The sequence below is a fragment of the Podarcis liolepis genome (assembly GCF_965112155.1).
Source record: "Podarcis liolepis genome assembly, chromosome: 3".
NCBI classification, from domain to species: Eukaryota; Metazoa; Chordata; class Lepidosauria; order Squamata; family Lacertidae; genus Podarcis; species Podarcis liolepis.
In genome coordinates this window covers 8,231,270-8,341,704 of record NC_139557.1, presented here as the reverse complement: position 1 = coordinate 8,341,704, position 110,435 = coordinate 8,231,270, and the positions used below count along the sequence as shown (strand labels likewise).

At 45.1% G+C, this 110,435-nt stretch overlaps 1 protein-coding gene across 3 annotated transcripts; it reads right to left on the bottom strand.

Moving 5' to 3' along the window:
• Window positions 1-23,059: 23,059 nt before the first annotated feature.
• SPRED2 (sprouty related EVH1 domain containing 2) lies at window positions 23,060-108,068 on the bottom strand. Of its 3 annotated transcripts, XM_083495262.1 has the most exons (7): window positions 63,079-63,185; window positions 58,630-58,787; window positions 45,121-45,298; window positions 42,283-42,451; window positions 41,355-41,419; window positions 30,434-30,583; window positions 23,060-28,338 (listed from the first exon to the last, which is right to left on the bottom strand). In XM_083495262.1, exons 3-7 carry the CDS (start codon window positions 45,262-45,264, stop codon window positions 27,685-27,687), a joined length of 1,182 nt encoding a protein of 393 aa, XP_083351388.1. In that variant the 5' UTR covers window positions 45,265-45,298; window positions 58,630-58,787; window positions 63,079-63,185; the 3' UTR covers window positions 23,060-27,684. The 3 variants fall into 3 exon arrangements, with proteins under 3 accessions (XP_083351388.1, XP_083351389.1, XP_083351387.1); XM_083495263.1 differs by lacking the exons at window positions 58,630-58,787; window positions 63,079-63,185 and adding an exon at window positions 107,574-108,068; XM_083495261.1 differs by lacking the exon at window positions 58,630-58,787 and having other exon boundaries at window positions 63,079-63,196.
• Between the last annotated feature and the right edge of the window lie 2,367 nt (window positions 108,069-110,435).

Sequence of the window (110,435 nt, the reverse complement as noted above, 5' to 3'; positions counted from 1 at the left end):
CTGTCTTGTCCTGCCCTGCCCTGTCCTTTCCCCTTTCCCTTTCCCCCTTTCCCCTTTCCCTTTTCCCCTTCCCCTCCTTTGGAACAAAGATCAGAACCCTGTAAGTCAGCGGGTTTTGCAAGGTGCTGTTACCTGTCGTTTCCCATGTGGCAGTCACTTCTTCCCCACATGGTGGCATCTAAGTTTCATGGCCTCTTAGAGATTGAAATTCAGACTCCCTGGAGATGAGCTAAATCCAAAAGAAGTGTTGCTTGTGTGGAAATGACAAGTGGAGGTCCTTTTGTTTTTCAGAACAGGGAGGAGTGGGCTGCAGTCTCTTAAGAATCTGCATTTTCTGTTACTAGCGCTGGGGAAGAGTGTTTTGAAGGAAATTGCTTTCCCGCTCATTCTAGCACTGTTGCTTTTGAGAATATGGATGGCCTGTTTTCTTCAGACTGTAGACTCTTGTCTGGTAAAGTAATTATCTGTGAGGCAGACAGGGAAGGAAAAAATCCCATCTGCACAAGACAGGACAATCCGGCTGGGACAGCAGAGAGGGGGGAGAAGCTGGGGGGATCCCCACTAGAATCCCAGCTGCCCACCAGGCAGAGGAGCAGAGCTTGCCAAAAACAGTCAAACTGATTTATGGGGGAAAGCAGAAGAAGACATTTCACCTCCAATAGCTTGGACGGGTGTCACACTGCAAAAAGAAAAAAAGAAAGAAGGAACTGAACATGTTCAAACCATGTCTTTGTGTCCCGCTAACTAACTAGCTTATTTTCACAGAGGTGCCTGCTGGAACTTCTTCTTCTTCTTCTTCTTCTTCTTCTTCTTATTATTATTATTATTATTATTATTATTATTATTATTTTATTACTACTCCGCCCATCTGGCTGGGTTTCCCCAGCCACTCTGGGTAGCTTCCAACAAAGTATTAAAATACAATAGTCTTCCCTAAACAAGGCTGCCTTCAGATGTCTTCTAAAAGTCTGGTAGTAGTTCTCTGTAACATCTGGTGGAAGGGCGTTCCACAGGGCGGGTGCCACTACCGAGAAGGCCCTCTGCCTGGTTCCCTGTAACTGGCTTCTTGCAGTGAGGGAACCACCAGAAGGCCCTCGGAGCTGGACTTATATAGGATAAGTGCTCCTTCTGTTCAGGATTCTAGCCAATGAATTCCATTCTCTCTCCCAACAGTCAAACAGAAGTTTTTAGCTACTGGGACAGCTCACTGAGCTGCTTCCGGTCTTCCTCTACAACTCAGGATCCTGCCCTTCTCAAAGACTCCTTGAACTTCTGCAAACATTGAGGCTCCTACACGGATGGAGGCATTTTCATTCTAGAAGCAATGCAATTTTCACTACTTTAGCGGTGGCCAGAACATTGGAAACAGTGGGGGGGATCAGAGGCGGGGCAAGGTGGGGGGGTCGCCCCACCCCCACCGCACCGGGTACCTGAGGAGATAGCTACGCCCCTGTAGAGGATAACAGATGATGATTCTGTCTACTTCAAAACACAAGACAGTTTGTTATTAACAAGCTTACAAATAATTACTGAAGAACTGAAAAAGCTAGCAGAGCTTATGAACCAATAGTCACTACATGTTAATAATGGCTAAAACCTGGTGCTATGTATAACAGAGAAGTGTTCCTATTTCATTTTCTCTCAAATTTAAGCTAACCCCTCTTCTATGACTAAACTGGAATTTTTCTGCCCACCAAATGCAGTTCCTCATCAACGGCCTAAAACAGGGGTGGAGAACATGTGGCCCTCCAGATGTTGAACTCCAGTTTCCATCTGGCCCAACCAGCCTGGCCTTGGGCAAAGGATGATGGGAGCTGTAGTCCAACAATATCTTGAGGGCAACAGGTTCCCATTAGTGGTAAAGGATGAATATTTATTTACTGATGAAATTTGTATACCACCCTTCAGCCGCACATCTCAGAGTGGTTCACAAGATAAAAAATACAATTAAAAACAAGAACAAAACCAAACTCCCCTCCACAAACACCTTTAAAAGGGGAAGGGATGTTAATCAGCCCAAAGCCTGGTTGAAGATGAACATTTTCGCCTGGCGCCTAGAGATGTATAATGAAGGCACCAGCCGCTCCTTGGGAAGAACATTCTGGGAAGCCATTGAAGAAAAGGCACATTCTCATGTTGCCACCCTCCTGACCTCTTGTGGAGCACATGAAAAAGGTTCTCAAAGATCTCAGCATCCGGGTAGGTTGATATGGAGCTTGTGGTCCTTAAGGTTTGCAGTCCTGAGCTGTTTAAAGCTTTATAGGTCAAAACCAGTACTTTGATTCAGGCCTAGGAGCTAACTGGCAGCCAGTGCAGTCAGGCCAGGATCGGTGTAATATGCTCAAACCTTTCTTGCCCAGGTGAGCAACCTGACTGCCAAATTCTGCACCAGCTGAAGTTTCTGAACAGTCTTCAGAGGCAGCCCCTTGTTTCGTGCATTGCAGTAATCCAACCTAGAGGTTACCAGAGCATAGACAACAGACACTATAGGGACAACATTAGAAATATTGAGACTTAAAATGTGGGTTGTTTACCATGCCTTTCTTTCAAGGAGCTCATGACCGCAGCCTTTCCCCCTTTTATCCTTGCTACTGCCTGGTGAGGTAAGTAATGTTGAGAGACAAAGTCAGGCCTAAGGGTCATAGCCATGTGGGGATTTGAACTTTCATCGCCCCCCACAATCCAACACACTAATCACACTGGCTCTTCCACTGAAAGACGTTTCTGCTCACCCAGAGCCAGGAAATGCGTTCTCATGTGGGAAGGAGTTGAAGCACCCCTAAAAGGCAAGGTGTTGGTTCCTCTCCTCAGCGTGCCATGAGAAAGCACCAGCAGCTAGAACATAGGAAACTGCCCTAGAACATCTGGCTTAGCTTTGCCTATTCTGACTGGCAGTTGCTCTTCAGGCCTTTATGCAGGCTTCTCTCCCCACCCTACCAGGAGATGCAACGGATTCAGTCTTCTGAATGCAAAGCAGTTGCTCTACCACTAAGCTACACAGTTCTTCCTCTACGCTGAATGCCTGCCAGGCAGCTGAGGGGAAAGGTGAAGAGGAGGAGATCAGTCCAGGCAATGAACCTCCTTTAGGTATCCTTGCCTTCCAAATCCCAAGAACAAAGGATGTGGGTAAACAGAACACTGGGAATAATGTTTCTTGGGGTCATAAAAGGTAAAGGACACCTGACAGTTAAGTCCAGTCGCGAACGACTCTGGGGTTGCAATGCTCATCTCGCTTTACTGGCCAAGGGAGCCAACGTTTGTCCACAGACAGTTTTTCTGGGTCATGTGGCCAGCATGACTAAGCCACTTCTTGCAAAACCAGAGCAGCGCATGGAAATGCCGTTTATCTTCCCGCTGGAGTGGTACCTATTTATCTACTTGCACTTGGACGTGCTTTCAAACTGCTATGTTGGCAGGAACTGGGATCGAGCAACGGGAGCTCACCCCGTCGCGGGGATTCGAACTACTGACCTTCTGATCGGCAAGTCCTAGGCCCTGTGGTTTAACCCGCAGCGCCACCTGTGTCCCTTTCTTGGGGTCATAAAATCATAGAATTGTAGGGTCATCGAGTCCAACCCCCTGCATTGTAGGAATCTTTTTGCACGGCGTGGGGCTCAGGACCCTGAGATTACGAACCTCATGCTCTACCGACCGAGCCCAGCCGATGATGACTGTGAGAGGTCACTTTATCCATGTGCATAAACCATGGGAAGATTGCCCCCCCCCCGGAACATGCCCACTTTTAAAACAAAAGACAAGAAAAGGTATATTCTCAAATCAGCTTTTGCAGGCTCCCATGTGAGCAAGCACAATCACTGCCTTTAACTTCCTCTTCCAGAGGCATGATCTGCAGAAGAAGAAGAATTTTTCTGTGTATATACACACGCATTCATAGCAACGGGCCCCACAAACATAACAGAAGGCCCATATGTTGAAAGACTAATCTGCTGTAATGAGAATTGCCGCATTTTGGGGGCAGCGTAGTGGGACAGCTACACAGCAGCTGTGGCTTACTCAAGCGGCAGCTAATTTCGCGAGCTGAATTTAAGGATATTTCCCAGAACTACAAAACAATGAATTGTTTCAGATTACCATGAGGGGCTTACATCCTCTCCCTGACTGGAAGCAGAGGGGGGAAGCCTTTATCGATGGTTCTGGGGCAGAAGTGGGGGATTCCTGGCTAGTCCATCCCAGGGGGAGCAGAGGGGACTGAGGGGGAAGTAAGGAAATGGGGCAGGACAAAGAGCAGTGCCTCAGGAGAGGAAGCATTTCAGATGACAAGGCAGGCCAAGAAAGCCAGATCCTCCTGGGATCTGAGTTCTTGTTACATTAACTCCTTTTAGAAAGGTATAATAATAATAATAATAATAATATATACATATATTTTAAAAAAAACTTGAGCAGGCGAGACTTGGTCTAAAAGTGTCTCCAAAGCATGCTAAGCTTAATGTTCTGTATATTTAGAGTGCCTTTCTAAACCAGTGCATTCATTGTTTTGGATATAAATAGGCTGTTTTCAGAGCATGTGAGTCTAAGTTAAGCATCATTTACCAGGGCTTAAGAAGCATTTCAAAGTTTTCAGAAGAAAGATGTGATTGAAACTTAAGCCCTCTGAGATCTGATGCAGTGCAATGGAAGCACGTGAGTTGAGCTACAAAGCTCTCTCTTCAGCCATGAAGGCCGTATGCACCCTTTCCCAACGTTGTGGCCTGCAGATGTTTTGGAGTACGGCTCCTAGCAGGCCCATAACATATAAATGCTGCAATGGAATGCTACTGAGGCTGGGCTGGACTGAGCAGCAGTCCCTTCTATGCCGCTCTTTTTTGCTTTACAATTTTTGCAAATATTAGAAAACCAGAGGCCTCAAAGAAATTGCCAGCAACACTTGCTTCTGCAAAAATCTTAACCTGGTCTATATCCAAGGCCAGAAAAACTCCAGTTTTTTTAAATGAAAGTTTCTGTTCATAAGGACTGCGAAGATGGGCTTTAAAGTGGGCAGGCGACTAGCGTGGACACACCTGGCACAGTGCAGTGCTCCTTCCCTGGGAATTATGGGAAATATATCCAGATAAATAGAAATCGGCTTCTTTTGCATGGTTTGCAGAGTTGCAGATGTTAAGTTGTGGGTGAACATATCAGACGACACAGCGATTCTTCAAACAGCTCTTGTTTATTCACAGGCCAGAACAGAACTGAACTGAAGGGTTCAGCCAGCCTGCTTATAGAGCTCCACTAGATCGCAATAGTAACCATTTTCTGTAACTATCCAGTCACTGAATGTCACTTTCAATCCCTTATTTGCATATGTGGACCTGAATGAAAACTATCTACAGTATCCCCCTGCTGGCCCAGGGTGAGAACTTCAGTACATAACAGCAGAATTAAGCTTTTATTGTTGGAGAATCCAGTGGCTGGTATAAACTCCAGTGTGTGTGTGTGTGTGTGTGTGTGTGTGTGTGTGTGTTTTAATCAGGTGTTAGAAATGCTTTTCTCATTGTGAAATGGACCATTTAGTCAGATGGCATGGTTAAGTTTTAGGTTGTCTTTCTGCATCTGTCCAGGGGTTGCCACTGCAAATTTGTTACAGGTTTCGTACATGTTAACAGAGCCCTGGCAGACAATTAGGTTAGATCCAAAGAACTTTTTCAGATTAAAAGAAAGCAAACAGGGAACTGGAAGAGGGATTGATTTTACTTTTGTTGTAATTAGGGACAGATTGCAAAACAGTATCATTGCACACAGTGCAGTGGGTTTTCTAGACAATTTCCATCCTCTTCACCCTGTGCACAGTTCATTCCTATAAATATAGTTCTTTATTGCTGTGCGGCTGAGATGACTTCAGAACTAGTGCACCACAATGGACAGACAGGTTGTCGAGATGGACAGGATCAAGTTCAAATCTTGCTGGGCAATTCACAATTTGTCAGCTTAGCCTGCCTCACAGCATTGTGGGGGAGTGATGTTGTAAGGATAAAACGAACTAACCCCAAATACATTGCCCTAAGCTGTTTGTAATAACGGAAGGAAAGAAATATGGTTTAAAAATGAAAATAACCCAGATTCCAGAGGGGTAGCTATGTTTCATTCATTCATTCATACATACATACATACATACATACACACCCCACCCCGCTTAAGGCAGTTTGCTTATAAAAATGAGAACCGCTAAAAACATAGAAAAACCCACAATCATGTAAAAAGCAATTAAGCATTGAAAGGAGAAAAACATAAACAACACAATCAAGAGTAGCAGGACATGTGATAGAGCAGCCTCAAAAATGAGTGTACAAAAAAATAGAGCAACACACAAAAAAACCCCTTATTAAGCCCCCAGTCCCAAATCTGTGTTACAGTGGTACCTCAGTTTAAGTACTTAATTCGTTCCGGAGGTCCGTACTTAACCTGAAACTGTTCTTAGCCTGAAGCACCACTTTAGCTAAAGGGGCCTCCTGCTGCTGCCGCGCCGCCGGAGCATGATTTCTGTTCTCATCCTGAAGCAAAGTTCTTAACCTGAAGCACTATTTCTGGGTTAGCGGAGTCTGTAACTTGAAGCGTATGTAACCTGAAGCGTATGTAACCTGAGGTAGCACTGTATATGTATCTGAAACATTATCTGCGCTCTACACTGGCAGGATGCAGCCAACTCCCTGACTGTACTGCAGACCCTCACCCACCATTCAAGCCCTGCTCTTTTGAACTGCAAAACTAGTAATTTTAATTTTCAGAGGTAATTTTAATCCGTTTTGGGATTTTAACTTTTGCATGGTTTTTAAAGCATGGTTGTGATTCTTCTTCTTCTTCTTCTTCTTCTTCTTCTTCTTCTTCTTCTTCTTCTTCTTCGATTTTACGGTTTTCTCTTTTGTAAGCTGCTTTGAGGGTTGTTGTTTTTTACAATCAAGTGGTGTATAAATTTTGCGAAATAAATAAATAAATGCAACTATTATTATTTGAGGAACGGCTAAGGGAGCTGGGCATGTTTAGCCTGGAGAAGAGGAGGTTAAGGGGTGATATGATAGCCATGTTCAAATATATAAAAGGATGTCACATAGAGGAGGGAGAAAGGTTGTTTTCTGCTGCTCCAGAGAAGCGGACACGGAGCAATGGATCCAAACTACAAGAAAGAAGATTCCACCTAAACATTAGGAAGAACTTCCTGATAGTAAGAGCTGTTTGACAGTGGAATTTGCTACCAAGGAGTGTGGTGGAGTCTCCTTCTTTGGAGGTCTTTAAGCAGAGGCCTGACAACCATATGTCAGGAGTGCTCTGATGGTGTTTCCTGCTTGGCAGGGGGTTGGACTCGATGGCCCTTCTGGTCTCTTCCAACTCTATGATTCTATGATTCTATGACATGCACACTGCGCTGCAATTCATACCCGCAGTGCTGTTTTACTGCAAATGTTAGCAGGTTGCCAGACATCTTCCCCACCTTTTGTGGAGGAGTGACAGTTGTGAGACTGCCTTGCAAGACTATCTCGTTGCAGCTAACTCCCCCCGCCCAAAGGAAAACACACAAAGCGAATCACAAACCCCTGAATGCATCTCTTGAGACATCTGGTCTGCCGTTTAAAGTGCCACATGATCAGCATTCTTCTTTTAGTCAATGTTGTAATTTGTGTCTTGTCTGCTATTCTCTATTCGTGGTTGCTCCTTATGCTGACTACAAAATAGCTGCCTGTGAAAATAAGTCAGGACTGTTCTATAATCTGCTCTTTGCTATGCAGTTCACATCGCAAGGCGCATGTTCTGCATGCAGATCGTCTGCCCCTTTCTCCTTTGCTACGGCATTCCTGCTCTCAGTAATGTGGAATTTATTCTGGTTTTGTTCATGCTCAGAGCAACCAACCAACAAAACCCTTTCCCTTTTTCCCCCCATTGGTAGTCTTGAAAATTACAAAGAGGATGGGGAGAAAACAATTGCAACATTTAAAAAGTCACAGATTATATACCCTTTTGCAGACCGCCACTGAATAGGGTTCAAGTGCCTGCATTTATGGTTTGCCACCTATGAGATCAACCTACTCTTTAAGTGAGCAATGACAAAGGCTAATTGGAATCTTTCTGTTAAACATAGGAGCCAACTCCTATGGGGCTGTGGGGGCTTCGACCTCCACAATAAAATATTTGAGTTGATAGGCACTGCCGTTCAAATGGTTTGTGTGCACTCTGTCATGTGATTGATTGTGCTGGGCGGGGCTTATCTGGACCCCCGCAATATTTTATTCAAGTTGGCACCCCTGCTGAAAACATATACAGTGGTACCTCGGGTTACATACGCTTCAGGTTCCATACACTTCAGGTTACAGACTCCGCTAACCCAGAAATAGTGCTTCAGGTTAAGAACTTTGCTTCAGGATGAGAAGCAACCCTCCTGCATAGCCCCACTGACCTGCATAAAGGCCTACAAACTTAATACAGTAGTACCTCGGGTTACATACGCTTCAGGTTACACGCTCCACTAAGCCAGCAATAGCGCTTCAGGTTAAGAACTTTGCTTCAGGATGAGAACAGAAATCGTGCTCCGGCAGCGCGGCGGCAGCGGGAGGCCCCATTAGCTAAAGTGGTACCTCAGGTTAAGAACAGTTTCAGGTTAAGAACGAACCTCCAGAATGAATTAAGTACTTAACCCGAGGTACCACTGTACTGTATAAAGAAAATTACTTTCCCTCTCATTTGGAGGGTGGGTGAAATCAATGAGCTACATGTCTCAGCACCTCACATCAAGGAACATAAAACTCAGCTCATCGTTTTTAAATTTCATCTATAGCTGGAAAAGAGGTTTGTTCAAGTTTTTTATGCAGTAGCATCTACACACAAGAGACAAGTACAGTGGTGCCTCGCAAGACGAAATTAATTCGTTCCGCGAGTTTTTTCGTCTAGCGAATTTTTCGTCTTGCGAAGCACGGTGTCGGAAAAGTTTTGGAAAAGCTTCAAAAATCACCAAAAACCTCAAAAAAGGCTACCACACCGCGTTCTATGAGTTGCTCCTCGAAGTCAAGTCACAACTGTATTAATGGTGTTAAGAAAAAGGAAAGAAACTTGCAAGACGTTTTCGTCTTGCGAAGCAAGCCCATAGGGAAATTCGTCTTGCGAAGCAGCTCAAAAACCGCAAAACCCTTTCGTCTAGCGAGTTTTTCGTCTTGCGAGGCATTCGTCTTGCGGGGCAACACTGTACCATATTTTTCGTCCTATAGGGCGCACTTTTTTTGGGGGGGGTAGGGGGAAATAAAGATTTTTTTTTTATTTCCCCCCTGAGCCCCAAAGAGCAAAGAAGCTATGACAGCGAGCGGGATGGATCCCGCTAGCTGTCCTGGCTTTGTTTTTAGCCTCGGGGCTGGGGGTCCAGGAGCGAAGGTGAGGTTTGCACAACCTTGCCATCGCTCCCGGAGCTTGCGGGGCTGGAGTCGGGGGAAGCTCGGGCACCTTTGAAGGCAGGTGCAAGATTCAAGGTCCCTGACAATGACTAATTAATTAAATGGGGGGTAATCAAATGGCTACTAACCACAGTGGCAATGTTCTACTTGTGATCTTCTGTACTTCCTCCAAGCAAGGCAGCAGTACCGCTTCTAAGGATAACAAATGATGGTACAGCAAATTGATTTGTGCCTTCAGCACGTTGGGGACCTGGGTGCCCGAGCACCCACAAAATTCCCCATGTGCACCCACAAATTTCAGTGCCAGGGCCATTCACACTGCTTGGCGCCCGTGGCCCCTGGCACCCACAGTCGTGAGGCCCCACTGGCAAAGGAGGTGATGTCTCTCTTACTTCCCCTGATTCACTTCATTTGGGAAGTCACAAAATATGCAAGCTTCAACTGCAACCCCATTACATTTATTGATTCTTCTGATGGCACAAGTGAAAATAAATATATAAAACACTTGGCTTCTGACCAGAAGCAAGATAGTTTCCACCCTTGAAACTATGTGTGTATTTTTGGTGCTCCCATCCTGGCTTTGCATCATTCAGAATTTTAGACCTCCCGCACCCTGCATTGCTGGACATCAAGGCACCATCATTCATCTGATTTTGTCCGTCTTCGCCAGGAATGAACTTCGAACAATATGGCAGTCGCTGGCCTGACTTACTCTCTCACACTGTCACTTTGAATCTAAAGACAGAGCCACTTGGTCGGTTTTAGAGTTCAATGTAAAACCATTGACAAGTCCATTAGCCTTCGGTACTTGGGATTTGTTTTTCTTACTATCATTTTTAGAGTTTCATCTCTTGGCGCTCTCTCTCTCTCTCTCTCTCTCTCTCTCTCTCTCTCTCTCTCTATATATATATATATATATATATACAAAAAAAAACCCACACATAATTATTTTTATTTTATTTTATTTTTTTAATTTTATTTTTAATACACACATATTGCGATTATACAAGCATACAAACATACATTTCATACAATCCTTAAAAATCTTCAAACATACCTACATTCAGTCCCACAGATACTTCCTTTTCCCATCACCATCCACCACCCCTCACCCCACCTTTGTGTTAGACTTCCAATCAAATCAATTGCAATTTCTTTCCATTCCTATTACTTTCTTTCACACACCTTTAACCTAATTTCATGTTCCTTTTTCTATTACACATTGTTATCCATCTTATTTAGTATTTCAGTATTTAAAACGGAACTTGTTTATTCTAATACGAGTTCTGATTTTTCAATATGGTTTTGCAAGTATCCTTTAAACACCTTCCAGTCCCTGTCTATCTTCTCTTTTGAGATCCTTCCAATTTCTCCCATTGTTTTGGATATATTGTAATACTCCAATAATTTGGCAAGCCACTCTGTTTTTGTCAGTATAACACCACTTTTCCAATTTTTCACAAGCAATAGCCTTGCGACTACTGTTGCGTATAAATATAATGTCTTTATATTTACTCACACCTAATTTCAAGACACTTTTACCACAGCATTTATGTTTAGCAAGCTTGCACTCATAGATGAGTGTGGGTCTCCATTAGCCTCCATCTTTCTCTCTAATAGTGAACTTGGGCGGTCAAATACCTACCCATTTTAAATTAAAATGGGGCTGTTCAAATAAGAAGATAGTGGCTTTTTCACGGGCTCAAGGGCTAGATTAACCAAAGTACAGAAATGTGTACATTTTTTTAACAAAATCCCAAATGGCCCTGTGAGTTTCCAGGACATCAAAGGAATCTTGAGGACACAGAGATAATAAAAGGATTCAGTGATTCACATCTGGAGGGATAAACGCTATGTTTTTGTTTTTTGAAAAAATCAACAACTGCCCCTTTCACTAGACAAGGTCTTGTGCAGTCATAGCACTTGAGAAAGTTCTGTGGAGGCTTTATAAATGTGAGTAGGGGAGCAGACCAGCCATTCATTGGGAGGAAATTATTCACAATAAATATACTGTAAATTCCTTACAGATATACAACAAAGCCTAGTACAATGAAGTCAGCAAAGTCTTTTCTTTGCAGTAGCATCATAACTTTGGAACTACTTACCCAAGAAAGCCCATCTGCCTTGCTTTGGGAGGCCCGTAGATTTTTTGAGACTCGTTCTTATGGACCTTAAAGACAAACTGCTGATTTGTTTCTGACTGTCTCCCTCTTGGACAGGGGGGAGAGAGACTTTCTGTTCTTCATCAGGCAATCGTGCTTCCACCTACCTTGCCCTGGGAGCCTTTCCCAGACCAGCAGCAGCTGCAAAGAAAGGAGTTCAGGGATATTAAAAAAAAAAAAGTTTTATAAGTTGTGTGCTTGTTTCTCAATTTGATCCTTTTACATGGTTTTGTATGTTTTGTGCCATTTTATGCATTGAAATTTGCTGCAATTTTTATTGATTATAGATTAGTAATTCTTGTGGTTGATGAGTGTAAACTGTTTAAATTATCGTTTGCTGATGTTTAATTTTACTGTTTACTATTAGATTATGATGGATTGCTGAAAGTTCTTTTGTTTGATATAAGTTGTTTATTTTAAAGTTATTGTGACTTTTTCTATTCGATCAGATTGTTACTATTAATGTTTGATGTTTCATTATGTTTTTATTTGTGTTGGAATCCACCTAGAGTGGCTGGGGCAACCCGCCAGATGGGTGGGGTATATAAAAACTTTCTCTATTACAATTATTCTATCATTTTTCTTCCACTGCTTTTATCCGAATCCTGCCCACGCTTTCATTTGAGGACAATATTTTTATAAATATTCCACGAAAGGCCTCTGTGCTTCTATAAAATGTTCATCATTTTGATCTCCTAATTTCACTGTCAGCTTTGCCATTTCTGCATAGTCCATTACTGTCAAAAGCCACTCTTCCTTCGTTGGAACCTTCTCTTCTTTCCATTTCTGGGCACATAATATTCTAGTTGCTGTTGTCACATACAGAACTAGTTTGGAAACTTCTGTCCCTATTATGGATATACAGTGGTACCTCTGGATATGAACAGGATCTGTTCCGGAGCCCCGTTCGCATCCTGAAGTAAATGTAAGACACGACTGCATGTGTGCGGGTCGTGTTTTGCCGCTTCCGTGCATGCGCATGACGTCATTTTGAGCGTCTGCGCGAGTGGCGAAACCTGGAAGTAATGCGCTCCGTTACTTCCGGGTCACCGCAGAGCGCAACCCGAAAATATTCACTCTGAAGCTACTTCAACCCGAGGTATGACTGTAATGAAAGCTTCTGGTCTTTTGGAAGTAGCCCATTTAAACATTTTCTTCATTTCATTATATATCATTTCCCAAAAGCCTTAAGCTTTTTTACATGGCCACCACATATGGAAGAATGACCCATCTATCTGCTTACATTTACTTGACACATTTTTACACATCTTGGGCAGTTTATTTGTCGTATGATTTGTGAGTTTAGAATGAGTGGGGCAGCATTTACTCCAGGCTAAAAACTAACTCAGGGCATATAACTCCCCTACCATCTGTGGGACAGGGTAATTTAAGTCTGAAGATCCTACACACCTGGCAAGTCTAAGATGCTCTAGTTGTGCATGGCATCCAGTTGCAATGGTGATGCAATACCCCACATCTATTTCCCCACCACCACCATTGTTGCTACAACAGCTGTCACCATATTGGTCCCTCCACAGGGAACCAAGACTAGTTCAGTACATCTCTAGCAGAAAGCACACCTACACAGTTTCCTTATACCTAAACTTCAGATGCTGGCAGTAGGTTAGCTAATTGACTCTGAACTGCACTTCGTTAGCACATATGAAGTGTCCGCAAGATGCCATCAGCCAACAAACCACCCGTCAGCCGCAAGTTTATGCTGCTTCCTTGCTGCAGTTATTTCTGCAACCAAATTAGCTCAAGTAGGCACATAACATAGCTCTCTCCTCAAGTCAGTGTCCCAGTTCCTGCTGGCACTGCAGGCAGCTCAGTACCCCCGGCTGAGCTATTGCTTACTTGTGCCAACCTTATTTAATCTTCCTCTTTATTTTGATGGTATCCAATCAGTCTTGAGATGCGATGGAGTGCACCTCGGGGGTGAAGTGAAACCACTGGGGAGTCACAGCGACTGCAGAGACCGTTAACTCAAAACTGTTGCCTCCCGTGTTGGTTTTGCTGCATTAACAGCAGCGAAGTGACTTCTCCAGGGTGCAAGCCCAGGCAGCGAGTCTGAAGGCCTTCTCTCTCAGCCGCATTGATGTGGTCTAAAGGAAAGCCCAGCAAGACGTTTGGCACCAGCTTGGCTGCAGCAGTTGCTGGAAAGAGGCAGACAATACATGCATCTGTCTTTGGGATTCCGCTCTACTCCAGATTTGCGTAGCGGTTATTTTTATAACCACAAACACCAAGGAACACAGGAAGCTGCCTTATACTATCTCAGACAATGGTCTTCTGCACGGGACCAGACCATGTGCTGGACCACTATGACTAAGCTACGGATTCTTCAATATAATTTCATAGAATCATAGAGTTGGAAGAGACCACAAGGGCCATCGAGTCCAACCCCCTGCCAAGCAGGAAACACCATCAGAGCACTCCTGACATATGGTTGTCAAGCCTCTGCTTAAAGACCTCCAAAAAAGGAGACTCCACCACACTCCTTGGCAGCAAATTCCACTGTCGAACAGCTCTTACTGTCAGGAAGTTCTTCCTAATGTTTAGGTGGAATCTTCTTTCTTGTAGTTTGGATCCATTGCTCCGTGTCCGCTTCTCTGGAGCAGCAGAAAACAACCTTTCTCCCTCCTCTATGTGACATCCTTTTATATAATTTAAAGTACATCATTTTAATTATTTTAACAACACCATTCCTAAGCTTCTAAAAATACTTCTCCCGGCTCCAAGTCCCTCTTTTTTAGGGTATCCTCCCCGCAGAGCCCAACTCCGAGTAAAATAATTAGTGTGCTGTGTCCTCAGTTTGCTCTGCTGACTTGGGTGGTGACATCAGTCCTTTTCCTTTTCTCCCTCCTTCCAGCTCAGCACCACCTGGATGCTGCTGACATCTCAGTGTTAAACTACAGATTGTAAGGATAACTATTTATTATCCTGGCTCTCACTCTTCCATGTTATTACGAAGTGTCCTCTTGCCTTTTACCGTGGGGAACAAGAGCTCTTCCCTTGCTGTTAAATACAGACCTTTCCAGATTGGGGGTATGTGTTTTGGATAGCAGAGCTCAGGGTCTCTTTATCCAGGGAGTTCTCTAAAATGGCATTCAGCGCAGCCCAAGAGCCATCTGCTGTCATGAGTCACACACGCTTCACACTTGCATCTCCCCTATTCTTATCATAATGAACTTGAATAACCTTGGGCTGCGCTTCAGCTGGTGATCACAAAATGCACCAATTTACCTCTCCCCCAGCATTTAAGAGGGATAGTTCCCTTTCCGCTTCTTGATTCTCTGCTGAAAGTCCGAAGAAACAGCACCCCCACCGCAAAAGGAGGGAGGACTATCATGGATGTAATAATTCCAGGAAAGGTTTGAAAGCCAGCTGGGAAGTGTTTATGGCTGCCACAGACCAGCTGCTTCCTGGTGGTCACGATACAGGTGTGCATTTCTTCGGAGGGAATTGGAGATTTCCTGTTCCCCGTGGTTGCCATCCTTTTACCAAGGGGTGGGGTTGATTTTGCCACGAAGAAAACCAAAATGCTGCACGTCAGGCAAATTCTGACTGCAGTTCGGCGTAGCTTTTGCAAGCTGTTTCTGAAAAACCAAAGTGTGTTCTGTGTGTTGATGACGTGCTGCATTCAACATCAGAATTCCAAAGCATTTAAGAGGGAAGAGGGTTTAGTTAGGGCAGGTGAGAGGTGGGAAAAGGAAGACAGTGAAACATACACTTTTCAGTTATTAAGTCTGCAGGGCTTTATGCAGGTCAGTGGGGCTACGCAGAAGGCACACACTGTTGTGCCTTAGGGTTTACTCTCTGCTGACACGTTGTGTAAGGAACATTAGTGAATGAATTGTTTAATTCTTCAATAATCATTTGTTGTCTTTGGACAATTGCCTCTACTTCTTTTACAGGTCTCAATTAGACCGACTGCCTTTCTGCTTTGATTAAGCCATGTCTGGATCTCAACGGAGGGAAGAACAAGGCTTCCATCAACAGAGGGCAATACAGGCGATCGCAAGTGGGGTCCACAACAAAATGTTGCGGTGTGCCTCTGGTATGTGTGCAATATCTCAGTCTGCAGCTGAGGGGGATGAAATATCAAGGATAAGAGTAGGAACTCTTAAGCTGGGTCTGTCTTCAAGTGTCATTTTTTTTTATAAGATATTTATTGCAATTTTTAAACAACAAACATAACACCAAACACATAACAAACAAAAAAGATCAAAGTAAGATTACAAGAAAAAGTAAGAATAGAAAAAGAAAATACAAATAAAATAGAGTTGTTCATAAATCATATTTTCATAATCTTGAGACTTCCTCACATTCCCCTTCCCTGCGTTCTCAATCATATAGTTATATGCAGCAATTTGTTACCTTACTTCCATTCTTATTTTATAAATTTCAAATATTCTATTCCAGCTTTAAAGTATTTTTATCATATTAAACTGCTGAATTTGAGCGTAATATTACTTCAAATTTCGTCATTTCTTTAAACATCACTTATTCTCATATGTCTTACAATAAATTTGCTGCTGCCGTGTTTCTCTCAATTGTGCATTCTCCTAGCATTCATACAATTTGTAATGTTTTTGTAAATAGTCTTTTTTTCCAGTCCTCTTCATTTGCTTTGTTCCAGTTTTGCTGGATTTGACCTGAGAGGAGCCCCCAAGGTAGCAATTTAAAGTACCGTATTGGTCCGAATATAAGCCACACTCCCCCCCCCCGCCCAATTCTGACACTGAAAAGTTAAAGTGTGGCATATATCAGAATATTTAGAATTAGCCAAATTGACAGATATAATAAGACATAAAACAAAAAAGTGAAGTGAAAAAGGAATGGGAGTGTCTAAATGAATACCTTGGTGTATACACTGAACATTAATTCAATATGGAATTTCAATAGGAAAAAGGGCCCCTCCCTTTGCAGATGTATGAAAACCAGGAATCCTTGAGCCTCACCGCTCTCTGCGTTTAGAGAGACCCATAAATGAACCCCCATGGGAAGAGAATACCATTATCTGACTTTGGAGGGAGAATAACCCCATCTACCCCCCTCCTTATAAGGGACGCGGGTGGCGCTGTGGGTTAAACCACTGAGCCCCTTGGGCTTGCCGATCGGAAGGTCAGCGGTTCGAATCCCTGTGACAGGGTGAGCTCCTGTTGCTCGGTCCCTGCTCCTGCCAACCTAGCAGTTCAAAAGATATAATTTCTAACTTCCTAACTTCCTGACAGTAAGAGCTATTCGACAGTGGAATTTGCTGCCAAGGAGTGTGGTGGAGTCTCCTTCTTTGGAGGTCTTTAAGCAGAGGCTTGACAACCATATGTCAGGAGTGCTCTGATGGTGTTTCCTGCTTGGCAGGGGGTTGGACTCGATGGCCCTTGTGGTCTCTTCCAACTCTATGATTCTATGAAAAGCACGTCAAAGTGCAAGTAGATAAATAGCTCTGGCGGGAAGGTAAATGGTGTTTCCGTGCGCTGCTCTGGTTTGCCAGAAGCAGCTTAGTCATGCTGGCCACATGACCCAGAAGCTGTACACTGGTTCCCTCGGCCAATAAAGCGAGATGAGCGCTGCAACCCCAGAGTCAGTCATGACTGGACCCTTTACCTTTTACCACATCCTATGTTAGACTTCTGCTCAGCTAGTGCTCAGAGCACTAGCTAGTCGAGGATCCAGGGCTTGTTCAGCTGGCATAGCATGAGACTTAATCTGGGGGTTCTGGGTTCAAGCCCCACGTTGGGCAAAGGATTCCTGTATTGCAGGGGTTGGACTAGTCACTAGATGAATCTACAATTCTAGGATTCTGTGTCTGCTGGGAGTGCGCAGTGGCAGGGCAGAGTGCTTCACTCCCAGAAAGGGCACCAATGGAGTGATGTCCATGTATGAGGAGAATAAGCCCCAGCCTCTTGGGACCACTCCCACCACCTGAACTGTGGATGGGTGGGAGGGGGATACATATCAAGCTGGTTCAAATCCAGCTGTGGTACTACATAGGCTATTTTGTTACTTTTTGCTTTTTCTTCAGTTGGTCCCAATAAAAGGTATTCCCACATATCACCTACTGAACCCCAAGAAGAAGAAGAAGAAGAAGAGTTTGGACGATATCCCGCCTTTCACTCCCTTTAAGGAGTCTCAAAGCGGCTAACATTCTCCTTTCCCTTCCTCCCCCACAACAAACACTCTGTGAGGTGAGTGGGGCTGAGAGACTTCAGAGAAGTGTGACTGGCCCAAGGTCACCCAGCAGCTGCATGTGGAGGAGCGGGGAATCAAACCCGGTTCACCAGATTACGTGACTACCGCTCTTAACCACTACACCACACTGGCTCTCCTTTGCCAAGGAGACTCCTTTGCCAACAGATGCCAATGACTGCACTGTAGTCAACTCTGAGTAACAGGAGGATCCAGAGATTTCCCACAGCTAGGAATCCGACTGTCAACAACTGCAGAAATGGACACCATCCCTTTACAGTGGTACCTTGGGTTACGAACTTAATTCGTTCCGGAGGTCCGTTCTTAACACAAAGCATTCTTAACCTGAGGCACGCTTTTGCTAATGGGGCCTCCTGCAGCTGGCACGCGATTTCTGTTCTCATCGTGGGGCAAAGTTCATAACCCAAGGTACTACTTCCAGGTTAGGTAGGCTGTATGAATTGTGCATTGCTTTGTAACGATTTGTTGGGTCTATGGACCGTAATAAAGATTGATACTTCCAGGTTAGCGGAGTTTGTAACCTGAAGCTTTTGTAACCCGAGGTGTTTGTAACCTGAGGTACCACTTGAACAGTTGCAGCACTCTTGACTATCTAATTCCAAGGTTTTTAACCTTTTTGAGTCTCTGGTTCCCTTGACCAACTACATTCTTTCTGTGGTACCCTGGTTGGAATCATGTTGCAGCGCCAGAAGCCCCTCCTCTTTTCAAATACCATATTTTTCGCTCTATAACACGCACCCAACCATAACACGCACCTAGCTTTTAGAGGAGGAAAATCCGTAGGCATGCCACCCGTAGGCATTCCCTCCATAACACGCACAGACATTTCCCCTTACTTTCTAGGAGGAAAAAAGTGAGTGTTATGGTGCAAAAAATACGGTACCCTCCTTTGTGAAGTGTTCCCTCAGCTTCCTCTCCCCTCTCCTTGGGAGTCCTCCAAGCAGCCACTGCCACCCCCAAGAGAGGTGCCTCCTTACCCTGCCTCCCAGGGGGCTGGGAAGAGGATGCCCCCAGCCTTAGCGGCCTGACGGAAACTGGCCAAAGGTGAATGTGAGGCCAGCACCTTACTCACCCTGGGAGGCAGCACAGGTTGCCACTGGGCCTGCAAAGGCTCCCCTTTGGCGCTGTGCACTCAGCTTCCAGGTAGGCCTTGCACACAGCAAGCACAAGGAAGGCCAGCATGGTGCCTGTCTGCCTGCCCGGCCTGCCAGTTGTCTGTCCATTCCCAACAGCAAGGGCTGGCTGGGCTCCCTCACCCACTTGCCTGCTTGCTTCGAGATTGCCTCAGTTCCTGGGAACCAGCACCTCCTGGCCAGCCCCAGAGGCACCATTCACTGGCAGAGCTTGTAGCCAGGGCTGCTGCAACAAACAGCTGTGCAAGCCTTTGGGAGGCAGAGATGCGAGAGGGCATCTGAGGAGGGAGGGAAGGGAAGATGGAAGGAGTCAGTGTTGCCTGAAGCACTCCTGATGGCACACTGGTTGAAAACCCCTGGCCTGCTCCAAACTCTCAAAGATCTACAAGTTCCCTTCGACACCACCGGGACCTTTATCTTCTGCCTCTGCTGCAGGACCACTAACAGTGGTCCTGAATCAGCAACGTGGTGCTGTGGGTTAAACCACGCAGCCTAGGTCTTGCCAATCAGAAGGTTGGCGGCTCGAATCCCTGCAACGGGGTGAGCTCCTGTTGCTCGGTCCCTGCTCCTGCCAACTTAGCAGTTCGAAAGCACATCAAAGTGCAAGTAGATAAATAGGTACCGCTCTGGCGGGAAGGTAAACGGCATTTCTGTGCACTGCTCCGGTTCGCCAGAAGCGGCTTAGTCATGCTGGCCACATGACCCAGAAGCTGTACGCCGGCTCCCTCAGTCAATAAAACGAGATGAGCGCCACAACCCCAGAGTCGGTCACGACTGGACCTAATGGTCAGGGGTCCCTTTACCTTTACTGAGCTTGCCTTACCTTCTCATCTGTTCCAGAATTGTGGGCCTACTAACCTCTACCTCCCCTTGCTGGTGGGACACCCTCATGGATAAGGACAGCTGTATAGCAGGCCCATCAGACCTCAAAGTGAAGATAAAAATACAGAATGAATACATTTGATTTGGCTGAGAATATTTTCAATCTCAATATAAACCATACCTTGGCATCTCCACCTGCTGCACTGCTAGGTTCAAAGATATCAAAGTGGGGGGTGGGGAAGCAACAGAAAATGTTCACTTGCTATCTTTTGCATACCAGGCTGTTAAAATGCACAGGAGCATGGCAGTATCCTGCTTTTGGCAGTGTTTTCCAGAGCATGGTTGGAGGTACTACAAGCTTCCCGAATGGATTTGGATATTAGCAATATCTTCTTTGCACCCACCCACACTCCACAGCTGCAGACAGCAAGAATCGGCCATCTCTGTTCCTGCATGGTGTGCTCTGCTCATGACAGATCTAATTCCGAGCAATGGATACAGTGAAACCGTTCAGTGTTGACCAGTCTTTTAGGTAACACAAAAAGCAGGGTAGGAGTAAGTACAGTTCATCTCATTTCTTCCCTCATCCATTAATGGAAAACAGAGCTGTCAATCAAGCTGCTTTAGCAAGACAATGCCTTTTTTGTATTTTCACAAGTTACCTCCTGCAATGTTTGATTTTTAGCGGTCAATCTGTGCTGCGCAGATGCACAGCATCACTTTGGACAACTCAGTAGTGGATGCAAGACTCCGAGGATGTTTTAAATGTTGATGCCTGCACTCAGCGAGCTTTACACAAAGAAGCATTGCCACAGACAGCCACCTTGAAAGGGCAGCAGTTTAACTAGTGCATTTTAATTAATATATATAATACAACCACAGATGTTACTAGGTCACCTAAAACCTGTAAAGCTTCTGGGAAAAGGTGGAGAGCGTTTTATATGGTCAAATAAAGGATGGCAATATTGCCTTGCCTGAAATTAAGGCTGATTGGGTATCCATACTGTAATTCTTAGTTCTTCCATACATAAAAGCAAGAAAATAATCAACAGCCTCTGGAGAGTTACATGAATGCAGAAGGAGACCTCCTTTAGAAAACAAGGCTGAAATCATAGGCTTACTTGCTCGGGGGAAAGTCCCACTAAATTTATTGGGAATTGTTTCAGAACACCAGCATGATTCCCTATCAAGAGTTAAAGTCCCTTGGGCTATGGATATGCAGTATGTCATCATGTTTAGAAAGCTGCTATGAAGTGTGAAGATCCATGGCACTGATAGGAAGACTTCCTGTTCCCTAGCTGAGCTGATGCAACTAATCCCAAGTGAGATCATGAGATACAGAAACCAAAGATGTTTGAATTTTAAACCCTTCTCTCTAGTTCCTGAGATTTGTGGACAGATCACTACGACTGAGAGCCAGTGTGGTGTAGTGGTTAAGAGCAGTGGACTCGTAATCTGGTGAACCGGGTTCGCTTCCCCGCTCCTCCACATGCAGCTGCTGGGTGACCTTGGGCCAGTCACACTTCTCTGAAGTCTCTCAGCCCCACTCACCTCACAGAGTGTTTGTTGTGGGGGAGGAGGGGAAAGGAGATTGTTAGCTGCTTTGAGACTCAAAGGGTAGTGATAAAGCGGGATATCAAATCCAAACTCTTCTTCTACAGTGGAACCTCGGTTTTTGAACATAATCCATTCAGGAAGACTGTTCAGCTTCCAAAATGTTAGAAAACCAAGGATCAATGGGCTGGCTGCAAAATCAATGGGGGGAAAACTCCCTGGAAGCCGTTTGACTTCCAAAAAACGTTAGAAAATGGAAGCAATTACTTCCGTGTTTGGGTTCCAAATTGTTCGGCTTCTGAGACGCTCGAAAACTGAGGTTCCATCGTACTGAAGTCAAGAGTCTTCTGAAACAAAGGGTGGAAACACAAATCTGTTTGCAACATTTTGGAGTCTCAAAAGATCAGGATCTTGGAGCTGAAATGTGTACGTTCTGTGAACGGCACACTGATCTCACAGGGGGGGAAAAATAGTACATCACCTCTCCGAGAGAGCTGGATCTTTCAGACTCACAAGAGGATTATCCACTAGGCTACAGTACACTTTCAGTATCTCCATACCTAAAATGCTTTTGTTACATTGGATCGTCTCTTCAAGGTTGATAGCTCTGAAAGCCTCACTCACTGTTGATCTGGTTCTCTCGCCTGTGAAACTGGATATATCTGTGTAGGAAGAGGGCAGGGCAAGAATGAACCCAGGGACAGAGAATCAACAGAGAACGAATCCTGTTCTTACATGTTAAGAGAGAGAGGATAACTTGAGAATTCTGGAATTACCACTAGAAATGGGATTATTTTTTTTAAAGCAGTAAACCATATCAAAATAGCATTTTGCATTTAACAACCTATAGTGAAGTTACAGTAATTTAAAAACATTTGGGTTGGATGTAGTTTCTTTCCTGATACAAAATGCCAAGACTGGAGGGAAAAAAGTTAGGATTAACACAGAGGAAGCCTGACACCATACACGCACACACAGAGGTTGAACTGAGTTTGCAGCCTAATATCAAGTTAAAGGTAAAGGGACCCCTGACTGTTAGGTCCAGTCGCGGATGACTCTGGGGTTGCTTTACTGGCCGAGGAAGCCAGCGTTTGTCCGCAGACAGCTTCTGGGTCATGTGGCCAGCATGACTAAGCCACTTCTGGAGAACCAGAGAGGCACACGGAAACACCATTTACTTTCCCGCCGGAGCGGTACCTATTTATCTACTTGCACTTTGACGTGCTTTCAAACTGCTAGGTTGGCAGGAGCTGGGACCGAGCAATGGGAGCTCACCCCGTCGCGGGGATTCGAACCACCAACCTTCCGATCGGCAAGCCTTAGGCTCTGTGGTTTAGACCACAGCGCCACCCGCATCCCTATAAAATATAAAGTTAGGGGGGGCACTATGTTGCCACCACTTCCCAACGCACTTACAATCAATGTCTCCTCCTTCCTCATGGAAGAACTGCAGGCACAAATATTGTTGTGCATATGTTGAGGAAGTGCAGGTGAAGAGCAGCTTTGAATTTAGGACCAGTTTGTGGAACTGAATTTCTCCACCTGAGATCAGTGAAGGAAAAAGTAGGATGAGCTACAATATCCATGACTGCACTTTCCAGATCAGCTGCTATCGTGGGGAAAGGACATGAGAACGCTTTCCCAGTTCACGCTACAATTTCCTTGTGCTAAGAGATTATTGCTCAGAAAATGTATTTGGGTGCACCTTTAGTATTCTGGAATGCAGCACAAAGATACACCTTGGTTCTCATCTTTCAGATACCCAAACCGTTCGGTTAAAGACTTGCAAAGCATGTCACACAGCTTTTCTTTTGATATGATGTATTTATATTTACATGGTACATTTTTAAAGCAATAGCTACAATGATCATACATATTAGAAACAATAAAAAAAGAAGTTAAGAACTAAAATATACATCATACACTTGTATATATATTCTTTACACAGAGGTAAAAAGGCTTATAAAAATCAATACAACAGAGTTTTAAACTTTTAGTATACAGATACATAATAGAAGGTTTGCTTCAGGCACTTAAATTTGTTAATGTGAGCAAGAGCTTGGGGGGGGGGAAATGTTCCGAACTGGGGGGGGGGGGGGAAGAAACAGCTTTTGGTTAATGGATTGTTACCACAGATACAAAAATAAAATCTGAATAATTTCTCAGATGATTAATGTCAGTACTGAAAAACCAACAGAGGAAAAACACTACGCACTGTTCAGCTGCAGTGTGGAGATCAATGGGAAATATTTACAGGGGGGGAAACCCCCCTCCCAGCCTCCCGTTTCTACCCTAGTGCCAATTTCACTGCACTAACGAAAACGAAAACACCCCCCCCCCCTAACAACTCACATGGAGGGGGAGAGAGGGAGAGGGAGAACAAACATGGAAAGACTGAATCAGGATTAAACCAAAACCAGAGAAAAGAGGGAATTTACAGAAGAGGACATAGATCGAGGCTTGGAGCATGTCTGCTTTAGCAAAATAAATAGGGGCACTTGAACTGAGAGGCTTGACAACCTGTAAGATCTCTTCTGTAGTGTTGTGCTTTTGTTGGGGGGGGGGGAGACCTTACAGAAATTCAGAATAGCGGAACAACTTGCAAAACCAAAATACTGTCCCCATCACTTTGTTATTATTTTATTTTGAGGCTGGCATGATGTTTGCTAGTCACCATTTACAGCGATTTGTCACTTGCTATTAGGCACAAAATATTTATTCCTTCCACGAGTTTACAAAATAAAAATTAAAAAAAAAAGAAAATGAAAAGCTTCCCTTGCCATTTAGCAGTCCATTTACATTTACAAACGTAAAACCTAACCAATGCAAAAACATTGAAGCCTACGTTATATATGTTACAGACAAATCCCAAATCTTGAATACCAAAATATTGAACTAGAGAGATCACACAGCCAATCTATACATTATATAGAATTCTAGACTGTATCACTGCAGGTTGCAGATTATTATTATTTTTTACCTGCTTAATAAGCCTAATAGACTAGCACATCAGAAAAATAGGGATGCTTAATCTCTCTGGTCTGCTAGCTTGTTACAAGCAACGAGTCTTTTGTTGTTGTTTTTAATATGGGGGAAATGAAATGTGACTCCCTAACTTTAGTGGTACAGTCCAGAATTCTTCTGCCTTGGTTCTTTATATATATATATATGATGATGTCTGGGGCCATCTTTCCATTGCCTTTGAGAAAAGGTCATGTGGGAAGTCCCAAGCCACCTGGGAAGAGCCCATGCTGCAACTCCTCCCAGAAACGAGGGTAATTATTGGCACGGGGAGGAGCTCCAACACAAATTCCCACCCCCCCCCGGCCTGGGAGCTTATGGCTGTGCCTTTGTGGTGAGTGGGAAAAGGGCTGTGCTCCAGTTGTCTTCTATGGTGCAAAGGCAAGAAGGAGCCCGCAGAAGTCCCTAGGAATGTTCAAGTTTCAACACAGAGCCCCACCTCCACCCCAAAGGTCTCCCCGCTTGGTTTCTGAAACTGCTCCTGAAGGTCCCCTGAGTTTCACAACAGTGGCTTGTCTGGTGGAAAGAGGGTGCAGGGTCCATGTTTGCAAACAGGCCTCAAATAACTGCTTTGCCAAACAGCCCTGGATCCTGGCCCATGAGTTTCTGGGTTGGCCCAATGGGTACCGCCATGTGCCCAGGCGGGCAGTTTAAAAACCAAACAGAAAAGCTCATAATCAAATCCTTAAGTCAGTGACTGAGTGCAAGCAGATCTGCTCAAGCTCCAGGTTTCAGCCGTAACATATGCCACACACACCCATTGCATATGTGACAAAAAGCTGTGGTGACTCCTTGTGGCCCGTTTTCACAAGGAGAGTGGCAAGCGTGTCGCTATTTGCATCTATTTGGCAATAAAATAAAATTCAGTTCCTCTTCCTTTAAGACTCATGTCAATGTGCAAGAAGGAGGGGGGGGGGGGCAAGGGCACGCACTCACCGGCACTTGGCTGCGGAAAAAAGATTATGGCAGAAACAGCAGCGCCAGTTCTCACAAGCCGGTGCCTCTAGCTGCCTCGGATTACTCAGATTGTACTATGCTATATTATAGCTAAACTGCTCTACATTATTCCTTTGAATAAAAAAAATGGCCATTCCATGTCATATATTAGAAAAATATTATTATTTCCCCAGATAATTACAAGCCTTGTACACAAGACATGGCTTCGAAGAAGAAAATCAAACCCACACAAAGTCAAAAGCATCGTGTCACCCTACTGTGCGCATTTCGCAACCAAGAAAGAAGCAGCCTGTTAGAAGGTACAGATCCTGCAAAGCACGCACCTTTTATGCACCACCAAGTACTACCGAAACCAACTGCCTTTCCGTGTTGGGGCACCCACGGATTTCCGCAGGGCCTGCCTCTAACTTAGGGCAGGGCTGGGGGGGAAATGCTTCAATCTTCCTAGTGTTTGGTTTGAAGGCACCAAGGTGACCAGGTGCCGGGGATTGACCCAGCTCTGGCCGAAGGGATGTCTGCCCTGGGTTCTCTGAAGATCCCAAATATGCTGGTTCAGTGCATTTGGAAGCAGAAAAAGGCACGACCCTCTGCTGACCCCAGGCGGATCCTGCAGTCTGCACAGCAGACAGAACTGGGGGGTCAGATCAGGCCACACCATGGAAAACCCTGGTAACACCATAGCACATTTCCCCCCTCAGTACTTTCTGCTTCCTATCTGCGCATTAAATCCACCAGGAATTATTCGTGCCCACACTGCAAGCGCGCCTACTTTGCAGATCCAAAGGCTTGGGGGATGGAAGAGACTTGCTGCCCAGGTGGGGGAAAATTCTTTATCGGTCAATTTCACCAATGCACTTGAAAAAAAAAAGGTGGAAGAAAGAGACCCTGCAATGCGCAGCAACGTTAAAGCTTTCTTGAAACTGACACACACATATTTCTCTACAGCTGGCTTAGAGAATCCCAGTGAAAGTGATTAGCTCAAAAAGTTTTACTAGGCTTCTCCGGACTGGTGGGGGTGATGTTTGTCAATTTCACTCCCCCCCCCTTCAGATTCCTGTAGGCCTTCTGAGGAAAACTGAATAATGAAAAAGAGAAGCCACGCCCTTACCTGCGCCCAGGTGATTGTCAAATGCTGTGATGATTGGATGCCTGTTGTGGTGCTGGATCCACAGCCACACCTGACAGTCTCAGATGCAGGCAGTGGTGTTTTTCCCTCTGTCCAAAAAGCTTTCCCCTCATGGGAAGTGGTCCAGGAGAAGTTTCAAAACACCCTCGCCTGGTCCGAAAGACCTCCAAGGCAGGGAGAGGCAGGCAAAGCACAAATGAAAAAACTTCGCACAGACCAGCTCCTGCCGGCTGGGGAGGCTCCCCTGTATTCCCAGGTTGGTTTGGAAACTCTGGAAAAACACAGGGCCCCAGATCCTTTCCCCAAATACTCCTGGATTCTAGAGAGAGCAGAATTGTCACCCATCCTTAGTACACAAGACTGTAGACATGGTTAAAATAAACATAAAAATAAAAGACAACTATGTTCCCTCATATGTTTCAAGGTGCACCACAAGCACGTGAGTGTACCTGCTAATTTAGTAACTTGCGAAATTCCCCCTTTGTTTCAAATAGAAACACTGTAGGATAGAGGAGTATTTCCACTGTGGAGAATATCAACGCTAAAGCTATAATTTCCAATGTTATTTGGAGGAGAAAGACTAAGGTGGTGGTGTGGGGGGGGGGAGAAGAGAGAAGACACTTAAGGGTTTCCCTTTCACGTGTAAAATTGGTCTGAAACACAGGTTCTCAGATTCACAAATGTTATACAGGTGATACTAAGGCTCATTTCCCACATTTTGCTTGAATACTTGGTGATCAGAGAAATCATTCAAAGCAACTGTCAAAAGAACTGATGGGACTCAAAATTCTCACAATAAAGATTGTCAGCGATACTGTGTCATGGTACACATTTGTTATTAGCACAATTTCTATACACACACACACTCTCTCTCTCTCTCTCTCTCACACACACACTTACTGGCTGCAAGTTGAACACAATTTAAAGTGGGATTTCATTATACCTTATTTCCACATGTGTCGATAGGTTGCTAAATACAGATACAGCCGTAATAAGTTCTGAAAGTCCACCAATCTCAACCATTCAACTGAGGGGAAGGGGAGAGGGGAGGTATAAACATGTACAAGACATTCTTGCTTGATTACAGATCAATAATACAAAAGTCTTTTATGCTGCACATCAGTCTGTTAAAACTCAGTGAGCAATCAATGCATAGCAGCCGAGTGGGAAGGGGAGAGAAAGAAAGGGGGAAGAGGAGGAGGGATGAGCCCACCAGTTTCTGAACTCTTGTCAGTCTCCTTGGGCCATGTGACGACGCACGTAAAAATTGAGAACGCTCCGGACCAAGATGCTCCTTAGCTAAAAGGGGAAAGCTTCGAGTGTTGTCATCCGGCTGCTTTGTGTTTCCCACCGCAACACCTGCACATGACCCCACAGTGATAGCAAGCCCGAAGGGGCAGGTAACAGCACATACAGGGGGCAAGGAAGGACAAGGCGATAAGGGCCAACCACCGGAGGCAAAACTTGTCATCACTGGTATCGCAAGAGCAAGGGTCTGTATAGTCTCCTTCTGGGTCAGACATACAGTGATAAAGCATGCTGTCCGCACACCACATACAGCTGACTTGGCGGATGCAACTCTTTATTCTGTCCGGAGCATCCTGGCACTGACCCCGCCTGTTCTCCTCGTGGTTGAACATGTCTCTGCAGTAGACGCACCTCGACCTCTCCCCATCCTCCTTTCGCCGCCGCGATTTGCACCTGACAGGCTGAGTCTTAACCACAGCGCCCTTGATGTCTTCGCACAGATCGAAGTCAGAGTTGCCCACGTAAGGGTAATTGTAATCATGTTTGGAGGCCTCGGTTTTGGCAAATCGCACATACGAGTCCCCGTCGTCCGGATCAATGTACTTCTCCCGCATGGGGGTGTGGCGGTAGTCCTCATAACCCGTCACCCAGATCTTTTCTCGTGGGTTAATCCGCACAATCTCTTCGTCGTCGTCCGGGAAGCTGACGTGCCGATAGGATCGTGGGATGGACTGTTGGAGAAGCATTTGAAAAAGAACATCTCAAAAGCTGGCAACACATGACACACTCAAGAAGTTTGGATATTAAATATATTTTCTGTTATTCTATCATCTAATCTCTCTAGGCAGATACACATGTTTATATACATAACAGGATACAAGCAAGGCAGACTTCGTTTTAAATTTCTCACTGCTCCAATCACCAAAAGGTATTTGAAGTGGATGAGGAGCGCTTTCATTCATTTCAAATGCCAGAAAAATCCCATTATCCAAGTTATTGTGGTACATATAGCTAGAAGTGGATCAAAAGCATTTTGCAGATATAACCCACACGATATCCCAACTGTACCCAGTGAGGAACAGCAATACGACACGGGCTACCAGCAATGACTGCAGTTGTTGGAGAAAGGGCCACTGCAATTGAAATTCTTGCCTGCAGTTGTCAGCTGTAAGTCTCTTTTATATATTTATTTATATATATATGATTTTTATTGGTTTTACATATAATCACATTACGTAACATCGTACCCTTTTATTTTATCTCTTTGGATCAACTGAGCATTACGACTTCCCCCTCTCCCGTCTGATGGCTTACAAAATTAAACTTTGCATGTCGCTTCGTTTCCTATCCCTGTTATATCATTACCTAAAAGGTTATATTACTCAGCCTGAATAGGTAGCAATTTCATCTTACAGATCTTCAGATAACCCTGCTGATGATGTTAACTGCTTACAGTTGTCTTTCAGATATAATATAAATTTGTTTCAGTCCTGTTAGAATGCTTCGTCTCGCTGGTTCCAGATTTTCCTGTCAATTTCGCTCTGCAAAGTCCATCAGCTTCATCTGCCACTCCTTTCCATCTTTCGGCTAACAAAATTCTTGCCGCAGTTGTTGCATATAAGAACAATTTCTTATCTTGTCTCGGTATCTCTCTACCCACAATACCCAATAAAAAGGCTTCTGGTTTTCTTAACAAAGGTGTTTTTAAACATTTTCTTTAACTCATTATATATCATTTTCCAGAAAACTTCTTTACATATCCACCACATATGGTAAAAAGTACCTTCCTTTTCCTTACATTTCCACCATTCATTTTTTGTTCTATACATTTTGACTAGTTTACCTGGTGTTAAATACCACCTATACATCATTTTCATAACATTTTCTTTAAGCGTATTGCACGCTGTAAACTTAATACCTTCATTCCACAACCTCTCCCAATCTTCTAACTGTATATTATGTCCAATATCTTTAGCCCAATATATCATTACCGATTTTACCTCCTCTAGTATGCCATTCCAATAATAATTTATACATTTTCGACAATATTTTTTTCTTATCATTCAATAAATCTATCTCAAATCTTGATCTTGTTGCTTCAAAACCATTTTTTATCCTCTTTAAACACTTCATTTATCTGATGATAATGCAACCAATCCCTCAATGATTCTTTTATTTCCTCAAACATTTTTATTCCAAGTGGTTTCCTTCCTCCATCACTACATCTCCGTAGGTTGCCCATTTTCCTTCCACATTTAATTTTTTAACCGCAGTCGCTTCCAATGGCAAGAGCCACCACGGAGTTTTACGTTCTAATAGACTTTTATATATATTCCACACCTCATAAACTGACTTTCTTATAATGTGGTTCAGGAATCCTTTATGTATTTTTACCGTCTCATACCATAGATACGTGTGCCATCTAAATCTGTTATTATATCCTTCCAGATCTAACAGATCTGTGTCAGTTTTAAGTCTCGTGCAGCCAACAGGCAAGACGTATAGCATTGGTGGAGCAGCTAACTTTTACCTGGAAGCCCTCCCCTGAAATGCTAAATTACTGGGATTCACCTCTGACTTTCTAGGCAACTGGCATATACCAACCTGGCAAGAGAAGTCTTGCACTGCTTCCTGAAGGTCAGCCAAATAGTCCTTGGAAGACTATGGCAAGCAAGCCTTCTTGTCAAGAGAACCCCCACCCCAGCTCCAGCTCCAACTCCCACTAGAAATGTATCCACAGAGAATTATTTGAAGCGTATGGACTCTGGTGTGCCCGTGAGTGGCAGGGGCAAGACGGCAATAGGAAAACACTGAAAACAGGCTTACTTGTTCTAGGTGATACTGGTCAGGGTTAAACTGGTCGTGCAAATGTCCCCGGGTGCAAATTCTGTGGTGCTCACAGGATGGAGGAGATGCCAGCGTTCGCAAAGGCTGCTCCCTCTTCTGAGAAGAATTAGAGGAGCTGTCTGTCGCATTCTGTTAGTAACATAAATGGGAACAGGGAAGGTAAGCAACACAGCTCCATTTCCATAGACAATCCGAGCTGCAATCCAGATTTCTCCTTAGGCACTGGGGCCTAACCCCCGCCCCCCCCAATCACACTGCCGCCCTATAAACCTCTTTAGAAACACGCATGTTTTGCAGGAACAGCAACATGGTTTGAGAAATGTTGGTCTACAATATATATTTACCGTATTTTTCGCTCTATAACACGCACCCGACCATAACACGCACACAGTTTTTAGAGGAGGAAAACAAGAAAAAAATATTCTAAATGAAACAGTGGCTGTATGATTTTTGTGGTTCATGCTGTGGCCACAGACATGTGATCTGACAGTGAGTTTGGAGTAGCCCAATGCAAAAATCCTGAGGATCCATGTGGATCCGTGCTTTGTAACCACGTTTTTGCACCACTGCGGCCCCAGGCAACAGTGGGTGCATGATTTTTTTGGTGCAAGATGTAGCCATGGACATGCTATGTGATCTGATGGTGAATTTGGGGTGACCCAGTGCAAAAATCCTGAGGATCCATGTGGATCCGTGCTTTGTAACCACATTTTAAGTGGGGAGGGAAGGAAAAGCACTCAAGGGACAAGGAACACACGTGGGGTGGGTGGAGAAGGATGCTGCTAATAATGCAGAAGAGGGTATAAGATGAGAAGGAGCACGCGTGGGGTGGGTGGAGAAGGAGGCTGCTAATAATGAAGAAGAGGAGGGGTATAAGGGGAGAAGGCTCCTCTTCTCTCCCACTTTGCTCCTTTAAAGCAAGCAGGCTCTGCTTTTCTCCCTCCTCCCCGCTCATCCCAGGCTTAGCGAGCTGAAAAACTTTGCTGCTATTTAGTGAGCTGAGTGGGGAGGAGAGAGGGACAGAGAGCCTGCTTGCTTTAAAGGAACCAACAGGACAGGAGCCGCTTACACGAGTGAAGCAAAGACGTATCTTGGAGGAATATTTTGTTTTAGTTTTAGTTGCATCAGCTGTTGGGTTCTATTTCAGTGGCAGATTCCAATTAAAGTTAAGAGTAGATGATCATAACTGCAAATAAGTGACCCCATCTGACTTCTTAAAATATCGTTTCTGTCTGCTCTGAGAAGTCTCTGCCTGCAATAACCTTCCTTTCAACTCTTAAGCACAAGCTCATGAATGCGCAGCTGAAGTCGGGAGGAATTTTTAAAAGCTGTAAATAGCAAAGTATGAATGTAAAGCATGTAGATATGCATGAAATATTTATCACAAAATTTGCACTCAAATACTTCTATTTTAGAAAAATAGAATATCTCACCTGTCATCTTATTCATTCTTGCATATAAATCTGGAGGGATGGACATCTGTGCTGGAAAGTACCGTATTTTTCGCCCTATAGGACGCACTTTTCCCCCTCTAAAAATGAAGGAGAAATCTGGGTGCGTCCTATGGGGCGAATGCAGGCTTTCGCTGAAGCTTGGAGAGCGAGAGGGGTCGGTGCACACCGACCCCTCACACTCTCCAGGCTTCAGGAACACATCCGCAGTCTAGGCAGCCCTGCGGGAGTTCCCGCAGGACTGTCTAGGCTGTGGATAGCAGCCTGCTTTCCGGAGCGCCGGGCGCGCTGAAAGCAGAGCGCCCGGCACTTCGGGAACACATCCGCAGCCTAGGCAACCCTGCGGGAACTCCCTACGCTGCGGATAGCAGCCTGCCGCCCGGCACGAGAGGCGCCCTGAAGCAGAGCGCCTCGCCCGCCGGACAGACATCGGCCAGCCCCACAAGCTCAGGGGACAGTAAGGAGGCGCAGCGCCGCCATCCCGCTGTTCCTCAACCTGGTTCGGTTTCCCCGACCTGGTTTTTTTTGGGGGGAAATAAAGGGGAAAAAAATTCCCTTTATTTCCCCCCCCAAAAACTAGGTGCGTCCTATGGGACGAAAAATATGGTATTTTCTTTCCTCTTTCTGCATGGCTGCTCCCTATCTTGCTTCAAAGCCTTTAACCCCCTATTTTGAATTTTATGACCAATTTGCAATTTGCTCCAACAGTTTATAAAACTATGTGGTGTTGTTGCTGCTGCTGTTTAAAGTTCTGGTCTTTTATAGTTCTGGCAACTAAATGTCCATAACTATATTTAAGAAGTCAAAACTACGACTTCGTGATCCCAACCAGTTAAGAATTACTTGCCTGCTGCCTTGATTCATCATATTCTGCATCATCAAGAACAACCTCTTCTGGCACTGCTAACCGTCAAGCAAGCTAACAGTGGAAAGATAATAACTCTGTATATGCCAATGAAACAGTTAAGCCTGCCACTTTAAGCAGCCTATGCCTGGGAAGCACCTAGGATATGAAGAATGGACCTACTCAGAGAAGAATCCTCTAAATTAATGGGCGTGGCTATTAACTAAGGACCATTAATTTCAATGGGTCCACTCTGACTATAGCTTAGTTAGATTCAACCCACTAATCAGGACAGGCTGATTTTTCTCCTTCCCTCCTTCCCCTATTTTACAACTGTTGCATTTCCCCCACTGCTTGGCTCTGGCTGACTAATTACATTTTTGTTTCAAATGCAATTAGAAGGAAACGAACTTCAGTAAAAAAACACATTAAGGAAACTGTGCACACTTTTAAATCTCCATGCATATTTCCTAAAAATCAGAATAGATCAGAGCTCAGTATCAAATCTGAATAGGTCTTCTGGAAGCTGTAGAACAGAAATTTGGCATTTATCTGCCCTGTGGTCTTATAGCAGTTCCCCTGCCCTTCTGCCTCCATGAAGATACCTGGGTCCAAGTCAGCCCTTGGTTGGAAGTGCCTTTTCTCCTCTCCCAGCCTGGTTACCAAAGAGATAGGGAAGTCAGGAACAAACTCAGAGGCCAGCTGCCACTCTCCCTTCCCTCTGAATATTCATAGGAGCCTTGCCAGTGTCTTGCATTATAGGCTGCAAGGCAATTCTCTAATCCTTTTCACTTTGTTAACAGGAAGTTGTCAATCATCTTGTTGTCAGGCTGCCAGGGCCGACTTTCTCCAACCATGTTTACATGCCAAGCGTGGCCTGTCCAGTGCATCACCTTGGGGGCAGAATGCAGGAACACACAAACATTTCTCAGGACTCTGTTTGTTACTCTGGGAATCCAACAAGATGCACATTTTTGTTTTCAAAAAGCACGCTGTTGAATTAAGACCTCTTCTCCCCACTGCACTCACCATCCCAGTCAAAATCCTGTGTGAGTCAAACGGGTAAGAATGGCACATAAAAGCACAATACACTGTGCAGAGTTTTATTTTTATTTTTACCTCTAATAAGAATCCAGCTCTCAGGAATATCCTGGATCAAACTTTTATGGGTGACACATTGTGATGAACATCTGCAACCATATAGCAGCAGAATTTGGATTTGATATCCTGCTCTGTCACTACCCGAAGGAGTCTCAAAGCGGCCAACATTCTCCTTTCCTTTTCTCCACCAAAACAAACACTCTGTGAGGTGAGTGGGGCTGAGACACTTCAGAGAAGTGTGACTGGCCCAAGGTCACCCAGCAGGTGCATGTGGAGGAGCGGGGACGCAAACCTGGTTCCCCAGATTACGAGACTACTGCTCTTAACCACTACACCACGCTGGCTTATATATAGATATATAATATACATCTATTGGAATATATAGACCTATTGAAAGTGTCAAAATCCTTTCCAAGTATTATGCTGTTATGGGTTCAACGGAAGCTGCAGCTAGAAATTGTTTATTGCATATTTACACTAAAAGTTACATTGCTATATAGACCAGGACAATATATAACAAAAAGCTTAAGTTACATAATGGGGTTAAATTACTATGGGCAGGATTCAACTAATGAATCCTGTCAGCTGAAGCCCTATGCAAGGGCTTCTACTAGTGCAATGGGGCCTTCTCCCCTTCTCTTCCTGGAAGACCTCAAAACTGGCTTGGTGTGGTGGCTGGGTTTTAAAACCTCTGCAATAATGCATATTGGGATGCGGGTGGCGCTGTGGGCTAAACCACAGAGCCTAGGACTTGCCGATCAGAAGGTCGGCGGTTCGAATCCCCCCGTTGCTCGGTCCCTGCTCCTGCCAACCTAGCAGTTCAAAAGCACGTCAAAGTGCAAGTAGGTAAATACGGACCGCTCCGGTGGGAAGGTAAACGACGTTTCCGTGTGCTGCTCTGGTTCACCAGAAGCGGCTTAGTCATGCTGGCCACATGACCCAGAAGTTGTACGCTGGCTCCCTCGGCCAATAAAGCGAGATGAGCGCTGCAACCCCAGAGTCGGTCACGACTGGGCATAATGGTCAGGGGTCCCTTTACCTTTTAATAATGCATAGGGGAGGAGGGAGGGATTTGGCAAGTCGAAACACTTGCCTTGATGGAATAATCAGCTTAGCGAGGCGTTGAATTCCTCCCTATATATTTTATTTTTAAGAGATTTTTAAACTGCCCTTAAGTAAAGCTATCAAGGCAGAGCAAAATCAGGACTAAATAAACATCAATTAAGGCAACACACTGGATGCATCCAACACGCCTATGAGCTTTGGAACAGGCGGGTCTTGTGCAGCATTGCAATTTCTGCCCCTTGACAAGGAGAGAGAGAGAGAGAGAGAGAGAGAGAGAGAGAGAGAGAGAGAGAAAGAGAGAGAGAACAAACACCTTGGGACTCCCTGACACAGCCTCTGCTGCAGCAGAGACAGGTGCAAGGGAGTCCTGGAAACATGACTGTGGTCCCTGGCTCCTGAGCACTTGTTGCACCTACAGGGAATGGATCTTCTACAAGAAGACAAGGGTGAAGGGCACAAGAAAGAGCAAGGACGCCAGAACTGTGCAAGGCACAAGACCTCCAGGGCAGGAAAAAAAAACCAGCAGCAGCAGCAGTCTGGCTCATCAACAGAACAAGTTAGGAGGTGGGTGAGCTCCCGTTGCTCGGTCCCTGCTCCTGCCAAGCTAGCAATTCGAAAGCATACCAGTGCAAGTAGATAAATAGGTACCGCTCCGGCAGGAAGGTAAAGAGCATTTCCATGCGCTCTAGCACTCATCGTTGTGTTCCGTTGTGCCAGCAGCGGTTTAATCCTACTGGCCACATGACCCAGAAAGCTGTCTGTGGACAAATGCCGGCTCCCTCGGCCTGAAGCGAGATGAGCACCGCACCCCAGAGTCGCCTTTGACTGGACTTAACCATCCAGGGGTCCTTTACCTTTACCTTACTCACTATTTCCAAATTCCACCAAAAAAGAAACCTAAACACGTTCTCGAGGGACGTCGAAGGACAGATCAGCCCAAACAACTTTCTAATCACTGCATTCAGCAACGATGGCTCTGAAATTTTCTCTTTTTAGGGAAACCCTGATAAGGTTCTAAGGCACCCCTGGAACATCTGGAGGGCTGAGGTTGAGGAAGCCTGGCCTAACCATCCTATCTCAAGCAGATTGGGGGAAAAGAAACAACCATCTGCAGAAACCATTTTTTAATCCTCTTTTCCGCCAGATGGTGTGAAGACATCATCATTATTGGGAGGGTCTTGTTTCTCATTCAGATTGTCAATTTTCATAATTTTCAGGGTTCCCCTGTACTCCCTAATCTACATTCTGGCAAAACAAACGAAAATTTGTTTTACAAACTCAGCCGAGATGTTTTTTGGGAGAAAAAGGGAGAGCGGGTGGGGGTAGGGGATATGTAAGCGCTGCTCTCCCTCTTGTGCGCATATTTTAATAGTGTGGCTGAAACATACTTGACACTCATCTGGGAGACCAAAGTAGGCCAAAGGTTTCATGAAGGAGGCAGCAGAAAGAGATCTGGTTTCTTCATTTCACGTTTTTTATGCTGACTACGAAGAGAAAAGGATGCTTGAGTTGGTTAGCAGGATCTAAAGGTCCAGATAAATCTTTCCCATGTGCTATATATACTGCATTATGTATACGGAAAGTCACTTATAGCAAAGCTAAGACAGTTGTCAACAGGTGGGGTCAAGCATATGCCGTAAAAACCTTTTGCTTCAGGCTTCACAACTCCCATGTTCTAAGTAGTCATCAAGGATCACACTTCAAAACGACCTTGACAGATTAGAGAACTGGGCCAAAACAAACAAGATGAATTTTAACAGGGAGAAATGTAAAGTATTGCACTTGGGCAAAAAAAAAAAATATGAGAGGCACAAATACAAGATGGGTGACACCTGGCTTGAGAGCAGTACATGTGAAAAGGATCTAGGAGTCTTGGTTGACCACAAACTTGACATGAGCCAACAGTGTGACGCGGCAGCTAAAAAAGCCAATGCAATTCTGGGCCTCATCAATAGGAGTATAGCATCTAGATCAAGGGAAGTAATAGTGCCACTGTATTCTGCTCTGGTCAGACCTCACCTGGAGTACTGTGTCCAGTTCTGGGCACCACAGTTCAAGAAGGACACTGACAAACTGGAACGTGTCCAGAGGAGGGCAACCAAAATGGTCAAAGGCCTGGAAACGATGCCTTATGAGGAACGGCTAAGGGAGCTGGGCATGTTTAGCCTGGAGAAGAGGAGGTTAAGGGGTGATATGATAGCCATGTTCCAATATATAAAAGGATGTCACATAGAGGAGGGAGAAAGGTTGTTTTCTGCTGCTCCAGAGAAGCGGACACGGAGCAATGGATCCAAACTACAAGAAAGAAGATTCCACCTAAACATTAGGAAGAACTTCCTGACAGTAAGAGCTGTTCGACAGTGGAATTTGCTGCCAAGGAGTGTGGTGGAGTCTCCTACTTTGGAGGTCTTTAAGCAGAGGCTTGACAATCATATGTCAGGAGTGCTCTGACGGTGTTTCCTGCTTGGCAGGGGTTGGACTCGATGGCCCTTGTGGTCTCTTCCAACTCTATGATTCTACCATGAGGTGTGAATTGCCATGTTGTGTTTCAGAGGCCCTCTCCTTCACTGAAGTGGTGATATTCTTAATTGTGTGGCTTTGGGGGTTAACTGAACCCCTATTGGGGTGACTGAGTAAGTCAAATATGCACATAAGATGACAGGCGGCAAAGTGACCCCAGCAAAGGCTGTACAGATCCATCAGCTGCTACTCTCCATGCCTATGGATGCCTGGCCCAGGATGAGCTCTGCCGGCTTTGTCTTTGCCCATTTCCTTGGTGCCAGCAGGGGCAGTCCGTTCCAGTTATTGCAAGGTGTCACTAATTGTTCATCATTTGTATTATTCTCATTTTGGCACAAAAGCACTCTCTCTCTCTCTGAGTGTTTGTGTGTGTGTGTGTTGGGGAACACAACTCTGGGCACAGATCAAAACTCAAAATAAATGGGGGGGGGGAGAGAAACTATGCTGTGACTGCCTGTGAGATGCTCTGGCTTTAACCACTGTATATAATAAGCTATGATCAACATTAATTATGGTTACTGCACAAGTCCAGGCCTTTATCACAGGGCTGGAGAAATCACTATTCAGAAAGATGCAGAGCTGTGAAACACTCAATTTCTCCGTGGATTTTTATTTTTTTAAAGAATCCATTCACACAGCCTTCCCCAACCTTGGGTCCCCAAAAGATGTTGGGCCATAATTCCCTGCCACCACAAAACTATTGTATTAAAAGTCAGCAAGAGCCACGTGCTCTTTAAAAGGGTGTGCAGCTGCTGCGGGCTTTTCTACAAGGTGGGGGAAGGACAGGCCATCAGTGAGGGGCTGCCCTTCTCCCTCCTCGGGGAAAAGCCTGCAAGAGCCACGTGGCACATGTGTGCAGCTCTTAGGGGCTTTTCCCGCCTGCATTCGTTCCATAAGACGCACACACATTTCCCCTTACTTTTTAGGAGGGATAAAGTGTGTCTTATGGAGCGAAAAATACGGTATTTGCATCCCTTCAAAAGGCTACACAGGAGGTTTACAAAGACCCCCATCTTCCAGAATCTGCATCTATGCTTTCAAGGACAGCAATGATAATCTGCACCGTCAGCTTTTCTCAGCTCCCTGAGATTGATTTCGGGACGGTCATCTTGGGAGGGTTTCGACCAGTTTTGCTATTTATTGTCCTGCTGCAATAAGGAGACAAAGCAAATATGGTAGTTGCAGCCTCCTGTCACTTCCCTTCACCGCTGCACAGAATGAGTGGCTATGCAATAGAGAGAGCACATTACATCATGATTCAGTGGTGCTTCCCAAAAGATGAACATTTATCCAAAGGGGAAAACAATCTGAGTGCAGAAAGTGGATTAATTAACTGGAAGCAAAGTGCAATTTCAGATTGCTGGCAAGCAAGATGCATTCTCAGTCAAGGCAAAAATGAACAACTGGCTTTACTCAGGTCGCCTCTAGAGAAGAACAAGCATACAATGTGAGGAGGCTTTATTTTCAAGCATATGGAAAACATTTGTGGATTGTAATGAGGCTCTGGAGTTAAGGTAACATTGCATTACATCGCAGAGATGCCTCCTAAAGGGAAAACTTCATCTTTGGAAAACACAAAGTGCATAATTCAGCCACAGTAAAGACCTTTTAGCTCCCTTTGATTTCATTGAAAGGGGGGGAGGAGAAGGGAGAAAGTTAAGTGCATAGTAAACATTCACTGGAAATCAATAGGGCTCATATATGTGCATTGACTTTACCATCTTCCAAATAAACAAAAAGCTTGTTGCCCTTTCTGGAGATATTGAGGTCTTTGTTCTTGGGCTGATTCAGGGATAGAGCGCCATCTCTGCACAGACTGCAATTTGAGTTTTAGGGGGGCAGAGATATACACAGCTGATGTTTTAAGCAGTACAGACCTGATACAGATGTACGAAGGTATCTTTGCTGAATAATTTGCTATTAAATAGTATGCCATTCCAGCTCTCCTACAGCAAACCCCTCCCCCCACCTTCCATTCTTCCCTCTCCATCACAGAATCTATAAATCACTTCTGGCAGGTAGCTGGGAAGCAGCTGCTAATGATAGTTTTGCTCTGGAGGAGAGGAAGTCACCTTTTAACCCTGCCTGCTGTTGTTTGTCTTATAACTATGACAAAAGAACAGAGGAAAACAACATGCCAACTGTCACAGAGGATCTGGTCACACGCGGCAGGAAGCCCATTTCAGGCCCTCAACATTATCAAGCCTTTCAGGCTGAGGACGTTCGTCCTCTATAATCAAAAAAATTCGACTGCATGGGTCCCGGTCCTCATGCCCCCCCCCCCCCCGCAACTATCTCCACTATTTTCTTCTCATGCAAAAAGAAAAGAAAAGTTCAGCCATACATTAGAGAGGCAGTCATGGTTTTGCACTGAAACAGAAATGTCAAAGAAGTCTGTTCTTTCAACTTTCCTCTCCTTATTTTAAAAATCTGCAGATACTTCCAGCAGTCCCCTCCTCTGCTTACATGACGGCAACCAGATTTTACACTGCTCAGTAAGAACAGACTTAAGACTGGGTCACGCAAGAGGGTTTTTTCCTTACGGACCGGACTGAGACTCTGTCTCCCCAGTGCACACATCTGTTCTGTTGTGACAACTCTGCTTCAGCCGGCAAGAAGGTCTGAAACAGGGTATTGCAGAGGTGGCTCTGCTGGATCCAAAGTTTGTTGGCTCACCTGACAGGCCCCTGGATTGGATCCCTAAACTGTGGCTGCCTGGAGGTGGCGTAGTTATTGCTAGCCCTCTAGAATGCAAAGAACTGAACAGCAAGTCCCTGTTTCAGTTACTTAGCAAGAAACAAAAACAGGGGCGGCATTCTTATTATTTTCAACATGCACAGTATTTTACAGAGTACAGTCATACCTCATGTTATGTTTGCTTCAGGTTGCGCGTTTTCAGGTTGCGTTCCACAGCGACCCGGAAGTACAGGAAAGGGTTACTTCCGGGTTTTGCCACTCACGCGCATGTGCAGAAGTGGCGAATCACGACCCTCGTGTGCGCAGACGCGGGTTGCGTTCTTTTCAGGTTGCGAACGGGCCTCCAGAATGGATCCCGTTCGCAACCAGAGGTACCACTGTACAAGGCCCTTACAATCTAAAAACTTCCACTGGGAAAACTGAGGAAGAGGGAAGTACAGTAATGTTTTGTTGTTGCAGTTTCAGGCTTAGGGAGTGATCCTTAATCTTTTATGCCCTTGTCACTTCCAGGCTGGGTTATTGTAATAAACTGCATGTATGGGTTTGTCCTTGAAGACAGTCCCCAAGCTTCAGTTGGTTCAGAATGCTGCAGCTGGACATCGCATTGTGCCAATTTTGTTTCGGCTTCATTGGCTACCTATTTGTCCTGGGCTCATTTCAAGGCGCTGGCTTTGGCCTTGGGACGAATGGCCCTGGGACCAGTGTCCCTCAAGAATCACCTCTTCCAGTATAAACTTGCTTAAGACCTGTGCTCTGTTTCTGAGGCCTTCCTTGTTGCATATTCACCAACAAAATGCATGGCTTGTCAGGTCAAGAGAGGGGGACGTTCCAGTTCTGGCGGTCCCAGGAATAATTAATCCTGCCCCACTTCTGCCTATTCTTAAAAAAACTTTGGATCAGGATTATTGTTTTTATCAGAACTTGTGCAGGTCTATACTAATGATGCTGTGTGTTTATAGTTAATATTGTATTTTAACTTGCTCATTGATAATGTAATATATTTTTTTTGGTAACGTAGTCCTGAGTATGATTTTTCACAGAAGGGTGGGAAAAGAGGTGCTGAAATAATAGAACAAAGAAATACATATTCACGCGTCTTTGGACTCTGAGAATATATTTCATTGTACTGATAGCAACCAGTCAGATACACAACAGCCTTTAGTGGAGAGCAACAAAGCCATTCAGAGGGCATAAAGAGCAATTCCTATTGAGAGATACTTACTGTAAAGACATCATCATCTCCAACTTCAGTCTCATTGTGGATGGTTGAGGATGAAGTTGTAGATCCTGGAAAGACATTTTAAAACAGACACTGTTTCTGTATTTATCACAATCCACAACAAGCCTATTGACCCTGGTGCAAAGCTGTGCACATGTACAACTAGGGAATTTGCTTCGTTTTTGGCACAGATGTGTCTTATAACTTATATATAAAAACTTGCCCATGTTTCAAAAGCCAACTGGTGATGAGGGATGGTGAAAGGTATTCTCCAGAAAAAAGAAGAAAAGGAAAAAAAACTACACAAAGAGCCCACCTGCATGCTTAGAACGGACGTATATGTTCTCCTGGAATGCGGCCAATGTTTTTTCCCCTGCTTGTTTTTACAGAAGCAATTAATTTTATCTGAATATTCTTGGCAAGATCCAAAACACGTATTTGAAAATGGTAAAGAAAATTGTGTCATAATAAGGGATAGTTATTCTATATGGGTTAGAGAAGTAACTAAGAAAAAACTGCTTCAACAAATTTAAGTTTAGTTTTTTAAATTGCTTAATCTGGTAGCATAAAATCCCAAACAATTCACTCAAGACAAACAACGATTAAGGCTGAAGTCACAGAAAGCTGCTTAAGAAGTCATGTGCTAGAATCATTTGAAACTTCATTCAATATGAGACTTTGTGAGTCAATTAATATTGTATTCATTTGTGGATTAGCTTCAGATATATAAATTCCTAGACCTTGCAGAGATTGAAAGATGAATAACTTGAATCACACCCTCCCTAAGAAATCAAAAGCTGACACAAAAGACTAAGACTTTGATTTAAGGAGTAGCTCATTTCAGTGAAAAATTTGTGAAATTCAGCCTTCAACAACAACAACAAAGCGACTTAGAAACAAAAAACACAGCCCCTGGCTGCTGGTTTTGTACCTTCCATGAGATCTTCAATGGCTTTTCTCACACCTCTATCAAATGCTCGTGCATCAGCAGGGCTTAGAAAAGTGAGCCCAAACTTTCTGTTGTCGACTTTCCAGTGATGAAATGTAGGGTTTGCTTTAGTGTAGACCAAGTCCTTCTTCACATAGCATTCCAATACCACCTGGGGTTCAAAATGGAAAGAGGTAAAAGGATGTTAACAAGTGAAGGTCGTGGGTTTGTTAGTTTGGTTCATTTACTGCCTCTCGCATCGTCAAAACATGTCTAGTCTCTATGCAATTGCTTTGGTGAGAGAAGCTCTCTTCACAGAATAGGCCAGCAAAAATAGCTTTGCAAGTGAAACCAAAATGTTTCAAACAGTTCCCGCTGGAATGACAAAGGAACACTATTACATTATACAGTCATACCTTGGGTTGAAGTAGCTTCAGGTTAAGCATTTTCGTAGTAAAGTAACGGAGTGTGTTACTTCTGGGTTTTGCTGCTCGCGCATGCGCAGACGCTCAAAATGACGTCACGAGCATGTGCAGAAGCGGCGAATCGCGACCTGTGGGTCGCATTCGCTTCAGGATGTGAACAAGGCTCTGGAACGGATCCCGTTCGCATCCAGAGGTACCACTGTACAGAGCCATAGCTGGGGTAGGGGGTGGGGGCTAGCCAGGTATTTTGTCCCAGGTGAAGATTCCAGAGGTGCACCATTGAGGCTCCCAGCTTGTAAAAGGTAAAGGTAAAGGACCCCTGACCGTTAGGTCCAGTTGCGAACGACTCTGGGGTTGCGGCGCTCATCTCGCTTTACTGGCCGAGGGAGCCGACGTTTGTTCATGGGCAGTTTTTCCAGGTCATGTGGCCAGCATAACTAAGCCGCTTCTGGCGAAAGCAGAGCAGCACATGTAAATGCCGTTTACCTTCTCGCCAGAGTGGTACCTATTTATCTACTTGCACTTTGACGTGCTTTCGAACTGCTAGGTTGGCAGGAGCAGGGACCGAGCAACGGGAGCTCACCCCGTCGCAGAGATTCGAACAGCCAACCTTCCAATTGGCAAGCTCTAGGCTCAGTGGTTTAGACCACAGCGCCACCCGTGTTGTGTATGCAAATGTGCATGGGGAGCGTACCAAACTGGGTCTTGGACCTGGGTGAAATGAAGCCTAGTTTTGCCCCTGACATTGTACACTACCATTGCACACCTGGGCCAAACAGATTCCAAAACTTAAACAGAGCTATCCAACTCCCTCTGCTTAGCATAAAAACCAAGAAGTTACCCTAGTAGACAAATGTAACAATAAAGTACAATTCTAGTACCATTAATAAGGATATGCAAATTTTGTGCATAATGAAATCAAATATATGCAGATAACGCACACACACTCTAACTGCCCCACGGCAAACTAACTTGTCACACCCGGCCACTTATTCTGCCTTGCCTCATTTCTTTGATTCAACTGCAAATATTGAAAGAGAAAATGGGGTGCAGTGGATACTGAATTGCAAGTCGGATGGGGAGACTTTGGTTCAAATCTCCACTTGGCACAGAGTTGCTATGAGGGTTAAATGGCAGTGACCCCATGTACAGGGGCTCCAAGCTTCTTAGAGATTACAAAAAATTGTGTTCTGCAAGCGTGTTGGTACTGTGGGTGCACCCTGTTAAGTTTCTGCCTATGGGACATTTTATTGTTTTACATTTGATGTGCCTATGCAGGGATAGCTGCTGTTGTGTTCTCAGTAGCCAGCCTTTTATCAAACAGTGGCCCAGGGTAGGTGTATTTATCATATTTCACAGCTCAAACCCCTTCTATGAAGTCAGGATGTATAATAAAGATAGCAGCAAGAGGTCCGTGGTTATAGGGCACATTCTTAGATGTGGCCAGATATATACATACTAATAGTGAACCAGTTCTCCAGAAGTAGCCAGAACACCACCGTCTATGCACAAGAGGGGGGGGGGGAGGTTTTTATCACCCAAATTTCTGCAGAATGACCAAAAAACCCTAGACAGAGAAGGACAAAATAAGGACTGAGCATGCTCCCTGGGCATGGAGCACTGAGTGTCTGGGTGAGGAAAGAGGATGGAATGGAGTGTCGTGGAGAAGAGAATGGCTGGCCAAAATTCAGAACAAGGGCATGCCGTATACTGCAACATTTTGATGCAGATCCAACTTTTATCACATAAAGCCAAAATGTGTTTAAGTGATGTTGGGCCAACAACTTCTGAAAACAAGAATTTGGTAAGGATTTACGTCACAGGTCATCCGCTGGCCATCCCTGGTTGGCCTAAATCTGTAGGTGGAACCTACGTCTGGTAGCTAGCTGATTCGTTCTTGCAGCTTCATGATTTAAATGTGAATCCCCCCCCCCTTTTCCCGTTTTATTTTGTGCAAAGAAGCAGGAACTCTTGGTTCTATAAACAGCCATGGTAAGGAGCAAAGTGTCAATGCGCAAGATAAATTACCCTTGCATTTTTGCATTGCCAGCCTATACCTCAAGCAGAAGGTGGCATAAATAATTCATTGCCATTTTAAAAGCTTGAATTACTCAGTACAACGTGACTGGCTTTTTCTATTCTTTATTCTACAATCTGCGATGCTACAGGATTTTGGCAGGGTGGAGGAAAAGTGTCAGTTTCACTTCTTTGAATAAGAAGGTGTTAACTACATAAAAATGGAGGTTTTAAAACATTAATGTGCAGCTGCTATTTTGGGGAGAAAATAGATTGTGTTCCTTTGAAGTAGGAGGAGGGGTTTCTGCCTGATGGGTCATGTATGGTCTTGTGAAATGCTAAGAAAGCTGTGGAGGCGAGGGAATGAAGGGGAAGCAAATACTGAATTAGATTAAATTACCAGCTTGTCTTTTTGCCTTTCTCCGTGGATCAGAAACCCACTTCTTCCATTGCCCTCTGAGCACATGACCTTGCAGACACCAACTCTACTGAGACCGCCTCCTTCTTGCGGCAACCATCCTCCACTGGAGTCATCTCGGGTCATAACCACAGCTTTGACTCTCACAATATAGCTGTCACTGAAACAGACAACAAGAACAAGAGACCGTTAGATCAGGCAGCGCAGTTCACAAGTATTAGCATCCACTTATCAGAATCCACGGGGGTGAACCCAGCCAGCTTCTGGAGATGAAGCCGCTAACAGTGCTCTCTGATATAATAGAGAGATGCCAGAACCCTCTCATGCTCCAATAAGCCAAAGTGGTTGATTCATACACATGAAGGGAAGTTCTTACTCTGTGAAGGAGAAATGAAACTCACCATCCTAAAATCTCTCTCTCTCTCTTTTTTTAAAAAGGTATTTATTAAAGTTTCAACATATTACAAAAATAAGAAAAAAGAGAAAGAAAAGAAGAAAAATAAAATAAAATAAATGAAAATACAGGGTAAAAACAGTTAAAAACAGACCAGTCTTTCCATATCTTATCCTTCATTTGCTTGTTTCCCTGACCTCCTCACACCTCCCTTTTTTGTATTCCAGTTCAGTTAGTTGACTCAGCAAATCCTTTCCCTCTTTGATTTTATCTTAATCTTTTATCTTAATATATTATAACTTTAGATTATCACCTGTTAACAAATCCATTTTTACATATTCCTTTATAACATTGCTGCTAAAAACCAGTTAACTTCAATCCAACATCATTCTAAAATCTCAAATATTTTGGTTTTGAATAATCAAGAGTTTGTTTTCAGAAATTGGTGTGTGGGCAGTGAAAGTGTTCCATCTTCATGTTTCATTCTGAAACATTATTTTTAATCTTACACATACATTTTGGAGGTAATAATGTATTGCCCACAAAAGCTCGTGCCACAAAAATAAGCCTGTGTTTCAACAGTCTTGTGGCAGCTTAGGCAGATGTGAACTTTTTGGGTTAAGAATCAACTGGTGGCAATTGGAAATATGTAATTAATTTGAGGGGATTAAGAAGGAACAATTTGACTAGCGGCTGAGCTGGAGCAACAAGAAGCTTTGTGCCATAAATTCTAGGGTCACCATAGGTTCCAACTGCATCCATCCACTAGTCTGCCTCCCTTTCCCCCCTGACTGGATTACTGCGCCCAGTGGCGTCACCACTCAGCGGTCGTAAAAGACAACTGAACTTTGGAACATGGAATATACGGACTTTGTTGGATAAGACAAATAATGAGCATCCTGAATGCAGAACTGCCATCATTGCAAGAGAGTTGCAACACATTAACAAGAAACTTGAAGAGCAGGAGAGGGACAACTGAAGGAAGAAAAAGGAGACTACACATTCTTCTAGAAAGAGAACGTTGAATACATGGAGTAGGCTTTGCTATCAAAAACAATCTTGCGAAGCTCTTGTCAGAAGTCCCTACAGGCATTAATGAGAGACTTTCAACCCTTCAAATAAAACTCGCCAAAAACCAGAAGGTCACTATTCTAAGAGCTTATGCACCAACACTGGATGCCAATGGAGACATGAAAGAATTTTTTTACTCTCAGCTGGATACCATCCTATCAGAGATTCCAAAGGAGGATAAAATTATCCTCCTGGGTGATTTTAATGCAAGAATTGGGCGAGATTTCGAAAAGAAGGAATTGGCAACAGCAACCAGAATGAAATCTTACTTTTGACTATATGTGCAGCGAACAACCTTGTTATTGCTAAAATACTCTTTCAACAAAAGAATAAATTTAGAACATCACGGAGGCATCCTCAGTTGAACCACTGGGACCTCTTAGACTATGTTATTGTCCGTGCTAAAGACCGTCATGATGTGCTCCCTACCAGAGCTATGGCAAGTGCCAACAACTGCTGGACAGATCACAGATTAAGATGTTCCATGATGGCTATCAAGATTTTACCTCAATGCAGGCTTCAGAAGGAAACCAAAGCACAAAATGAACCCTCAATCCCTTCAAGATCCTATTAAGCGGGACTGCTTCCAAACGACTCTTAAGGACCACCTGCTTTCAGAATTCCCTGAAAACATTGAGGAACACTGGACCAAGCTAAAAACATCTATTATTGCAACCTGTGAACAAACTATTGGATACCAAACCAAGAAACACCAGGACTGGTTTGATGAGAATGACAGTGAGATTGAATGCATTATTGACAAGAAAAGGAAGGCCTTTCAGATCTGGCAAAGAGAAAGAAACTGCACCACTATGAAGAAAACCTAAGCCAACGCTAAGGCTGAGGTTCAAAGAAGAACCAGAGAACTAAAAAACACCTGGTGGATAAAAAAAAGCTCAAGAGATCCAGCACTTAGCTGACACTCATGATACACAGAATTTCTTTAAAGCCGCAAAGACCATCTATGGGCCAATAAAACATGGCATATGCCCCCTACGCTCAACCAATGGTCTATTGCACTGCGCTGGAAAGAACACTAATAACATCTCCTTAACTTCAACTCCCCCGTAGCTGCTGAGGTCCTCTCACAAATTCCACAAAAACAAATTAGAGATGAGCTTGCAGTACCTCCAAATTTGGGAGAATTGTGTACAGCTATTAACCAAATGAAAAACTACAAAGCCAGCGGACCTGTTGGGATACCTGCCGAAGTCTTCAAAGCGGACGGAACTGAACTTACACAACAAATTCACAAGCTCATGGAAAAAAATCTGGAAGAGAGAGGAGATCCCAGCAGACTTTAGGGGTGCCAAAATTATCAATCTCTTTTTTAAAAGGCGATAGAACAGATTGTGGAAATTATCGAGGAATCTCTTTATTAGATGCGGCCAGCAAAACTCTTGCAAGGATTTTAGCAAACCGTCTTCTAACAATATCCAAGGCTACCCTGGATCCCAAAATGGTTTCTGACCTTCTAGGGGGACAGTGGACATGATGTTCACCACTTGCCAGCTTCAAGAAAAATGCAGAGAGCAAAACCAACCCCTGTATATGGCATTTATTGACCTGACTAAGGCCTTCAACACTGTAAATCGTAGTGTCCTGTGGACCGTCCTCCTGAAAATTGCCTGCCCAGAGAATTTTGTGAGCATCCTTTGACTCCTCCATGACAATATAACAGTAACCATTCACAGTGGGTTCAGGTGTTAAACAGGGTTGTGTTATTGCGCCAGCTCTATTATTTTCATTGCCCTGATCCTACACTCTGTCGAAGGGAAACTCCCCACTGGAGTAGAAATCATATATCGAACAGATGGAAAGCTCTTTAATCTGAGTAGGCTGAAAGTAAAGAGTAAGTCTACCATAACTGCTGTCATAGAGCTTCAGTATACTGATGACAACGTAGTTGTGCTCACTCCAAACCATCCTAAATATTTTTGCAGAAGCTTACGAAAAGCTTGGCCTATTGCTCAATATCCAAAAAACGAAAGTGCTGCACCAACAAGCATAAAACAACCCCTCTGCAGTGCCACAAATCCAACTCAATGGTATAATGTTGGGAAATGTCGGTCACTTCTCCTACCTGGACAGTTATCTCTCCACAAGGGCTGGCATTGATCAGTGGCGTAGCGTGGGGGGTGCCAGGGGTGCCAGCCGCACCGGGCGCAACATGGGCAGGGGGCGCGCTCGCACTAGCAGCTCTCTGCCCCTACTAAAATCCACGGCTTGGCGAGGAGGTCGCGGAAGGGGGAGAGCGAAGCCTTCTGCCGCGGGCAAAAAAAGGAGAGGAAGCCGGGCGGGCGGGCGGGCTGGCTGGCTGGCGGGGGTCTGGCTGCGCCTGCTGCTGCCTTTGCCGCTGCTGCCGGGGCTTTGACAGCTTGGCGAAGTGGAGGGAGAGGAGCTTTATGGTAATTGCGGCTCTCTCTCCACTGGCCGCCTGGGTAGTGAGCCGAGCCGAGCAGGGAGTCTGGCGATGGGGCGGGAAGAGACTTTTCCACCTCGCCTGGTCAAAAAGGAGAGCGGAGTCTCCTCAGGGCGCCCTCAGGCAGGGCAGGGCAAGGCAAGCAGAGCGAGGAGGAGAGAGAGGGGAAGGGGGGGAAGCAGCCAGGAAACGCTGCGGTGTGGAGGAGGAATCAATTAAGGAGAGAAAGCGAAAGGAAAGAAAAGAGGCAGCTCCAGGAGAGCGCGGGGGAAAGAGAAGCCTCGCTGCTGCTGCTTGGGAGGGTAAATTACTGTACTTGCCTTGCCCCGGGTTAGGGGGCGGCGGGCGCAAATTAATTGCCTTGCCCCGGGTTAGGGGGCGCAAATTACTTGCCTTGCCCCGGGTGCTGATAACCCACGCTACGCCGCTGGCATTGATGCCAAAATCCCGCACCGTCTAAGCTCTGTGAGTGCAGCTTTCTCCTAACTGAACTGCAATTTGTTTGAGGGCTGGGACATTCACAAAGAAACCAAAATGCTTGTTTACAAAGCTATTGTACTACCAACCTTACTGTATGCTTGTGAAACACGGACCACTTATAAATGCTATCTCCAACTCCTTGAAAGATTCCATCAATGGTGACTGAAAATTTTTGCACATCACTTGGGAAGACAGGCAAACTAATACCACTGTACTGGAAGAAGCAAAGATCACCAGTGTCAAAGCCACAATTCTTCAACATCAACTTCGTTGGACTGGTCATGTTGTTCAGGTAGCTGATTAACGTCTTCCAAAGCAACTACCCTATTCCGAACTTAAAACTGGAAAGCGTAATGCTGGTGGTCACCAAAAGAGGTTTAAAGACTCTCTCAAGGCAAATCTAAAAAAAATGTGTTCTTCAAATACAGTTGCAACTGTGTTTGGCTAATCATCAAGCAAAGCCTTCCTCAGATAAATATCCATCCTGTCCCCTACTTGTGTCTGTAAGAAAAGAATACGGACATGAATAGTAATGGTACCTCCTTAATTCATGAGGTGAGAAGAAAATGGTAGGTAGGTAGGTAGGTGAAGAACAGCTCAGAAACTGCTCCAGCTCGATCTTCCCTCATCCCAAGCTATTTGGTTATCAGTTACCCAGAAGGAGGCCAGAAGAAGAGCAGATGCGGGCAAGACTACCTCAGAACCCATCCCAGGGTTGCTCTAGCATCAACTCCCCTGCTGGAAGGAGCCTGATGAAGTATTATTATTATTATTATTATTATTATTATTATTACCGCCATGCCTTTTTCCCTGACTGGGACTCAAGCCAGCTTACAGGTAAAAATAAGAACAGCTAAAACGTAGGGAAATAACCATTAAAAACAATTAAACATTGATTGAAATTATAATTAGATAGATGATAGACAGACAGATTAGATGATAGATAGATAGATAGACAGAGAAACAGACAGATATACAGCTTATCAATTAAAACCATATAATCACAACAAAAACAGCATGGAACCAACCCTTCCACTAAATGCAGTCAGTTCCACAAAGCCTATTGGAACAAGGTCTTCACCTGCTGGCGAAAGGAAAACAATGAGGGAGCCAATCTAGCTTCTCCAGGGAGGGAGCAGCCACCAAGAAGGCCCTTTCCCACATTCGAACTAAATTTGCCTGTGAGGGTGGTGGGTCTGAGAGAAGGGTCTCCCTCAAAGATCTCAAAACCGAGGCAGGTTTGTATGAGGGAATATGGTCTTTCAGATACTGCCGCCATTGTTTAAAATACTGTACTTCTTTTTTTTAAAAAAAAGACAATATAAGCTGCCTTGGAAGGATCTGTATCTGGAAAGCTGTGGTGTAAATTAGTGTAATAAGTAAATTAAAAATTAAAACCTGAACATATCCTGTATTTCAAACGTTCAAATGCAGCATTTTTCTTTCTTTTAGAGGTTCTCTCTCTCTGCCTCTCTTCCCTGAATTCAAACATCAATTTTACCAAACACACTATTTTCCACATTCTTTAAAAAGATGCATTTCAACTTAAATATCACATGATTGCCACTTTGAGGACAATTCTGCCTCAACAGCACTAAACAAATTAGTCATTAGCTTTGATCCTGTTCACTTACTGTTTCCTTTATATATTCAAGAATAAACGGATTCAACAAGGGAACCCAAATCTGTCATGTCCTGAATTAATAACCCCTTTCCCAAAATCCAAATTGTTTCCAAAATCTATAGCAGACAACCATACTAAGCCTGAACACTCAAAGCTTGCCTGTGAACCCTTTTCTAACCGTGTACAAGATTGAAGCTCCCATCCCACCCCCAAAATACAAAATATTCTGAAAACTAAATGTGATACCGAGCTGCCTCACGCAACACTGACACAACAATATTTCCTGGTTAGACAGCCTTGTGGGACATCTCTGGGAGAAGAAAAGCCTGAGGAACAAGCCCTCTGACAGACTGAGAGGATGAGACCAAGAGTGGGTCCAACGTTCAAGAAGGTGGTTGGATCCTGCACGTGCTGCAGAGGGAAGCGAGGAGCCGATGGGGCTCATCAACCTGAGAAGGTAGCCTGTCTAAGAAGAAGGAAAACTCTGATCCTAAACCTTTGCTGCCTTGTGGGACATCTTTGGGAGAAGAAAAAACCAAGGAGTGAACCGTACAGAAATCCACAGTGGCGTCCCTAAGATGGTTGGATGGCTCCTTGTACACCTCCTTCCGGCAACTCCCGGAGCCCAGTTGCTACTAAATGTATTACTTTGCTTTCAGTTGGGCACCCCAGGACCTCCATACACACTGCCCAGGTCTGCGCACCAGAGAGGTCACTTTCTTGCTGCTAACGCAGCAGAAACAACACAGGACACAATAGTTAGAAGAAGAGTTTGGATTTGATATTCCGCTTTATCACTACCCTAGGGAGTCTCAAAGCAGCTAACATTCTCCTTTCCCCTCCTCCCCCACAACAAACACTCTGTGAGGTGAGTGAGGCTGAGAGACTTCAGAGAAGTGTGACTGGCCCAAGGTCACCCAGCAGCTGCATGTGGAGGAGCGGAGACGCGAACCCGGTTCACCAGATTACGAGTCTACCGCTCTTAACCACTACACCACACTGGAGGCAATAGTTACGCATTCCTGGTCTCTGCAGCCGCAGCAGTCAGTGTTATTCTCATCCCTGGAGATGCACTCCATTGTCTTGAGACAGATCTGTGCCAACAACAGATAGCCAGGCCATAAAGGTGTGCCAGGACACATAATCATTTGCTACCCAGCCCTTTTGAGGATACTTTTCTAACATTTCCTCAGGGCAGAAAAATGTAGTTGCTACTTCATGGTATCAAAGACACCAGAAAGAGACGGTAAACCACTCATGAAACTATTTTCGACACCAGTTAAAATGTATAGTGGTACCTCTGGGTGCGAACGGGATCCGTTCCGGAGCCCCATTTGCATCCAGAAGCGAATGCAACCCGCGTTTGCGCGTGCTGCAATTCGCCGCTTCTGCGCATGACGTCAGTTTGCCCGTATGCGCATGTGGCGAAGCCCGGAAGTAACGCGCTCTGTTAATTCCAGGATGCCACAGCGCACTACCCAAACATACCGTATTTTTTGCTCTATAAGACGCACCCGACCATAAGATGCACCTAATTTTAGAGGAGAACAAGAAAAAAAAAATTCTCTCCCTCTCTGCGCAGCGCCCCTTCAGCGAAGCGGCAGGAAAAGCGGAGCCCCTTCCATTTCTCCTTTTCATATCCATTTCCATTTCATCGGAGGCTTTGCATTGCTTTTGCTGAAGCCATGGAGCCTGCACTCGCTCCATAAGATGCACACACATTTCCCCTTACTTTTTAGGAGGGGAAGTGTGTGTCTTACAGAGCGAAAAATACGGTACTTATCCCGAAGCTACTTCAACCCGAAGTATGACTGTACTCTATTGTATGGCCACTGTACCTTCTCTCTCAGAATTAACACGAGAAGAAACAGCATATTTTGAACTCTTCAAGACAAAACTCACACAATAAATGTACCACCATCTCCCCAGACAGCCAACAGAACGATCTGGTGGAAACAAGAGATTGCCATATGCAGTAATATGTCATTCCGTAAGATGCAGGATATGACGGCTGCACCATGGCAGGATTCAGCCCTGGTGCTATACTGGAGTGAAAGTGCCCCTGCCCAGCAATAACTCCACCGATCCTTTCCTGTATCCACTTTCCATAGCAGAACCACCAAGGTCACAGACGCCCTTGAATGTGTCCCTTGTAATGTGTAACCTGTAAGCCCAACAACTCAAGTCCATTCTTACAGCAGAGTTTCATCTGTGCAGTCTGCTCTTACTTGTGTTAATTGGCTGATTTAGCTACTTTAGCTCAACTGATATCTATGGTGGAGGAAGCTTAGGGAAAATGCAGGTCTCTGGACTCCTGAGCTACCTGGAAACCTGCCAGCCCTTTCCTTCCATCACAGTGTCTCAAGGTTTGCATTCATCCCACCCAGAACGAGACTCATCAATTCATCCAATACTGAGGTGGGTAGCCCCACACCAATTAGCAGGAAAAGCAAAATGGAGACTCCCACTTAACTAGGTTTTCTTCAGCACAGCTGGGCAGTATACCATACAGAAGCGAAATATATTGGAGGCTTTTTTTGGGGGGGTGAGATGCCAATCATATGCCCTACACGCCAGCATCCACCAAGCCCTTGCACTGTTTCCGTGCGCTGCTCTGGTTCGCCAGAAGCGGCTTAGTCATGCTGGCCACATGACCCGGACAAACTGTCTGTGGACAAACGCCGGCTCCCTCAGCCAGTAAAGCGAGATGAGCGCCGCAACCCCAGTCGTCTGCAACTGGACTTAACTGTCAGGGCTCCTTTACCTTTTATATTTCGTCTGCTATTCACTGAAACAGATTCAATGTAACAACAGTACCCTTTCAATTTATTTATTTTTAAGTCTGCACTGCAGAATCATCTTGCTTTGACTTAAAATACAACTACAGTACAACTACAGCAGTTTATCTCCAGGGGTGCTTAAAATCTAAAAATACTTTCTGGACTGTATTCTTTAAGTGTTCCTTGGCAAACATAGGACTTGGGTCAAGAAGCAGAACATATGCGTTTAATTATCTGCTGTCTCTAAATGTGTAGCACTAACAGCGCTCCAACACTCCCCCCCCCATTCTCTTTCTATTTCATTTAGAAAGCAGCAAGAACAAGAGGCACAAATTTGGTTACTCAAATATAGCTCAAAACACAGTAACTGTCAGCTTTCTTGCTTTAACATAAACAACTAATTTCCTTCCAAAATGCGTTTTGTACCATAATTATACTTATTATTAATATTTACTATTTATGTAGTGCTTTTAAGTAGTTCAAAATACTTACGCAATAATCCTTACAACAGGGGGCAGCAAGGTTTACCTCGCATGGGCCAGTTCACTCCAGTGGAGGTCTCCCGGTTGGCCAGATTGCGCGGGCATGTAAACGCGCGCCCACGATTTCCGGTGTCTGTGTCTGCACAGACGTGATTTTTGGCGTCTGTGCAGACGCAATTTCCGGCGCTGCAGAAGGGAGTCCCCACACCACGCCGGTTTAGCGCAGCGCGCAGGGACTCACTAAGTGGACAGCTCGGTTCAGGGTTGGCTTGTGGGCCAGTTAATAATAATAATAATAATAATAATAATAATAATAATAATAATAATTTATTATTTATACCCCGCCCATCTGGCTGGGTTTCCCCAGCCACTCTGGGCGGCTTCCAACAGAATATTAAAATACAGTAATCTATTAAACATTAAAAGCTTCCCTAAACAGGGCTGCCTTCAGATGTCTTCTAAAAGTTTGGTAGTTATTTTTCTCTTTGACATCTGGTGGGAGGGCGTTCCACAGGGCGGGCGCCACTACTGAGAAGGCCCTCTGCCTGGTTCCCTGTAACTTGGCTTCTCGTAGTGAGGGAACCGCCAGAAGGCCCTCAGTGCTGGACCTCAGTGTCCGGGCAGAACGATGGAGGTGGAGGCGCTCCTTCAGGTATACTAGTTAACGATCCCCGTGGGCCGCTTGTGGCCCATGGGCCTTAGGTTGCCTACCCCTGCCTTACAACTTTTTTACAACAGTTTATCTGGGTCATGTGGCCAGTATGACTAAGCTGCTTCTGGCGAACCAGAGCAGTGCATGGAAACGCCGTTTACCTTCCCGCTGGAGCAGTACCTATTTATCTACTTGCACTTGACATGCTTTAGAACTGCTAGATTGGCAGGAGCAGGGACTGAGCAACGGGAGCTCACCCCGTCACGGGGATTCGAACCGCTGACCTTCTGATCGGCAAGTCCTAGGCTCTGTGGTTTAACCCACAGCGCCACCTGCATCCCAGTGTTGTATTACCTTGATTAAAATTATGGTAAAAGGGGAGAGGGAAGTCCCAACCTGTTAAATCATCTGCTCCCTGCCTAAAGTTTAAAGGAGTGGCTAAACTGACACAGGAAAAGCAGTAGCTGTGCTAACTTGCATTAGGCACAGTGTGAAAACATTTTGAGTGCCACCTCCTGCCATTAGCCTTAACGCTTTAAAACAGGAGAATTAGCCTTAACGCTTTAAAACAGGAGAATTGTAGCGCCATAACAGATGTAACACCTGAAGCAGACTTACTGTGGCATAAACCTCCAAGGAGAAGAGAGCCCACTTCATCATATGCATGGAAGTAGTAGGCAGGTAAACAACCAGGTGTAGAGAAAACATATGTAAATGCACTCCCCATCTCATGCCAAAGTACCTTAATATGGCTGAAAGAGTATTTAAGAAGGAAAAGGAAATCAAAGTAAACAAGAACAGCAGTGTGTGTGTGTGTGTGTCTGTGTGTGTGTGTGCGTGTGTACACAACCCCTGCAGCAGCTCGGTCAGCCTCAAATAAAGCTGTCTTTACTTTTCGCTAGAAAGCTGAGAGTCATACTTCCCAACAATTATAAACAGTTGAGCCAAAAGACCATTAAAATCCAATGACTATTCTATGCAAAGTCCAGTTCTATACAGAATGACCACAGTGACTTTTTGCAACAGCAACTTTTTGCAACAGCAGTAATAGAAAATACTTGCATTTTGTAGTGGGAGCGAACACTTTTGATTTCACTTGAGTTCTGAATGGGGATGGGCGTGTTAGAAACCAAGCGTCATATGGGAGGCTAGGGGACAGTCCTTCTCTCAGATCCTTTGATGATGGCACCAGTAGATAGCATTCTGCTCTGTTCAGCTAAGATTATGTGGTAGGCTGATCTGCTTGCAGATTTCTCAGATTGGGAATAGCAAGAAATCACTATATTTAAAAGCATAATTCCATCCTGTAACCATCAGAAGGGGCCATGGATCCCCAAACTGCAAATTATTAAAGCGTTTGGGTGTGATGGAAAGGGGATTTTTGCTATGAAGTCAGAAGCAAGTCTCTGGCCTTTCAACAGACCAAGCTGGGGAGCTGAAACTCTTCCAAACTTTACTAATTATTCTCTACACTTTTAATTTAAAGTGTTGGCCAATACAAGAAATAACTTGGAGAAACCTAAATTGCTTCTCTCTTAAATGGGTTTCATTTCATAGTTAACACCTCCCATCCCCCTCACCACTCAAAAGAGACAAAGGCACTAAAGAAATAAGCAAAGCAACTTTGAATTCACTGGCAAAACAGAGACAAACTGCATAAAAACGAACAATTACCCCTCTCACCATAAACAAGTTGTAATCTGAAATGATTTCAGAACCTGTTTATTTTTACAAGCAAGGGGGGAATTAAAATGAGCAAACTTTTCTATGCCCAAGCATTTGACTTATAACTCTTCAATAATTCTATAATTAGAGATGCATTAAATTACTTTGCACTGATGTGGCTGCTTACAGAACCAAGGATGCATGTAACTCACATGTTCTTACACTTTGCGCTATGACCAAACTGAGTTCTGTGGAGAACAAACACCCTTATTTCTCCCCAGAATCTTCAAGCACAGAACAAACCATTTGGCACAGCAAAAAGCTTTAAGAATAGAGCGCTCCTAATGACTCCACAATTTACAATGGAATAATCATCTGGCTCTAAAGCGTCCATTCAGCAAAAGAACATTATAGTGTCAGAGGTCAAAGGTGGAGGTTGTTAAATGGGAACAGACAAAAGGAAAGGGTGGGATCCAATAAAGAGGCAAATTAATGGCTGAAACACCATTCAGTATCTGCACTAACTCCATTCAGCTTCACATTCTGCACTCGCATTCACATGAGGTCATGGTAAAAAGGAATAAACCAGATTGATCCAATTACTTGGAAAGAGCAAATTTCATTGGCTGCCTGGTAGGTGTTTTTTGTTTTCGGAAAAAACAGAGCATTATTTGAAGGCTAGCATTCTCTAAAAACAGAATTGAACTCTAATCTCAAATCTACTGGAGGAATCATTTAACTACAGCAGTTCCTCAGTTCTTTTACCCAGGGCTGCCAGATTTTGAAGAGGGGGAAAAAGAGGACGCATTTGCCGACTTCTACTTTTAACTACGGGTCGCTATGGCGACTCTCATTTTAAACACCCCTACTATACGTAGGCTATAGAAGCTGTAATATATATTGCTAGCAGCAATGTTCTTAACTTTCAACAAACGCCCTTCAGATGGCCATGCGTGTCACCACAGTTTGAAGTTAAGCTGGCCCGGCTCTCTCTGGATCTATTTGCTGAGTCTCTGCCTGAAACTCTTCTTCAAAACACTCACGGGAATCACAGCTTTTCTAACGCAGGTGATTACACAAAGTTCTTTTCTTTGCAGATCAAGAACCTATCAATACATTATGCAGATTAAAGCAGCAAATTCCTGAATCGTGCTACTTCTGGTGGCGGGTATGACATATCTGTCAGATCTGAGTGTCCTCCTGCACAGACAGAATTCCCTGCATAACTAGGAAACCAGAGGGGGGAAAAGGTTTAGTGCAGCTTTCTTTGTGGCAAGCGAATGCATATGCAATCCTAGGCTATCATCACATTCTGTGTGATGTGTAGAATGGCTGCAAGTTTAGCACAGCACAAGTTTTAGTGGTGACCAGTAAATTTTAATACCCACTTAAATTTGCATGGAAACTAAATCACTAGCAGCAACAACCCGCCCCCCCCACCCGCCAAGAAACCCCAAAACTCAAACACCAAACTATTCTGGTGGCTAGCAAGATGCTACCTACTCAGCTGCTTATCCAAGTGGTCTACTCTTGGTGATGAATACAGCCTACATTTGAGACTCTGTAAACACAAGCCAACATTGGGAAATTGAAATGGTTTACTTTTAAACACTGTGGGTAAGTCTCCTAACACCATCAAAAGAATATCTGCTCCTACTTACAGCAGGCTATAAGGGCTGCAGGTCCTTGTATGATAAATAGCAATAAATCCTTTTGGAAAGTATACATTGGTCTGCATTGCCTGCACACAGAGAAATCAATGCATCACTTTTACCAGAATCACATAAGCAGAATTCCTAGGCTAAAGCATTTTGTTACAATATCAACAAAGGACAAGAACGCTGGCTCAAAAGACAAGTATCAAAAGATCACATTCCTAGTTTTTTTTATAAACTAAAATGCTTTTCGTTCAAAGGTTTACCTCTTCTAGAATATATAAAGCTTAGATGCCTGGAGAAAGACAGGTCCTCTAATAGACACACCTCTGGTATTGCCTTGGTCATGTTTCTGGAAGTGGAAGTGGAAGATGTGGACCAGCAAAAACTCTTCTCTCTATTTATTGGAGGGTTGGTCTGAGATCTGGAATCAATGACATCATAGCTTTTGAAGTTAACCAATGAAATTTATTTTATCCCAGATGGGCCAATGGTAGGGAGTTCCTTTCTAGGATACCACCCATGGGATAAAACAAACCTATTAATAGAAGCATGAGATTGTTGACATGTAGACCAGTGAATGGGAGGAGTTCCCTGGTTGTTAGGATGAGGCCGTTTTCCTCCCAGAAAAAAAGGATTGTGCAATCTGCCGTGCTTTTCCTTGCATGAGACAGTGGAAAATGGGATGCCAATTAGGTTTTTTGCTTGGGATAGGCAAAAGGATTTCTATCCCAGGAGAAAGCATATATCCAGGAATCATTGGGAGATGCTATCACTTTGATTGCATTCTGCTGCCCTATCGGTTGATCTTGGGCAAGAGTTATCTATCAGGGGACATGGTGTCCTGTTCTTTTAGATGTGGAGCTACTGGAGTGCTTCTGTGCATTCCTGGCAGAAAAGACACAAAAGGTAATTGCTGCTCAACGCAATGAAACCTTCTTGTGATGTCCCTCTGGGTCCCATTTCACAGCTTCATTTTCAGCCATCGGGAAGACGCAGGAGTGTTGTTTTCCAGACATAACTCAAGGAGATACTATCTCAACAAACCCTTAAAAAGCCTGGACCCCCAAAGACATTCAAGGTCATATTTTCCCTTACATCTGGTTGAAATTGCCACAGCATTCTTCTAGGATATTTTTTCTGCAAAAGTTTAGGCTGCAAATGGCCGGAAGTGTAGAATAGAGTGGGCTCAGCAAAAAGCCTATGCCCCCCTGCAGTTGCCAAAGCAGGGTGCCTTTTTGGGGGTGGCTTCTGTTGGTGATGGTTGATGTTTCAGCCTTATGAAGATCTGTTTTTAGATCCCAGGTTATAACCAGCTGGTGAGTGAGACAAGTTACAAAGAAAAAGCAAGATTAGCAGAACGCTCAAAATGTGGAGAAGCCTCACACAACTGGATGGGAAAGTCCAAGGTCACTGTGTTTATGTGATGGAGATTCTTGATAGCAAGAAAAAAGGCACTGTGCAACCTGTCATGCTTTCTTCACATCCTTGTCGATTTGCCTTGTTTACTACAGTGGTGCCCCGCAAGACGAATGCCTCGCAAGACGGAAAACTCACTAGACGAAAGAGTTTTCTGTTTTGGAGGTGCTTCGCAAAACGAATCTCCTATGGGCTTGCTTCGCAAGACGACAATGTCTTGCGAGTTCCTGCTGGTTTTTCCCCCTTCCCCCCCTTTTTCTAAGCCGCTAAGCCGCTTATCAGCTGATCAGATCAGCAGGTAAGCCGCTAAAAGCCGCTAATAGCGCTAATCCGTCAATGGGCTTGCTTAGCAAGACGAAAAAACCGCTAGACGAAGAGAATCACAGAACGGATTCTTTTCGTCTTGCGAGGCACCACTGTATTCATATTTCACATTCTCTTTGAAAGTTTGTTTCTTTGGGGTTCACTGTTTGATCGGGGCAGAATATTGTGATACTTTGGCTAGATTCTTTGGATTAGTTCTGTGCATGCTGGTCTGATCCTGACAGCTTGAGACCGTGGCTGGGGAGGAAGAACTTAATAATTACTGATCACAGTATTGAAAATCACAAGAGAATTGCAGGCTGAAAAGTGACATGAATTCCGTAGGTGAAAAGGTAAATCTCTGGACCAAGTTTTCGAGAGAAACATCACATTATTTAACATTCCAACAAAAGCCATTTGGGAATGAGCTACATTTTCTGATTTACATCAGACATTTATTTCTCTTCTCTTTGCCTCCTTTGTCCCCCCCCCCCAACTTTCTGTCCTATGGGTCATAAACTCTGTTCTTCAAAATAAAATAAAATGAACGCGGGATGGAGGTGAATGGGGACAAGAAAGATTGAAAGCAACACTGAAAACAATATAATCCAACTCAGGATATTTCATCCACCTCGCCTTTTGTTACCCCACAAGTACACAAGCGGCAGCCCCCAGACTGACTCCAAGGATAGACCCACATAGTAATCCATCTGGGAGGTTACAGAGGGCAGGGCAGGCAACTTTCTGTCTTCCAAGATCCAGGAACCACTCACTCACAAGTTTCCTTCCCTGATGTCCAGAGAATGAGCATGTAATAAACTGTGAAAATACAGACATATACACATATCCTCTCTTGACTTTCCTCTTCTTCTTCTTCTTTGCCAATTGGTGAACACTTTGTTTTATCCCAGCAGACTTTTGCTTCATGCAGCAAGTGTTTGTTTTTAAGCGATGGCTCCTGTTTCTTTTAGATAATTGTAGATTTCAAATACTGTAAGATGCGCAGAGTGTGGGGTACAATTGCTTTTAATAAAATAACTAGGTGTCATATTGAGAGAGGGAACACACAGAAGCGGGAATTTTAATGAATTGATAATTCTTCTACAATTGCATCCACGGCTGAAAACAGTCCTCAGAGAATTATTTGTTACTTAATAAAAAAAGAAAAAAAAGACATACAGATGATGTATGTCATTTTTAAAAATCAAGATAACCTTGTCGTTAGACAACTACTATTCTTCCTGTTTCTTCTAAAACTCCCCAGACAAGTCTCCCTGTAGATAGCATGGTCACATGTGCTATGGCTACAGTTCATTAATACAAGTATTGCCAGGCTGTGATGCCTTATGATTAACATTTTTTATTATTGTGTTTTCTTTGCTCCTGTTATGTCTGCATTTTGTTGTTGTTATCAAATTAATACAAAAGGGAAAGCATTTATTCAATAACATTTCTCTATCAAAACAAAAAAATTCCTTCCAGTAGCACCTTAAAGACCAACTAAGTTAGTTCTTGGTATGAGCTTTCGTGTGCAAGCACACTTCTTCAGATATCTGAAGAAGTGTGCTTGCACACGAAAGCTCATACCAAGAACTAACTTAGTTGGTCTTTAAGGTGCTACTGGAAGGAATTTTTTTGTTTTGACTATGGCAGACCAACACGGCTACCTATCTGTAACATTTCTCTATCAAAATTCACTTCTGTCTTTTGGCAAAATATTCCACAGATACGGAAATGATAGGAAGATGGGCTCTGTTGGAAGATGAGCTTTTTCTGGTGAAGCCTGCTTAAAGTTTTGGAGGGGCTTTGAAGGGGACCTAGGGACAACTGGGACATGGTGGTGCTGTGCTCTAACCACTAAGCCTAGGGCTTGCCGATCAGAAGGTCGGCGGTTCAAATCCCCGCAACGGGGTGAGCTCCCGTTGCTCAGTCCCAGCTCCTGCCAACCTAGCAGTTCGAAAGCACATCAAAGTGCAAATAGATAAATAGGCACCGCTCCGATGGGAAGGTAAACGGTGTTTCCGTGCGCTGCTCTGGTTTCGCCAGAAGCGGCTTAGTCACGCTGGCCACATAACCCAGATAAAGTGTCTGCAGACAAACGTTGGCTCCCTCGGCCAGTAAAGCGAGATGAGCACTGCAACCCCAGAGTTGTTCGCGACTGTACTTTACTGTCAGGGGTCCTTTACCTTTAGGGACCATTAGCTTAAGCTGTGATGCTAAGCACATCTATCAGCAAAACTGGCCCGACCCCTAGGCTTTGTTGTTCTTTACAGGCATAGCTATAAATAGAACAGTTGGATTACTGGATCACCAAGCTGCACCACCAGGCCACTGGCAAAATGTAAGTGTCCCCACAGACTTCCATAAATGTACCTCTACCTGAGGTTGAATTTCTCTTTTTTCCATCCCTGGTTTGTTTTTGTTTTTTTAATGCTGCATAAAGCAAATACAGACAAAAATAAATAGCAATACAGCATTTTGTGAAGCATAAAAGAAATTGTCCCTCTTGAATTTGGTGAGAGGGAAATCCTCCCCAGGGCAAGAGCCCTCTGTTATTACTGCATACACCGTTGGTTAAAGTCTATTTATCACAACTCAAATCAGCTATGATAGATACACTCATCCTTCAAGGAATGTTAGTCACCTGCCAACTCATATAGATAAGAGCCGCAGTCCCCAATGATATGCTTTGCCATTCAAAATCCAGTTCCCTTTCTGCCCTGTCACTCAGTTCATGAACAGGTAGCCTTCATCCCTCCCCCCCCCCAAAAAAACTCCACATTTCAGTCCAAAAGGGTCATGTAAGAACAAGTTACTCTCCTCAGTGAAACATCTTAAACGTAAGCCATTAAAATGTGCCTTCTTTCCACAACAGACCACTGCAGAATTTACAGACTTGTTTTTAAAAAGGGAGACTAGAAACCATGGAAAGAGGAAAAATCCGGCTACCTGAGCCCAGGCAGACACAGCATCTAAAAGAGGAAGACACGTACCTGCCGACAGATGCCATTTCCTCTACATTTTATAACCCCGCGTGCAGTTTTTACCATTATTGCCACAATAAACCATACGATAAAATGGATTGCTTTGCTGACTCGAATACCAGCTGGTTAGTAGAAAAGTGGCTCCCCCCCCTTGCATGATTCAGTCTCCTTGACAAATATACTGCATTGTACTAGATGAGTCATCAGAGGACTATTCTGCATTTTATAGGCCAGTTGCGTAGTTCCTCATGTTTCAGCATTCCCACAGTGAATTAAACCAAAAACTGACCAAACACTTCCACCTTTACTCTTCCACCTTCTCCGTTGGTGTTGTTTTAAAAACCAACAGCAGCATCCTGCTGTTCCCATTTATATCCTGCCCTCACCACTGAACAACCACCCTTGCAATGCCCTGAACCAACTGAATGTCTCAGCACTGCTTCCGATGCGAGGAGGTTAAAAGCTGAAACACAAACATTTTACTCAGGACCGCTAAGGATGCTAGGGGCTGGTGCTACTCCGATTTGGTGCAATGTACATCTGGGGGAGTGGACCGCAGCTGCACAAAACAGTGACCAACCCAGTGAAACACATGCCACAGAGCCATGCGAGGCAGCCCACTGCACCGCTGAGAAGTTAGCAAGAGCCTTGCATTGTGGCTTATGGACGGAATCTGTTAAAAATAGCTTCCCCTGATAAAAGAACATATGTCCTTAAAATCCCCTGAAATATTTATCACAATGTCATTGTAATAAATACTTAATTCCATTATATATTTTTATTTTCTTCCTCCCATTCGTGATTTGGTGTTGGTCATTATGGAACTACATATTGGTCCCATCTGGCTGATCACTTGGGGCTTACAGGGGTCAGCAAACTTTTCCAGCAGGGGGCTGGTCCACCTTCCCCCAGACCTTGTGGGGGGCCGGACTATATTCTGAAAATAAAAATAAAAATGAACGAATTCCTATGCCCCACAAGTAACCCAGAGATGCATTTTAAATGAAAGCACACTTTTTACTCATGTAAAAACACGCTGATTCCTGGACCATCCGTGGGCTGGATTTAGAAGGGGATTGGGCCAGATCCGGCCCCTGGGCCTTAGTTTGCCTACCCATGTTATAAGACACGTCCTTCATAGGGAAGCATCAATTGCCAAGGCCCAACAAACATTGGGGGGAGGGGCATAGGGGTCATTTGTATTGGGGAACTGGCATGGGGAGAAGGGGGCGTTTAACCCCTTCTGCACTCACCAATTCTCATTTTAAAACCCCTTTCCTGCCAGAAGTTAAGAATATTTCTGGTTTTGGAGCCCAACTGATTTAAACATGGCGGTGGGGGGGGGGGAGAGGTAGAGGGGGGAAGTTATGGGAGTATTATAGTTCTACCGCACAAGCGCTCACCTGCATTTGCACACTTGCATTTCCAAGTGCAAGGGCTACCAAGGCTGGGGCCAGCAAACCACAACTGAAGCTCCCCTATAAGCAAGTCAAAACTGGATGTTAGCACAAACTTCCTACAAAAGAGAAGCTGCAGAGGAACAGGACAAGCCTCTCCCTAAGAGAAGGGGAGGCTACATAACAATCAGAGAGCAGGAGCAGGTGGACCCCCCCCCCCAATTCCACATGTTGGGACCAGCCACTGGAATCACCTGGAGGGACAGTTAAGAGGTATGTAGAGGGGGAAAAAACATAATGTGCCAAAAAAATAGTGCCACTGTATACTGTATTCTGCTCTGGTCAGACCTCACCTGGAGTACTGTGTCCAGTTCTGGGCACCACAGTTCCAGAAGGACACTGACAAACTGGAACGTGTCCAGAGGAGGGCAACCAAAATGGTCAAAGGCCTGGAAACGATGCCTTATGAGGAACGGCTAAGGGAGCTGGGCATGTTTAGCCTGGAGAAGAGGAGGTTAAGGGGTGATATGATAGCCATGTTCCAATATATAAAAGGATGTCACATAGAGGAGGGAGAAAGGTTGTTTTCTGCTGCTCCAGAGAAGCGGACACGGAGCAATGGATCCAAACTACAAGAAAGAAGATTCCACCTAAACATTAGGAAGAACTTCCTGACAGTAAGAGCTGTTCGACAGTGGAATTTGCTGCCAAGGAGTGTGGTGGAGTCTCCTACTTTGGAGGTCTTTAAGCAGAGGCTTGACAACCATATGTCAGGAGTGCTCTGATGGTGTTTCCTGCTTGGCAGGGGGTTGGACTCGATGGCCCTTGTGGTCTCTTCCAACTCTATGATTCTATGAAGAGTGTGGAACTAGAATTCTCTAGATTTTGACAGCCGAGAGAAGCCTGAAACAAGGCAGATACTTCTGCAGGCTTATGTAAATCTAGCTATGCATCACAACCACCCAGTTTTGATCAATCCTGTATTAACTGTGCAGCCTACAGATGACAAAGCTCAGTAGCAGAAGTGGTTTGCGAAGAGGACGGCAGGCGTTGATGAAAGGGATAAGTGAGTCAGATCAAAAGGAGCACAGAGTGCTCTTTTTAAAATTAAAAAGCAGCATTTATCTAAATATTCAGAGTATGTTAAAGGCGTTAGTCACAACTAAGTTATCAAATAATATAGGAGAAGGCTGGAAGAGATCCAGCCTTGCTGTTTCCAATAGGCGAAGGACTCTATTGAAGAAACATTCACAAAAATGCTACTATTTTTAAATATAGCTGGCTTTGAAGCTCTAATTGCTTTTAATTCACTTGGATTTTTCAAGGCGAGAAAGGGGGAAATTATGAAGTACCTTTGAAACCGTTTCAAGAGCACAGTGTGACACACACACAAACAGCAAGGTATTTTAAAGATTTCATTTTCATTCAAGATAGCAGAAATGGAAAGGTATCTGATGTTTATTTAAAAGCGTACTTCCTTCCCTAAGAGAGATTAAAAACACCATAACATGCCTGTTTATCATCCTGAGGCAGGCAGGGAGTGTACTTGAAAACAAACCAAAGACAAGACAAGCTTTTCACACTCTGGTTTGCTTCCAGACAGATCTGTTTACTGAACATTCATCCTGATTTGTCTGCACATCGGCTGTTTCTTGGGCATTCACTCCAATTTTCTTGGAAGGGAGGTTACACAATATTACAACAAAGAATTCTCACCCCACACTTCCCAGTGCATTTTCCTGTCACTTTCCTAACTGCAAGAAGTCAAGTTGTTTGAAGGGGGGTGGGGGGGTGGGGAGAGAGAAACAGGTTTGTTGTGCAAAAGCACCAAATCCACTTTAATTCTACAACCTGAATTTGCCAGTATGTTATTGAAACCCCCCCCCCAAAAAAAAACCCCTCAGTGACAATATGAAAGCTGCCTCTGTTTCAAAAGAGGCAAAAGAAAAGGAAAATCTTCCACAGATCCATGATGGGCAGAATAATCCAATGGGTAAAAGGAGGCAAAATGCCCATGAGTTGCCCCACCAGAATGGAATACGTGGAGTCTTCAGGCATATATTATATGATTTAATTGATATAAAGCAAGTGGTGTCCACACTTTTTTCAAAGAGGGCTGGATTTGATGAAGTGAAGAGCCGTGAAGGCCGACCAAACTTGTTGACCTTTTTTTAGGATTGAAGTTGTTGAGCTTCTTTTAGGATTGAAGTAGTTGAGGGTTTTTTAGGGTTTTATCCCAGGAAATAAACTGCCACAGGGGCCAGATTAAACTGACAAGCGGGCCAGATTAGGCCCCCGAAACGGACTCTGGACATGCCTGCAGTAGAGGAATTACTAAGTTGGAACAATGAGGAGGAACTGGTTTGGTTTTGTGTTGTTGTGCATTTCATAACATACAGTAGAAGTTTAGTTTCCTGAAGCTCTTAGTGGTCTTCATCCTTCATAAAACAATTATTTAACCCAGGATGGCCAGGGTGCTTGTTGTATACAGTCCCCTGAAGGAATTTCTGGCAGCTCCTGAAGCCTCCCAACAATGATCTTAAGACAAGAGAAAATTTAAAAATGCCCGAAACAGCCCCCGAAACGGACTCTGGACATGCCTGGTGCAAGGGATGTGAACCAGCAACAGCTTAAGCCATCATTGTTGGCAAAACTTCCCATGATTTCTCAACAGACACCTCAAACCAAAAAGCCAAGCCATCCCTGTTGTCCTGCATGTAATATCGACACAGCATTGTTTGGATCATATCTTGACTTAAGGAGAGATTAGCACAAACTCTTTTTCCCCCCTTCACAATGCACAGGAAGTATTTAATTAACCATATCTTCCCATCTGAACGGGAAAACTATGGCTACCAGCTTTGGGATCTTAAACTACCGTCTTTTTTGCTCTATAAGACTCACTTTTCCCCTCCTAAAAAGTAAAGGGAAATGTGTGTGCGTCTTATGGAGCGAATGCAGGCTGCGCAGCTATCCCAGAAGCCAGAACAGCAAGAGGGATTGCTGCTTTCACTGCGCAGCGACCCCTATTGCTGTTCTGGCTTCTGAGATTCGGAATTTTTTCCCCTTGTTTTCCTCCTCCAAAAACTAGGTGCGTCTTGTGGTCTGGTGCGTCTTATAGAGCGAAAAATACGACAACTTTAAACGGATCAAAAGAAAGGCATGATAGACTCATAAAACTGAAGAGTTGGGAGGTACCCGAGAGTCATCTAGGCTTCCTCAACCTCGGCCCTCCAGATGTTTTGCGACTACAATAATAATAATTTATTATTTATACCCCGCCCATCTGGTTGAGTTTCCCCAGCCACTCTGGGTGGCTTCCAATCAAGTGTTAAAAACAAGATAGCAATACAACAATACAATTCCCATATTCCCAACCCTGCTTAAGCTTTGCAAATGTGCTAGCAGTTCTAGGAGGAGACAGGTATGTGTGTTGATTCTTTTTCTTGTACCTTTCTGAGTCTTCTTCCTCCCTTAAATTCGGGTGGTGGTTCCTATATTAGTACCTCTCATACATCTCTACATGTCTGTCTCCTTATCTGCTCCTCTTGGCTGTGTTGCTTGAATGAGGAAGCGAGTCTCTTGTCTTTCTGACATCATGCATGGAGGCAGAGTTTCTATGTGCATTTATAGGCGTCCTGTGACTGTGTTGCATCCGTTGCAAAAGGAGAAGTAGCGAAGGGGAGCTTGCATTTGAATTTGAACTCTCTAACATGAATTCATAATTTCCCTTGAAGCTTGTCTCTCTAATCTGCAAAATAGGCAGGAGCTTTCTAGAATTTCTCCTGTACATACACAGGTAATTTTGACCTGTAACTTGGATTGTTCGTTTTGGGTGAGTGGTTGAGAACCATTTGCTCTGCATGCATACGGTTTATTCATACTTTCTGGTCATAGCACACCTATCTGTTACAATCTTTGGATGTCCAATAATGTTAGAATTGTTTGGGGCACTCCTGGACCCACTTGAAACCTGTTTGGCTGCTTCTTATGTGTAAACCTTGGTCTTCATTCGCCCCATTTTTTGCTATCTAACCTGACTGCAAAATTATGTAACAGGCACACAACAGGCAACGCTTCAGGTTACATACTTCGCTAACCCAGAAATATTACCTCAGGTTAAGAACTTTGCTTCAGGATGAGAACAGAAATTGTGCTCTGGCGGTGCGGCAGCAGCGGGAGGCCCCTTTAGCTAAGTGGTGCTTCAGGTTAAGAACAGTTTCAGCTTAAGAATGGACCTCCGGAACGAATTAAGTACAGTGGTGCCTCGCAAGACGAAAAGAATCCGTTCTGTGATTCTCTTCGTCTAGCGGTTTTTTCGTCTTGCGAAGCAAGCCCATTGACGGATTAGCGGATTAGCGCTATTAGCGGCTTTTAGTGGCTTATCGGATCAGCTGATAAGCGGCTTAGCAGCTTAGAAAAAGGGGGGGAGGGGAAAAACCCCGCAGGAACTCGCAAGACATTTTCGTCTTGCGAAGCAAGCCCATAGGAGATTTGTTTTGCGAAGCACCTCCAAAACGGAAAACTCTTTTGTCTAGCGAGTTTTCCGTCTTGCGAGGCATTCGTCTTGCGGGGCACCACTGTACTTAACCCGAGGAACCACTGCATAAGGAAATCATCCCTGAGTGCTCACTGGAAGGACAGATCCTGAAGCTGAGGCTCCAATACTTTGGCCACCTCATGAGAAGAGAAGACTTCCTGGAAAGGACCCTGATGTTGGGAAAGATGGAGGGCACAAGGAGAAGGGGACGACAGAGGATGAGATGGTTGGACAGTGTTCTTGAAGCTACCAGCATGAATTTGACCAAACTGCGGGAGGCAGTGGAAGACAGGTGTGCCTGGCATGCTCTGGTCCATGGAGTCACGAAGAGTCGGACACGACTAAACAACTAAACAACAACAGCCACAGTATATCCAATTGCCTCTCTTCCTAGTTTTTCTAAGTAAAGAAATTTATCTCTTGAAACAAATCAGGTATATAAATAGGCAGAAACTTTAGCATTTCCTGGGCACCATGAATCAATCTGGATGAATGTCCCCTTTGAATGTAAAAAGCTAAGTACCCGGATTTCAGCCAGCTCTAAGAGTGGGTTCACTTTTAATAGCCTTTTTGAAAATGCAAATCATAGGTAAGGTTTCAGGAAAGTGGAACAGTCAGGTATATGAAAGAGAAACCTAAAAATAATAGTCTAATAATACTTCAGATGATAAATGCCATAGATTAGGGAATAATACTTAGAGGTCATCTTTTTACCTAGAAACTGAAGTAGAACGTCTCAGTCACTGTGGTTATGTAGGAAGCTGATCTGTCAGAGAAAACCTAGTGACACCATTACAAAACCTACGTATAAAAATATAAGGCGGCTTTTTGTGAAGCCAGATTCCATAAAGTGTTATCTCCAGTACCAGTTTTGAGCACCAGTCCTATCAGCTAATCAATGTAGGTAACATTTGTGTGTGTGTGTGTATTAACACTGGCAAATTCGCAGTACCCAGTCAGCACCCTTTGCTCCCTTCAGTAGGTTCACAGGTGGAAGTACCGTATTTTTCGCCCTATAGGACGCACTTTCCCCCCTCCAAAAATGAAGGGGAAATGTGTGTGCGCCCTATGGGGCGAATGCAGGCTTTCGCTGAAGCCTGGAGAGCGAGGGGGGTCAGTGCGCACCGACCCCTCTCACTCTCCAGGCTTCAGGAAGCTATCTGCTAGCCGTGGGAGACGAAGCTCTCCCACGGCTAGTGGAGAGCTTGCCCGGCACCCAGAAGCTTGGGGCGCGCTGAGCTCAGCACACCCCAAGCTTCGGGCTTCGCGCAGCTCTCCCACAGCTTGCAGACAGCAGCCTGTTCTGGGGGCTGGGGTCGGGGGAAGCTCGGGCTTCCCCCGCCCCAGCCCCGCACCTGGGGGAAAAATCCCCCCCTTTATTTCCCCCCAAAAAACTAGGTGCGTCCTATGGGGCGAAAAATGCGGTACATCTCTCAGGAGCTGAATTTAAGGTGTGGGTTCTACAACACCCAACTTTTACCAGGTTAAAAAGAAAGAAACACAATTTTATGCACTGATTTACCAAGGTTGTTGAAAAGCAATTTTGATTCTGTACTCCTAGAATTGTTCTGGGGAGGGCTTTCAAAAACTTAACATCTTAAAGTTAGGAGTGAACTTTATGTTGGCCTAACCCAAAAGATACTCCACTTTCCCTCATCTAATAACCAAGGCAGAGATAACACACTTTATAAAAAATAAAGGTGGAAACATTAAACTTCAGTCTTTATGGTAAAGCAGATCAGCTATAACGTGATGGGTTTTAACAATTAAAGCAGTTTCCAGCAATAAAATGCAAGATCTAGCCTATGGCAGCTAAAAAAAATCCTCACACAAGCATCAAGGTAATGAAAAGAATAAATTGTGAAGTCCATGTGTGCAACTGAATGCTTCAATGTACAGCACTAATGTACAGAATAATAAATAAATGATACAATTTAAACTAGAAGCTACATGTTCAGAATCCCAAGGCTTCAAAATAAGATTTGCAACATCCAGTGCTGCTCCCATAAACCCACCCCAAATCCAAATTTAAGAAACTGACATTGGGGATTAAAGAGACCGAAGCATAAATAAAATCAGTGATTGATTGAATTTGGATCCTATGATATATAGTCGCACTTCTGTTTACATAATGTGCGCGGCAAACCCTGAAGTATTTTACCAGGTTTCATTGCGCACACATGCACAGAAGCAGTCTTCAGGTTGCGGAAACCTCGGGATTCGACCGGACCTGTGGAACGGATCCCGTCCGCAGCCGGAGGTACCACTGTACAATGATGCCCTAATCTTAAGACCACATATTTGGAAATTCCATTGAAATCAATATTGTGATCGTAGCTAGGATCACAAGAGCTGAGTATTGAGGGATTTCTTTAAATTGTATGTTAGGGGAGTAGTACCTCTGGTGTGGGGGACGCGGGTGGTGCTGTGGGTTAAACCACAGAGCCTAGGGCTTGCCGATCAGACCTAGTCCGACGAGCTGGGTGGCAGAGTAGCCCCGCACCCAGATTTTAGCCGTAACAAAGGTAAGGCTAAAAAGGGAGCAGCTTGTCTCTGACCATGCAGAGAGTTCATGTGGGAGGCAAGACCTGAACTAGGGCATTCCTAGCAAACTGCACAAACAAATCTAATGCCCAGCTTCTGCCTCTGTTGTTCCTGCTTGTTCCTACAGCTGCTGGCATGTGGATTCCACCCCCCCTGCCTTCCACTAATGATTAACACTTTTCAGGTAAATATACAAAAGCTCTCCTATACATTTTTTTCTGCATCTACTGGCAGTGACACTGTATCAGGCACAAACATGCCCCTGGAATTAGTTTTGCCTGAACTATTTTACTTTATTTTACATAGCCTGTCAGCTAACTCTTGGGGGTACCATCTGACGTCTACTAAACACAATCCATCTGAAAAGCCATTTCCCCCTGGGGAAAGCACTGGTGGGGCAGAAAGGATCCCTTGTGTCTTCTTCTGTGTGCCTTAGGAGAAAAGGGGGGGGGGGAGAGACTGCGAAAATGTGGGAGTTTTAGGAACCGTGATTCTGTTGTGAATTCTGCCACTCATTTCATTCCTGTTTCATTGCCTAGGTTGTACAGTGGTGCCTCGCAAGACGAAAAGAATCCGTTCTGTGATTCTCTTCGTCTAGCGGTTTTTTCGTCTTGCAAAGCAAGCCCATTGACGGATTAGCGGATTAGCGCTATTAGCGGCTTATCTGCTGATCGGATCAGCTGATAAGCGGCTTAGAAAAAGGGGGGGGGAAGGAAAAAAAACCAGCAGGAACTCGCAAGACATTGTCGTCTTGCGAAGCAAGCCCACAGGAGATTCGTTTTGCGAAGCACCTCCAAAACGGAAAACCCTTTCGTCTAGCGAGTTTTCCGTCTTGCGAGGCATTCATCTTGCGGGGCACCACTGTACTTTTGTATGATGCCCTTTCTAGCGCATTGGAAGTCACCATAAATAAATAACACCACCAATAAAAATAAAATAAATGAAAGATTAAGGTTCCTTTCCTTTGCAGCACTGCGCTTACTCTTAGGAGGAGAAGGTGGCAGATTTCAAGTTACTGCAGCATTTGCAGCTCAGTGTATCCTGCCACCTTTATGTACCCTATAGACCAGGCATAGGCAAACTCTGGCCCTCCAGATGTTTGGGACAACAATTCCCATCATCCCTAGCTAACAGGACCAGTGGTCAGGGATGATGGGAATTGTAGTCCCAAACATCTGGAGGGCCAGACTCTGCCTATGCCTACTATAGAACTATAGTTCATGTCAAACTTTAGACAAGAGGACAATTTTTAAGAATAACCAGGTGAATAATCAAGGGTACCAGCAGGACTAAGAAGAGTTATCTCTAAACCAAGACAACTTGCAGACTACTCTCACTTCCAAGATTAACATCCTTTGGCTTCTTTGTTCATGCCCTGAAGCACCATGCGAGGAATTTAGTAGTCACTCAGAAATTCATTACACGCCCCAGCACTGTTTAAATTTGACTATATACTGTACAGAGGGATGCTACAAAACATCATGTCTAGACATGCTGCTGGCAAGCTTTTCTGTAACAGTAAAAGAAAAGAAAAGGATTCATTATTAAAGCTGTTCTCTTTGCACCTTTTCCAAAACGCTGGTCTTGTTTTGGCTGTTTTATACGATACAAGGCAAAGAGCCCACAAATCTATCCAAAGCATCCATTTTTATTTTTATTTCTAAACGAAAAAACAACTGAGGGTGAAATTCAATGTTGTGCAAGCGCCCTTCTACTTATGATGGGGCTTCCCCATCGCAGATGAATTAGACCCACACCTCCAGAGTAGACTGAGGAGGGCATGGGAGCTGCAGTACAAAAGAGAAGGAGGGAGAGTTTCATTGCCCAAGCAGAAGCCTGCTCTACTCATTCACATCGTCCACCTTCCTACACATGCCCCCTTGTACAGTGGTCCCTGAATACTTTTGCCTACCTGAAGCACCTGCAGGAGGAAAGAACAGGGCTAGCTAGTCCCGTCCCCCCATATGCCATTATCTCCTCCAAGCATAAAAACAACTGCTTTGGGGACTTCTCTGCAAGTGACTAAGAGCATCTTCACTCACCAGGAAAACCATGCATTTTTCAACAAGATTATGAACTGCATGGGGCTGCAGCCAGTCAGCGTGCATTTGAAACATCAAACAATTGGGGGGGATTAAAAATGTGCACTGTCATTAACACTAAAAGAAAAGCCCTTAAAATCAGTTACTCAAGCATTTTAACTGCAGTTTTTGCTTAGTTGTGACTGTTTATTCCCCATAGATGATTGATGTTATGTTTGGAGTTGTCGAGTTTTGCATTATTGCTTTAACATTTTAATCACTTATGGCATGCCAAGCAAGACGGATAAAGATAAGTATCGTTCAAAGTGATCAGGAAAATCCCCTCTATCCCAGCAAATTTTCTGCAAACTGCAGAGAACTCAGATGGAGGGATCAGATATTCACTTCTACTGCTAAATTCTCATTTGCTTCCTGCCAGGCTCCAGGGAAGTAGTAAGTTCAAGTGTGTTTTTGATCAAATCCCTCCTCCATGTTCTCTGACCATGGCAGATGACTCTTGGGAAGAGATCTATGACAACCATAAATAACAGCTGGCTACTAGGGACGCGGGTGGCGCTGTGGGTAAAAGCCTCAGCGCCTAGGGCTTGCCGATCGAAAGGTCGGCGGTTCGAATCCCCGCGGCGGGGTGCGCTCCCGCCTCTCGGTCCCAGCGCCTGCCAACCTAGCAGTTCGAAAGCACCCCCGGGTGCAAGTAGATAAATAGGTACCGCTTACCAGCGGGAAGGTAAACGGCGTTCCGTGTGCTGCGCTGGCTCGCCAGATGCAGCTTTGTCACGCTGGCCACGTGACCCGGAAGTGTCTCCGGACAGCGCTGGCCCCCGGCCTATAGATGTGAGATGGGCGCACAAACCCCAGAGTCTGGCAAGACTGGCCCGTTCGGGCAGGGGTACCTTTACCTTTACCTTTACTAGGCCAAAACAAAATCTGTGGATCCCCTTTTGCCCTCTCACCAGTCTCTTATGCTCCAGGTTAAAGGTAAAGGGACCCCTGACCGTTAGGTCCAGTCGCGGACAACTCTGGGGTTGCTTTACTGGCCAAGGGAGCCGGCGTTTGTCCGCAGACAGCTTCTGGGTCATGTGGCCAGCATGACTAAGCCGCTTCTGGCAAAACCAGAGCAGCACATGGAAACGCCGTTTACCTTCCCACCCGAGTGGTACCTATTTATCTACTTGCACTTTGATGTGCTTTCGAACTGCTGGGTGGGCAGGAGCAGGGACCGAACAACGGGAGCTCACCCCGTCGCAGGGATCTGAACCGCTGACCTTCTGATCAGCAAGTCCTAGGCTCAGTGGTTTAGACCACAGCGCCACCCGTGTCCCTTATGCTCCAGGTCACATTGCCACAATCATTTGAGGTCCAAATCTCAACTAATCTCCAAAGAAAGAAAGAGTCCATAAAGCAAACCAACAAATAATTATTGTGGCATCTTAAAGACCAAAAAATGTAGTAAAGAGACGTACTGTACAAAATTTTACTCACAGTTACACTATCAGGATGGTCTTGCCTCCCCCCCCCTTGTTGTTGAGGGGGGAGTAAGAGAATCATATCATAGGATCATAGAGTTGGAAAAGATCCAAGGATCATCTAATCCACCCCTCCCCCCCCCCGCAATACAAGAATGTCAGCTAAAGCATCCATGACAGACGGCCATCCAACCTCAGCTTAAAAGCCTCCAAGGAAGGAGAGTCTACCATCTTCCGAGGGAGACTGTTCCACTGTCAAACAGCTCTTACTGTCAGAAAGTTTTTCTGTGCGTTTAGTCGGATTCTCCTTTCTTGTAACTTGAAGCCATTGGTTCGCGTCCTACTCTCAGAGCAGGAGAATACAAGCATGCTCCATCTTCCATGTGACAGCCCTTGAGATATTTGAAGATGGCTATCACATCTCCTCTTTTCCAGGCTAAACCTGGCTTGGTTTCCAGACCCTTGATCATCTTGGTTGCCCTCCTCTGTGCACGTTCCAGCTTGTCAACATCCTTCTTAAATTGTGGTGCCCAGAATTGGACACAGTATTCCAGTGTGCTCTGACCAAGGCAGAATAGAGCAACACTATTACTTCCCTTGATCTGAACACTATTATTTCAGTTGATGCAGCCCAGAATTGCATTGGCTTTTTTTTGCTGCTGCATCACACTGTTGACTCATGTTAAGCTTGAGGTCAACCAAGACCCTTAGACTCTTTTCACCTGTCCTGCTAGTAAGCCAGGTGTCCCTCATCTCATACTTGTGCCCCTAGATCTTCCTGTCTAAGTGAAGAGCCTTACATTTGTCCCTGTTGAAATTCATGTTGTTAGCTTGGGTCCAGTTCTCCAACTTGTTAAGGTCATTTTGAATTTTGAATCTGTCTTCTGACAGTAATACCCTAGTGCTCATTGGCACACAGGCAGTTCTGATCGGCAAATTCACTGACTTTTGAGTCCAAGAGCCTTTTCCCTTTGATCTTGTAAATAACCCATGTTGCCATTTTTCTGTCTCTTGATAACAGAGGCTCTTGCTGCTATAACCAAAGCTGTGTAAATTGTGTCATGCGGTGGTTCAGTGGAATGCTTTTCCCTAAGCTAGAAGAGTTTACTTTTAAAAATTGTTCTGCTCTATTTGACTTCAACTACTTTGCCACTTTAGACACATCTGTTTTGGGGAATTGCAAACCATGTCATAAACAGTGAATATCAAGACAAGAGTCAGATACTATTTACAGCAGCACCTGTAACAGGCAAGCGAGGTACATTTTGGAGATGGCAACACAAGTTGGAGTATCCAAACCTAATTCTAATAATAGACCGGAGACAGGTACCGTATTTTGCACCCCATAGGACGCGCCGGCCCATAGGACGCACCTAGTTTTTTTTGGGGGGAAATAAAGAAAAAAAATTATTCCCCCCCCCCAGGTGCGGGGCTGGAAGAACCAGGTCGGGGAACAGTGGGAAGGCACGCTCTGCCTCCCCGCTGTCCCCCGAGCTTGTGGGGCTGGCGATGGGGAGAAGTGCGCTGATCCCGGGACTGCAGGCAGCTCTGCACTGCCATCCGGAGCGGGGCGGGACTTAGCGCCCCGCTCCCGATGGCCGTGCAGAGCTGCGCTGATCCCGGGACTGCACGCAGCTCTGCGCCGCCATCTGGAGCGGGGCGGGACTTAGCGCCCCGCTCCGGATGGTGGCGCAGATCTGCCTGCAGTCCCGGAACTGCAGGCAGCTCTGCACGGCCATCGGGAGCAGGGCGGGGCTTCGCCCCCGGCTCCTGGTGGCCGCGCAGAGCTGCGCTGATTCCGGGACTGCAGGCAGCTCTGCGCCGCCATCCGGAGCGGGGCGGGACTTAGTGCCCCGCTCCCGATGGCCGCGCAGAGCTGTGCTGAGGCAGGGACTGCAGGCAGCTCTGCGCAACCCTCGGAGCCGGTCTCCCGAGGGTTGCGCAGAGCTTCCTGAAGCCTGGAGAGCGAGAGGGGTCGGTGCGCACCGACCCCTCTCACTCTCCAGGCTGCAGCGAAAGCCTGCATTCGCCCCATAGGACGCACCCAGATTTCCCCTTCATTTTTGGAGGGGAAAAAGTGCGTCCTATAGGGCGAAAAATACGGTAAATCTCCTTCCAAAGTGTGACAAACCTGTATTTGACTTACCAAGTTTGGATTACATATGCCATTTGCAGAGGATCCAACCTGGAAATTTATCAAGGGGTGAAAATGGACTAATTTTACAGAGATGGAAAGAGCAAGAGCACGCAACAACAGCGGCAAGAATTCTACCAGCACAAGCTTGGAAGAAACCCCAACGAAAGAACAGTGGCAAGAGAAACTCATGGAATATGCAGAATTAGCAAATTAACAGATAAATTACATGAAACGGGCAACAAAGACTTTAAAAGAGAATGGGAACCATTTACAATATATATGAAGAGACAACATGAAGAGTTGGACTCACTGGCAGGGTTTGAGTAAACATTCACAAATGTATATAATAAAAAATTAGATGTAAATGTATTAGGAATTAATTGGGGAAATAATACGCAGGATGAATAAATTGGAAGTAAAACAAAGTGGACGTATGAGGGAAGTCCAGGGGAAGAGGGCAGGAAAAAAAATGGAAAATTGCTATCGTGATATATTTCATAAAGGATGTATATATTGAAAAACCAATAAAAACCATTTAAAAAAATAAAAAATAAAAATGCATGCCTAGATATTCCGTTGTTGCACACATAACCTAGGTTTAAGGTGCCATTTAGCTGCTAGCTTTCATATCTCAGTTTCTATCACTGGCATCATCACCACCATTCAGTAACAGAATGCTTAGGCTGAAGTGAAATGTCATGGAAATCCACGTTCTGGAGACATATCGTAGCATTACAGCTCAATTTCTCACTCACTAGCATCCAGCTCAAAGACACATTTAATACTGAAGCTCACCTTTAACATTTTAACTGTACAGATGATAAGAGTCAGAACTTCTCAAAGATTTATCTAGGTATCACAGAAGTCAAGGGGCTTCAACATGGTGTCCTTCAGATGTTGCAGACCCCCAACTCTGATCCTCCCCCACCATTCTGTCTTGGGCAGATGGGAACTGGAGTCCACAACATCTGATGGGCGCCATGTTGGCTATTCCTAATGTAAGTGATGAAAAATCACCACCATTATACATATACCATTTCTACATATACACCAAGAAGAATAAAATTAGGGACATTATAACCCCACTCGACTCAAAGTAAACCACTCCTGCTGATAATCCAGAAAGGATAATCTGTACTGATAAGAGACTCAGTCAACACCAGATCTGACGTAATACCCATGAAAGTGTGTTGTATGCAAGTATTATTCTTATAGAACTAGTGATATGAGGTACTTGTGGTGGATGGGTGATTTCTATGACCAGCTGTTGCCAACAGGAACTAACCATCACTGACGATAAGCCACACAGGCATTCCCAGTCCAGACAAAAGTGGTTACATACATGGTGTTTAAATCCAGGACAGCAGGTCTGGGCAATGTATCGATACATCGTCCAAGATCAGTATGAGGGCCAAACTGCAATGGTTGCTTCACCTGGCAGTGTACCATGGGTGAAACAGAAGCTGCTCCTGAGTCCCTCTGTCACCATAAGGTCATATGGAAAAGTCATTGTAAGTGTTGAATTCCACACATGGGAAATAATTCTGCTATGGTTGTGTTCTTCACAACGCCATAACCCAACACCATAAATCCTTCTGGTATTCCCTCCACCCAAACATTTCAATTTTCCACGTAGTTTTGCAATATATTTCTTCTATGTAGATTCGCTCTCCCCTCTTTGACTCTTGATTCATGCTACTTTGAATTGGTTTGGTTAGCAAGGCACTTGAGTCTACTCTACATTCCCCAACCTCTTAAAGAAGATTAACCATTTAAACTGCTTTAAATTGATGAGTTTTGCCCCCACTGCTCCAGGCAGTACTATAAGTACTCTGATTCTGCTCTGTTTGTTGGCAGACAATGCAAAGGAGAGAAGCAGAGATTGCGTTATTACTTCTTTTTGTTGTAAAAGTTATTGATTTGGGGTAACATCCAATTATGTCTACCCACACATGCCATGGAACCTTCAGTTCCTTTTCACACACACCCTCCAGAGCAGCTAAAAGGGGGTGGAGAGGAAGGACTCAGACCATGGCTGGATTCCACCATTGGGGCTTATCTGTGTCCAGTGTTGCTTGGGTGTTGGCAATGGCCAGGTTGATTTCTAAGTGGTATTTGCATAGTTTTAGAGATATCTCAGCTCTTGACAGTAGTAACTATGCTAACACTAGAGAACAGAATTCTAAAATAATTGGTACGGAAAGAACCAGCAATTGAACCAGGTATGAATTTTCATTTTTTGACCAAACTGCATTTATGGATGGTTTTCACTTATTTTATTCTTAATAATAATAATTTTTAAGTATAAACCCCCGTCCATCTGGCTGGGTTGCCCCAGACACTCTGGGCACCTTCCAACACATATAAACACACAATCAAACATCAAACATTAATAATAACAATCTGATCCAAGACCAAACGTCACAACAACTTTGAAATAATCAACTTATATCAAATAAAGCAATATTCAATAATCCATTCGAATCTAATAGTAAACAGTGAAATTAGGTAAAGGTAAAGGTACCCCTGCCCGAAGGGGTCAGTCTTGCCAGACTCTAGGGTTGTGCGTTCATCTCACTCTATAGGCCGGGAGCAAGCGCTGTCTGCAGACACTTCTGGGTCACGTGGCCAGCGTGACAAGCTGCATCTGGCGAGCCAGCGCAGCACACGGAACGCCGTTTACCTTCCCGCTGGTAAGCGGTCCCTATTTATCTACTTGCACCTGAAGGTGCTTTTGAACTGCTAGGTTGGCAGGCGCTGGGACCGAGCAACGGGAGCGCACCCCACCGCAGGGATTCGAACCGCCGACCATGTGATCGGCAAGTCCTAGGCGCTGAGGTTTTACCCACAGCGCCACCCGCGTCCCGAAACAGTGAAATTAAACATCAGCAAATAATAATTACATACTGGTAGTTTACACTTATCAATTACAATAAAGGATTACTAATCTGTAATCAATAAAAATAATGGGAAGTCTCAAGGCATAAAATACCACAAAACATACAAACCATGTAAAAGGATCAAAATGAGAAACAAGGACACGCAACAAAATTACTTTTAAAAATGATGTGCTGCATATCATATTCTTATGTGATGCATACCACCATGATATACAGTGGTGCCCCGCAAGACGAATGCCTCGCAAGACGGAAAACTCGCTAGACGAAAGAGTTTTCCATTTTGGAGGTGCTTCGCAAGACGATTTTCCTATGGGCTTGCTTCGCAAGACGACAATGTCTTGCAAGTTCCTGCTGTTTTTTTCCCCTCCCCCCCTTTTTCTAAGCCGCTAGGCCGCTTATCAGCTGATCCGATCAGCAGATAAGCCGCTAAAAGCCGCTAATAGCGCTAATCCGCTAATCCTTCAATGGGCTTGCTTCGCAAGACGAAAAACCGCTAGACGAAGAGAATCACAGAACGGATTCTTTTCGTCTTGCGAGGCACCACTGTATCTTTATGAAAGTGCTGATTATAAACAGAAACAAATACACACACACACACACACACACACACACACACAGACAGACAATATTGGCAAGAACAGAATGCAGAGCTGAATTATACATACTCTGCTTACTATCAGCCCTAGAGAAAGCGTGTAAAGTTCGCCTACAAATGCAACTGCTCTTATTTATTTTAGAGAGATAAAACCGAAGCACTTTCTATGTAGCCCTTTGCACACGGGCCAGCGGCAGGTTAAGAACTTTTCCCATCACATTTAGTGGTGCCTTTGGATTCCTGGGTTATCACAACAGCCTGCAACCCCTGCTGGCCAAGTCCTCTCACTAAGGCAACTTGGACCACAGGTCAAATTCTTAGGATGTAACTACTTAGTGTAAAGTTACCACAGGCTTCCCTATCTCCTCTGATAAACTGTATGCCAGTATAACCTTACGCTTCAGTGTAACGTTATATAAACTACACTCCCATTCCAGGGCGGTGTTGCTTGTATTTCTCACACACCGTTAAAATGAAAGATTTCACCGTGAATTTTTTTTTTCCAATTAAAAAAACCTGCTCTATTGGAGAAGCACCAGAAGATGTAGGAAAGCAAGCTGCTAACTGCGTAGAAGGGGAAAACACATGCAGAATTCCTAGGCACAATCACTGCATAGGACTGAACAGTTTCAGATTTTCGAGCAGTAAAGGACATTTCATGAAAGCCCTTTTTTCACAAAGTGAAACAGAACACACTCATAACCAAGCCTAAGAACAACTCCCTTTACATGGTGCCATTGTGAGTGCACATGCACAGAGTTCAGTATTCACCTTTTTGTGTGTGTGGTTCTAAAACATGGGTGCAGCAAGTCATTTTTCTGCTTTCCAAACTACTTTCAAAGTGAGGAAGAATAATCCCTCTAGAACAGCAAGTGTGCTGACTTTTGGAACACATGAGCGCATCATCGAGATGAAAAAACTACACAGATACAAGTTAAGAACTTGCAAAAACATGAATTGGCTTGACTAATGGCTGTGGAGAAGCTGCTGGATAGAACAGGTGTTTAGGAATCAATTTTAACACACACATCTGCTAGAGATGCTTGAAGCCTTGTCCCCCAGGACATACTGGGAGACACTACAATTAGCTCCTTTATCCACTGCAGGCACTGGGGAAGGGCTGTGGTTCGCTTGACACAATGCACTTAGAGATGAGAGCTTGCTTATCAATCATAACCTCTGATCGGGAAGCCCTTTTCAGTAACAAGGTTGTCAAGTAACTAAGAACACACCAGGTGCACGGAGCTCTTCAGATGTTGCAGACTACAAACCCCATAACCACTGGCCATACTGGCTGTCACTAATTCTAGTTCACCATAACTGAAGGGCACGAATCACAAAACAGAGAAACCAGTAGGAGAACACTTCAATCTCCCAGGACATTCTATACAAGATCTCAAAGTAGCTGTTTTACTACAAAGGAATTTCAGAAATAGACTGGAAAGAGAAGCTGCTGAATTGCAACTCATTACCAAACTTAAAACCATGGAGAGACCTGGTTTGAACAAAGACATTGGATTCTTATCTCATTATACATGACTAAGCCATTTTTCACCTTCTCACCCCTTGCCTTTTCCTGTAAGACCTATTGCAGTCATTAAGAGTCGTCCACAGGCTCATCTCAGCTATCTGCCAATCACCCATTCCCACCACCCTTCTGAGTAATACCCCTCCCCACCCCTTAAAGTTGGTCTTTAAGGTGCTACTGGAAGGAATTTTTTTAATTTGAAGGGCACCTTGTTGGCTACCCTTGGACTAGGTCAACAGCGGCCTGGGGAGCTTGAAACCATAGGCAAATATTTTCATATCCCAGAGGGAAAAATTGCCACCTGTTCATGTCTGCAGGCCAAGGTGCTGGTTAGAGGCACAACAGACAGATCTGCAAAGAAGATGGAAACCCCGGGTTGCAGGCATTGTGTGACTATTTCAATCCTTCCGCATATGCAAAGACATTTTCATTTCAGAATCAAAGCACAGGATTAAGACCTTGGAACAGGCAACGGGGGTGAACTTCAAATCCAGCTCTGACATGACGTCTTAAACACAGGCAGCAGTCACAGTGCTTGCTTCCCACCTGCCAGCCTACCCGCCGATTCCGGTCCCGATCATTTGGACTAAGGAGGCTGCTTCCCTTTCAGTTTTCCGGATTTAGGAACAGAGTGAACAAAGTGAACCACGAAGTCAGCCACATTAGCAGCACTCTGCCATGGAAACAAGCTACATTGCCATGGAAACAGCCTGTTCCAGTGGCCTGCAGTTGGTGGAGGAAAAGGTGGGCAGTGACAGCGTCTCCTTTCTTAAAAAAGGTACAAGAGTGATGAGAGCTAACGTTTGGGGAGGGGGGAGGAAGCAATATACGGGGTCAAATCACCAAATAAGCCCATTTGAAGGTATCCACTGATTTGATGCCTAGTGATGGGAGAACAGGAATTTCTTGAGGCAAAACAGGTATCACAGCCCTTTGAATATCTGGCTCCTAAACAAGTGAAAGTTCTGTATATGGACAGCTGAATTCCAGCGATTTTGCGGGGGGGGGGGGGGGAGAGAGAAAACTGGTAAAGTTACCACAAAGTCTTCCTATGGAAATTTGGGTGATTTTCACTGGAAATTTTCCTGACACCCTAGAGTGTGATCTAACTCAATGTGTTTAGTTTACTTGAATTTTAGTAAACAAAGCTTGAAAGATTGAAACTGCCAAGCTTGTCTTATATTGCAATTGGCAGGCATTCACAGTTAGCAATGGACTTATGAAATGGGGGAAATTGTTGCTGAAGAATAAAGCACTTGAAAAATGTTATGCACCACAACACCACCAACTTCACCTCGGGATATATGCAACTGTATGCCACCCCTCAGTCTTAACATTTTGTAAACAAAACAAAGAACGACCAGCAGTTAAAGGCCCTTTGCAAGGGGTATTTTATTCAAGACTATTAACAACAACAACATTTTATTTGTATCCTGCCCATCTGGGTTGTCCCAGCCACTCTGGGTGGCTTCGAACATATACAAAAACATAACAAAACATTACACATTAAAAGGCTTCCCTATAGGACTGCCTTCAGATGTCTTCTAATGGTTACTCATTAGTTACTCATCTCCTTGACATCTGCTGGGAGGGCGTTCCACAGGGTGGGCACCACTACCGAGAAGGCCCTCTGCCTGGTTCCCTGTAACTTCGCTTCTCACAGTGAGGCAACTGCCAGAAGGCCCCGGAGCGGGACCTCAGGATGGGACCTGAACGATGGGGGGTGGAGAAGCTCCTTCAGCGGGACCTGAACGATGGGGGCGGAGAAGCTCCTTCAGGTTTACAGGGCCAAGGCCGTTTAGGGCTTTAAAGGTCAGCACCAACACTTTGAATTGTGCTCGGCAACATATTGGGAGCCAGTATACATCCTTTAGGACTGGTATTATATGATCCTGGTGCCCTCTCCCAATCATCCGTCTAGCTCAGGGGTGGACAACCTAAGGCCCAGGGGCTGGATCCGGCCCAATCGCCTTCTAAATCCGGCCCGCGAATCAGCATGTTTTTACATGAGTAGAATGTATGCTTTTATTTAAAAGGCATCTCTGGGTTATTTGTGGGGCATAGGAATTCATTCATTCCCCCCCCCCCGCAAAAAAATATAGTCCAGCCCACCACATGGTCTGAGGGACAGTGGACCGGCCCATGGCTGAAAAAGGTTGCTGGCCCTGGTCTAGCTGCTGTATTCTGGGTTAGTTGTAGTTTCTGAGTCACCTTCAAAGATAGCCCACACAGAGTGCATTGCAGTAGTCCAAGACAAGTCATGGTGTATTGGTTTACAGTTATATCTCCTCTAGGGCACTGTTAGAAACTAGGCACCAAATGGCTCCTTAAGCCAATGTTACAGTCGCCAAAACAGAATGTCTAGTTGCCATTCTGGTCCAAGGTGGCTCCAAAGTCTTGTTTTTCAGATGACTGTGCTTGATTATCAGTTAAACATCTGGCTAGTTCAGATGACTGCCTTCAGCTAGGTTAAGAGTTTTGAGAACTTAATGATGGAAAGTCATTTCATCCAGGGGCAGTCCACACACACACACACACACATATATATATATAGAGAGAGAGAGAGAGAGAGAGAGAGGCCTATTCCTACCTCTTTTTCTTAATGGCGACCATTCATAACGTAGGAATATTCTTCACAACTGTGACCAGAGCAGTGGAGTAGGGTAAGTGAAGATAAGCTACAACAATTAACTATAATGTTGTTCACTGCTCCTGTGCAGGCTGCACAGAAAAAGCATTTCAGTTCCTGAAATTCATTCTGACTGTGCAGATAGAATCCTGGTGCCCAGGCATCTTCACTTGGTCACAAGTGACTGATAGCCAGGTGCAAAATGTGTCTGGTGCCTGGCTAACTGCTCACTTATTATTGCTCTGCACCACCAGAAGATATGGGAGCTCTGTTCACAATGGCCCTTGACTGTATTCTCTGGCAATTTTAGAATAAAGTTATCTCCATTTTGGAACAGCAGTTCACATGGAAATCCTTGCCAAGGAGTGTGGGAATCCCAATCTGAAGGTTCGCTCACTGCGAGAAGTGAGGTTACAGGGAACCAGGCAAAGGGCCTTCTCAATACTTGTGCCTGCCCTGTGGAATGCCCTCCCATCAGATGTCAAACAGATAAACAGTTTTCCATAGACATCTGAGGGCAGTGGAGTATTGGGAAGCTTTTAACGTCTGATGTTTTGTTGTGTTATTTTATATACTGTTGGAAGTTGACCAGAGTACTTGGGGCAACCCATTCAGATGAGCTGGGTACAGGTAATAAAATGTTTGTGGTTGCTGCTGCTACTACTGCTAAATGATGCAATGGGATTATGTCTTATTCCCTCTACCCCAGCTGCAATTCTCACAAACCACTCTAGAAATTGTAGTTTTGTGAGGAGAATAGGAGTTCTCAGCTCCTTTAACGCTACTCTTCCCAGAAGCCTTTGGGGGAAGCCATGGCTGCTTTAGCGGCATAATGCTGCTTTAAATATGTAGTGCAGACATTAGGCATTCCACCGGAAACTGGGCAGCAGTCCACTAACAGATCATTATCTCCTTAACATAATCGATTACAATGCGGCCCATTTGGAGGAAAGAATAAAAAGTCCAGCAAAATAAATTACAATAGAAAGTGAAGCTTTGTGGACAAGAAATTCAAGGTTCCCAAGAATTAAATGACATTTATATGCTGCATTTCAATGGACTGAAGAGTTTCAGTAATCCATTCAGCAGTCCTGTACACCAGCCACTATAATTGTTCCAGAAGGTAAAAGTAAAAGGTACCCCTGCCCATACGGGCCAGTCGTGACCGACTCTGGGGTTGTGTGCTCATCTCGCTTAAGAGGCCGGGGGCCAGCGCTGTCCGAAGACACTTCCGGGTCATGTGGCCAGCGTTACGAAGCTGCTCTGGCGAGCCTGCACCAGCGCAGCGCACGGAAACGCCGTTTACCTTCCCGCTATAAAGCGGTACCTATTTATCTACTTGCACTTAGGGGTGCTTTCGAACTGCTAGGTGGGCAGGAGCTGGGACCGAATGACGGGAGCTCACCCCGCCACGGGGATTTGAACCGCCAACCATGTGATCGGCAAGCCCTAGGCACTGAGGTTTTACCCACAGCGCCACCCGCGTCCCTAATGTTCCAGAAGAGACAGAGGCTAACAGAATAACAGCTTAGTTGAGACTAAGAAGGTAAAATTTGAAACAGAGACTTCCTGTGTCACATCTCAACCACATACTAGGCCGTATTATTTGGCACAGTGTGGCAGATGAAGCTATTTCATTGGATCCATTTTTCTCAGATTCTCTCAACTCAGAATGACTATATTCCTACTATCTGAAGCCAGTGAGATATTGACATGTCACCTTTTAAACATTTGTGGTGCAGTTTTTAAAGAAGGTGATGGGCTGGTTTGGGCAACAGGTCAGGGGAGCTTAGATATCAAAACTTTTACACTAACTTTTATTGTGCTAAAATAAAAAAATTCCTTCCAGTAGCACCTTAAAGACCAACTAAGTTAGTTCTTGGTATGAGCTTTCGTGTGCATGCACACTTCTTCAGATACTATTGTGCTGATAGTTTTAAGCAGGGGTCAGCAAACTTTTTCAGCAGTGGGTTGCTCATACCTTGTGGGGGGTAGACTATATTGTGGAAAAAAAAATGAACAAATTCCTATGCCCCACAAACAACCCATAGAAGCATTTTAAATAAAAGCACACATTCTACTCATGTAAAAACACCAGGCAGACCCCACAAATAACCCAGAGAAGCATTTTAAATAAAAGAACACATTCTACTCATGTAAAAGCATGCTGATTCCCGGACCGTCCGCGGGCCGGATTGAGAAGGCGATTGGGCTGCATCTGGCCCCCGGGCCTTAGGTTGTCTACCCCTAGTTTTAAGTACCAGAAATACAAAACAGTTGCACAAGCACAGCTTATAGACTTGACATGTATGTGCACATACACCCCTTGCTTCACCTCCAAAGAAATCCAAATCCATGTTTTGATCTTGTGCAAATAATATTGTAAAGTGGGGACAGAAGCCTCGCTAGGAGTATGGAATGTCAGCACGGAATGAATTATGTAGTAAGGTTATGCAATAAATTGCTATACCGTCCAATACTAGCACAGTGGTACCTCGGGTTAAGTACTTAATTCGTTCCGGAGGTCCGTTCTTAACCTGAAACTGTTCTTAACCTGAAGCACCACTTTAGCTAATGGGGCCTCCTGCAGCTGCCACACCGCCAGAGCACGATTTCTGTTCTCATCCTGAAACAAAGTTCTTAACCTGAAGCACTATTTCTGGATTAGTGGAGTCTGTAACCTGAAGCGTATGTAACCCAAGGTGCCACTGTTGACATTGTGGGCAAGTGCTTTAACCAGGCAATATACCATGAGGGAAATGTGAGCAAAAGGTGAGGACTGACAGATTCCTAGTGCGGCAGTACAGCTGAACCGATAATTTTCTTGGCAAGAAGGCACCTCACGCTGAGGGTGGGCAGCCAATTTCCCGATGAGCCCTTGCCTGCAAGCACACAGACCTACTCTTTAAGCGTAACTTCCTGCTCTCGCCCCCAAAACTGCCAGAGTTCATCTAATGACACGGGTCCTGCTAACAACCCAGGAGCAAAGACACGTGTGCACACACACGCATGGCTAGACAATCAAAGAACCAGCGGCAGAAACGCAAAGATGAACTGAAATTTAAGCAGCCAGCAGTGCCCAGACGCGGCAGCTCCCAGCCCAGCGAGGGACATGTCAGCCAATTGGTACAGCAAGATCTGGAAAGCAGAGCCCTCGGTAGCTGATTTCCCACACAGATACTTTTCTTGGCAGGAAGGCCCCTCCGTCTCCCTGCTTGCTCCTGGTATGTTGCTGCCTTTGCCTTCTTTGTGTGTGTGTGTGTGTGTGTGTGTGTGTGTGTGTGTGTGTGTTGGTGGTGCCTTTACTTCAGAGAAAACACACAAAAAACCCAAAACCTTGCTGTGTTGTTTAAATCTCTGTACCTCCAACCCTATACAGTGGTACCTCAGGTTAAGTACTTAATTCGTTCCAGAGGTCCGTTCTTAACCCGAAACTGTTCTTAACCTGAAGCACCACTTTAGCTAATGGGGCTTCCCGGTGCTGCTGCGCTGCCGCCACACAATTTCTGTTCTCATCCTGAAGCAAAGTTCTTACCCTGAAGCACTATTTCTGGGTTAGCGCAGTCTGTAACCTGAAGCGTATATAACCTGAAGCATATGTAACCCGAGGTACCACTGTATTTCCTTATATGCTTCATCTTCTTCTTATTTCCTTATACAGTGAACGCTCGGGTTGCGAACGTGATCCGTGCGGGAGGCATATTTGCAACCCGCAGCGCCATGTCTGCGCATGCACAGGCTGCCATTCAGCGCTTCTGCGCAAAGCGCAATTTAGTAGTTCTGCGAATGCGTGAGCGCCAAAACCCGGAAGTAATCCGTTCTGGTACTTCCAGGTTCGGTGTGGTGTGCAACCCGAAAACACGCAACCTGAAACGTCTGTAACCCGAGGTATGGCTGTATGCTTTGGCATTTCCACCACCATGGTTGGCCTGCAAAGGAACTCCGCTGCTGCCGCCGTGGGGAGGCCCAGCAGGGTCCAGCCCCTCAACACTGGGGGGGGGGGGGTTCAGCCCCATCCCTGCATACGTTGGGGGCCCCATAGAGTTGGTGTGTATGAGCTGAAGCATGCTATCAGACATGGTGATACATAAAAGTATTATGATTTAGTTGGTGATATATCGCAATGTTGAAAACCAGTTATCGTCCGGCCCTATTATGTAGGCTGGGCTACAAATCCTGGCTGCAAGATAAAATTTCCACTGTAAACCCTTGAGTAGAAATGCAAGAGCATGCAGCAGTGAAACAGTATTTATTTCATATAAGCATGCTGGAGACAGAAGCTAATCATCAATGCGTTTACTCTATTCAGAAAAATTGTAACGCTCCTACAATCATTATGTGTTCTCTCTCTCTCTCTCTCTCTCTCTCTCTCTCTCTCTCTCATGTAAAGTCACTCTCCCAGCAAATATTCCTAAAGAGCCCATTCTCGTGCTTGAAGTATTTATTTATTGTTACCAAGTACTGAAGTCAACTTCTACCTAATTCAGCATTAATTGCACCCAAAGCTGAAGTCTAGAAGTGGCTTAGTAGACACAATTCCCTGCCACGAGTGCCTTGGAAAGCTCACTTCCATCAGCAAATTCAACAAAAATACAAATGATGTCCTACAGTCCATTCTGATGGCATGTGGCTCCCAAAGTTTTACCTGGGGAGGGAATTGTGAGGACGCCCCAGCATGTCCCTGCTTCATTCATCCTCCAAACCGCCCTGTATCAGGAAAAGACCCGACCAAGAAGATCCTGTGTTTAAACTGAACATGACATTTCACTGACTTAGTGATGCAGGACCCAAGATCTCTCCGGTTGGACCATTCACTGCTTCCTGCAGTGAGGTGGTGAGGTGGAAAGGCCCTGGTGGAGAGAGCAAGGGAGGAGGCCAGCCAAAGAATCCAGCAGGCAAAGTGTTGTCTTCACCAGCCCTTAGAAAAAGAGATGCTATGGTCTGGACCCAGAGAGGGAAACCATGACCTTCCATTTTATCGATGGTCATAAGCTTTCCTGCCTCCAGCCACATTTTATGTTCCTTTAAAGTTTCCAGGCATGGCCAAACTTGGCCCTCCAGAAGTTTTTCAGACTACAACTCCCATCATCCCTAGCTAACAGGACTAGTGGTCAGGGATGATGGGAATTGTAGTCCCAAAGCATCGGGAGGGCCAAGTTTGGCCATGCCTGCTTTAAACACTACAGTGGTGCCCCGCAAGACGAATGCCTCACAAGACGAAAAACCCGCTAGACGAAAGGGTTTTCCGTTTTTCGATGCGCTTTGCAAGACGAATTTCCCTATGGGCTTGCTTTGCAAGACAAAAACATCTTGCGAGTCTTGCGATTTTTTTCGCTCCCCCCCCTTTTCTAAGCCGCTAAGAGCTTTTTAGCCGCTAAGCCTTTAATAGCCGCTAAAAGCGCTAAGCCGCTAATAGGGTTGCTTCGCAAGACGAAAAAACCGCTAGACGAAGAGACTCGCGGAACGGATTTTTTTCGTCTTGCGAGGCACCACTGTATATGAATTAATTAAGAAAACAACCATGTCTCATTAACAAAGGTAGATACCAGAGTTAGGGAACTGCTGGTTCCATGGCAATTTTAAATTTGCTGCTTTAAGCCTTATATAACATGCCTGTGTGAATCTTTCTGGGCTAAGTCTAGAAACTGCCTTGAGGGGACTAATCACTATCTGTGTTTTGCCCATTGTGAGCTCTCTTCCAAAGGATTACAAAATAGCATCCTATTTCTTCCTACTGTGTAGTACAGTGGTACCTCCGGTTGCGAATGGGATCCGTTCTGGAGCTCTGGTCATATCCTGAGGAATTTGCAACCGGAGGTGCCGCTTCTGCACATGCGCGGTTTAGCACTTCTGCGCATGTGCGTGGTGCGTAGAGTGTTTCTGTGCATGCGCGCGCAGCGAAACCCAGAAAATACTTCCAGGTTTGCAGCGGACGTATCCTGAAGGATACGTAACTGGAGGTAGAGGTACCACTACAGTGTACACACACACACACACACACACTGGGGTGGGGGTGGGGGAGAAGCAGCAGAAGTGATTGACTGTTGTGTCTGAAAATGCAGGGATAATATTAGAGCCGCCCATTTCACCCATCTGGTAGAGAGAATGCCCACTGCCTCTGGTATCACATCCAATGCAAAAACGGCTTCCAAAATGAACACATCAAAACCCCATCAAGATTGCACTAGATCCTGATTTAAAGTACAGTGGTACCCTGCAAGACGAACGCCTCGGAAGACGAAAAACTCGCTAGACGAAGGAGTTTTTCGTTTTCTTAGCCACTTCGCAAGACACATTTCCTTATGGGTTTGCTTCGCAAAACGAAGCTTGCCCCGCAAGCTCCGGGGATAGCGGGGAAGCGCAGCGCGCCTTCCCCTCTCTCCCCGGACCCCTTTTGAACCAAGGGGCGGCAACGGGGAGAAGCGATTCTCCCCGCTGCCCCTTCCCTTGCTTTAAAACAGGTCCGGGGACTGTCCCCGGAGATTGCGGGGCAGGCAACGGGGAGAAGCAATCTTCTCCCCACCGCCCCTTGCTTTAAACAGGTCCGGGGACAGAGGGGAAGGCACGCGGCGTTTCCCCTCTGTCCCTGGACGGTCTCTATAGGAACGCATTGATTGATTTTCAATGCATTCCTATGGGAAACCGTGCTTCGCAAGAAGAAAAACTCGCAAGAAGAAAAAACTTGCGGAACGAATTAATTTCGTCTTGCGAGGCACCACTGTATGTATTGCTATAGAGCATTGTGCTTCCTTTTGCTGGAAGGTGAACTGTAATGACTGTGCCCTGAAATGCAAAATATCTGCTAACTGTAGATGCACATTGGAAGGAAAGCCATGAAAAAGCACCCATTTAAAATTTCAGGTGAGGCCAGCAGAGCTTCACATTTCACCTCACAAGCCTAGCAATTATTCACATAGAAGATTTCTGAAAATGCAGTGTTAGTTTTCCCTATCTGATTAGTACATTGATCCCAAAAAGTTGCATACAAAATGTTGCCTGTTCATGATATGGTGGATGAGATAACGAAATACAATTGAAATGTTCTAACTTCTCAATTTTATGGCTCACCTCCTGCCTTCTGGTTCTGAAAATCACATCTCTTAAGATGTGTCAGAACAAATCAGAGTTATCTGCATAGAAGGTTCCTCAACAATGTAACTGGAAATAAGATAAGCTTTCCAAGAACTAAGCATGATGAATCAGATCAGTGCAAGACAACTCTTCTCCGTTTGCAAGATATCATATCACCCATTGTGCCATTTAAAATAACTTTGCTAAATCCGAGTTGCTAAATACTGTGGTTCTGATGTCTAGCCGTTCAAGTTTAGCAAAGTTAGCTATTAATTCTTTGATTTCAAGATATACAGGGGATACCTAGGCTTCAAAAGTACAAAACAGAGAAAAGTACTAAATGTATTGCTTAACCATTGTAGATTTCAGGGCAAATGTAAGAATATACAAATGAGCTCACCAAGTATCTACTTTGATTTTCTTGACTGTCAAAAACAGGGACATAACCTTAGATTTCAAGGTCAGAAGATGATGTTTAGTTGCTCTCCTTTTAGATTTTCAACAGACTGCTGATATGAACATTCTGCAAGCTATCAAGCCCATTCCTTTTCCTACAGTGGGAACATGGGAGGAATACAAGGGTAAGAGAACTTGTATTCCCAACACAGGGCAAAGTATCAGCTCCATGCATTCCAAGTACTCGAAGATGAACTGTTTTTATCCTTATAAAATTCATCATATGAAAAAAAAGAAGGATTGGATAGACCAGTGTTTCCCAACCGGTGTTCCGCGGCACACGAGTGTGCCGTGAGACATCGGCTGGTGTGCCGCGAGATGCCTGGAGGGAGGCGGGCGAGTCGGGCGGCGAGAGGCGGGGCGGCGGCGGCGAGGAGAGGCCGCGCCTCCTGCTGCTGCCTGGCGCTCCTCCTCGCAGCCGGCAGCGCTGCCTGGGCGCCTCCGCGCGACTCTGCCTCGCTGGGTTTGGTCTCCCAGCAGAGACGGGTCACACGCGCCCCTCCCTCCCTCCCTCAGCCTGCGCGGAGGGAGAGCCAGAGAGAGGCATCGCTCCTGCGCTCCGAGGCGGATTGAGCGCAGCTGAGAGGAGCTGCCGAGGGAAAAAACTTTCACTTTTGTGTGTCCCTCCCGGCGTGACGCTGCGCGCTGACGTCACGGGGCGGGGCTTTAATGGTGGTGTGCCGCGAGATTTTTTTTCAGTAAACAGGTGTGCCGTTGCCCAAAAACGTTTGGGAAACACTGGGATAGACAAATGCATTCATTTTCAAACCTAGAATCAAAAGCCATAAAGGAATGACCGGGGGCCTGATCCACTGAACACCACACATCTCAGAATTTTCCGCACTACATGTAATAAGAAATCAGGTAAAATGCCTGCAATGTTTTAGATTTTTAAATATATACTGGTTCAGGCTGGTTGGATGATTTCATTAAATATCAGGTCCATAGCCAGAAGACAAGGGATAAGAAAACACACACACACACACATGCACGCGCGCACACACACACACATGTCCCAGCCTCCCACCCAGTCTGGCATTTGAGCATTAGTGTATTCATAGCATTTATGTGCTTTGCTTCAACTTGAGATTCACGTTTGTGTGTCCGCACACACGCACACCACTCCTGTATATGTTTCAACTTGAATTTTTCATAACCTAGATCAGCTCCAGGGCATAACTTTTTACTCATAGCCTATATAAACAGGCAGAAGATTCCTTACCAAGTGTTAAAATACAAGCACAGAACCTTTCCCCCCTCCCATCTTAACAGATCTAAAATTACACTGTTAAAACATGTTTGTGGAAAATATAGGCTGAAAGCAGGAGTTAACTATACAGTGTTCGCCTTGTCTCTAGGTGGTCAATCCCCTGAATGCCTTTAAAGAAACAGAGAGAATGAAGAAGAAAGAAGCTGCTCTGATTTAACAGCCCTTCTTCGTGGAGACCATGTTGACTTGCTGTATGCTCTGCATCCCGTCTCTGTTCTGCACTGTCAACTGCGCCAACCCAATTTCTCAAGATCCTGAGAGAGGTGAGTAAAGGTGGTCATCCATTATGGGACCAAGTCTGAATCTAAGTCAGGCGTGTCAACTTTGCTTCAGGGGCCTAATCTGCCCCCAACCGGTTTTATCCGGCCCCTGTGGCGGTTTATTTATTGGGGTCAAACCCTTAAAAAGGCTTAAGAACTTTGGGGTAAAACCGTAAAAAAAACCCTCAACAACTTCAATCCCAAAGAATCAACAACTTTGGCCGATCCTCATGCATGCTCTCTTCACCAGATCTGGCCCTCTTTGAAAAAAGTTTGGGCACCCTTGATCTGAGTCATAGAGGGATTAAAATAATGTGCAACTTATGCTCCACTTCAGAATTATACAAATAAGTACTTAAAGACAACAGTAAATGTCATCATCCCAATCCAACCAGCATTTAGGAACCCATTTCACGAATGAACATTCCCCAGTCACATAGTTTGCTTTTGGGGTGAAACAAGGGATCACTAATGTGCAAGGAAAAGGGCACACCACATAAACTCCTATGCCCCAGTGCAAGAAACACCTCCAAAAAGGTGAGATGCTGCTCTAATGGAAGCAGAGAACCACCTTTACTGCAGTTTTTTCTGTGTACCATAAACACTTCATTCACAAACCAAGAACTTTCACAGCTTCTGCCACAATTGTATTTCATATGCTGCTTCTCCATGTAGTTGGTCCAAATATATGCAAAGCCTACCTCTACAACTTTCATTAACCAGCTGGAGGACACCCACCCAAAAAATTAAGAATGGGTAGCATTTGACCAAAGAAGGAAGAAAACTTTAACTCTATATTCAGTTTTATTTACTTTTATATTTTCAGTACTTAAAACAGAGGATTGAAAATATTCCAAAATTTCCTGGTTCTACAAAGGTCTGAGTGCCTAAATACCCAAGATGATGAGATATTTGCAGCTCTCTCGTCTAGTATAAAGAGGCTTGCACTGAATTAACAGGGAATAAAAATTACTAAGTGGGAACAGAGGTATTCAGTTTCTTAAATATTCTCAAATTCCAGAATATTCTAAATTGTTGAATATAATGCCAGCAGGGTTAGAGACAAGTTGTACAATGTTGCATATTTTGCGAATCTAATTTGCATTCAAAGATCTGCTGCATATGTATTCAGCATCTCTCAAGCCCTCTTGTTGCACAATAAATTCATTCGCTCAGTTATTACTAATCCCAACAGCTAGATTACTATTCCTTATTCCTCAGATTCCAGAATCACAACTGAATTAAGTAGTCAGAATTTCTCCAGCTCACAGAATCATAGAACTATAGAGTTGGAAGGGACACCAAGGGTCATCTTGTCCAACCCACGGCAAAGCAGGACTCGCAACTAAAGCATCCATGACAGATGGCCATCAAATCTCTGCTTCAAAACCTCCAAGAAAGGAGAGTCCACAAGCTCCTGAGGGAGACTGTTCCGCTGTTGAACAGCTCTTACTGTCAGAAAGCTTTTCCGTGTGTTTAGTTGGAATCTCCTTTCTTGGCGCTTGAAGCCATTGGTTTGAATCCTACCCTCCAAAGCAGGAGAAAACAAGCTTCTTCCCTCTTCCATGTTCTTCTGAAGTAGAAGAGGGGAACTGCTAGCTTATGACCAGACGTGGCCCACAGCACCATCCCTCCTTGTCCCTTTCCATGCTTAAAGAGAAAGAACAAGCTTTCTATTGACTCCCAATAACTCTTTTGACCATGGGTAGGCAAACTAAGGCCCGGGGGCCGGATCCAGCCCAATCGCCTTCTAAATCCAGCCCACGGACGGTCCGGGAATCAGCGTGTTTTTACATGAGTAGACCGTGTGCTTTTATTTAAAATGCATTTCTGGGTTATTTGTGGGGCCTGCCTAGTGTTTTTACATGAGTAGAATGTGTCCTTTTATTTAAAATGCATCTCTGGGTTGTTTGTGGGGCATAGCAATTTGTTCATTCTCCCCCCCCCCCCCGCAAAAAAATATAGTCCAGCCCCTCACAAGGTCTGAGGGACAGTGGACCGGCCCCCGGCTGAAAAAGTTTGCTGACCCCTGGTTTTGACTTGATTGCTAAAGGCATGTGGGCGGGTGAATTGGTCGGGTTATATGAACACCCTGCCAAAGATCTCCCTTGTGGAGCAATTAGGCATTTGAAAAGAAACAAAAATAAAAAACCACCATTCCCATTGGCTCAACTGGGAGGCTACCTTCCAACTCTTAAGTGGTGCACAGGAAGGGGTGGAGAGAAACCCACAACTGGAGAGGGAAGGATTAGGCCAATCAGAAGGTCGGCGGTTCGAATCCCCGCAACGGGGTGAGCTCCCGTTGCTCGGTCCCAGCTCCTGCCAACCTAGCAGTTTGAAAGCACATCAAAGTACAAGTAGATAAATAGGTACCACTCCAGCAGGAAAGTAAACGGCGTTTCCATGTGCTTCTCTGGTTCGCCAGAAGTGGCTTACTCATGCTGGCCACATGACCCGGAAGCTGTACGCCGGCTCCCTCGGCCAATAAAGTGAGATGAGTGTCGCAACCCCAGAGTCGGCCACGACTGGACCTAATGGTCAGGGGTCCCTTTACCTTACCTGTGATCTCTGTCATTCCTCATTGCAGGAATGCTTTTTTTCCAGGTCAAGTTGCCTGGTGTCAAGGTGTGACTATACACGTGCACACACACATATGTACCGCGGACTGCAGCGCTGCAATAACACCGTTAACTAGATAAAAGTTATGTCTCTCTGGCCTGCAAGTTCCTTACTGTGCAACTTCAAAAAGCCCTTACATACAGAAGTTAAAACATTTCAACTTTGAAGGCAAGTATACTGCTAAAAGCACCCGTTCAAACCCTCTTCTTGCCCAGAGCCCACTATTTAAACTAAAAGAAGCTTAATTTTTGTTTTGTTTTGGATGCAAGGCACTGGAACTCATGTTTATATTTCCCAGGACAGCCTTTCCTGCCTTAAAAGTGCAGGCTGATGTCGCGACAGGAGAGCACAACAGGGGTCCCTGAGGATAAATACAGTTGGGTAATTACTGTTACTACAAAGCCATTGATAATATTTCATAGGAAGGGGCTGCCTGGGAGAGAGAGATAGAACTAACATCACACAGGGCAATCTTTGGGAATCCTCTGAAGCAAAGTAATGTTATATTCAGATTTGTTGCGCTTGTTCTCACTGCTATCCACGGATACTTGGTTCCAGAGCTCAAAGAACAAAAGCAGTGCATGAAATGTTCTCTCGCTCAGGAAAAATACTAACAACAACAGTCATTGAGAAGCAACGGCAGCAGCCTATGTCCTCCCACCCACACAGTAGCAAAAATCATGCATTCAAGACACAATAACGTTCGGTTTTTAAAGTTGTTAGAAGAGCTGATAGAACAGCTGTGCTGGCTGGGAGTTGTAGTTCAGAAGATCTGGAGGGCAACAGGCTGGGCAAGGCCACCGCAATAATTAATCAAGCGGGCAACAGGATTTTATTTATGGAACAAAATTGATGTACTGCTTAACTGTAATAAAACCTCTAAGAGGTTTCCAATAAATACTAGAACTATATTTTTTTTTAATAAAGTAAAATTAACAGTAAGAGAGATTGAAATGCAAGTGGGATATTCTTCCCTCAGCCCCCATCAGCAATTTTGGAATAAGATTGGCCTAGGCTGTTTTTAAAGATCACTGAGGTAGCACATGACGCAGGCTAAACACGCTAAAGTCCTCCATATACTATTATGGTGGCACTGTTGGTCCTAGGACTTGCCGATCAGAAGGTCGCCGGTTCGAATCCCTGTAACGGGGTGAGCACCTGTTGCTCGGTCCCAGCTCCTGCCAACCTAGCAGTTCGAAAGCACGCCAGTGCAAGTAGATAAATAGCTACCGCTCCGGTGGGAAGGTAAACAGCGTTTCCGTGCGCTGCTCTGGTTCACCAGAAGCGGCTTAGTCATGCTGGCCACATGACCTGGAAGCTGTACGCCGGCTCCCTCGGCCAATAAAGCAAGATGAACGCCGCAAACCCAGAGTCGGTCACGACTGGACCTAATGGTCAGGGGTCCCTTTACCTTTACCTATACTATTATTGGTTACTTTTTAAAAAAATATCAAAAAAAGGGCATATCCAGACACAGGTCTGTTTCTTACCGAGTGTTCGAAATTAGCCAGGTGCCAGACACATTTTGCACTGGCTTTCAACCACTTGCGACAAAGTGAAGATGCCTGGGTTCCAAGATGGCAGATGATATCTCCACCATGGAGGTGCATGCCTGGGGATAACTGAATCTGGACTGTTTTCACAAGCTAATACCACATCCTGTTAGAATTCTATCAGTTATATTTTATCTGAACAAGCAGAATGAATCCTGGAACCAAAATGCTTTTTCTGTGTGCAGCCTGAGCAGGAACAGTCACCATTAAGAAAAAGAGGTCAGGGTTTAACATGTACAATTTCAAACTGAAAAGATGTAAGGATGTTATTGGACTACGTTTATAAGAATTATGATTTGGAAAGCCGTTCTAAGGATATACATGGAAATTCAACTAAGGGGAAGCGAGGAATTCACTTAACAATGTCAATAAGTGTAATTTTAATAAGGATACGATTTATGTTTGTTTGTGTGTTTTGTTTGCGTATAGTTTTGTGAAACTTAATAAAAAAAATTTGAAAAAAGAAAGAAAAGAAAAAGAGGTCAGAATAGGCCAATATATACATGGACTGTCCCTGGATCATGGGACTTTTCTTCTTTATGTTTTCAAAGCTCTTAACCTAGCTCAAAGTAGCCAGATGTTTAACTGAGAATCAATCACAGTCAGTCCATCATTTGGAAATAAGACTTTAGAGCTGTCTTGCCCCAAAATGGCAACTAGACATTCCATTTTGGTGACTGTAACCTTGGCTTAAGAAAAGATATTTATTAAAGTTTTTAAAGTATAACAGTAAAAATGAAAAAACAAACAAACAAACAAAATACAAAATACAACATAATACAACATAAAAACAATTTAAAAAACAAATAATTTTCCATAACATATCTTCCTTACGCTTATTTCCCCGGACCTCCTCATACCTCCCTTCTTTGTATTCCACTTCAATTTGTTAATTCAGCAAATCCTTACCATTAGGCTTTTACCCATTTATAGACCTTTTTTTCGTATCTCCTAAAGCGTTACAGCTGGAAACCACTTAGTTTCTATCCAACATCCTTCTAACATTCATTAATTTTTCAATATTTCTTTAAATAGTCTTTAAATTTCTTCCAGTCTTCTTTCACCAACTCTTCTCCCTGGTCTCGGATTCTGCCAGTCATTTCTGCCAATTCCATATAATCCATCACCTTCATCTGCCATTCTTCCAGAGTGGGTAAATCCTGTGTCTTCCAATACTTTGCGATGAGTATTCTTGCTGTTGTGGCATACATAAAAAAGTTCTGTCCTTCTTTGGCACCAATTGGCCGACAATGCCCAGGAGAAAGGCCTCTGGTTTCTTCAGGAAGGTATATTTAAATACCTTTTTCAGTTCATTATATATCATTTCCCAGAAAGCCTTAATCTTTGGGCACGTCCACCGAAGGTGAAAGAATGTACCTTCAGTTTCTTTACATTTCCAACATTTATTATCGGGCAAATGATAGATTTTTGCAAGCTTGACCTTGGCTTAAGAAGCCATTTTGCGCCTGGCTTATATACCTGAGATTCTAACACTGTTTTTACCCCAGCTTTCTCACAGAATGTGCCATTACTAACACAAGTACCGAAATATCATGAAGCAATTCTTGTCATCGGACCAGGAAAACAGATATGCTGGCTTTGCTTACTCATAGGAATCTGCCTTATACAGAATTAGACCACCAGGTCCACCTTCACAAAGCGGCGGCAGCTCTCCCAAGGTTTCAGAAAGGGGTATATCACCATCCCACTTGGAGCTGTCAGGAATTAAAACTGGGGCCTTCTGCAAGCCTAGTATGTGCTGTGCCCCAGATACGACCCTTCCCATCATTGCAGGCTCATCAGGCAGCCAACACGGACCCCTTCCCTTGAGGTCGTTTTTCTCCCTCGCACTGGGCTTTCTGTGGGAGTTAAGAGCAGCAGCCTACTGCTGCCACCATAGCTTTGCAGAAAAGCTCAGCGAAAATATCATTGTGCGGGACGAGGCAGGAGAGAATGGAGGAAATAGGGACACACTCTGCCAGTGCACAGGAGGAAAATGACTTTATGGAACCTGGAATCAAGACACTTAATCTTTCCATAAACTGGCATGAAAAGGAGGAAGAGAAAAGAGGAATTTGTATTCATTCAGCTGGCTCCCAATTTGCAAACCATGGTTTGTTGGGAGTCAGTGTTATGCCCACATTAGGCCAGTATCATAGAGATGCAAACTTCAAGTCAATAATACTTCTGCTTCCGATGTCACAAGCTTGAAACAAATGTCTTATGTCTAAGAGTGAGCTGGCAATAAAACACTACTCAAAGTTGGGATTAACTCTTTATCAGCAAAAATATGATCTCCACAAACTTGGTTGAGTGTCAGGCCTAATGACACTTCTTGGGTAGTCTTACTCCCTGAAAATCAGTTGTCGAGACTGAAAGTCCCTGTCGCCTCACAGCCATCTATGTCCCTTCCCCTCCAGGGCTTTCCCTGCAAGGGGCTTTTTCCCATTGCAAGTCTAGGTTTCTAAAGCTAGAAATGATTACATACATAGGAAACATTCATCTACAAGCAGCATTCTACGGCAGGCACATGGAGTTTTCACCCAGCCTTAGACAAACAACAAAACAAAACAAAACCATATTGTCCCATACAGAGGCATGAATTTATTTCATTTCACTTTTACCCATGTTCTTGCAAGGAGCTCAGGGACACTTACGTTTGATTCCCAAGTGGCTTCCCATCCAGGCAATTTCAGGCTCAAACCAGCTAAGCTCCAGCCTTCAGCCTATTCTTAGGAGACACCTTCCTGGCCTCCCATGCTTCTTTCCTATTCCACCGGAAATTCCCTTGAGCAAGAACCTTCTTAACCACAAAACAGAAGCCTACACCAGGCAGTTTTACAACCTATAAAACAGGAATCTAAAGCAGGTAAGGATTACAGGGATGTTGCAATGGGTCCAGTGGAAGCAGATATGACACAGCCCTCTTGCCTGCTCTGCCCTCAGTGGACTCATCTGCAGCAAATCCAACACTGCTACTAGGTGGGCAGCTAGCAAGGAAAATAAGCACTTTTATTATTCTTAATCATCAGTTATATCCTTAACGTACTCACACGAGCTCTTCCTTATGCCTTAAATGGCAATTTATAGAAATGTTCCCACGATGCCACCACTCCCACCCACACTTAAGGTTTAAATCAGGCTTCCTCGGCCCTCCAGATGTTTTGAGACTACAATTCCCAGCATCCCTGACCACTGGTCCTGCTAGATAGGGATCATGGGAGTTGTAGGCCAAAAACATCTGGAGGGCCCAGGTTGAAGAAGCCTGGTTTCAATCTTGTGGATTTCACAGACAGGAAACTTTGGGGTATTTATCCATTCAGCATTAGAGTACCACAAACAGGTTGATTTTATTTTCTAAGGCCAAAATCCTTAGGTCACCAAAGAAATGCCAATGACCTCAATGCAGCAGTGGGAAACCTTAATTAGGGGCTCCATAGGGATGCCAATTTGTCACATGAGGCTACTATCCAATTGGGAGCTCTGGGGTGAAGCTGATCCAAGCAGGGCTTTAAGTCACCACTGCTCAGTTGATTAGTGGTGACTTCAAGCTTCCCCTTGGATTGGCTGGGGTCTTCCTCTGCAGTGTCTTGAACTCAAATCACACTGCAAAGAAAAAATGGGTGACCTGGTGCCACGCAAGGGATGGCTCCTCACCTGACAAAGTGACCTGAGTGAAGGGCAGGAAACAAAGGAGATGAAAAGGTTCCCTGCTCCCGCTTAGTGGAATAACCCTGGAACAAGCTGTTGAATTGCAGTCTAACACCTGATCTTACAATGGAAGGGGTGGAAAGGTACCTCCAAACAAAATTAGCAAAACTGTGAAGGTCAGCTTACAAATGACCAGCTTCACTTAAAAGCATGATTTACACTAGACCAAAGGATGTCTAACCCTGCAGGACAAGGGGAGGAGAATCCAACTTCCAAGGAAAAATATCCTTTAATTCCAGAGTTTTCATAGAATTGTAGAATAGGAAGGGACCCCTGAGGATGATCTAGTCCAAGTTCCTGCAATGTAGAAATATGCAGCTGTCCCACATGGGAATCGAACCTGCAACCATTGCATTATCAGCACCACACTCTAACCAACTGAGCTATCCAGATGTTTTATATACATCTCTCTTGCTGTGGTCTAAACCACTGAGCCTAGGGCTTGCCGATCAGAAGATCAGCAGTTCAAATCCCTGCGACGGGGTGAGCGCCCGTTGCTCAGTCCCAGCTCCTGCCAACCTAGCAGTTCGAAAGCACGTCAAAGTGCATGTAGATAAATAGGTACCACTCCGGCGGGAAGTTAAACGGCGTTTCCGTGCGCTGCTCTGGTTCGCCAGAAGCGGCTTAGTCATGCTGGCCACATGACCCAGAAGCTGTCTGCAGACAAAGGCCAGCTCCCTTGGCCAGTAAAGCGAGATGAGCGCTGCAACCCCAGAGTCGTCCACGACTGGACTTAACGGTCAGGGGTCCCTTTACCTCTTGCTTCAGAATACATCTTCTTTCAAACTTTATACCCTAGGCCCCTTCCATACATTTGTCTGCAAAGGAAGTTCTGGGTATTGCAAAAGATTCTAAATGCAACCTAGAATGCACACCCAATCCTCCTTCTTTGGGTAACGTTAACCAACCCACACTTCCAAGGAATCGTAGAATTGGAAGAGACCCAAGGGCCATCTAGTCCAACCCTCTGCAATGCAGAAATCTCAGCTACAACATCCATGACAGATGGCCTTCCAACCTCTACTTAAAAACCTCCAAGGAAGGATAGTCCACAATCTCCCAAGGGAGTCCGTTCCATTGTCAAACAGCTCTCACTGTCAGAAACCTTTTCCGTAGCTTGTCAGATCATCTTCTTGAAGATCCCCTCCCCCAACCCCACAAAAAGCCTTCAAGGAACTCCAACTTCCCTTGAAATCTTTTCAGAGAAACCTCTCAGTGGAAGAAGAAAAATGGTTCCTTCTTTTCTGGAAGTCTTATGAGTACTTTCAGAACATTAAAAGATCAAACCAGGCAGACTGAGGCAAAATTGAATGAGGCAGAAGTTTACCAATATATTTTTCAGAGTGCATCAACAGTGACAGTGTGTTTAGAATTTTTTATTGTTATTTTTGCTTAGACAGGCTGCAATCCTCTTTGTAAAATAACCACTTCTATGTAGATATGCATTTCATTAATGATTCTGTGTGTGGTAGTCTTAAGAATATGGATTTTGGGAGTTGTTCTTTGACAATGTATTTCCACAACTGTAAACCTTGGAAATATTAGTGTTATAGTGTTACCCTTTGGCAATGCTTTAGCAATCGTACTTTTTACAATGTTAGCATACCAGGCTAGCTGGTTGTAAAACCATCTTACCACGCTTTGAGGATACAAGCAGTATATCACACCAGAAGAATTTATATGCCGGCACAAAATATCTTTATATCAGATCATATCCGTAAGGTTTTAGGTAGTGTCTCCATTGGTAATACTTACAGTGATCAGTTACTTTTAAAGATTGTTTCTAATAGGAAATGAAACTAAAGCTTAACAGTAATCAGTTAATTGAACATTTACAAGAAAGTACATTAAAATCATTGGAGAACTTCAGCCCCCCCCCCGCCAGCTGCTATTTAAATGGTGTATTGCTAACAGAAAGCTGCATGTAAAAAGACTTAATACTTCCATTCCCATTCAACCTTGGTTAACATAATGCACCGAAGGGAAATGTCTTGCACACTTAACTGTCGATTAATGTACTGGGATACAGGAAGTTACCTAGGTTAGTATTCAAGTGCATGGAATCCCGTAACAAATGTAAATATTCATGCAAATGGCCTAGAATCTCTGCCATCAATAATGGTATTAGCTAAATCAAGGGGGGGGGGAGAGAAAAAGACATAGTCTTTAACAGCCAATACATTTCTCCCTGTTGTGCAAAGTCAAGATGTCTGAACAAGGCGGTATGTGCTGAAAAGACACCATTCAGTTCTTCATCCTCATTCATCTAAATATAAGCAATGGCAAAAATGGCATCAATGAAAGCAGGGAAAGAAACACAAATTTGATATTTCCATTTTCAGGTCTAAAAATCACCTGCATTAATATTACAATGCAACTATTAGAAGGAAAAAGGACAACATGTCTGGCACTGGCCAGGCCAAAAAATAATACTTGGAGCATACAGTTACACGTTGGCTCCCTCGGCCAGTAAAGCGAGATGCGTGCCACAACCCCAGAGTCGTTGGCAACTGGACTTAACTGTCAGGGGTCCCTTTACAGTTACATTTATCCTACGAATTAGCTGTGGCCCTCTGGTTCATTAAACACTGTCACTGTGGCTCTCTGTGCTGGAAAGGGTTGGCTATCCTGATTTACAGCTGCTAATATTTTGCAGCCATCTGCAAGAAGGAAGGATTTTTGCTTTGAGTCTTGCACATTCCATACTGTGAAATCAATGATGGGAAGGAAGCCTGGGGTCTTAAGAGATCTTGTTGGAAGCCCCAGCCAGCATGGTCCATAGTCAGGGGTGATGGGAGCTTAGCCCAGCCACATCTGCAGGGCCACACTCTCCCCAACCCTGCTATAAATGAATGCTAAAAATGGTTGCTTATAGCAGACACCCCACCCCTGCCAAAACTAAAATAGCCACCGCCATTGGTAGAGAGGACTAGGCAACTGTTTTTATCATCCTTGTGCCCATGCCAAATAAGCTTGCATCAGACTGCTTACTATAAAAGGGACAGAGATTCTGCAACAACTGTGTTGGTCTCACAAAACAAAGGGCATTTCTAGATGTTAGTGGTGCTGAAACAGGAAGTGCGATGTAAGGTATCTCATGGTTAGGTGCCACACAGATAAGGCGACTAATTACAAATGCCCACTGGATTCTAACTTTGAGCTACTCCTTTGGATTGCATGTGGACATCTTCAAGTGGACTGATCACCAGCATGCCAGCACCGTCAGCTTGGAGGAGAGCAAAATGAGCGGCTGTAACTAAATTTTAATGGGATTTGCCTTTGCTGCAGCCGAGTAATTACGTAGTTCAAAACGGCTACAAAGAAAGCTATGAGGTGAAAGCCAGCCATTTTTCCCTAGTTGCAACCCTCATACCAAATCTACAATATGGGGAATGCAGCTCTGAACTACATTACAAAGCTGTTCTAAGTCACTCTCCCACAGGCCCCAAAATATTGTCATATACAATCTCTCAGCCTTGTCTACTATCCCTACTTTGCAGCATGGGTGCACAGTTTATTTCTTTCTCTCACAGTGTAAGAAGTGTTTGCAGAGGGTTTTTTAAAAAGCTCCAAAGTTCAGATGGTTCCCACAAGAGCAATGAATTTCTCCCTTACTTCTTGGGGATGGGGTGAGAGGGAACAGAACAAAGCTGCCAATCATTGCAGGGCCCATGATTTCTACACCGTCTGTTGCCCAGGAGCACTTTTCATTTTGCCACCCTAAGAAGAGACTTCTCCATGAAAAGAGAGAATCAGGCAAGCCAGTGTAAAAACTTGTACTCTGGCCCTTTCCCTGTCCTCACAGCAGCAACCTGTCAAGGTGAGGAGTTTAAGGCTTGATCAGAAGAACAGAAGACCTTAGGAACAACGCAGGGCCTTCAATTCAGGGCCCAACAACAAACCACAGCCCTGTATTCAAAGCAGCCTTGGAAGCAGAGCCACAAGCAAGATGGATGTTGGAGCAATCTTCCTTCCACCTTTGCAAGGCCCAGAAGCCCGAGAGGGTTTTGCAGCAGTCAAGTGCAGCTATATATTATTTTCGCGGCAGCTACAGATCACAAACTAAGCAGCAGACGATTCACAAGACTGCGAAGATTCTCTCTTGTCAAACTCCAGCTAGAAACGGGCAAGGGCGATTTATGTAAGAACTGCTCTTTCCCTCCAGCCCTCCCCGTTTCCACAAAGCTGAATTAGCAACAGCAACATCCTCTCCACGGATGTGCGCTTCAAACCTTCGACCATCAAACGTTGCATTAAGGAAGGGGGGGGGGAGGAAAGGGGGGGGAGAGAAAGTGACTCACTTCCCATTTCCAGCATGGAAACGAGGCCCCTTTCTGGTGCCAATAAGGACTATTTTGACCAGGGCGCCTATTTCCAAATTCTGCAGGGTTGCCTTTTCTCTCTCTCTGCCCCCCCTCCACACACACACAAACACAAACACAGTGTGTGTGTATAACCCCTGCTTCTCTCTCCCTATTCAGGAAAAGGGCAAGGCAGCAACGACAGCGAGTTGGTGAATGAACGAAGGCTGAAGGTTACCGGATTTATGAATGTCAAGATCATGTGACAATAACGGGAACCCGTCTTATTCACAAAAACACAGGCCGAGGGAAAGTGCCGCGGTGCGGAGGAAACGCTGCCGAGCCCGAGAGAGAGAGAGAGAGAGAGGTGTGTCCCCGAGGCAAGTCACCTTTCACCACTACTAGCCTCAGCCGCCCCGCCCCGCCACTTCGCCAAAGGAAAGACGTGCCTTGCAGGAGAGGTGCGGTTGCACGGAGATCAAGCGCGGGATTCGTCTGTAAATTAAAAAGCTTTCGAGGGAAAAGGCGGCTTGAAATTAATTAAGGACCCCCCCCCTTTCTTTGCACGCACTTTCCCGCTCTTACACACACACACGATGCCGATCCGCTGCAGCGCTAACCACGAGCTCCGAGCAGCGCCTGGGGGACCGAGGCTGCCTCGCCTTCTGCTAGTTATTTTTTATTTCAGTTCCTGTGCCGCCTTTCGCCCGAGGCCCGCAGGGCGGCTTGCAAGAGAAAAGCACACGAGTGCGTGGCATAGTAACAAGCGGACACAAACGCCGCCCCCTGCACAGCTTCGCAGGCCGACGGGAGCTGCTGCTGCTGCTGCCCACCCGCTCCCCCCACCCCCCAGCGCAACTTCGGCGCCGGCCCAGGCCCGAAGCCTGGCTTTCTCCCCTCGGCGGGGCCCGGATCCGCCCGGCAGCAGAAGCCCGGCCTCACGCCCCCCCCCCCAGCTCGCTTTCTTTCTCCCGCGGCCAGAGCCCCGACTCCCGGCCTCCGAGGAGGGCGGCTTGCTCTCTCTCTCTCTCTTTTTTTTATGAATGGAAACGCGTTATGCAAATGAGCGCGATTCAAGGGGGGGGGAGGAACACGACGCAGCAATGGCGGACGCGAAGGGGGCGTGAGGGGGGGGCCCGAGCCGCGGAACAGAGCGGACCGCGAAGAAGCGAGGGCGCCGCGGGGCATTGGCCCCAAGCACATCCGGCGAAGGAAGCGCAAGGCGTCCTCTTAGCCGCCCCCCCAGCCACTTCCCAGAGGGGGGGGGGCCGTACAACATCTCCCCCCCCCCCACGAAAAAGGAGAAGCGGGGCGCCCTCCGCCACAGCCTCGCCACCCAGGAGGGGGCGTCGTCGTGGGGGGGGGGGAGAGACTTGGGAAAGGGCAAAGATGCCCCGGCCGAGCAGCGCTCTCTCCAGATGCTCCCCCGCCAGATGTTCCCCCTCCCTCCCTCGCAGCCGCCCCCCCCCCCCGCGGCCGGCCACTTACTCGTCGGGGTGGGCTTCTTCGGTCATCTTCTCCCCGTCGGAGCTCATCCCCCTCCGCCAGCCGCCTGGGGGGCTGCGCGCCTCTTCCTCATCTTCCCGGGGCTTCACATCGCCGGGAGAGATGCGGGGAGCGCGCGAGAGAAGAGCGGGGGGAGGACGGGACGGAGGACGGCGGGGAAGGCCGCCTGGGGGGCAGGGATGGAGAAGGCAGGCAGGCAGGCGGGGGGCCGGTGGCCCGCCCCCCCCCTCGAAGGCCTGGTCGGGGCAGGCGAGGAAGCGCGGGCTCAGCGCGCGGGGAGGCAGCGCGGCGTGGGCGCCTTGTCGTCCGGTGCGCCCGGGCGCCTCCTCCACGGCAGCAGCGGCAGCAGCAGCCGGCGGCCCCGTCCGAGCCCCATCGCTGCCTTTACTCCATGTTGGATTCTCGCCGCCGCCAACAGGAGGAGGAAGCTGGGCGGAAGCGATGACGTGATCCCAGCCCAGCTGCTGTCGGGGAGGGAGAGCGAGGCGGGCCGGCCCCGCGCCAGCGCCGCTTCCCTCCCGCGCTCCCGGGACTCCAGATGGGCGGGAGGAGGCGGCGGCCTGGGGCCAGCGCGGCTCCGCGGCCCGCCTCGCCCTCCGGCTCCCAAGCGTGGCCCCGGGGGATGCTCCGGGGGGAACGGGGCGCCCCCTTGGCCCGCGGGTGGGTGGGTAAGGGTGTCCCCCCCCAGCGGCTTCCAGGGTCCCGGCACGTGCGGCGCAGCGACGGGGCTTCTCTGAGCGTGTGCAGAATGCTCCGCGAACCGATCGCAGCTCCCCCCCCCCCAATTTTTTTAATTGGTTTTCACAATATTATAAACAAACAAACACATAAGACAAACAAACATAAATCATAGCCTTGTTGAAAATTACACTTATTTTCCCCCCATTTTTTATTAGTTTTCACAATATTATAAACAAACAAACAAACAAACAAGACAAACAAACATAAATCATAGCCTTATTGAAAATTATACTTGTTAATGTTGTTAAGTGACTTCCTCGCTTCCCCTTGGTTGAATTTCATTGCATATCCTTTTAACGGTTTTCCAAATCACAGTTCTTATAAAATTTAACTTAAACATGAACATCCTTAGATCGTCACATTATGAAATTAAACATATTGATTCGACACTCAACATAAATAAAATCCTAAGCCAATTAAGTATCTGCAAGCTGTTTTCTGTTAATTTAACTTAACATATTTAAGTAATCATTAAAGTTAATGCACTCTTCCTGTTACTCCTCCTCCTCCTGGTTGCGGACTCTTCCGGTTAGGTCGGCCTGCTCCGAAAAATCCATCATCTTCATCTGCCATTCTTCTACTGTTGGTAATTCTTGGGTTTTCCACTCTTTAGCTAACAGAATACGAGCAGCAGTTGTGGCATACAAAAACAATTTAACATCTTTCTTGGGCAATTCCAAACCTGTTATTCCAAGAAGAAAGGCCTCTGGTTTCTTTATAAATGTATAGTGGCCGAGGAAACCAGGCCAGGGCATTTTGGATCTTTTGAATTAAATGCAAAGTGCTAGCTTGGTAGTTAGGATGGTTTCCTTGTGGGATTGGGCCCAAAGGTGCTGGAGGAGAGGAGGCAGAATTACCGTATTTTTCGCCCTATAGGACGCACCATCCCATAAGGCGCACCTAGTTTTTTGGGGGGGAAATAAAGGGGAAAAAATTATTTCCCCCCCCAGGCGCGGGGCTGGGGCGGCCCGAGCTTCCCCCGACCCCAGCCCCCAAACAGGCAGCTCTTTGCAAGCCGTGGGAGCCCAGTGCTGGCTCCCGCTGCTTGCGGAGAGGTCCGCGAAGCCTGGACACGCTGATCTCAGCGCACGCAGGCTTCGGGATGCCGGCAACTCTTCCTAAGCAGCGGGAGCACTCCTGCTGCTTGCGGAGAGGTCCGAGAAGCCTGGACGCGCTGATCTCAGCGCGCGCAGGCTTCGGGATGCCGGCAACTCTTCCTAAGCAGCGGGAGCACTCCTGCTGCTTGCGGAGAGGTCCGAGAAGCCTGGACGCGCTGATCTCAGCGCGCGCAGGCTTCGGCATGCAGGCAACTCTCCGCAAGCAGCGGGAGTGCTCCCGCTGCCTGCGGAGAGGTCAGCGAAGCCTGGAGAGCGAGAGGGGTCAGTGCGCACCGACCCCTCTCGCTCTCCAGGCTTCAGCGAAAGCCTGCATTCGCCCCATAGGACGCACACACATTTCCCCTTCATTTTTGGAGGGGGAAAAGTGCGTCCTATAGGGCGAAAAATACGGTATTCGACAGGTTGCTAATGCCATCTTCTAAGAGATCCTTTGCAATTTCCTCCACTCCAAGCAATATACAAATTATTGTTATTATTAATTGGCGTGCTGTGATCGTAATGTTTCTTTTAAAAAATCATTTTTGTTTTTATTTTAACGGTACCCAACCCACAATTATACATTAGTTATATTTCACAGTCAAATGAAATGGAATATATATATATTTATGGAAAATCTCACCTTACCTACAATAAACCTATCAACAAGAGCTTCCCTATTTCACACTTCACATGTTAGAAACATTTCATATTGGCATTGCAGCTTATTCATATCATTAATATCCAACACCCTTTCTTCAATACCTCACAGTTTTACACAATCTAATACTCTAGTTTCCATCTTCAATCGACCTTCCCTCAACTTTCAAAGCAAGCAGCTCATTTTTAGCTGCATTAACCTTAGAAGCTTACATTTTTGCACTTCTGTTTAGCTCCTCCACTGATTCCTTTGCTGATACCTCTTATGTTAAGAAATATAACCAGATTGTTAGCATACCAGTTTATATGCCTTTAATATGTATGTCATCTCATTTCATCTTCTGATAAG

Excerpts from the sequence above, each read along its gene's own strand:
- SPRED2 (XM_083495263.1), bottom strand. The coding sequence starts at position 107,620 with ATGAGCTCCGACGGGGAGAAGATGACCGAAGAAGCCCACCCCGACGA. Across the intron at positions 30,584-41,354 it reads GAGATGATGATGTCTTTACA|AATGCGACAGACAGCTCCTC; the intron begins GTAAGTATCTCT and ends TGTTACTAACAG. Across the intron at positions 28,339-30,433 it reads ACCAGTATCACCTAGAACAA|TCCATCCCACGATCCTATCG; the intron begins GTAAGCCTGTTT and ends CTTCTCCAACAG.